At 42.9% G+C, this 144,179-nt stretch overlaps 1 protein-coding gene across 6 annotated transcripts; it reads left to right on the plus strand.

The window, feature by feature from the left end:
- The first annotated feature begins 4,300 nt into the window (after positions 1-4,300).
- Positions 4,301-101,832, plus strand: LOC137096242 (deleted in malignant brain tumors 1 protein-like). 6 transcript variants are annotated; one of them, XR_010909372.1, is made up of 17 exons: positions 4,301-4,887; positions 16,103-16,444; positions 25,114-25,455; positions 30,051-30,356; positions 32,457-32,771; positions 37,376-37,681; positions 41,298-41,642; positions 53,785-54,090; positions 56,910-57,212; positions 61,747-62,052; positions 72,775-73,074; positions 75,154-75,453; positions 80,616-80,924; positions 85,300-85,599; positions 93,556-93,861; positions 97,663-98,916; positions 100,436-101,831. XR_010909372.1 is itself a non-coding variant. In XM_067465002.1 (17 exons), exons 2-16 carry the CDS (start codon positions 16,105-16,107, stop codon positions 97,824-97,826), a joined length of 4,548 nt encoding a protein of 1,515 aa, XP_067321103.1. In that variant the 5' UTR covers positions 4,301-4,887; positions 16,103-16,104; the 3' UTR covers positions 97,827-97,861; positions 100,436-101,832. The 6 variants fall into 6 exon arrangements, 5 of the variants coding, with proteins under 5 accessions (XP_067321103.1, XP_067321102.1, XP_067321104.1 ...); XM_067465002.1 differs by having other exon boundaries at positions 97,663-97,861; positions 100,436-101,832; XM_067465001.1 differs by lacking the exon at positions 100,436-101,831 and having other exon boundaries at positions 97,663-99,780.
- The last annotated feature ends 42,347 nt before the right edge of the window (positions 101,833-144,179 follow it).

A 144,179-nucleotide genomic window follows, 5' to 3' on the forward strand; every position in this document is an offset into this window, starting at 1 on the left:
TCTTAAGTCATGACCTTCTAAGTTTAGGCACTTCTCTTTGTCTAAAGTCATCCAATCCCTGATCCAGGACAGTGCGCAGGCCTCATGATAAGTCTTCAGATCGGGAAATCCCAATCCTCCTCTTGTTTTCTTATCTATTAAGTTCACATAATTTATTCTTGGTCTTTTTCCTTTCCAAACAAATTTCATTAAGTCTTTCTTCCACTGTTTGAACAGCGTTTGACTTCTTATTATCGGTATATTCTGGAACAAAAACATAAATTTTGGTAATACATTCATTTTTATCAAGGATATTCTGCCCAGAAGAGATAGTTTCAGCCGGTCCCAGTTCTGCAAATCCTTCTGTACCTTCTTCCAAACTAATTCATAGTTATTTTTTAAAAGTTGTCCATTTCTAGCTGTGATCCAGACTCCTAGGTATCTAATTTTCTTAACACCTTCTATTCCAACCTGTTGTTGGATCTTTATTTGTTTCTCCTTATTCACATTCTTAAATAAAAGTTTAGTTTTCTTCATGTTCATCTTAAAACCTGCCACCTTTCCAAAATCTTCTATTTTATTAATCCAGCTTTGTAGATTTTTCTCCGGGTTTTCAATTGTGCCTATTAAATCATCTGCAAACGCTCGTATTTTGTATTCAAATTTACCAATTTTTGCTCCTTTAATCTTTTCATCTTCTCTGATTTTCTTCATCAGGATCTCCACTGCCATAACAAAAATTAATGGAGAGAGTGGACAACCTTGTCTCGTGCCTTTCGTGATTTCAAATTCTTGAGTCACTTGCCCATTCACTTTTACCTTAGCTTTTTGAAATTCATAAATAGCATTAATTGCGTTGTTAAATTTCTCTCCCATGTCCAGCTCTTGTATCAAAATCTTGAAGAAGTCCCAATTCAAATTGTCAAATGCTTTCTCAGCATCTATTGACAAAAGGGCAAATTCTTTTTGATGATTAATCTCATAATATTCCAAAAGGTCTAGAATGTTGCGTATGTTTTCTTTCATATGTCTATTTGGAAGAAAACCTGTTTGTTCTTCGCCAATCCACTTGCTTAAAAAAAGTTTTAATCTTGTGGCCATAATATTTGCAAACAGTTTATAATCCATATTTAACAAGGAGATCGGCCTGTAATTTTTGATATCATTTTCCAGTGATCCTTCTTTATGTATCACAGTTATTTCTGCCTCCTTCCAGGAGTCTGGAACCTTTCGATACTTTAAAGCTTCGTTCGCTATAACTTTAAAGATGGGTATCAACTGCTGTTTAAACGTTTTATAAAATCCTGCCGTAAACCCATCCGGTCCCGGGGCTTTGTCTGCATTCATTTTACTTATAGCTTTCTCAATTTCCTCTTCTGTTATTTCTTTGTTCAATTCTTCTCTATCTTCATCTGTTATTTTATCCAGTTTCATTTGTCCAATATATTCCATAATATCCTCTTTCTTTATATCCTCCTTTGTATATAATTGTGTATAGAAAATCCGAAACTCCTCCAAAATTTCTTTGTCCGTTTTCAAATCCTTGTCCTTAGTACTTATTTTAGCAATATGGTTAATTTGCCTCTTTTTTCTAACCTGGTTTGCCAACCATTTACCCGGTTTGTTAGCATTTTCAAAAGCCTGTTGCTTTAGAAATTTCATCTGTCTTGATTGGAATTCCAACTCCACATGGTTTTTTTCCTGTTTCAATGTCGCCAATTGTTTCTCTATTCGTTTAGATGGGTTTTTCTTTAACTCCATTTCTTTTACTGCTATTTCTGCCCTCAACTCATTTATTCTTTTATTTCTTTCTCTATTCCTTCTTGCTCCTTGTTGAATAAAATGCCCTCTCATGACTGCCTTAAAGGCATCCCAAACCACTCGTGGCTCCATTGAATCTAGTCTATTTATTTGTAAATAGTCCTGGATTAACTTCTTGAAATATTCTTTGTCATCTTCCGTTTTTATTAAGTTCTCATTTAATCTCCATTTTCTATGATAATTTTTTTGATTTACGACCATTTCCAGAGGGCAGTGATCTGATAAATCTCGTGGCAGAATATTAATCTCTTTTACTTTAGTAGAGAGGTTCTTAGTAATCCAAACCATATCAATTCTAGACCAGGATTGATGTCTATTCGAGAAGAAGGTAAAGTCTCTTTTATCTTTATTTCTAATTCTCCATGCATCTTCAAGATCAAAGTCTTTTTGTAAGTCCATGAATTTCTGGGGGAGTTTCCCTCCCTTAAACTTCTTTTTCTTCAAACTTTTATCTATCTGACAATCGACGACCCCATTAAAATCTCCTGCCAAGATCAGTTCATCAAATTCTGTTTCTTTTAACTTAGTATTTAAAAATTCAGCAAATTTTCTCTTCGGTCCATTGGGAGCATATATATTACAAACCAATATTTTGGAATCTCCAATTATTATTTTCACTGCCACACATCTTCCTTCTGTATCTCTAAATGCCAATTCTGAGTCTATTGAATCCTTTACATATGTAACCACTCCTCTTTTCTTTTTTTCATAGGCCGAATAATATTCCTTTCCTAATTTTTTGTTCGGAAGGTGTGCCACATGTTTATCGCAGATGTGCGTTTCCTGTAACATTATTACATCAAAGTTCTGTTTCTTCAGGCTCCTCCATACTCTTTTCCGTTTTTGGGGGGAGTTCATACCATTGATATTATTCGAAAAACATTTTATTTGTCTCTCCATCATTTTATTTATCCTTATCTGGTCCCAATCCTGTGTCGCCAAAAGCCAATTCCATTGTTCCAGTTGCCGATTGTTCCAAACTCTGACCTCCTTTTTCTTCCTTTTTCCGTGGTGTCCTTCTCTGTGGTTTTGGTTCTTTTCCTAAAAAGCCATAATCCTTTGGTGATTTATATCTTGCCTTTTTTGCCTTTACTCCTTTCCTTGGTGTAGATAATCTTCTTTCTTCACCTTCCTCTATCTCTGCTTCCTCTTCCTCTTCTTCTTCTCCTGGTTCTTCTTCTTCTTCCTCTTCTCCTTGCTCTTCATCTCCTTCCTTCTCTTTCATAAGTTTTTCATAAAAAATCTTGGCCTTATGTTCTGTTGTCAACCAATATCTTTCTTCCTTGTATGTCACCATTATCCCTTCTTTTCTTTCCCACCTGAACCTTATCATTCTTTTCTTCAATTCTTCTGTTAAGAAAAAATATTTTCTTCTTCTTGCTAAGGTTGCCTGTGGGAATTCCTTCAGAACCGCAATTTTCTTTCCTTTGTAAAAGATTGGTTTTTTATTATTGTTATAAAGCACATCATCTCGTACCTTCTTTCTTGTAAATTTCACTATCACGTCTCTATCTGTCTTGTTTCTTCTAGAATAAAATGATGATATCCTGTAGACTTGGTCCACTTCTTGTTCTAATTCATCTCCCTCACATTCTAAGCAATCTGCCAGAATTTTGATTATCAATAATCTTACATCTTCTTTGTCATCTTCCATTATATTTCTGAGTCTCAATTGAAAATCCATTTGCATTTGCAGTAGTCTTTCTTGTTCTAGTTCTATTTTTTCCCTTTGTCTATCTAATCCTTTTATTTTTTGTGTCATCTCCTTTTGTGTTCCTTCAATTTTCTCTTTAGAGGCTTTCAATTCCTTTACTTCTCCATCCAACTGTGTTATATCTTTCCTTATCTGTCCAAATTCCTCTTTTATTTCTGTTTTCATTACTTTAAATTCTTCTGTCATTTTGGTAATTATTCCTTCTTGTTTCTTATAATACTCCTCATGTTTAGTCTTCATTTCCTCCTTCAATTCTGTTTTCAACGCATCTTGTTTCTCCGATATCTTTTTGATCTCCTTTAAAAGGTTGTCCATTTTAGGATTTATATCCAATGATCCTCTTCTTGACTCTGCTTTACCTGGAGTTGTCATTTCCCAATTGCCTCTTATTTCCCAAAAATCTTTATTCTAATTTCATCTGTTATCAATTATAATATTAATTTTCAAAGCGAAAGTCCATCAATTTGATTTAATTTCGTAATCGATTGTGATGTAGACCAATTTCTTACTTCTTGCTTCTTACTTCTTAAAGGTCTTCAATTATTCAATTATTAACAAATTATAAAGTTAATTCATTCACTCATAATATATCTACCCACTAAAGTTTGAAATCTAATACTTTCACTAATTCTAATTAATTTTATTTATTTTATTCTAATTTCCCCCCTTTTAAAAAAGATATGACACTATATTATCTTAAGTCAATTTCATATAATAATATGATAGCTACAATGGGTTATCAATTTATCGCAAATATAAAATTTCTAAAATACCAAATTTCTAATAGGAAGCACAAACTCTTTTCCTCCACTTGGGAGCCCCAAAATTTTAAATTAGTCCTTTACTTATCTATTCCTCTTTATGTATGTTCCTTCAATGGTTGTTTGTCATCCAGTTCTCCTCCCTTTTATAGTAACTTTCGTCTGCTTCTCTTCCTGGTCCGATGTCGTCTTCTTCTCTTCCTGGTCCGTCGTCGTCTTCTTCTCTTCCTGGTCCGTCGCCGTCTTCTTCTCTTCCTTGTCCGTCGTCGTCTTCTTCTCGTCCTCGTGTCTCCTCTCTGCCACTTCTATTTGTGACTCTTATGCTTGCTCCGCCACTCCTTTGCTTCTCCAATTCTCCCTGTCTTTCCAGATGCACAAATTCCTTCTCTGCCAGTCTATAACGTTTTTTCTCTATGATCCAAGATGGCGCCAGCTCTCCTTCCGCCCCGTCACTTCCTCCTTCACTCCTTTCCGGCCCCTCTTGGTTCCTCTCTTTTCTTAGTCCTCCAGAGTCTCCTGCCTTCCTGTTCCTGTTCCGTCACTTCCTTTTCTTCGTGCAGCCAGATTGTTTATAAAGAAGGCTGGGGTAGACTCAACAATAATGGCGTCAAGGTCGGTGTTGTTTATCTTTCTTTCTTTCGTCTCTGGTTCCAAAGGGAGCCTCCCCTAAGATTGCGTGGGGGGCTCTTTATCCTCCTTACTTCTTTTGTAGTAAATTATAATATATATATAAAAATTAGAGATTAATTTCCATAGATCCACTTATTTTCCATTAATTTAATCTATTTTCGCCAAGTTTCCACTTATCCAATTTAGTCCAATTTGCCCAAGTTATCAAATCACCTACATATAATTCATATAATTTATGTCTTTATTTTCTAATTCTGTGTTTCTTTATTCTTATTCTTATTGTTTGTTCCTTCTTCAGCCTTCCTTGTCTTTCTCTTCCCTCCGTTCCTCCCTTCCTTCAGATATTATTAATTTGGGAACACCTTCCCGTTACCTGGGGTTGGGGTCTTTCTTTTTTCCTTTCCCCAGCCGGGGTTTCTTCTATCTTCCTCTTCTTCTATTTTGAGTGGTTTTGGCGGCGGTTAGACAAGCCTCGCGGCTTGATCCTTGCGGGGTGGCTCGCTTCCCCTTCCCGCTCGGACCCTCTCGACTTCTCCTCCTTGAGGGGGGAGAGATCTTTGGGGCCTCAAGCGTCCTTGGGGTTCACGACACCTTTGCACTCAATCCGGCAAAGGGGGGAGCTTTTTTAGCTCTACCTAACCACCCAACGCTGGTCCTCGTCGGGAGCTCCCTCTCGACGAGGCTATCCCGTCGCCATGTCCACCGGAAGTCCCCAAGGCTGGGGTTGTTTTCCATTGCCTTCTTTCAGCCATTTCTCTCTTCTCATGAGACTGTTTTACTTTCTGGGCTTATTTCACAATAACAGCTTTTTTAAAAGATCACAATCTTCCTATCAGTGTGCATATTCTCCTATCTCCCGCATCTCTGCCATTGCTTAGGAACTCTATCAGTGAGCTCACTTGCTTCCTGTCCACAGCCCAGATGATAACTGAGCACTTCCTTTTCAAAAACACTTCCGAAGAAAGATTGGTACCTTAAAACCTAGGATGGGCATAGCATTGGCATCAAAACCTAGGATGGGCATAGCATTGGCATCACAGGGATGCCAATGCTATGGGCTGAATGACATTCCCAAATATTCTGGAAAAGCAGCCCCAGGTAGAGCATGTTTTAGTAATTAAAATGTCATTGCAGTTGGAAGATGAGCTGGAGACTTGTACCTCTAAAGGTTAGACAACCATGAGGCATCTACTACATCAGTGCAGCACAATGGGCAGAGATTGAACTCATTGAAGGAAGAAGGAATCCCACTTTATGCTGCTCCTGTCCAACCTCATTGGGAATAACACTGTCCCCAATCCGGGGCCCCGCAATTCAGGAAGGATATCGGCAATTGGAAGGTGTCCAGAGAAGGGTGACCTAAATGGGAGAAGGTCTGGAGGCAGGCATGTAGCCGGGGGGGGGGGGGGGGCTTTGAGGGGCTTCAGCCCCCCCCCCCAAATTCTCATGGTGGTTCGCGAAAAGGCCTTACTGGTGCATTATTTAAACTGTTATGTTTATTCATATCATGATCTGATTACCATACTCAATATATCCCATATGCATGGGGTATTGGGGTAATGATACAAAAGGTTTGCTAGGGTAGACCCTCTTTCATTCAGACTCAGCCCCCCCGAAACTCAGACCCCCGAACCCCCCCCCCCCGAAAAAACTCAGCCCCCCCCCCCCGAGTCGAAATCCTGGCTACGGGCCTGTCTGGAGGTCAAGCCCTATGAGGAGAAGCTGAGGGAGTTGGGTAAGTTTTGCTTGAAGCAAAAGAGGCTGAAAAGAGACATAATAGCCATGTCTAAATATTTAAAGGAATGTCACATTGAGCAGGGGACAAGCTGGCTTTCTGCTGCTTCAGAGACAAAATGGAGCAATGGATTCAAACTGCAGGAAATGAGATTCCACCAGAACATTAGGAAGAAGTGCCTGACTGTAAGAAGAACTGTTTGTTACGAACCCAAAGAAGTTCCTGTTCTTTTGTGCAGAGTGTTAAAGGAATACTAAGGCAGTTTAGACCAATGAGACACCTTAGAGACCAAATTTGGCTTTGACACTATTCATGTAACTTTTATTGAAATACAATAATCATAGAATCATATCAGAATCACATCAAGGAGAGCTCTTGTGCACACACACATTTATGCATACTCATGCACACACAGGCCTCCTCCGGCGAAGATGATCAGTCTTTTCCGAGGAGGTGTGGACGCTCCGTTGCCATGGATCAGGAAGCGTGCATGTTGTCGGGGGTCCCCTGCATTTATAGGCCAAAATCCATTTTTCTTCATTTCAATAATCAGGTTGTTCTGTTCTCTTTCAAGTCCTTTCAAGCCCTTGTTCTCCCCAAAGTTCAGGACATTCGCATTCCAGGCCTCATGACTTATGGGGTACCTCCTGCACACTCCTTACTTGTCTGACCACACACCTTATTGTTTATTGTCATTCAGTTATGCCTTGCTGCCTCACTTCGACTGCCAATGCCCTCCCATATCATGCCTTGCAAAAACTCCATGTTGGTTTTTCTTCAGGCCTGTTTCTTCTCTTCTACATGCATTCAAAACATTCATTCTTTACATGTTCAGCAGAGGTACTCTCTGCCTCCAAGTCTGGTGAAGCTTCTTCTTGGAGGCTTTCAAACTGAGGCTGGATGGCCATCTGTTCGGAGTACTTTGATTGTGCTTTTCCTGCATGGCAGGGGATTGGACTAGATGGCCCATGCAGTCTCTTCCAACCCTATGATTCTATACATGGAGCATATTATGCAGATTCAAATTGCATTACATAGCATTGTAGATCCAGACTCTGTTAATACATAGACCTTGGGCCCACAAAGTGAATCTTTGCCAGTTGCAGCAAGCAATCTATGAAGCACTGCAATTGTAGTGAACTGCTGCTCTTCTAGGTGAACTGTATATGAAGATACAACTGTTTTTTCCTGACTACAGGTAAGTCCTCCAAAATTAGAGAATCTGGACCCTGGCCTCCCATGTTGATCTGAACCATGAAAATTGGAGACCTAGGGCCAGGCCTTGACATCTGGCAAGGTTACATGGATGTGTTATGAGATGACAAAAACAATGCCTTCATAGTGGCACCATTATCATCCCCCTATACACTTCAAGGGAGGTGAATGTGCAATGGAGAGGAGCTATGGAGAAAGTTCAAAAAGTGAGATTAAAGAAAGAATTTGGAATGAGAGAGAGAGAGGGAGACTCAGGACAGTACAATGACAAAAAAGTGATATTTTGCAAAGTTTGTAGGGTTAGCCATAAGTCAAGTTACAATTACTTCAGCTGTTTGCTAAGATGGACAAACATCCTCCAGAATATAACTCGGGCTCTGGAGAGGATCCTATACATTATTCTCCAAAGGGGCCAAACAAAACACTAACCAATGGTTGTGTTTAGACTACAATAATGGATGGCTCCTCCATTCAGCACTGAAGAGGTCATCCAGGTTGAATCAATACAGTGCTATAAAAGAGGACTTTGGCATCTGGTTGTTGTCGGGCAATTTAAAGTGGCTGTGGATAGAGAGACCCAAGCCATTGTGGGTTGCCTGGTGAGAAATAGAAGACAGTATTCCAAAATAAATCTCACCAAGTTGAAGAGAAAGCCACCGAGGTTTTTATTTCATTCCAGCTGGAAAGGATGACGATGGCAGTAGCCTGCCAAAAAAAGTGACATGCTCATTAGGCAGAGAGATACAATATTTATAGCCTTTAAGTTCCCATGCCCACCAACCCCCCCCCCCCCCAGCTGGCTTTGTTATGATTGGCTGTGATGTCAGCAAGCCAGCAGGAGAGCCAATGGCGGCCTGAGTCCTGCTTTGGCTGCTCAGCCAGTGAGCTGGAAGGGAGGCGGGCAACAGGGAAATAATGAAAAAATGTCTAGTTGTCAGGATTAAGGTGACCAATGTTTGTCTAACGATTCAGCGATAGCTTAATTCTCAAGCCAGAATCTGAGTTATTGTTTTAATCTTTCGAATCATCATCTCCGTTTAGTCCCCAAGGAGCTAGATCCTTTGGGTTGTTGTAGGTTTTTTCGGGCTATATGGCCATGGTCTAGAGGCATTCTGTCCTGACGTTTCACCTGCATCTATGGCAAGCATCCTCAGAGGTAGTGAAGTCTGTTGGAAGTAGGAAAAAGGGTTTATATTATTATTAATAATAATATTATTATTATCATCTTTATTTATACCCCGCTAACATCTCCCGAAGGACTCGGTGCGGCTTACAAAGGCCAAGGCCCTCAATAAAACAACAGCATAACAAATACAACAATAAAACTCATAAAGCAAAACAATAAACATTAAAGCAATAACAATAAACATTAAAACAAATACCATGACACATTTAAAACTAAAGGCCAGGCCAAATGTAATGAATAAAATTTAAAAGTTCTGGACATGACAGGTGGAATGTATAGGTTTTTAGAGGTAGGGGCGGTGTGCATACAATCATTAAATCTTTAATAAAGTGCATTTGGGACATGATGCTAGGAGTTTCCTATTCTGGAAAGGCACACTGGAACAGCCAGGTCTTCAAGCTCTTCCTAAAGACTGCCAACGTTGGGGCTTGCCTGATGTCCTTGGGGAGAGAGTTCCAGAGTCAGGGAGCTACCACAGAGAAGGCCCTGTCCCTCGTCCCCACCAAACGCGCTTGCGACGCAGGTGGGATCGTGAGCAGGGCCTCTCCAGATGATCGGAGGGATCGTGTGGGTTCATATATTTGTGGAATGACCAGGGTGAGACAGACTCTTGTCTGCTGGAGCTAGGTGTGAATGTTTCAACGGATGACCTTGATTAGCATATAATGGTCTGACAGTGCCTGGAGCAAACTTATGTTGAGAGTTGATTAGATGTCCTTGTTTGTTTCCTCTCTGCTGTTTTGCTGTGGTAATTTTTGAGTTTTTTTAATACTGGTAGCCAGATTTTGTTCATTTTCATGGTTTCCTCCTTTCTGTTGAAATTTTCCACATGCTTGTGGATTTCAATGGCTTCTCTGTGTAGTCTGACATGGTGGTTGTTGGAGTGGTCCAGCATTTCTGTGTTCTCAAATAATATGCTGTGTCCAGGTTGGTTCATCAGGTGCTCTGCTATGGCTGACTTCTCTGGTTGAAGTAGTCTGCAGTGCCTTTCATGTTCCTTGATCCGTGTCTGGGTGCTGTATTTGGTGGTCCCTATGTAGACTTGTCCACAGCTGCATGGTATACGGTAGACTCCTGCAGAGGTGAGAGGATCCCTCTTGTCCTTTGCTGAACGTCTCATTTGTTGGATTTTCTTGGTGGGCCTGTAGATAGTTTGTATGTTGTGTTTCCTCATCAGCTTCCCTATGCGGTCAGTAGTTCCCTTGATGTATGGCAAGAACACTTTCCTCTGGGTGGGTCTTTGTCTTTACTCTTGTGGCTTCTTCTCGGTTGTCTTACAGCTCTTCTGATGTCTGAGGTGGAGTGTCCATTGGCCTGGAGAGCCCAGTTGAGGTGGTTCAGTTCATCTTGGAGGAGGTGGGGTTCGCAGATTCTTTTTGTACGGTCTGCCAAGGCTTTAATGGGGCTTCTTTTTTGACTTGGGTGATGGTTGGAGTTTTTATGTAGATATTAGGGCTGGGCGGTTTCGTTCGTTAATTTCGTAATTCGTTATTAATTCGTATTTAAATTAGCTTACGATCTGATATTGAGCCATTCTGGAATAGTGTGAGGAGTTTTTTAGATTCGAAACAATTTTTTCAATTTATTTCATTATTGTTTCATTATTGTTTCGAAATTGTTTCGAAATTATTTCGTAATTATTTCGTAATTATTTCGTAATTATTTCGTAATTATTTTCGCATGTCTGCTGCAAGTTTTATAGTTGTTGTTTGTTTTATCACACCAACAGTCAACAACAGAGGGAGAGGGAAGCTTCAGAAGTTCCCCCTGTCCCATTTGGAGGTTTTTTTTAGCATATTGCGCAATCGCTTCCGCCATTAACGAATCAATTACGAAATTTACAAAATTTCGTAAATTTCAAAATTTTTAAAAGGAAAATTTCGGAATTATTAAAAAAAACGAAATGCAAGGGCCACCTAAAAACGAATCGAGTTTAGAAACAAAATTTTCTGTGGTTGCCCAGCCCTAGTAGATATCTATCTCTGTGTGTGGGTTTTCTGTAAACGGTGTGACCCAGTTGTTGATTTGGTTTGCGGATGACTAGGACATCTAGAAAAGGCAGTCTTCCTTCATTTTCCTTTTCCATGGTGAATGGGATGTTTGGGTGGATGCTGTTAAGATGGTCCTTTGTTTCATAGTCCTGTGGCATGGGGTACATGGATGAAGCTGAAGTTGATTTTGGCTAGTTGGGATTGACGCAATGGAAAGACTGTGGTGAAATTCCTGGTTCCTCACAGATAGGAAGACACCCTTTGTGTTTAATAATTTAAATGTCCATGACTTGTATCATCCCAGATGGTCTGGCTTTTGCCCTCCAAACTCTGTTCTGATAAGAGCTATTTATTCTTATTGTCCATGCAAGTGAGCTTGGTGAAACCTTTTGTTAAGGGATTACCAGCTCAGGAGTTGTGGGGGGACTTCCTGAGCCATGAGAGTTGCTGGTATTATGAAACAGTGGCTTTTTCCTTCATATTTCATATAAATACATACATATAAGGGATGGGAGTGGGGTAAGGGAACATACGAGGAATTCATAGGAGGGGTCTAAGGGAAAGTCACATCAGCCCCCCAAATCCATTGAAGTTCATAAAGGTCCTAAAAGTCCTCAAAAGTTGATAAAAGTTCCCAAAAGCTTATAGAAGTTGGAAAAAGTTCATAAACGTCCTTGGAAAGTTTATGAAAGTTCCCATAAGCTCCCAAAAGTTCATGAGGAGCACATGGAAGCCAGTGGGAGCTGAGTGGCCTTTCAGCATGTGGCTCTCTCTCGGCATCATCTTCCTTGGTGAGTAGCACAGGTTGAAATGGAGTGGAACCAGTGGTGGTGTAATTAATTAATAAAACAGGAGTTTCATTCATGAAAAAGGAATCCAATTAATAATAATAGCCAAATTGGTCAGATGCTAGTTTGGGTTAAGGGGCATTACCGTGTGGGGCCATGGGAAAAGCATTAGGTTCCCACATGGGGGAGAGATAGGGGATTATGGGATCATTCCAGCCTGGTGTCCTTGGCAAAACTATAAATTCCCTGATTTTGAACTATCTTTTACAGAGTCCTGAGGGGAGGATCACCTCCGATCGCATGGTCCATCTAGTTTGCTTTTTGGCTCCAGATTAAAATGGGATGTGGTCTTTAGGGTGACACATGATGTGTTCTTTGTCAGAGCAAAGAGATAAAGGATAGGAGGGTGGAGGAGTGTTCCTGAGCAGCACTGCATTTCCAAAGCTGCAGCCTCAGCTGAGAGCTCCACTTACGGAGACATAAAGCTTGAACTGCTGAGCAAAGAGCTGAGTGGCCTTTCAGCATGTGGCTCTCTCTCGGCATCGCCTTCCTTGGTGAGTAGCACAGGTTGAAATGGAGTGGGACCAGTGGTGGTCCAAGGACAGGGTGGAAAGAGGAGACACGTATTTTCCCCCTTGCATTCTCAGGAACTTTCTCATGGGACAAACTGAATCTCCTCCTTTTCTTAATCTTCCTTGTCTCTCTAAGCCTGGATCTACAATGACATATAATGAAGTTTCTGAATCCAAATCATCTGCTCGTTACTGGATTATATGAGCTTTGACTGCCATATAATCCAGCTCAAAACAGATAATTAGTATTCAGAACCTGGATTATATGACCATGTAGATGGGGCCTACAATGGTGCTTTCTGACTGGTCAGAACCGAAGCCCTGAAGATGATTTTAATAAGAATACTACTACTAATAAATAACATAGTTAGCATGATGATAATTCTGATCATTTGGATTAGGGAGGTTATCCTTATTCCAAAAGGGTCTTTTCATATAGAAATATTTTTTATTAAGGTATGTTTTCCAAAAAATGTGGGAAAACAGAGAAGGTAAAGAAGGGGGTGGGAAAAAGAGGTAATGTGCTAAGGTGCAAGGGGGGGGGAGGGTATAAAAATAGGTAAAAATATGTACATTCAATCATCTTTGTTGTGTTTTATCAATTGTCCTCTTAGTTTGTTTCTCTGAACATGTTCCTCCTCCTAGGCCAGTGGTTCTCAACCTGGGGGTTGCAACCCCCAGGGGGGGGGGTCACCTGGTCATTTTGGTGGGGTCGTGAGGCCGCCTCTGTTGGCCCTGCCCCAAGGGTGCGGGTCAGGCGAGGGCAACTTCACGTGAGGCCTGACCTTGCCTGCCTTGCTCTCTCGCCATCAGGCGAGGGCGCAGGGCAGGCGAGGGGGCCTCCGCGTGAGGCCTGGCCTGGCACAAAGCCTGCCTTGCCTGCCTCACTCTCTCACCATCCAGCGAGGGGGCCTCCACATGAAGCCTGGCCTGGCGCGAAGCCTGCCTTGCCTGCCTCGCTCTCTCGCCATTCGACGAGGGCACGGGGCAGGCGAGTGGGCCACCATGCAAAGCCTGGCCTGGCACAAAGCCTGGCAGTTTTGTATATTACAATATTCAACAAACAACAAATTTATACGGTATAGGCATAACACAGTGTACAATGAACAACAACCCATTGTTTACAAAGATTACACATTCATAACATAAAGAGTCTTTTGGTGTAAAGACAACTTGTCTTCAGGGCATAAGATCCCTTGCTTTAGAGTAAGCGTAATGTAAAGAGTAGGCCTGGGCGGTTTCGTTTCGTTAATTCGTAATTCGTTAATAATTCGTTAATTTTTCCAATTACAAAACGATAACAAACCATTCTGGAGCAATTATTTAAAAAAACGAATTTTTAAACACGTTTTGTAAATGCTTCGTATTTCGTTATTGTATTCGTTTCGTTATTGTTCTGAGGTCGTTTCGTTATTATTTCCGCATGTCTGGGCCAGTTTTATGGTTTAATTAGTGAAAAAAAATTATAATATCACACCAACAGTCAAGAACAGAGGGAGAGGGAAGCTTCAGAAGTTTTTGGAGGTTTTTTAGCGTATTTCGCGGTCGCGTCTGCCATTAACGAATCGATTCGTTATTGTTTCGGAAATCGATTCGTTACTTTTTTACCATTTACGAAATTTCGTAAATATCGAACTTTTTAAAAGGAAAATTTTGTAATTATTTTAAATATCGAAACAAATAAACCCCCCAAATACAAATCGATTTTAGAAACAAATTTTTCCGTTGTTACCCAGGCCTAGTAAAGAGTCTTTCCTGGTGTAAACCGGTCGTGGATGTGGATATCCATGTATAAGGAACCGAAAATTTTCTAAAGCAAGGGATCCTATGCCCTGAAGAGAAGTTGGTTTTACACCAAGAAAGACTCTTTACATTACACTTACTCTAGAGCAAGGGATCTTATGCCCTGAAGACAAGTTGTCTTTACACCAAAAGACTCTTTATGTTATGTATGTGTAATCTTTGTAAACAACGGGTTGTTGTTCATTGTACACTGTGTTATGCCTATACCATATACATTTGTTGTTTGTTGAATATTGTAATATACAAAACTGTCAGGCAATATTGACCTTTGTCATTTATGTACCACAACTTTTAGTGGATTTGTGTTTTTTGGATTGGTGGGAATCCATTGTCTTCTTCTGGCACAAAGCCTGCCTTGCCTGCCTCACTCTCTCGCCATCTGGCAAGGGCGAGGGACAGGCGAGGGGGCCTCCGCAGGAGGCCTGGCCTGGCAAGAAGCCTGCATCGCCTGCCTCGCTCTCTCGCCATCCAGCAAGGGTGCGGGGCAACCGAGGGGGCATCTGTGAGAGGCCTGGCGCGAAACCTGCCTTGCCTGCCTCGCTCTCTCTCCATCTGGCCAGGGAGCGGGGCAGGTGAGGAGGCCTCTGTGTGAGGCCTGGTCTTGCGCGAAGTCTACCTCACCATCTGGCATTTTCCCCAAACAAAATATTGTAATCACTATTGTTTTTCATGCAGAACTTGGGTGATTAGAAACACTACATGTTTAATAAACACATTGTTAGAGCAAAGGCATTCCATACAAGATTGGACTAATTGGAGCTCGATGAGATCCAACAAATGCCTTAGATACCACCTGTCACATCAGCACTTTTAATCCTGTACCCATTACTCTGGCCCAGCCCAGTTTTATTTCATTGTGTTTTAGTGTATTGTTTATTGCCTGTTGTTTATTATGCTTTAATTGTTTTAATTTGCTTAGGTTTTGTATCGTTATATTGTGTGTTGAGACCTTGGCCTTTGTAAGCCGCATCGAGTCCTTCGGGAGATGCTAGCGGGGTACAAATAAAGTTTAATAATAATAATAATAATAATAATAATAATAATAATAATAAATTGCAATTTTGAGCAAACCAATATTTTTTTCATGGTAATTTTTATTTTAATCTATTTTACTTGATTAATCAAAATAAAACACCAGATAGGGAAGAGTAAGGTCAAAGGAAAAGCAAGGGGATTGAGTGATAGAATTTTTTTTACAAGGCCATTAAGTGTCCTTGATTCAAATATATAAAAGGATAGAGGGGAGAAGGAAGGAAAAGGTACAAAAAAAAAAAAACAGACAAAAAAGGAAAGAAAAAGAGAGGTTTGTTGACTTTCAATCATTTTCATCCTGTTGCAAAGTTTTTTCGTCTTTTTCTTTCTTCTTCCTTGCTTTCACTCTCACTTAAACTTATATGTAGATATATATAGATATATACCTTTTTTAGTATAAAACTATTTTGTGAATTCAAATCAACATGTTCATTTATATAGAGTACAATCTGTTTTCTTTTTCGGGCACTTTGGTAGTTCTTCAGATGATGTTTTAAGTTGTTCATGTTCATAATATCTGCAATCTTTAGTAACCATTCTTCTCTTGTTGGTTTGGCCTCCCATTTTTTTTGCATATGTTATTCTTGCTGTAGTGGCAAAATAATTCAATAAAATTTGTTCATTTTTATCCCATTTTATGTCTGTTATTCCAAATTAAAAATGCTCTGGTTTCATCTGGAATCTTGTCTTCGATATTTCCTGTGTTATCTCATGTAAATTCTTCCAATATTTGTTTGCTTTTCTACAAGTCCACCACATGTGGTGAAATGTGCCTGTCTGTGTTTCTGCCTTTTAAAAAGGATAACCCAGGGAAGAAATAGTTCTGATGCCATCTCCTAAAGCATTTCTTGCTATTCTGTTTCCTCTATGTGTAGTGATGGGCTCAAGTATTGCAGAGTCAGACCACATGGAGATCAGGTTGGAGGGAGGTCCAAATCTCTGCAGTGGAAGGGTTGAAGTCTTCCTTTCTGGTCAGTGGACATCTGTTTGTGACGACAGTTGGGGCATTGAGGAGGCCATGGTTGTCTGCCGCCAGCTGGGCTGTGGATCTGCAGTCTCTGCCACACATGAAGCACAGTTTGGAAATGGATGGGTCCCCATTGGTCTGGATGACGTCAGATGTGGAGGGGCAGAATCCACCCTCAGTGAGTGTCCAGCAAGTCCATGGGGAGAACACCACTGCAGCCATGAAGAAACCGCAGGGGTTATATGTTCAGGTGGGTTGATTGACTTCACCAGCTTCACATGCTCCAGATTCCCTCTAGAAGATACATATATTCCTTAGTTTTACTTAGTCTGTTGAGTCTTTATATCAGAGGCAAGGTAGGATAAAAATAAATAAAACCAATAATTATTTTGACCTTCTCTTGTGATGGAAGGGGACAAAGATAGCAGTAAAAGAGTCTCATAATCTTTAGTCAAAAGGGGGAAACAGGAAGAGCTGCAGTTCTACCCAAGCTCTTGCCCAAACTCTCTCTTTGTGGTCGCAGGGGAAGACTTGAGGGTCGCCTTCTTCACAGTGCCTCATCTTGAGGAAGGGCACCTCCTAATGTCATATTCTATTGGGAGATGGTGGACATAGTGGGGAAGGAATCAGTTCCTTCTGCTTCAGAGAGTGAAGAGTTACAAAATAATATTAATAATAATATTATTAAAATTATTTATATTCTGCCCTATCTTCCCAGAGGGCAGATTCCAAACATAAAGGCAAACATTCTATGCACGAACACAACAACAACACACCTACATACAACAACAACATATAAAAATAAATTATGCCTTAACACTAAAATGAAGTAAAAAACGCAACCTGTCATATCAGACATAAGACAACAACTCCTTTAGTTGTGCTGCCACTCATCCCTGAATTCAGAGTGTACAACTATGGCCACCTGTGATGGATTCCTCCTTGGGCAAGGTTCACTGGAAACTTGCTGACAGGATTGTCAGTTATTAGCTAAGCAACTTACAGAAACAAAACACAGACGACTAAAATCATCAATAAATAGGTCTTAGAGCAGACCAGCACAAGCTGCGACTTCCCAGCCAGAAAATCTAGCTAGTTCGTTCAGTGGCCAGGAATTCTGGGAGTTGGAGGGCAAAATGGTTGCAGGACTGCAGGTTGTGCAGGTCTCCTTAGAGTAATAAATTGGTCTTAGGCATCAAGGGGAGTAAACTGCAGGTATCACATTTTGTACTTATCCTGGACCAGTATAACTCATTGGAAAATATGGCAGTATTTGGTGGGAAAATTGCAGAGTAGTGGAGGAAGGGGGAGACTGCTCTCTCTTGATTGTTTCAATCAAGAGAGTCATGGCTCAGAGTTTACAAGATGTCCAATCACTATGGACCTTGAACTCAGCAGCCACAGGAACCACCAGGTCTTTATCCCTCTCTTCCCCCCCCCCCCCCCAAATAATGTTTATTAAAAATTTAATAGGAAAACAGGGGATGGGGAGACAAGGGAAGGAAAAAGAAAAATTTGGAGATAATAGATTAATTATTGGTTAGTTGCATCTTTACAAATGTCTAGTATATCGCAAGGAGAAAACAAAGAGGGTGAAGGTTGTTGAGGAATGCAGGGCTCTTTTACAATATTATCATTGTTACAACAAATCTTAATCTCTTTTTTGTTAACACATATTACATAATATATTGAGGGTTCTAACCATTTTTGTTTTAAGTTCATTGGTTGTACCTTCTTCTCTCTTCTCACACTGTCTCCTGGTCTTCATATATTCTTTTCCAATTCTTCTTCAGTGGAAATTAAACTGAATGTTTTATATCAGATTATTTTACATTAAAACTTTTAAAAAATATTTATTATTGATATTTACAAAGATGGTTCTACAATTGGATTGGATTGCCTTGGCGAGTCTTGGCCATCGATGGTAGATTTGAAAGACTGAATTTCTGGCAACTCAGTGTCTTTGGGCACTGTGGTGCTTTCTGGAAAAGAAGGATTTTGAAGACATTTGGGACTGGTGATCCAAGATGACTTAGACAACTTTGAGGCTGATGTTCCTTGAGATGCCACATCTGCTGGATTTTCTGAAGTGGATATGGAATGCCACTGATTGCAGTTGGAACTCTTCAGGATAGTGTTGATCCTGTTTGAAACATAAACTTTATATCTACTGGTGGTGTTTTGTAGGTAACCTAACACAACCATGCTGTCTGTGTGAAAGAATATCCTTTGAAACAATTGTCCAGTTTCTTCTCTGATGGTTTGACTCAACTGAGTGGCTAAGACAGCAGCACAGAGTTCTAATCTGGGCACTGTAGAGTCCATGGGTGCTACTTTAGCCTTTGACATCACAAATCCTGAAGAGCAGGTACTGATGCCTCTTTGTCTGGCGTATGCGACCGCAGCGATAGCCTTGGTGGATGCATCACAGAATATGTGCAGTTCCATGATCTCTGAAGGTGAGGAACTGTTTGCTGTGTACTGTCTTGGCAGTTGTATGTTTTCTATGCCTTGGGCTTGGCAAGTCCAATTTTTCCATTGTGACATGAGATCTTGGGGAAGCTCTTGGTCCCAGGTGAGCTTGTGCTGGATTGCCTGTTTGAAAAGCAATTTGGCTGAGATGACTACTGGAGACACTATACCCAAAGGGTCGTAAATGGCATTGATGGCAGACATCATAAGTCTTTTGGAGGTGACTCTGCCCAATTTAGGGGCTCGTAAAGTAAAACAGTCTGTAGCTATGTTCCATAGCAAACGTAGACTGGCTGTGAGCGTTCAAGTCTTGAAACAACTTTGATGTATCCTTTTCCACCAAATCTTCTGGTGGGAAAGCCTGAAGTATCTCTGGACTATTTGAATTTATCTTGTGAAGGCAAATATTGGCCTTGCTCAGCAATTCTTGAATTTCTTTAACTGTCTTTGAAGCTTATTGTGCAGAATCAAAGGACGCAAGAAGATCATCGACGTAAAAGTTCTGGTTGACAATCACTGATGTTGATTGGCTAAACAAATGGCCAAATTTGTCTGCAGTCTTTAAAAAAAAATTGGCAACTGCCGGAGATGGAGTGTTACCAAACACGTGAACCCTCATCTGGTATTCGGTCACGTCAGAGAGGGACTCAGTATCTCTAAACCATAAAAACTTCAAGAACCTTCAATGTTCTGGGCAAACTAAGAATGCGTAAAACATTGTGTGTATGTCGGCTATTACTGCATACTTTTCCCCCTCTGAATCTTAAAAGAACTTCAAGCAGGCTGTTAAGCAATTAAGTAGAACATGGTTTAGAGCTTTGCCTTGGCATTCAGCACTAGCATCAAAGACAATGCGGACTTTGTCGGGTTTCTGAGGATGTGTCACTTTGTGGTACGGCAGGAACCACTGTTCTTCTCCCTCCGCACACATACTGGCTGGTTCAGCATAGTTGCTGCTGAAGAGGTCTTCTACAAACTGGGTGATCTGGGTCTTCACCTTAGGATCCTTTAGCATCCTTCTTCTTAAGGACAGGAGACGATGAAGGGCAACATCTCTGTTGTTGGGTAGAGATGGTATTTCTAGCTTGAAAGGTAAAGGTGCTATCCAATTACCTTGAGGGTCTTGAGTGACTTGTTTGTTCATCATCTCAAGGAACTTCTGTTCATCATTAGAGAAGGCTGTTTGTTCATCTCTCTCTGTGACTTCAAAGATGGATGAGTAATCGGGCATTACTCCCTGGCAACAAACTGAAATGTGGCTGGCACATCCTTGCATTAGTGAAGGCCTTTTAGTGACAGGCTGGAACATCTTGTTCAGGCAGACTGGGCCTAACACCGTCCATCCTAAAGGCAACTGCTGGGCTATGGGCGATCCCTTAGGACCTTCAATCTGGTTGCTAATACGGAACAGCGTGAGACAATCTGCGCCAATAAGCATGACGATGTCTGTTTCCAAGTCTAAAGCTGGAATTAGATCTTAGATGCCTTTGAGATGAGGATGGGCTTGTACCACCTCCTTTGTAGCTATTTGTTCTTTGTTCCTGGGGATCAGGCTGCATTCTATAAGGTCAGGAAGTTCATAACTGGCCTTTTGTCCAAAATACGAAATTTTGAATTTCCAGAACAAGTGGATATGGTGTATTCCACTGTCTTGCTGTGAAGGTCGAACATGTCAAAGAACTCTGGGGTTGCAAGAGAAGCATCACTTTGGGCATCCAAGGTGACGTAGACCTTTTTTCTATTCCATGGTTGCTTGTTTGGTTACACCACTGCCAGGCAGATTGGGTGACAAATCCTGGGCTTACTATTGTTTTGGCAAAGCTTGGTGCAAGCAACAGCAGGAGCCTTGAGGGCTACCTGACGTTCTGTAGGCTTTTGGTCATCTTTGGGGGGTTTTTTTTGACAGGATACTTTGATTTTACTTTGAATTGAGTAGAGTCGAAGTTGTGCATTGCAGAGCAATGCTTCAGGCTATTGCAGTGTTGACATTTCACCTTCTCCTTGCAGTCTTTGGAGAAGTGAATAGTGGAGCCGCAACATCTGTAACACACCTTGGCCTTTTGAACTATTTGGAGCCGTTCTTTGGAAGGCTTCTTTGTGAACTCTCTGCATTCAGCTAGGCTGTGTGGCCTTTGATGAATGGGACAGGTGATGCTGCTATTGCCGACTGGTTGAACCGAAGCTTGAGTAGTGTCTGTCATCTTGACACTCAAGTTCCTTTAAAGTTCTTTTCCCTGCACTTTATCTTCTTTGGAAGTCTTTTCAGGCTTTAGGCCTTGGTACAATGTGGGAAGACCTGTCTGAGGGTCATTCCTCTCACGGGCTGCTTTAGTAACGAAATCCACCAAAAAGTTGAAGGGCGGGTATACATTTGCATTTGCCTCCTTGTACTTGAACACCTCTTTCCCCCCAGCTTCTCGAAGGGGAAAGGGAAGTTTGCAGCTTATGGCACTCTGCGACGTGTGCTGGTCCGGACATGCCAATCCCGGCAGCTCTGGATTTCCTTTGGCTGAAGCTAGCTCTAACAAAAGATCACTGAAGTCCCAAAGCTGTTTACAATCTTTCATATTCTGTGATGGGAACCAGTTGAGTCGATCCATGAGGGATACTTCTATCTCGGTGCTTGCACTGTAGCACTGGTCCAAGCGAGACCACGCTGTGGACAATTCTGTTTGGGGGTCTGCCACATGAGCAGCATAGAGTCTCTTTATTTGTTCGGCTGAGCTGGGTCCAAGCCATGCCATAAGAAGGGACAATTCTTCATCCGCTTCTAGCTTGAAATCTCGGATGGCCCTTTTGAACGTAATTTTCCACAGGAGGTAGTCATCCGGCCGGTCAGTGAATTTCTGGACCCCTTTGTCTTTGATGTCTCTTCTTGGATTTTGCAGGAAGGAGCCCAATTGCGAATCTGGTGTGTAGGGGTACCTCTGAGGAGTCTGCTGTGGTGTGACAAAGTCAATGTTCTTTGGTTGAACACGTCTTGTAGTGATGGTAGAAGATGCTGGGTTCAGCAGATTGCTGGCAGGCTGCACCTCTGAAGCTTTGGTCTTCAGTGATGGGAGAATTGGCTTGGTATGCAGAGATGGATGTGGTGGTTCACTCCCAGCCATGCCTTGCCAATCTGAGAGGACATCTGGATCCTGTTGAAAGATGTCATCCTTTCGTTCCCACGTGGACAAGTGGTATCTCTGAGGCCTAATTACAGGGATGGACTCTGACAGAGATGATGGCACCCTCCCAGCCGTACTTTGCTGCACTTTGGGAGAATAGGCTGGCTTTGAATTCGTGAACACTAGAACAGGTGAGCGATCTTCAGAATGGTCAAAGGAGACATGACTCTGCACTACAGGTGGTTCCAGATGCAGGTGTGATGAGACCTTTGCTATAGGCTCTTGTGTTGGCAGGAGGCTAAGGTTTTCTTGGGTTAGTTCCTGCAATAGGGCTTTGGCTAGAAAGTTAGCTCTGGCTATCTTCTGTGCTGCGTCTCTTTTCATTTGGAGCAAATCTAGTCCCGTTGTAGCTTATTTTGCTTGGCTTTAGCCGCTGCAAGCTCTATTTCTTGCTGGGCCTTAGCCTGTTGTAGGGGAAGTTCCTCCTCATTGAAAACATGATGCTGCCTAGCCATTTCCGCAGATGCCTCTACTTCTAAAACCTCTTTTCTAATTTCCAAACGGATAGCCTCTCTGTTGTAATAGGCTGCTTTGGAAGATGTACTAAGAAATGAATGTGTGGATTGGGAGGAACTGCTATGCCTTGATGAATGTTTGGATCTAACGCTAACGGCCTTAGATGGAAACTTAAGCAAACTGGATCTAAGGCTTACACATTGGGAGCCTTGAACCCTTTCCTCTGCATCTTTGAATAAGGAACTAGGCTCTAGTTTCAATAGAACTGCACTGTAGCGCCTCCTCTCTTCCTGTAGGCTAAAAGAAAATTATTTAGCCCTATCTAAAGACTCTGGGATATTAATTTTGTTCAGTACATAAATTATTTCTTCTGCAATAGCACCCCCATCAAAATTCTTGCTTAAGAACTTCTTTTTCCTTTGGGCAAAGAGATGCCCCAAATGAATCAGCTAAGGTGAGCAGGTTTTGCCAAGCTCTTTTAAACCTTTGATGGAGCTGGCTTTCCTGCTGCAAAAGACAGAGCATGGCCTTTTCTGTGGGATGTTTTTGACTGACAAGGGCGGGGGGATTTGGCCCTAGTTTGCAAACCCTCATTGCTATGAGTTGACATTCTGTAAAATTCAAAGGAAACTTATCCCAAGCTTTAAACAGTATAAAATGCAATACAATTTAAGCATACAATTGAAAAAGCACACAAAAAGGGGCAATGCAACCTTTAAAAAAGACAATTACAAATGCTGCTTTCTTTGCTTTGTTTAGCCTGTTGAAGGCACTCAGGAACTGTTGCTGGGCAGATTTCCAGCTGGCCCCTCCCACCCCTTGCTGGAGGGTTGGAGGCTGGCTCTGAAGAAAAGGCGGGAACTGCAGAAGGCTGGAAATTTTGCAGGTTTCAATTGCTTTGCAAACTTGCTGTGGAAAGCTTGCTTCTGCAGGGGCTTGGTTGAGCTGCAAAGCTGGTCCCTCCCAGCAGGCTTGACTTCGGAAAGGGCGGGAAACTTTGCAAAGGAAACAATAGCTTTGCAGAAGATTGGTTTTACAGCAGCTGCAAAGGGCTGGATGTTGCAATTTGCTGAGGAAGCCTTGCTTCTGGAAAAGGTGGGAAACAGCAGAAGAAACACTTTGCAGAAGGTTTGCTTACTTCTGGCTGCAAAGGCTGGATTCTAGCAAAATGTATCCACTTTGCAGAAGGTTTGCTTGAGATGCAAAAAGGCGGGAACCCCAGGCAAAATGTATCAAGTTTGCAAAGGCTAGAATTCCCTTCTGAGGAGAAGGCAGGCTTCTTTTCTGAGGCAAGGGCAGGCATCCCTTTGGCTCTATTTTTCTATAGGAGACTATAGGCTTGGCAAAATAATGTTCTTTGATTCCTTCTTTTCCCTTCTTAGCACTTCTGGAAAAGAAGGCTTCTCTCAGCACTGTGCCATCGCGCCTGGGGGCTATAGCTCTTAGTGAAAGAAGCATGGATGTGACATCTTTCCCCAGGGGATTGCTTCTTGCCCTCCTTTAGGAAACTGGAACTCCCAAAGACCAAAACATAACAGATAACTCGAAATGGTATTTATTGTTCACAATGAGTTATCTTTCTCAGGTATAAGCTTGATGTTTCAACAGGGATAAAGGAAATATATTTTACAACCTCTGAAGTCCAAGGAGTTTGCAGCTGAGAAGCTTTTCCTGTTTCCTCTTTCCTCAATGGCTGTGAATATCGGAATAAACACAACCCCAGTCCAATGGCCTATGTTGAAGGGACAAGACCTTCCTCTGGTGCCAAAAGAACCGGTTTGAAGGCGCTTGGGTCTCCTCAATGTTGTCCAGGACGATCTGGACATAAACCATGAATCCCAAGGGTACAAAACCTTAGAATTGGTGCTGAGAGGCAATGTAAGCAGGGGCTTTTAGAGCCAAGTCTCTTACTCACGTCCATCTGATGGAAACTCTGATGGCAGAATGAAAAAAGGGAAGCACTCCCTTCCTCCAGGAAGAGGTGGAACCAAACAATTGAGCTTGAGAAAGCAATTCAACTGGTGCAAAAAACACTGATTGACAGCTATAAATAACCAATCAATCCAACTATGCATAAGCAGGGTAAAAAGGCAGGATTAAGCATGATACAACAGTTTAAATCTTGCAACTAACAGTTCTACACATAGGTGGCGCCACTCGCACCGTCACACTCACAACTACCATGGCACAGAGAAGCCACTGAAATCCACAAGAAGCATGTGGACAATTTTAACAGAAAGGAAGAAACCATGAAAATGAACAAAATCTGGCTACTAGTATTAAAATTAAAACTTTAAAATTATAACAGTAAATAAAGAACAAAACTCCAACACAGGGGAACTCCAGTCAAGAAACAATCAGGAACAGCTAATCACCTCCCATCAAAGAATTCCTCCAGGCATGAACAAGGCACACCAAAAAACTGTCAGGCCATCAAATGCTAATCAAGGTGGCCAACTCAGACATCCACACCTAGCTCCAACAGACAAGTGTTCTTTCTCCCACCCTGGACTTTCTACAAATATATAAACCCAATTTTCCTAGTTTTCAACAGACCTCACAACCTCTGAGGATGTCTGCCATAGATGCAGACAAAATGTCAGGAGAGAATGCTTTGAGAACATGGCCATACAACCTACAACAACCCATTGTTAGCTTTGTCAAGTAGAGTCCCCATGAAATAGTACTGTTTCCATATGCCTGCAAGACGCCTTTGGATTAATGGCAATCCTGTGAATTTATAGGTTTTTGTTATGCAAGAAATAGAGAAGGCAAAAAGCCGCCTACTCTGTTTACACTTTCTCTCACATGCTTTACATAGGGCAGCTCTTGGGCTCTGATCCCACGCAGCAAACGGAGATCCGACTGGCAGGCGGCCTAAATAATTGCAGCGGAAGAGTAGAATTGCTCCATCATGGTGAATGGGGCACCATTTGTGGAGATGGATGGGGCATTGAGGAAGCCACAGTGGTATGCCAAGAGATGGGTTGTGGAACTGCCAGCTTGGATCAAAGCAGAACATGGCATGGAAGTGGAAGCAGTCCCATTTGGTTGGATGACGTCCATTGCAGAGGGACAGAATCTGCTCTGCATCAGTGCTCAGCAAGTCCTCTGGGGAGATATGACTGTGACCGTAGGAAAACAGCTTCTGTTGTGTGTTCAGGTAAGTTCATCAACCATCATTACCTTGATCGCATTTTGTTCAATAACTCGGATTTCCAACTGGCCCTTTCCAGGAAAAAAGTATGCCATAGTGGTTTGTGTCTTGGGCGAGGACTCTGGGAGACCGGGGTCCCAGCCATGGTGGGAAATTTAATAAACTCATTGGATTATTTTGAAGATTTGTTCACCCCCCCCCCCCCAGGAGAGAAGTGTGAGCAGAAAGGATTGTATTGGGGAAAGGGATAATGGACTGAAATGGGTTTTGATGCTTCAGCTCCAGTTAATACAATGGGTGCCAGCCAGGTAAACAGACATGAATCATAGAATCATAGAATCATAGAATCAAAGAGTTGGAAGAGACCTCATGGGCCATCCAGTCCAACCCCATTCTGCCAAGAAGCAGGAATATTGCATTCAAATCACCCCTGACAGATGGCCATCCAGCCTCTGCTTAAAAGCTTCCAAGGAAGGAGCCTCCACCACACTCCGGGGCAGAGAGTTCCACTGCTGAACGGCTCTCACAGTCAGGAAGTTCTTCCTCATGTTCAGATGGAATCTCCTCTCTTGTAGTTTGAAGCCATTGTTCCATTGCATCCTAGTCTCCAGGGAAGCAGAAAACAAGCTTGCTCCCTCCTCCCTGTGGCTTCCTCTCACATATTTATACCTGGCTATCATATCTCCTCTCAGCCTTCTCTTCTTCAGGCTAAACATGCCCAGTTCCCTAAGCCGCTCCTCATAGGGCTTGTTCTCCAGACCCTTGATCATTTGAGTCGCCCTCCTCTGGACACATTCCAGCTTGTCAATATCTCTCTTGAATTGTGGTGCCCAGAATTGGACACAATATTCCAGATGTGGTCTAACCAAAGCAGAATAGAGGGGTAGCATTACTTCCTTAGATCTAGATACTATGCTCCTATTGATGCAGGCCAAAATCCCATTGGCTTTTTTTGCTGCCACATCACATTGTTGGCTCATGTTTAACTTGTTGTCCACGAGGACTCCAAGATCTTTTTCACACGTACTGCTCTCGAGCCAGTCATCATCGTCCCCCATTCTGTATCTTTGCCTTTCGTTTTTCCTGCCAAAATGGAGTATCTTGCATTTGTTACTGTTGAACTTCATTTTGTTAGTTTTGGCCCATCTCTCTAATTTGTCAAGATCGTTTTGAATCCTGCTCCTGTCCTCTGGAGTGTTGGCTATTCCTCCCAATTTGGTGTCGTCTGCAAACTTGATGATCATGCCTTCTAGCCCTTCATCTAAGTCATTAATATAGATGTTGAACAGGACCGGGCCCAGGACGGAACCCTTCTGATGGCACTCCGCTTGTCACTTCTTTCCAAGATGAAGAGGAAGCATTAGTGAGCACTCTCTGTGTTCGTCCACTTAACCAATTACAGATCCACCTCACCGTAGTTTTGCCTCACCCACATTGGACTAGTTTCCTTGCCAGAAGGTCATGGGGGACCTTGTCGAAGGCCTTACTGAAACCCAGGTACGCTACATCCACGGCATTCCCCGCATCTACCCAGCTTGTAACTCTATCGAAAAAAGAGATCAGATGAGTCTGGCATGACTTGTTTTTGATAAATCCATGTTGACTATTAGCGATGATCGCATTTGTTTCTAATTGTTTGCAGACCACTTCCTTAACAATCTTTTCCAGAATCTTGCCCGGTATCGACGTGAGGCTGACCGGACGGTAGTTGTTTGGGTCATCCTTTTTTCCCTTCTTGAAGATTGGGACCACATTGGCCCTCCTCCAATCTGCTGGAACTTCTCCCGTTCTCCAAGAACTCTCAAAGATGGTTGCCAATGGTTCCGAAATGACTTCCACTAGTTCCTTCAGTACTCTTGGGTGTAGTTGATCTGGCCCTGGGGACTTGAACTCATTAAGAGCGGCCAGGTATTTCTGGACGACTTGTTTCCCAATTTGGGGTTGGATGTCCTCTAATCTCTTATCCACTCCATCTTGCTGAGGTTGAAGATGACTTTCTTTTTGTGAGAAGACTGAGGCAAAGAAGGCATTAAGTAGTTCTGCCTTTTCCCTATCCCCTGTCAGCATTGCACCATCTTCTCCTCGAAGAGGTCCTATGAGCAAATATTCTCATAAATAAATCAGATCATAACAAGGAAACACTCAGAGGATCTTTCGAAAGTCACACACGTATGTCCCATGTGTCTGCCCAGGGCTTCCCAGTGCTTCTTGAGGGGATTATGTTAACTAAGGTGTCACCATCTCCAGAGGGTTTAATGGAAAACATTGTGAAATGATGGCCACGTGGGCTCCCTATTTAATCCCTATGGGGTCATGGACTATAGGGTTCATCATGTTGGTGTCTGGTTTTTAACGACATGACCATCTTTCTAGAGTACTTTAGTGGTGTTGAACTAAATGGCCTTTTGTATCCCTTCCAACTGTACAATTCTAAGCACCAGCTACAGCAGAAATAAGTAACCTACCTGCAGCCTGGCAGTCCCTCTTCCTCATTCTGTGCCATGTGACTGGGAGAGGAGAGAGGGGAAAGGCCGCCCTCTCCCTTCCCCAAAGATCCTTTGTGATCTGTCACCCTATTGCTCTTGCAGCTAGCATTGACAGGGACAGAGGGGCAGCCATCCATGTCCCCAGGTCACATAATCTGGAAAGCATGCAATAGGTATTGAGACACCCACAGCCAATTCTGCATGAGGACCACTGCCAGAACTCAAATTCTGGTGTGGTGTTTGGGTTTTCCCTGAGTCATTTACCAAGGGTACAGCCATATAAGCAGCTTTCCCCAAATTCAGTTGGATCAACCTGCCTGGATAGTATATCTGCCTGTGGGCTAATTGTGCTGGTACAGCTGTACCAGGAGCTCCCAAGTCAGACGCCCCAAGATACGGGCGCAGCTGGTGCACAAGTTTTAACTGTAGGGTTCCAGGCCCAGCAATGAGTCCAGGAGGACTCCCAAGCTGCAAACCTGTGCCTTCAGGGGGAGTGTAATCCCGTCAAGCACAGGCTGTAACCCTATATCCTGTTCAGCCTTCCGACTGACCAGGAGGACCTCTGTTTTGTCTGACAATTGCTGTCCTTTTTACTAATCATCACCATCATCATGACTGTGCTGGTACAGCTGTACCAGGAGCTCCAACTTTATTTTCTTTCTGTTATCTGTTTTGCAGTCATAGGACAGGCCTCCTGTCCATCATAATTAAGCTTTGGTTCCGCCCCTTGTTCTGGGCTCTGGGAGGGAAAGGAGCCATTTTTGGGCAGTCTCACACAAGGAAGCTAAGCTATAGGACGTAGACCAGCTCGTCCCGTAGAAAAGCTTCCTTTCTCAAGAGCATCCAGGGAAATTAACCATCCAAGGAAAAGGGAGCATCCAGGGGAATTAACCATCCAGGGAAAAATAGCATCCAGGAGAAAGGTCCCAAAAGCTCTGGCTGAGAGCTCACAGCCTCCCAGCCTCACAGCATCAGAGGGAACAACCCTGAAGTTTCTAAGAATTCTCGAGGGAGAACAGCATTACAGACCCACGGAACTCCAGCTGAAATGTCTTCGAGCCTCGGCTGGTAGGTCTACTCGATACCCAGACGCATTTGGAATCGGTAGTAGGTCCCACACCGATGAGGCATAGATAGAAAGCAGCCTGGGAGAGGTTAAAAAGGGTTTTTTTTTCTTACAGAGAAAGTACAGTTAATCAAAGTCAGGTACCAGCCCATTGAGGACTAGACTAAGGAAGCCTTGAAGTGTTGTTTGAACCATTGAAGATTTGTTGTTTGTTCCATAATAAAGACTTTGTTGCATCATTAAAGACTCTAAAGACCATCACTTCAGTAAAATCCCTGAGAACCTCTCTTTGAAGCACCCCTAGCTTCCCACTGGGCTTAAAGTATACGTCCTATAGAAAAGTACAGCTGTTACAGGCCCAGCGCGCGACAGAACACTAATCCTCACACCTATCAAAATGGTCAGTATAGAAAGGGCCACAGAAACAAATGAAAATCACAGGATCATAGTTTAACTACAAGGAAAAAGGGAACAAAATGGCCTGCAGGAGCAAAGAACTTGCTATGCAGGAACAAGCAATCAAAACACTCCTGACAGATGGCCATCTAAGGGTTGAATATAATATCAGAGCCTTCCAAAGTTGCACTGTTGAAACAGCAATGTTATGTGCTTGTGCAGTGAGCTTGTGCAGCCGTAAGGAGAGCTGAACAATACAAATAATAATAATAATAATAATAATAATGATAATAATACAATATGAGGATTTAAAGATCGAACTTCAAAGACTCTGGCACAAGCCAGTAAAGGTGGTTCCAGTGATGATCGGCACACTGGGTGCAGTGCCTAAAGACTTTGGCCTGCACTTAAAAACAATCGGCGCTGACAAAATTATCATCTGCCAGCTCCAGAAGGCCACCTTACTGGGATCTGCACGTATTGTTTGCCGATACATCACACAGTCCTAGACACTTGGGAAGTGTCCGACATGTGATCCAATACAACAGCCAGCAGAGTGTCTGCTTTGGACTCATGTTGTTGTGTTTCAAATAATAATAATAATAATAATAATAATAATAATAATAATAATAATTTTATCTCTTCCTAATTAGATGTGAGATTGGTTGACGGTCCAACTCCATGCTCTGGTCGAGTGGAGGTGTTCCACAGCAAGGGCTGGGGAACAGTATGTAGCAATGGCTGGGATTTAGAGGATGCCCGTGTGGTGTGCCAGGAAATAGGCTGTGGAGAAGCTCTAGCAGCAGGCACTGAAGTGCGATTTGGTCAAGGGTCTGGTCCCATTTGGATGGATCCAGTGAACTGCACAGGGAAAGAGAATGTTTTGAAGGAATGTCCTCATGAGAAGAGCCTCAACCTCACCTGTGACCACAGGAATGATGCTAGCGTGGAATGTGCAGGTAATCATCATGAAACAGAGGGCGTAGAAAGGTTAGGTGAAAAAAAATATTCTTCCCTTCTCTCTCTTAAATGTACCTTCAAAAATACTTTTTTTAAAAAAATGTCCTTCTCTGTCTGAATTTTGTTTTACATTATTTGAAGATGCCTTGGGTTTGACCTCAGGAGAAAAGCAGAGTATGAATTCAATCAAAGAATGATTTAAACAATAGGTAAAATAAGTCCAATGTAGGACTGTGACAATGTAAAAAAAAATGCCAATGTGGGAATGGCCAGTTAAAGTATTCCCAAGAGGAAGCCAAAAAACTCTGTTGAAAAAGCTCCAGTGATTCCCAATAGATACCAGGATTTCAGTATTTTTCCCAATTCTAAAGTAGTTTTATCACAATTCAGGCTTGATAGTTACAAAGTAGAGAAGATCCAGAGAAGCACAGACAAAATGTTTAATGTCTAGAAGCCAAGCCCTATGAGGAGTCACTTAAGGAGCTGGGTATGTTTAGCCTGGAGAAGAGGTGGTGGAGAAATGACATGATAGCCATGTTCACATTTTGGAAAGGTTCCTTTCCTGACCATCCATGATGAGGTTGATTTGCAGCCTTCTCTCCCGCCTCCCTTGTCCCAGTAGAATTCAGAACAAATTATTATTAATTGAAGGTGAAAGGGTGCATTTTGAGAAGGTACTAGTTTAGAATTATAGAATGATAGAGTTGGAAGAGATCACATGGGACATCTAGTCCAAGCTTCTGTCATGCAGAAAAAGAATAAAGTACCCCTGACAGATGGCCATCTAGCCTCTGCTTAAAAGCCGCCAAAAAATGAGCTTCTCCCACATTCTGAGACAGTTTCTATGGACAAAGTTTTTCACTCCTTTCTTAAGAGCTGAAGTTAATAAATGGAGGAACATAGTGGAGTCTCCTTAGAATCATAGAATCATAGAGTTGGAAGAGACCTCATGGGCCATCCAGTCCAACCCCATTCTGCCAAGAAGCAGGAATATTGCATTCAAAGCACCCCCAACAGGTGATCATCCAGCCTCTGCTTAAGAGCTTCCAAAGAAGGAGCCTCCACCACACTCTGGGGCAGAGAGTTCCACTGCTGAATGGCTCTCACAGTCAGGAAGTTCTTCCTCATGTTCAGATGGAATCTCCTTTCTTGTAGTTTGAAGCCATTGTTCCATGTCCTAGTCTCCAGGGAAGCAGAAAACAAGCTTGCTCCCTCCTCCCTGTGGCTTCCTCTCGCATATTTATACATGGCTATCATGTCTCCTCTCAGCCTTCTCTTCTTCAGGCTAGACATGCCCAGTTCCCTAAGCTGCTCCTCATAAGTCTTATTCTTAAGACCCTTGATCATTTTAGTCGCCCTCCTCTGGACACATTCCAGCTTGTCAATTGTGGTGCCCAGAATTGGACACAATATTCCAGGTGTGGTCTAACCAAGGCAGAATAGAGCATGGGGTAGCATGACTTCCCTGGACCTAGACACTAGGCTCCTATTGATGCAGGCCAAAATCCCATTGGCTTTTTTTGCCGTTGCATCACATTGTTGGCTCATTTTGTCTCTTTGCATTTCCTTTTTTCTGCCTATGTGGAGTCTCTTGCATTTTTCCCTGTTGAACTTCATTTTGTTAGTGTTGGCCATTCATCTCTCTAATCTGTCAAGATCGTTTTGAATCCTGCTCCTGTCCTTTGGAATCTTGGCTCTCCTTCCTAATTTGGTGTCATCTGCAAACTTGATGATCATGCCTTCTAACCATCTTTCTCTTGAGGTTTGTCAGCAGATGCTGGGTGGCCATCTGTCAGGGGTGCTTTGATTGAAGGTAAATGGGTTTGGACTGGATGACTCTTCTGGTCTCTCCCTACTTCCAAAGATTATTCACAGCTCAGAACTTGGTCTCCATAAATGTACCTCTAACATTTTCCTCAGAAAATACTGTATTATTTCTGTACAGAAATCTGACTTTTACATAGAAAATAGTATTTTGCACAGAAAATTATCTTAGGATAGTCAACAAATATGGCCCTTAATAATTTTTGTAAGGATTCTTTCTGTTCCTACCAATATCAGAAACCTTGATAATGACTGTTATTTTGCATCCTTTTCAGTGGTGAGATTATCTGATGGCCATGATCGCTGTGCTGGGAAAGTTGAGCTCCTCCACGAGGGCCAATGGAGAATGGTAGAGTACCCAGGCTTGGGTGATAAAGAATCCAGGGTGGTGTGCAGGTACCTTGGCTGTGGAACTGCTCTGCATGCCCCAGGCTATCCAATTTATGGAGAAATAATGGCTCCCTTCTGGCTGGATGATTTTCGCTGTAATGGGTCAGAGACCTCCCTCAGTCAATGTGAAAGAGGACCAAGGCGGGAGTATTATTACGATAGCGATCGGCTATTTTATATGGCCGGTGTCATATGCTCAGGTAAGTCATTGTCATGAAAATTTGTATCTGAAACCAGTAATATTGTTTTAATTTATCTCTTCTGTACTAATAAAGTAAAATAACAGAATAGAAATTGATAAGAGTCCAAAAGCTAAATTGCTTCTGGTCATCAATTTCCTTCTATCCTGAGGAAGGCATGGTTCCCTCACTCCATTCTCTTACTCCAAGGACAAAAGGTGCCTTGTCTTATGCTGCCCAATCTTTAATTAGGTTCCTACAGTTTACCCTTTTCATATTTTCTAATAGACAGATCATCTTTCACATCTTGCATTCTGTGTTGTCAGGAAATTTATGTCAGGCTCCATGTTGTGCAACATTCACACTTGCACAATCCTGCAGGTGTACCATCCCCAACCATAGACCAGGAGCAACAGGAACACCATACAGGAGAACCATAGGCTCTTGGACGAATCTCAATGGATTGTCCTTGACGAATGCACCGGGGGTGTCGAGGAGGAGGACAACACTTTTCACCTACACAATTCACACCAACAGGATCACTTTTCTGGAGACCTACACACTACATTGCACAAAAGGGGCCCTGTCATTCCTGAAAGTAAACAGGTCTTGGTAGTAGGCGACTCCCTCCTTAGAGGAACGGAAGCTGTCATTTCCAGACCAGATGGGATGGCTCGAGAAATATGCTGCCTGCCGGGGGCAAAAATACACCATATCACTCAGAGGCTCACCAGGCTCCTCAAGCCCTATCACCGTCCTCCCCTCATGTTGATTCATGTAGGAACCAATGATACTGCAAGGCATACGTTTCAAAAGATCACAAATGATTTTCGAGCTCTAGGAGCAAAGCTAAAAGAATGTAATGTACAGGTGGTCTTTTCATCCCTCCTCCCTGTTGTAAGACACGGACCCACAAGAGCCAGAAAAATAGTACAGGTCAATGACCGGCTTAGAAAATGGTGTCAGGAGGAACGCTTTGGCTTCCTCGACCATGGCCTGCTTTTCCAGGAGGATGGCCTACTGGCAAGGGATGGGGTGCATCTCACACAAGTAGGAAAACACCTTTTTGCTCACAGACTCGCAAACCTCATTAGATGCACTTTAAACTAGGTCCACCGGGGGAGGGGGACAACAGCCTTGCGAACACTACTTTACCCATAATGTCTGGGAATCGCCAGAAGGCTAAACGGAGGGCTGCACAAACACAACAAGGACCAAGTACCAAAAGCACAATAATCCCAATTAAACAGCTCAAGGGAAGATCCCAGGGGCTCACATGTCTTTACACTAATGCACAGAGCATGGGAAATAAACAAGACGAACTCCAACTTTTAGCACAACACCACAAATATGATATCATAGGGATCACTGAAACCTGGTGGGATGACTCCTATCGCTGGAATGTAGATATCGAGGGGTATAACCTCTTTCACAGAAACCGAACAAAGGGGAGAGGAGGTGGAGTAGCCTTATATGTCAAAAACTCTTATGCTGCAGAAGAGATTCAAGACAGCAATCTGGGAAACCAGCTTGAAATCATCTGGATAAGAATCAAGGGAACTGGGACTCAAAAAGATGTCGTTGTAGGCGTCTACTACAGACCCCCAAGCCAGGAGGAAGAACTTGATGAAGTCTTCTGCCAACAGTTGACCAAACAGGCACAGAAAAGAGATGTAGTAGTCATGGGCGATTTCAACTATACCGATATTTGCTGGAAAACAAACTCGGCCAAGAGTACAAGGTCCAACAAATTCCTCGCTTGCCTTGCAGACAATTTCATGGTCCAGAAGGTAGAAGAGGCAACAAGGGGATTGGCTACTCTTGATCTCATCCTAACAAATGCGGAGGACCTGATCGATGCGGTCGAAGTGGTAGGATCCTTAGGGGCAAGTGACCATGTGCTCCTGCAATTTGAGGTACAAAGGAAGGCCGAAACTAAGACAAGTCAAACCCGCATTTTGGACTTTAGGAGAGCTGATTTCCAAAAAATGAAGGAAACGCTGAGCAGCATTCCGTGGACACAAATACTAAAAGACAAGGGAGTTACGGATGGATGGGAATTTCTCAAGAGTGAAATACTCAAGACGCAATTGCAAACCGTGCCAACAAAGAGAAAAAATAGGACAAGTGCAAAGAAGCCAGAATGGATGTCCAAAGAACTTCTAACTGTGCTAAGACACAAAAGAGACATGCACAAGAAGTGGAAAAAGGGAGAAATCACCAAAGAAGAATTCAAACAAATAGCCAACACCTGTAGGGAAAAGGTCCGCAAGGCTAAAACACAAAACGAGCTCAGGCTTGCCAGGGACATTAAAAACAATAAAAAGGGCTTCTATTCTTATGTCAGTAGAAAAAGGAAAAACAAGGAGGCGATAGGACCTCTTCGCGGATGCAATGCTGACAGGGGATAGGGAAAAGGCAGAACTACTTAATGCCTTCTTTGCCTCGGTCTTCTCACAAAAAGAGAGTCTTCAACCTCAGCAAGATGGAGTGGATGAGGGATTGGAGGACATCCAACCCCAAATTGGGAAAGAAGTCGTCCAGGAATACCTGGCCGCTCTTAATGAGTTCAAGTCCCCAGGGCCAGATCAACTACACCCCAGAGTATTGAAGGAACTAGCGGAAGTCATTTCGGAACCATTGGCAACCATCTTTGAGAGTTCTTGGTGAACGGGAGAAGTTCCAGCAGATTGGAGGAGGGCCAATGTGGTCCCAATCTTCAAGAAGGGAAAAAAGGATGACCCAAACAACTACCGTCCGGTCAGCCTCACGTCGATACCGGGCAAGATTCTGGAAAAGATTGTTAAGGAAGCGGTCTGCAAACACTTAGAAACAAATGCAGTCATCGCTAATAGTCAACATGGATTTATCAAAAACAAGTCATGCCAGACTAATCTGATCTCTTTCTTCGATAGAGCTACAAGCTGGGTAGATGCAGGGAATGCCGTGGATGTAGCGTACCTGGATTTCAGTAAGGCCTTCGACAAGGTCCCCCATGATCTTCTGGCAAGGAAACTAGTCCAATGTGGGCTAGGCAAAACTACGGTGAGGTGGATCTGTAATTGGTTAAGTGGACGAACACAGAGAGTGCTCACTAATGCTTCCTCTTCATCTTGGAAAGAAGTGACAAGTGGAGTGCCGCAGGGTTCCGTCCTGGGCCCGGTCCTGTTCAACATCTTTATTAACGACTTAGATGAAGGGCTAGAAGGCATGATCATCAAGTTTGCAGACGACACCAAATTGGGAGGGATAGCCAATACTCCAGAGGACAGGAGCAGGATTCAAAACGATCTTGACAGATTAGAGAGATGGGCCAAAACTAACAAAATGAAGGTCAACAGTGACAAATGCAAGATACTCCACTTTGGCAGAAAAAATGAAATGCAAAGATACAGAATGGGGGATGCCTGGCTCGAGAGCAGTACGTGTGAAAAAGATCTTGGAGTCCTCGTGGACAACAAGTTAAACATGAGCCAACAATGTGATGTGGCGGCAAAAAAAGCCAATGGGATTTTGGCCTGCATCAAGAGGAGCCTAGTGTCTAGATCTAAGGAAGTAATGCTACCCCTCTATTCTGCTTTGGTTAGACCACATCTGGAATATTGTGTCCAATTCTGGGCACCACAATTCAAGAGAGATATTGACAAGCTGGAATGTGTCCAGAGGAGGGCAACTCAAATGATCAAGGGTCTGGAGAACAAGCCCTATGAGGAGCGGCTTAGGGAACTGGGCATGTTTAGCCTGAAGAAGAGAAGGCTGAGAGGAGATATGATAGCCATGTATAAATATGTGAGAGGAAGCCACAGGGAGGAGGGAGCAAGCTTGTTTTCTGCTTCCTTGGAGACTAGGACGTGGAACAATGGCTTCAAACTACAAGAGAGGAGATTCCATCTGAACATTAGGAAGAACTTCCTGACTGTGAGAGCCGTTCAGCAGTGGAACTCTCTGCCCCGGAGTGTGGTGGAGGCTCCTTCTTTGGAAGCTTTTAAGCAGAGGCTGGATGGCCATCTGTCAGGGGTGATTTGAATGCAATATTCCTGCTTCTTGGCAGAATGGGGTTGGACTGGATGGCCCATGAGGTCTCTTCCAACTCTTTGATTCTATGATTCTATGATTCTATGATCTACATTGCCATATGACGAAACTGCATTATCTAGTTATTAGACTCATAATGCAGTTTAAATGCATTGAACCACATTATGTGAGTACCAGCTAGTTTAAAAACCCCTGTCCTTAATCGTTGTTTGATGTATTTTAATATGTATTTTATAGAAATACATTTCAATATGTGTATTTGTGATATTTTTGCAATGTTTATGTGGCTTAATTATTCTATAACCCACCTCAAACCTTGAGGAGAGGTGAGTAAGAAATAAAATTATTATTATAATCATTATTAAAGGGATTATGGACTTTCCATGTGTTTTGAATTTGAATTTAACTTGTCTATAACCCTATTTCTCCATACAATCCACTGGTGTCGGACATGTCTATATATCTGATTTTCTCCCTCCTACCCCTCATAAATACCTTCATAGCATCCCTGATCTTTATTGTGAGATCCCCAGGAAATTCCCTAGGACCGAAAAAAATAGTGTGACGCTGTAACTCTTCTGTTTCATCAGAGCTTCACCTTGTGAATGGCTCCAATAAGTGTTCTGGAAGGGTCGAGGTGTTCCACAATGGAACGTGGGGGACAATTTGTGATGCTGGCTGGGATCTACAGGATGCCCAAGTTGTGTGCAGGGAACTGGGCTGTGGAGAGGCCTTAAGCGCATCTGGTGGAGCCCGTTTTGGAGGAGGGACTGGTCCCATCTGGCTAGAGGGAATGAACTGCACTGGGAAAGAAGACTCTTTAAGGCAATGCCCCAAAGGACAGTGGGGAGAACACAGCTGTGACCACAGCAGAGACGCAAGTGTGGAATGTGCAGGTAGGACTGTATCACTATACGATAATGAGTTGGTAAAGAGGGAAGTTACCAAGTTGTTATTCTTGTTATTTACCATCGTGTTGACTTTGACTTATGACAACCTCATGAATGAGAGACCTCCAAGACCTTGGGTCATCAGTTGTCCTGCTTCTGTCTTGTAAATTCAAGTCCACAACTTCAGTGATTTCAAGAAGGCCATCTTTCACGGTCGCCTTCTTTTTCTACTTTGTTCTATTTTACTAAACATTATCATATTTTTATATGAGTTACATTAATTACAGAAATGCTTGCTTTTATTGGTTTTGGGGGTATAGCTTTTCCAGTTACCAACTCTCCATTCAGGATAGCAAATGTTGTCCCTGTTTTCAAGAAGGGAAAAAATTATGACCCAAACAATTACCATCCAATGTACTGTTGAGGGCTTTCATGGCCAGAATCACTGGGTTGTTGTGAGTTTTCCAGGCTGTCTGGCCATGTTCCAGAAGCATTCACTCCTAATGTTTCACCCACATCTATGGCAGGCATCCTTAGTGGACAGAGGCGGCCCTAGGTAATTTTCAAAGGTAAGCAGACAGTATTTTGGCGCCCTCCCCCAACCAATCATTGATATATATTTTCTGTTCGTCGTGGGAGTTCTGTGTGCCATATTTGGTTCAATTCCATCATTGGTGGAGTTCAGAATGCTCTTTGATTGTAGGTGAACTATACATCCCAGTAACTACACTTGCCGCACTTGCTCCCTTGCCCGCTTTGGGTCCGGAGGCATGCCTGAAGACCCTGGCGTGTGCACCAAAAGTCACCTCTTCTCCTGACTTTCTCCACATTGAAACATTAGGAGCCTAGTGTCTAGATCTAGGGAAGTAATGCTACCCCTCTATTCCGCTTTGGTTAGACCACACCTGGAATATTGTGTCCAATTCTGGGCACCACAATTCAAGAGAGATATTGACAAGCTGGAATGTGTCCAGAGGAGGGTGACTAAAATGGTCAAGGGTCTGGAGAACAAGCCATATGAGGAGCGGCTTAAGGAGCTGGGCATGTTTAAGGAGCTGGGCATGTTTAGCCTGAAGAAGAGAAGGCTGAGGGGTGTATAAATATGTGAGAGGAAGTCATAGGGAGGAGGGAGCAAGCTTGTATTCTGCTTCCCTGGAGACTAGGACAAGGAACAATGGCTTCAAACTACAAGAGAGGAGATTCCATCTGAACATGAGGAAGAACTTCCTGACTGTGAGAGCCGATCAGCAGTGGAACTCTCTGCCCCGGAGTGTGGTGGAGGCTCCTTCTTTGGAAGCTTTTAAACAGAGGCTGGATGGCCATCTGTCAGGGGTGATTTGAAAGCAATATTCCTGCTTCTTGGCAGAATGGGGTTGGACTGGATGGCCCATGAGGTCTCTTCCAACTCTTTGATTCTATGATTCTATGTTATGTCTGTTGGAAACTAGGCAAGTGGGGTTTATATATCTGTGGAATAATGTCCAGGGTGGTAGAAAAAACTCTTGTCTGTTGGAGTTAGGCGTGAAGGTTTCAAATGGCCACCTTGATCAGCATTTAATGGCCTAGCAGTTTCAAGGTGTGGCTTCTTACTGCCTGGGGGAGTCCTTTGCTGGGAGGTGATTAACTGTCCCTGATTGTTTCTTGCCTGGAATTTCCCTGTTTTTGAGTTTTGTTCTTAATTTACTGTTATAATTTTAGAGTTTTAATTTTAGTACTGGTTGCCAGATTTTGTTCATTTTCAAGGTTTCGTCCTTTATTTTGACATTGTCCACCTGCTTCTTGTGGATTTCAATGGCTTCTCTGTGTAGCTTGACATGGTGGTTGTTGGAGTGGTCCAGCATTTCTGTGTTCTCAAATAATATGTTGTGTCCAGGCTGGTTCATCAGGTGCTCTGCTATGGCTGACTTCTCTGGTTGAAGTAGTCTGCAGTGCCTTTCATGTTCCTTGATTCGTGCCTGGGCAATGCTGCTGTGTTTGGTGGTCTCTATGTAGACTTGTCCACAGCTGCATGGTTCACGGGAGACTCCTGCAGAGGTGAAAGGATCCTTTTTGTCCTTTGCTGAATGTAGCATTAGTTAGATTTTCTTGGTGGGTCTGTAGACTGTTTGTAGGTTGTGTGTCTTCATCTACTTCCTTATGCTATCAGTGGTTCCCTTGATGTCTGGTAAGAACACCTTTCCTGTGGGTGAATCTCTGTCTTTACTCTTGTCTCTTTTTCTCAGTCTTGCAGCTGTTCTGATGTCTATGGTGGAGTATCCATTGGCCTGGAGAGCCCAGTTGAGGTGGTTCAGTTTGTCTTGGAGGAGGTGGGGTGTGCAGATTATTTTTGCATGGTCTGCCAGGGTTTTAATTGTGCTTCTTTTTTGACTTGGGTGATGGTTGGAGTGTTATGTATTGTAGGTATCTATCTGTGTGTGTAGGTTTTCTGTAAACTGTGTGGCCCAATTGTTGATTGGGTTTGTGGATGACTAGGACATCTAGAAATGGCATTTTTCCTTAATTTTCTTTTTCCATAGTGAATTGGATGTGTGCGTGGATACTGTTGAGGTGCTCCAGGAACCACCTCAACCAACCTGGACACAGCATATTAGAGAAACAATCAGGGCCAGCTAATAACCTCCCAACAAAGAATTTCCCCAGGCAGTAAGAGGTCACACCTTGAAACTGTTAGGCCATTAAATGCTAATCAAGGTGGCCAATGGCAACTTTCATACCTACCTCAAACAGACAAGAGTTCTTTCTCCCACCCTGGACCTTATTCCACAGATATAAACCCAATTTTCCTAGTTTCCAACAGACCTCAAAACCTCTGAGGATGTCTGCTATAGATGCAGGTGAAACATCAGGATAGAATGCTTCTGGAACATGGCCATACAGCCTGGAAAACTTTGAGCTTGAACATATGGCAGTGTTGACGCAGATAACAAAGGGCCCTTCCACACAGCCCTGTATCCCAGAATATCAAGGTAGAACATCCCACATTATCTGAGTGTAGACACAGATAACCCATTTCAAAGCAGATATTGTGGGATTTTCTGCCTTGATATTCTGGGTTATATGGCTGTGTGGAAGGGCCCTTGTTCAACAGTGAAACTCACTGTTTTGGTTGGCTTTTAAACAGAGGGTGGATGGCCATCTGTCATGGCTACTTTGATTTTGCTTTTCCTGTATGGCAGGGGGTAGGAGTTGATGTCCCATGCAATATCTTCCAACTCTATGAATTTATGATTCTATATCTCAGAATCTTCCTGCTCGCTGAAGGTATTTAAATCCCAATGTTGGGAAGTGGAAAGCAGCGGAACTTCTCCAGGATTAAGCCAATGAGGAGATAGTTAAAACGTGCAAGTCAAAGTTTTGTCAGTAAGCACATATATTGTAATTTCAGATGCATCCAGAGAGTGACACTGTAGCAGGCATGGGAAAACTTCAGCCCTCCAGTTGTTTTGGACTTCAATTCTCAGAAATCTTAGTCAGCTTATCAGTTGTTAGGAATTGTGGGAGTTGAAGTCCAAAAAACCTAGAAGACCAAAATTTGCCCTTGCCTGTTATAGAGTCATACATTCTGGCAAAATTTCTGAACTGCTCTCACCATGTGATCATTTGTGTTATATCTTTGGTGAAGAAATGATGAGAAGAACAAGAGACATGCCTACTTCAGATCCAATAAAGATCAGATTGGTGAATGGTTTCAGCCGATGTTCTGGGAGAATTGAAGTATTCCACAACCAGGACTGGGGAACCCTGTGTGACACCAAATGGGATCTGAATGATGCTCGGGTTTTGTGCAAGGAATTTGGATGTGGAGATGTTATATCAGTTCCTTGGGGAGCTCATTTTGAAAGAACAAACAGTCCTGTCTGGCCCTTCGGTTTCGACTGTAAAGGAACAGAAGATGCTCTCAGTGACTGTGAAGATGCTAGTGCTCCATCTTGCCACTTTGGAGGAGGTGCTGCAGTTGTGTGCTCAGGTAATGTGTAGGAATGTACTCAATAATACCATATATTCCCTTCAACTGCAGGCAATCTTTGATGACACACACTTCCTCAACCCATTTCAAATTGGCTTCAGAGCAGGAGTTGAGACTGCTATGGTTGTCTTAGTGGATCTCAGTTTTACCACTGACAAAGGGATTGTTTTGTATTTATTTATTTACTCCATTTAGATAGATACGTTTTATTGATAGATACGTTTTATTGATTGGCCTATTGGCCGTATCAAAACATTTAACACATAACACAATTAACACATAGTCATACATAGTCATACATACAACATACAACCCTCGGTATAAAAGGAGTTAAAATAAACAAGCTGTCAACAGGATCTCGTTCAGATCAAATGTCTGCGTCACCTCCACAGTTTACCCCAATTGATTCTAAATGTGCAATTCTCAGCTGTGTTGCTTTGAATAGAAAAAGGGCTGTTTTGTGTGTTATTTTAGGGTTCTGTCCGGCCAACAAAAATGAGGTTTTAATATATGGGTCCCAGTGTGTTTTTTGAATAATGTATGGTCCAAGGCAATGGTCTCTCTCTTTCTTATACAGCTCACAGTTGAACAATACATGTGTGATATCCTCCACCTCTGGTGCTCCACAAATACAAAATCGTTCGTTGTATGGGACTTGATTAAACCTTCTGTGCTTGTCCATTGTATCCAGCTGTTCAAAACGAGCTCTGGTAAATACCCTACTAAGGTGTTTAGGCATTTCTGTTTTTAGATATCGAGCTGTTTGGAAAGTATGTTTAAAGCGGCCTAACCATTTCAGTGAGCCAGCTTTACTGAGGGTAGCGATATCTTTTTGGCCTTCTATATCCAATACTCGTTGAGCAACTATTTTTGGGTCTAACTCTTCTAAGAGATTCGGATACCGAGTCGGAAGTCCACAGCTCCTGATGTATTTTGTCAGGAGAACTAACCAAGAGGTCTGATGTTGATTTTCTATCTGCTCTAACAGGCACAGTTTGGGAGTCTATCATTTTCCATGGCCATCAGTTTTGCCCAGTAGTTGTAGGCCCTGATTTTGGATAAGCCATCCACTGTGTGTACTCCCAGTTCCGCTCTTACTGCGGCAGCTGGGGTCGTCCTGTCCACTCCTAGGAAACTTCGCAGGTGCTGTGATTGTGATTGCTCTAATAATGGTATCTGGTTTAGACCCCAAACTTCAGCTCCGTACAAGAGCATGGGAGTAACCTTTGCTTTATATACTTTGAGAAGTGGGTCTAAGGATCCTGGTTGGTTGTGATTTGTCAGTTTAAGTAGTTGATTTGCACGTACTCTTGCCCTAACTGAACTTTTTTGATGGTGTGGTAGCCAAGAGCCGGTCTCAGAAAAAACAATTCCCAGATATGTGAAAGTGCAAACTTGCTCTATTGGTTCATCATCCAGGAACCATCTGTGTCTGTTACGTCGTTTGCCAAATACCATTGTTTTTGACTTTGATTTATTAATAGTTAGAGCGTTGTTATGACAATAGGAATTAAACCTTCTCAGCAGTCTACGTAGCCCAACTTGCGAATATGATAGTAAAATCATATCGTCGGCATATAGAAGGATGTTGAAATGTGTATTGCACAGCTTAGGCATGTGTACCTCTGGGTCCTTCAACTGTTCGGGGAGATCATTTACGTATAAGCTGAATAACAGTGGTGCTAATATACACCCTTGTCTGACCCCTTTGTATGTTTCTATACTATTTGTCATGGCTCCTTGCATCCCAAGTCGCACTTTCAGGTAGGTGCTCGTGTAAAGTGCCTTGATTAGTGCCAGCAGTCTGGGTTCCATATTGAGATCCGTTAGTTTCTTCCATAACGTCTCTCTATTTACAGTGTCAAATGCTGCACTAAGATCTATAAAGGCGGCATACAGTTGTTTCCCTCTGCTGACATATTTTGCAATTGTATGATTTAAAACCAAGCAATTGTCAATAGTTGATCTGCTCTGTCTAAAGCCAGCCTGTTCTTCGGCGAGGATATGTTTTTCTTTTACCCAACATTCAACTCTGTTCAGGAGATATCTGGCATATATCTTGGCCACAATATCAATTAGGCTAATTGGCCTGTAGGAACCAGGGTCTTTTTTGTTCCCTTTTTTGTAAACAGGGACAACTATTGCCATCTTCCATCCAACTGGAACCTGACAGATGTTATTTATGTGTGTAAATAAGCCTGCTAACAGGGGGGCCCACCAGTCTAGATGTGTTTTAAATAGCTCAGCTGGTAAGTAATCTTCTCCTGGGGCTTTATTGGTCTTCGGGTTGTTTATAATACCTCTGATCTCACCTTCTGTTACTGATGGCCAGAGGGGAAGGGCTTTTATTGATAAATCATTACCTGGTGTCTGTGTCTCTGTAAGTTCTGTGGGAGCAAACAACTGTGAGTAGTAATTTTCCCAGTTTTCTGCAGGAATAGGTATATCAAGTGTAAATTTCCTTTCCTTCAAAATTCCGGCTACTGTGTGCCAAAAGATAGCCGAATTATGACTCTTAGCTGAGCACTCAAGCCCTGTCCAGATCGATATTGTATGATTTTTCTTTTTTGTTTTTATAAGTTTCTTATATTCTCGTCTCAGGGTTAACATTTCGACTTGGGGATGTACAAGATGTTGTCCCTGCGCACGTCTCATTGCCGACCTCAGCTTTGTTCTATGAAGTTGGCATTCTTTGTCGAACCAGGGCGCTCTGCTCAAATAAGGACCTTTAGGAGAGGATTTTGTGACAAGATGTTCCTTTAGACTACCACAGATGTTTGTAAATGCATTAGAGACTGCCTGCCAATCTGCTGAGTGCGATTGAACTATTGAGGCCCAGTTTGCAATATGGTCTGTTTTGAGGCTATTTGCTATTGCTGTCGTGTCTACTTTAGTCCAGGCAAGTCTTTTGTTTTGTATCACTCCATTTATACTCCACCTTTCTCTACCCCGAAGGGGACTCAAGGCAATTTACATAGAGGCAATCATTCAATGCCTTAAAACACACACAATTCCAATAATATTAAGATTAACATTAAAATTAAAATTAAATTAATACATATTAAGAATTTAAAACATTATATTCCATATTAAAATCATTCCATCCGTAGTTCAAGCCATTCCATAGTAATTACACATATTCCAAATCTGTTATTGCATTGCACTATTCTCCAAAAGTCTGATTCCTACGTCAAGTTTTTACTCTTCTTCTGAAGGCTAGGAGGGAGGGGGCTGATTTAACATCACTATGGAGGGAGTTCCATATCTGAGAGGCCACCACTGAGAAGGCCCTGTCTGTCATCTCCACCAGTTGTGCTTGCGAGGAAGGTGGGACAGAGAGCAGGACCTCCCCAGACGATCTTAATATTTGAGGTGGTCCATAGGAGGAAGATACGTTTGGACAGGTAAGCTGGGCTGGAACTGAATATGCCAATAAATCTGGGATCCCAAGATTCCTTCCATATGGAATAAGCAATAGGATGACTTCAAAGTATAAACTTCAGACCATATCAAACAGCTGGAAAAAATTCTAAGTTGATTTTTCAAATCAACCTCTTTTTCAAAGATGGAAGATATGTTTGTCCCTGTTGGTCCTTCTAGATCTCTGAATGGCATTTGATATTGACCATGATATCCTACTGAAACACCTGGGAGATAGAAGAATCAAAAACACTGTTTTGCATTGGTTACAATCACACCTCTGAGGAAGGTTCCAGACTGGGGTGCTTGGGGATAGCTGTTATATAGCATCCCATAAGGACCATTCTTTCTCCAATGCTTTTTAACATTTACATGAAACTCCTAGGATGAGGTCATGGGCTGGATTAAGAAAAACAAATTGAAACTGAATCTTAACCTGGGATTGGTAACTGCATATGTGCTGGTAACACAAGGTTGGACTTCTTCAATGCGCTTTATACTGGGCTACTTCGAATTCCAATTAGTTCAAAACATGACAGCCGGATTAGTTACAGGAACATCCAGAAGTGAGCAAATAACACCTGCTCTACCGTCACCCCACTGGTTTCCAATAAGTTTCTGGGCAAATTACAAAGTGTTGCTTTTGACCTTTTCCAATTTTTTAAAATTTTCTTATAGAGTATACAAGAAACTTGGGTCTTGTTTGGCATACTCTAATATATCTATTACCATTCTCACATTTTGGCTCATATGTCTACCTGGGAGGAAGCCTGCTTGATCCCCATGTATTATTTTGGTTAAGATTTGTTTCAACCTGTGAGCTTAAATTTCCGCTAATAACTTATAATTATTATTGACCAATGAAATTGGTCTATAATTCTTCACTTGCTCGACTTTTCTGTCTTGTTTAGGTAAAAGAACTATCATAGCCTCCTCCCAGGATTCTGGCATCTCTCCTTTTTTGAGCACTTGGTTCATCATAGAAAGCAATAACTGATCTAATTCTTCTTTATACACCTTATAAAACAGGAATCCTCAAACTTTTAAAACTGGGGGCCAGTTCACTGTCCCTCAGACCATTAGAGGGCTGGACTATATTTTTTTTAAAAAAAATCAATTAAAAATTCTTATGAACATTGTACATATCTTATTTTGCTGTGTGGAAGGGCCCTTAGAGGGAGGGGGTTCTTTCTAGCCCTCTTTAGGCAGTAATTCCAGGAGCAGAGAATGGGAAATCTTCCTATTTCTAGTCTGAACAAAATCTGGCTACCAGTATTAAAAAAACTCTAAAATTATAACTGTAAATAAAGAACAACACTCAAACACAGGGGAACTCCAGACAAGAAACTATCAGGGCCAGCTAATCACCTACCAACAAAGGATTCTCCCTAAAAACTGTCAGGCTATGAAATGGTAATCAAGGTGGCCAATTGAAACATTCATACCTACCTCCAACAGACAAGAGTTCTTTCTCCCACCCTGGATCTTCCACAATTTTCCTAGTTAAAGGTTTTCCTCTGACATGAAGTCCAGTCGTGTCTGACTCTGGGGTGTGGTGCTCATCTGCATTTCTAAGTTGAAGAGCCGGCGTTGTCCGTAGACGCCTCCAAGGTCATGTGGCCGGCATGACTGCATGGAGCGCCGGGGCAGCCTCCCTTGGCTGGCTCACACTGCCCATTGGGCCTGATGGATAGCGTGAACCTGCCAAGGGAGGAGCAGCCCTACGCGGTCTACTCGCGCATAAAGCACCTCGCGAGGTGCTTTATGCCTAAGTAGGCCACGCAGAGCAGCTGCCCTTGGCTGGCTCACGCTGCCCATCGGGCCTGACTGATAGCATGAGCCAGCCAAGGGAGGGGCACTGTGTGTGTGTGTGGGGGGGCGCTCCTCCTCCGTGGGCCGGATAAGTGCCCTTGGCGGGCCGGAAGTGGCCCGCGGGTCGTAGTTTGGGGACCTCTGTTATAAAACAAAGCAGAGAAACCATCTGGACCTGGGGCTTTATTTAATTTGGCTTTATCTATAGCTGTGTTCAATTCTTCCTGTGTGATTTGTCTATCTAAGTCTGATTTCATACCTTCTGAAAGCTTGGTGACCTTCATATCAGGTAGGTATTGATCTATTTTTAAATACCTATTGGTGCGTTTTTGGAGAGTTTTCTATAGTAGTCTTCAAAAACTTTTTGAATTCTTCTTATGTTTGTAATAAGAGAAGCTGAAAGTGGATAGGAAAAAGAACAAGAGTTAGCCAAAGTGTAGCAGCAATATGAATTATTTTTATCAAATGAATTATTTATAATTATTTATAAAGGTTGAGAGGAGATATGATAGCCATGTATAAATATGTGAGAGGAAGCCACAGGGAGGAGGAGGGAGCAAGCTTGTTTTCTGCTTCCTTGGAGACTAGGACGCAGAACAATAGCTTCAAACTACAGGAGAGGAGATTCCATCTGAACATGAGGAAGAACTTCCTGACTGTGAGAGCCGTTCAGCAGTGGAACTCTCTGCCCCGGAGTGTGGTGGAGGCTCCTTCTTTGGAAGTTTTTAAACAGAAGCTGGATGGTCATCTGTCAGGGGTGATTTGAATGCAATATTCCTGCTTCTTGGCAGAATGGGGTTGGACTGGATGGCCCAATGGCCAAGCGATAAAGTGTCACCAGTCAGAGGCCTATCAATATCTGGGCATACTACAGCTGGACAACATCAAGCATGAACATGTGAAAACTGTGGTCAGCAAAGAATACATTCAAAGAGTCAGAAAAATTCTCAAAAGCAAGCTCAACGGAGGCAATACCATCAAGGCCATCAACACCTGGGCCACACCTGTCATAAGATATACTGCTGGCATCATAAACTGGACGCAGGCAGAAATGGACAATTTGGACAGAAAAATTAGAAAACTCATGACCATTCATAATTCACTACATCCTTGCAGTGATGTTGACCGGCTATATCTGCCTAGAAAGTCAGGGGGCAGAAGACTTTTACAAGTAAAACAAGCAGCCGAAGAAGAAAAACATGCCCTGGCAGAATATGTCAAGGAAAGCCAAGAACCTGCTTTAATTGAAGTCAATAATTGGAAACTTCTCAAAGCACAGCAGACAAAGAACCAGTACAAGAAAACTGCACTACAAACCAGAGCTGATAGCTGGCACAACAAAGCATTGCATGGGCAGTTCCTTGACAAAATTGAAGGAAAAGTTGATAAGACCTAGTTATGGCTCACGAATGGAACCCTGAAGAAGGCCTGATTCTTGCAGCCCAGAATAAATGCCATTAAGGCCAGGACTGAAAAATCAGCTGATGACCCAAAATGCAGACTGTGCAAGGAAGCTGATGAAACCATGGATCATATCCTAACCTGTTGCAAGAAAATCACACAGACAGACTACAAACAGAGTGTAAAGAGACGACGGGATTCGTGTAACAACTGATCGAGTGCCTTAAGTTTAATTTAGGAATAAGTTGTGAGGTAAAAGTTGTTGAAAACATGGCTACCAGGCGGCAAAGAAAGCTGGCTGAGGAAAGAGAGGGAGACCAAGAAGAAAGTTCGAGCTCTGAGACAGAGACAGAGTCAGTGCCTATGTCAGAAATGGCTTTTAAGTACAAACTAGAGATGAAACGTTTGGAGATGGAGGAAAGACAAAGAGAGAGAGAATTGGAGAGAGAGGCGAAACAAAGAGAATTTGAAGAAAGACAAAGAGTGAGAGAATTTGAACAGGAGTTAGAATTGAAGAGAATGGAGTTTGAGCTGCAGAAGCAAAGATTAGCTTTGTCTCAAACATCCAGTGATATCCAGGAAGGGAGATCTGGAGTGGATACCCCAGATTTGACAAAGAAATTCCCAAAATTTACCAAGGACGATTGTCCAGAGAAATTCCTAATATCTTTTGAGAGATGTTGTCGAGATTTTGGGGTGGCTAAGGAAAAATGGATGACATACCTTAGGCCTCAGATAAGTGGGAAACTTTTGCAGATTTATGGACAGATGCCTGAGGAGTCTTATGGAGACTATGATCTGTTTAAGAAACAGATTCAACAAGAGTTTAGATTGACTCCTGAATATTACAGATTTAAGTTCAGAACCTTAAAGAAAGATAAAACACAAAGTTTTGCTCAGGTGGCCTCTAGATTGTCTCAACTGTTCGATAGTTGGATAAGGACGTCTGAGGTGGAAGATTATCAACAGCTGAGAGAACTTTTAAAGCTGGAACAATTTTTTCAATTGGTGCCTTATGATATTCGCTGGGTGATTCAGGATCGCAAGCCATCCACTATTGTAGAGGCAGCGGTTATGGTAGATCAAATAACAACCCTGAAAGAAGGATTCAAAAGGGAAGATCTGCCAAGTGACAAAAGAACAAACAGGCAGCCATTTTATCCACAACAAACGCGCCCACAGCAAGAAAAGGGTTCTGACTTAGAAAACACCATCTATAGGAGGCAGAGTGTAACAAGACAAACTGCTCCTGAGGTAAAAAGACGGTGCTTTCAATGTGGAGCATTGGATCATATAAAATATCAATGTCCCCTGTTAAGGAAAGAGAAAACAACCCTCTTTGTGAATAAAATGAAAGACACACCAAAGACAGAACCAGATACTGTTTCAAAGGAGAGTTCAGGCTCAGAGCCTCAAGAGAAACAATGTTTGTTCATCTTGTCAGGCAGCCCATCTAAGGATTACTTAGAAACCATTTCTATTGATAACAAAGACAGGAAAGGACTTAGAGATACAGGCTCCGAAGTGTGTATAGTGCACCCTGAAATAATACCTCAGAAGTTTCAGCAGCCAACCTCTGAAATAGGATTAAAAGGTTTAGGACCTGCGATACCAACAGCAGTAGTGACTTTGCCAATAGAATATGAAGGATGGAAGGGTATGTGGGATTTTGCAGTCAGTCCTGACATACCATACAAATGTTTAATTGGAAATGATTTGGCCAAGAAGATTGAAAGCTGGAGGATGGCGTGTGAGGAGAAAGAATGTAACAACGAAAGCCCTGAACAAAAAGCCATGTGTTTTGCCATACAACAAGATGGGGATGAGAGTCCGGAATCCAGTGCTACAGTTGCTGAGCTGGTTAAGAGGATGGGAGGAGTTGAAGAGATTCGGCAGGAACAAGGAGCCGATGTTTCTCTTAAACCTCTATTCGCTTTAGCTCAAAATCCCACAGTATCGGCAAAAGAACAGCCCTCCGAGTTTGTGTTAAAGAATGGTGTCCTATATAGAGAAACCAGAAGTGTGAACTCGACAGAAGGATCAGTGACATGGAGTCAAATTGTAGTGCCTCAAAGTTTTAGAGAACAGCTGATGAGGGTGGCACACGAAAACCCTCAAGGTGGACATTTGGGTGTGAGGAAAACCACGAAGAGAATTACTAAGAACTTTTATTGGCCTGGCATGTTCCAGAAGATCAAAGAGTTTTGCCAGTCTTGTGACATCTGCCAGAGATTGAGTACTGGAAGGGATAAAGTTAAAGCTCCTATGATCCCTATGCCAATAATTGGAGAACCATTTTACAGAGTAGGCATTGACATAGTAGGTCCTCTCTGTAAGCCAAGCAGACGTGGTTACCGATACATTTTAACCATGATTGACTATGCCACAAGGTATCCAGAGGCTGTAGCTCTGACTAACATCGAGACAACAACAATTGCAAATGCCCTGCTATCCATTTGGGGAAGAACTGGTTATCCTAGAGAATTGGTTTCGGATTTGGGAACCCAGTTTACTTCCAGACTTATGTCGAAATTGCTTGAGTTATGTGGTATTAGACACCTGACTTCAACAGCTTATCATCCACAGACAAATGGACTAGTTGAAAATATGAACAAGACTTTAGTCAAAATGATAAAGTCTTACAGTCAAGAGAAGCCATACGACTGGGACGTCAAATTGCAACAACTGTTATTCGCCTACAGGACCGTCCCTCATGACAGTACTGGCTACAGTCCATTTGAATTACTATATGGAAGGAAAGCTCGTGGTCCATTGGATCTGATAAGAGAATATTGGGAAGAAAGTCCGGCGACAGATCCAGTTCCAGTGTCGGAGTATTTAAAGGATCTTCAAGCAACAATGAAGCTAGCTAGAGACATTGCTGAAGAACATTTACTTGCGGCTCAGCAGAGACAAAAAGACTATTATGATTCTACTGCTAAACCAAAGATCTTCAACATCGGAGATGAAGTTTTATTTTTATCTCCCAACAAAACCAACAAACTTCAATTGGATTGGTCTGGACCCTGGAAGATCATCAGAAAGCACAACCACATAAACTATGATATTTTTGATGAACATTCCAATGTAGAAAGAAGAGTCCATGTAAACATGTTAAAGCCTTATGTTGAAAGGTCTGCGAATGTATGTTTTGTTGTTTCGGAAGAGGAATCCGGTCCCTTTTCTTTTTGGGAGGGTGATCGTGAACAGTACAAAAATTTAGATCGGGTAGATATGAACATGGAATTGTCCCAACCACAGCGTAGAGAGGTTGTGGAAGTTTTAAGTAAAAATTGGCATTCTGATGAATGTAATATGTCAACAAATGAAAATGGTTAGATAATGTGAAAGGTATAGATAACAAATTGTTAAGATGGAGTTTATGTTTACAGGATTTTATATTTAATTTCAAATGTTTCAGGTAAACGAAATATAGTTGCGGACGCCTTATCTAGGATTCCATAGGTTAAAGGTTTGTATGTATGTGTAATTGAAATGTACTTAACCATAATATGTTTCCCTTTCAGAATTGGTGTATATGTATTTATTGTTGAATAATATGTAGGATTATTTTTGCCATTCTAGGATTGAGAATGGTCCAAAAATAATTTTTCTGGGGGGGAAGGTGTAGAGATATGTTTATTATAAAGTGTTTATTATACTGTGTTTAAACTGTATTTGTGGTTTACATTTGTTGCCATGGCCTAGCTGTGAGGGATAGGTTGCCATGGTGACAAGGCAGCAGAGGAGGTGGGTGGAGCTTAAGGAGAAAAAGGTTTGAAAGTGTCAGTTAATTTTCAGTCAGGAGGAAGAGACCCTGAGAAGAGGAGCAGAGTCAAATAGGACTCTGGCAGAGTCAAGAAAGGACTCTGGGAAAGTAGTTTAGTCAGGAGGATGAGACCCTGAGAAGAGGAGCAGAGACAGTTAGGGCTCTGTGGTGTGAAGCAGTATAGATTCAGTCAGTTTTAGTGTTTGTGAATATTTCTTCAGCAAGGGAGCTGAAGGGAAACCTAGTTAGATTGCTTTGAGGGAAAAGAATCTAACAGAGGGGGTTTTAGGATCGCCAGTAGTGTAAGACTGGAGATCAGTGGTTTGATCCGGTATAGGACAAACAAGGAACACTGAAATAATAAAGTACTTCACTGAAGAAGGAGTTTATAAGATTGTAACATCTAAAGCCTGAATGTATCTCGACCAAGCCATATTGTAACCACCAAGCATATGCCAAGCTCTACATCTCAATATTGCAACAATTACGCTTTGTTTAACAATAAACTTGTTCTCTTTGTATTTTTAAACCTGCCTCCTCCATTGATTTTACGTTTGGTGCATTCCACTCTACCAAAGTTACCTCACAACGCAAATAGGGATAAACAGAGACTTTAAGACCAGCGTCTCTAAACATATTGGTGGCAGTTTAATTTAATAGCAGTCTTCAGAACTTCCTTACATTTTTGGTGATCCCATTTGGTGGGATTAACACCACGTCTTTACATTTTATTGGTGGCATTGATACGTTTCTTTACATTTTTGGTGGCATCTAGTGGGATTAGCGCTTCCTGGATTAGCGCTTCTTTACACAGAGGCACAACTCTGTGGCCCAAATGATTCACTGGAACTTATGTCACAAGGATCACCTGCCAGCAGTAAAGAATTGGTGGGATCATGAACCCGCAACGGTCATGGAAAATGAACATGTAAAAATACTGTGGGGCTTTCGAATCCAGACTGACAAAGTTTTGGAACGCAATACACTAGACATCACGATTGTGGAAAAGAAAAAAGTTTGGATTATTGATATTGCCATACCAAGTGACAGTCGCATTGAGGAAAAACAACAGAAAAAAACTCAGCTGTTATCAGGATGTCAAAATTGTACTGCAAAGGCTCTGGCATAAACCAGTACAGGTGGTCCCAGTGGTCATTGGCGCACTGGGTGCCGTGTCAAAATATTGCAGCCGGCCTTTGGAAACAATAAACATTGACAAAATTGCGATCTGTCAACTACAAAAGGCCACCTTACTTGGACCTGCATGCATCATTCAAAAATACATCACACAGTCCTAGACGCTTGGGAAGTGTTCGACTTGTGATTTTTTAAATGCAAAATCCAGCATATAGATCTCATTTGCTGTGACATACTGTGTTTTTGTGTCAGAATAATAATAATAATAATAATAATAATAATAATAATAATAATAACTTTATTTATATTCCGCTCTATCTCCACGGGGGGACTCAGGGCGGATTCCAAAGATAAAAGGCAAACATTCAATGCCCGAATACAACAACAATACATCCACACTAACAAAATTTAAACAACCCAATATATAAAAACTGATTGTGACTTAACAACTAAAATTAAAGAAAAAACACAGCCTGTCATAACAGACATAAGACAAAACATTAAACATCAAACTCTATTTGGAAACTTTCAATGTCTTTAACCATGAAAATACTATGATGAATTGTATGACTTATTGCACAATTAACTCATTTTCCCCATCAGAGCTCCGCCTAGTAAATGGCCCCGATCGCTGCTCCGGGTATCTTGAGGTGTTACACAACCAGCAGTGGGGGACTGTGTGTGACAGTGGCTGGGATGCCCGTGATGCTCAAGTTGTGTGCCGGGAACTGAATTGTGGAGATGTCTCAACAGCATTTGGGGGAGTTCGCTATGGCCAAGGGTCTGGTCTGATTTGGCTGGAGAATGTGAACTGTACGGGAGAAGAAACATCTCTGGCTGCCTGTCCCAAAAGCCCTTGGGGAAAGCACAGCTGCAACCACAGCCAGGATGTGAGTGTACAGTGCTCAGGTGAGTCTCTAGAATTACTCTGGCCCGGCCCCAGTTTTATTGTGTCTTGGTGTACTGTTTTTACTGCTTTGTTGTTTTTAAAATCTGCTTTAATTGTTTTGAATTGCTTTAAGCTATGTATTGTTATGTTGTGTTTTGAGGCCTTGCCTTTGTAAGCCGCATCGAGTCCTTCGGGAGGTGCTAGCGGGGTACAAATAAAGATAATAATAATAATAATAATAATAATAATAATAATAACAGGTAGAAGAAGAGGTGGGGCCAAAACAAAATGCTGAGCACCAGGTTTTATAGTTAGTAGGTTGAATACTTTCTCTCCAAGAAAACCAATCATAGAAGGAAATAATCAAAAAGTAAAGTACAGGCAGTCCCCCAGTTACTAATATCTAACTTGTCTATGATTCCTAGTTATGAATGAGCCCCTCTCCACCTTTTCCTTTTCATCATGTCTGTATCACTCACCTCCATTCCTTTTTTTCATGTCTGAATCTTCTCCTCCATTTCTCTGTGCCCATTCTGTTTCCTTCTTAGAATCATAGAATCATAGAGTGGGAAGAGACCTCATGGACCATCCAGTCCTACCCCCTGCCAAGAAGCAGGAATATTGCATTCAAAGCAACCTTGACAGATGGCCATCCAGCCTCTGTTTAAAAGCCTCCACCACAGTCCTGGACAGAGAGTTCCACTGCTGAACGGCTCTCACAGTCAGGAAGTTCTTCCTCATGTTCAGGTGCAATCTCCTCTCTTGTAGTTTGAAGCCATTGCTCCATTGCGTCCTAGTCTCCAGGGAAGCAGAAAACAAGCTTGCTCCCTCCTCCCTGTGGCTTCCTCTCACATATTTATACATGGCTATCATATCTCCTCTCAGCCTTCTCTTCTTCAGGCTAAACATGCCCAGCTCTTTAAACCGCTCCTCATAGGGCTTGTTCTCCAGACCCTTGATCCTTTTAGTCGCCCTCCTCTGGACACATTCCAGCTTGTCAATATCACTCTTCAATTGTGGTGCCCAGAATTGGACACAATATTCCAGGTGAGGTCTAACCAAGGTGGAAAAGAGCATGGGGAGCATGACTTCCCTGGATCTGGAACTAACTTCCGCTAGTTCCTTCAGTACTCTTGGGTGTAGTTCATCTGCCCCTGGGGACTTGAATTCATTTAGAGCGGCCAGGTATTCCTGTACGGCTTGTTTCCCAATTTGGGGTTGGATGTCCTCTAATCTCTTATCCACTCCATCTTGCTGAGGTTGAAGATGACTTTCTTTTTGTGAGAAGACCGAGCCGAAGAAGGCATTAAGCAGTTCTGCCTTTTCTTCATTTTCCCCCTGTGAACAATGCCCCATGTTCTCCTCGAAGAGGTCCTATCTATCTTTATCCCCATTCCCCTTCCACTCTTTTTCCTGCATGTGTGGATGTTTCCCATTCTCTTTCCTTCGTGTCTATCTCTCCCCCATTCCCTTTTCTTTTTGTCTATCTTTCCCTGCTTTCCCCTTCTTTACTGTCTGTTCCCTCCCCCTCTTTTCCTTCCCTGCATTTACACTGCAGAATAAATGCAATCTGACACCACTTTAATTGCCATGGCCCAATGCTATTCAATCCTGGGATTTGTAGTTTGGTAATGGCAGCATTCTTTGGCAGAGAAAAATAAAGAACTTGTGAAACTACAGCCTTCAGGATCCCATAGCAAAGTAAAACAAGCATAAATACTCTTGAATTGTGGTGCCCAGAATTGGACACAATATTCCAGGTGAGGTCTAAGCAAGGCAGAATAGAGCATGGGGAGCATGACTTCCCTGGATCTAGATACTATGCTCCTATTGATGCAGGCCAAAATCCCATTGGCTTTTTTTGCCGCCACATCACTATTTTGGGAACGCCTATCTTGCCACAGAAAATTTTATTTTATTTCGAACATTTGTACCCTGTTCTTCTCACCCCCAGAGGGGGACTTGGGGCGACTTTCATGGTGCATAGAAAACTCAACAGCTTTTATAAAACTTTCAGGAAAAAAGAGGAACTGGGTGGTCAAATTCTCTGAAGCCAGTTAGTACCTGTTTACAAATTCAACCTGATATTTATAGTCTAAAATCTCTATCTATTAACATATGAATTTCTCGATTGGTTGTATGCAAAATATTACTCTGTTCAAAATAAAATTTGATAGATTGTTTGTGCATGCCTATGTTAGATACAAAAAATTAACATGTAATCAAAGTAGAAAATGTGTGAAAACTACTATGTAAATTGAGCCCCTTCACCTAGATTTCATGCCCCCCCCCCATCTTATTCAATGCAACCTTTGTCTAAACTATTCCAGGTTTCACTTCATTAGAAATGTGGTTGGACTTTTTATCCCCAGGAATGTATCTCTATATCTCTCTGTTCTCAAGTGGAAAACCAGACCCCTTCCCTTGCTCTAACTTTGGCTATTCTGGAAATAGAAACTGTGTCTCCCTCTGTGTTTGCATTCTCTGGGGCAGCAACAACTATGCGGAGGAAAAATGGTGGCTCTTGGAAGACACAGACATTCCGGTTTTCATCTGATTTGGCTGTTTGTTGTTCATTCGTTTAGTCGTTTCCGACTCTTCATGACCTCATGGACCAGCCCACGCCAGAGCTCCCTGTTGGCTGTCACCTCCCCCAGCTCCTTCAAGGTCAATCCAGTCGCTGTGACTATGGCAGTCGATTTGGCTGTGGCTGGGGCTAAATGCAGAGCTCTTCTCTAGTCATTGAAATGACCACTCAAACACTTGGGGCAGACTCAATGTGAAAAGTCTTCTCCTAAGGAGAAGTTGGAAAATGACGTGTTCTTTTTCATCATTCCAGGTCAGTTTAGATTGGTCAATGGTTCGAGTCTCTGTTCTGGGAGAGTGGAAATGTTCCTGCAGCAGCAGTGGAAAGCCATTTGTGATGATAACTGGGATCTGGAGACTGCTGAAATGTTTTGTAAGACACTGAACTGTGGACAAGCCTTATCAGCCCTAAGAGGATCCCACTTTGGAAGGAAATATAATCCCATCAAGATAAACCTCAATTATTGTAAGGAGGGAAGGGATTATTTTACGCTCTGTGACTTAAGGGATTGGGGACCCTGTAATTCTGGAGGATCTGCTGGTGTGATTTGCTCAGGTAATGATCCAGGGTACCCTGTGACCAGGAAAAGTTACACACATTTACTGCTGTAGCAACAGAGTGTCCTGTGAATTTGAAACTTTTCCTTTTTAATTTTCCTTTATTGGGCACTGTTTTCAGGCACTGTATAGGAAAGTTCCCCACTGACCAGATAGCTTTCCATCCATGTGACTTCTCTAGGCTCCATTGGCCTCAAAAATGTTTTAGAAACAAACAGAGAGGGGGACAGGAGTGAAGTGTCCACAAAGAAATGGGAAGGATGAGACTGGATTGTAAGAATTTCAAGAGGGTTGTGCAAGTGTGTGTAGGATAAAGTATACGGGCTTATATGATCTGAAAGAGTAAATAGGGAAAATAAATGTAACAGGTGGACTGTGTACATTTGGAGTGTTGAGCAAAAGATAGTTCGAATGTGATTGTGCTGGTACATCTGTACCAGGAGCTCCAACTTTATTTTCTTTCTATAAAATGTTTGCATGCATTCCAAGGCTTCAGGGATTTTGCAAAAGGTGACTTCCCTTGGTTTGCAGTCATGGGGCAAGCCACCTGTCTATCATTGTTAAGTTTGGATCCGCCCCTTCTCCCAGGGTCATGGGAGGAGAGGGAGCCATTTTTAGTTAATCTTACGGAAGGAAACCAAGCTATAGGACGTGGAGTAGCTTCACCCGCAGAAAAGTTTCACTTCTTAAGAATTCCAGGGAATTTCGGGGAGAACAGTCTCAAAGCTCTGGCAGGGAGCTTACAGCCTCTCAGCCTTACAGCATCTGAGGGAAACAGCCCTAAAAGGTTACTTAAGAAATTCCGGGGGAAAGCAGCTTTACAGACCCAAAGAACTCCAGCTGGAGAATCTGCAAGCCTTTACTGGTAGGCTTACTCGGTGCTCAAGATGCAGTTTGAATCCGGTAGTAGAACCTACATCAGTAATTATTATTATTAAGAATGGATGGCCATCTGTCAGGGATGCTTTAATGTACAATTATATTAATATAATATAATAATAATATACAATTATAATATAATAATAATAATATAGTAATATAATATATAATAGGAAGGTAGGAAGAGGAAGGGAAGAGACAGTACATATAGCTCTCTCTTCCCTCAGGTTTCATCTAGCATCTCCTCTTTAATCCGATTTAAATCCTGGCCAAATAGGGTGCCAGGAGAAAGAGGAGGGAGGGGGGATGTGGGTTTTGCCAGCTGGAAGGAAGGAAGGAAAGAAGGAAGGAAGAGGAAGGGAAGGGAAGAGACAGTACATATAGCTCAGGTTTCATCTGGCATCTCCTCTTTAATCCGATTTAAATCCTGGCCAAATAGGGTGCCAGGAGAAAGAGGAGGGAGGGGGGAGGGGGGATGTGGGTTTTGCCAGCTGGAAGGAAAGAAGGAAAGAAGGAAGGAAGAGGAAGGGAAGGGAAGGGAAGATTCTATGATTCCTTCTTTCCTTCCTTCCTTCCAGCTGGCAAAACCCACATCCCCCCTCCCCTCTCCCTCCTCTTTCTCCTGGCACCCTATTTGGCCAGGATTTAAATTGGATTAAAGAGGAGATGCTAGATGAAACCTGAGCTATATGTAGTGTCTCTTCCCTTCCCTTCCTCTTCCTTCCTTCCTTCCTTCCTTCCTCCCTCCCTCCCTCCCTTCCTTCCTTCCTTCCTTCCTTCCTTCCTTCCTTCCTTCCTTTAAACAGGGGGTGGATGGCCATCTGTCAGGGGTGATTTGAATGCAATATTCCTGCTTCTTGGCAGAATGGGGTTGGACTGGATGGCCCAGGAGGTCTCTTCCAACTCTTTGATTCTATGATTCCTTCTTTCCTTCCTTCCTTCCAGCTGGCAAAACCCACATCCCCCCTCTCCCCTCCCTCTTTCTCCTGGCACCCTATTTGGCCAGGATTTAAATTGGATTAAAGAGGAGATGCTAGATGAAACCTGAGGGAAGAGAGAGAGCTATATGTACTGTCCCTTCCCTTCCCTTCCCTTCCTCTTCCTTCCTTCCTATTATATATTATATTATAATAATATTATTATATTATGTTATTATATTATATTATATTATATTATATTATATTATATTATATTATATTATATTAATATAATTGGATATTAAAGCACCCCTGACAGACAGCCATCCATTCTTAATAATAATAATAACATAATATAATAATATTATTATAATATAATATAATATAATAATATAGTTTGGTTTTGGTTAGTTGTTAGTTTTATCACCAACAGTCAACAACAGAGGGAGAACGGAAGCTTCAGAAGTTCTCCCTCTCCCGTTTGGAGGTTTTTTTCCGCGTATTACGCAATCGCGTCCGCCATTAACAAATTGATTAGTAATTAATAACGAAATTTTGTAAATAACGAAACTTTGAAATCTCAAATTTTGGAAGTCTTTAGAATTTAGAAACGCTAGCGCCCCCTGGAAACGAAGCGAGTTTAGAAACAAATTTTTCCGTGGTTACCCAAGCCTAGTCAGTACTTAAAGCGGCTGAGAAATTAAGGGATTATTAGGGAGTACTATCTGTCCATCTCTGGTGAATTCATCCTTGGCAGCTCTTTTTCTACACATCAGCATTTTTGAAACACAGACCCTGTGAAAAAGCAGGCACATAGGATTTTCAGTTATTGGGAGCATCCATGAAAATCCCTTTTTAAAAGTACATCTCCCTCAGTAGAAAACAGCATTTTCTGTGCAGAAATTACTAATTTTGTGCAGAAATATTCATTTGTGCATGGAAAAATAAGCTGGAGTTGAGACCCAACCACATGTTTAATAGATGAACCAGAATCCCTCATTCTGCTCATGAAGAAGTGAGAATAAAGCTTTTCTCCCAATTACCATGTGGAAAATGCATATCTTCCTTTTTTGACCTGAAACAAGAGTGCATTAGTGAGTGGCCATGCACACTTATGTCACTAAAATTTAATATGCAGATTTGATAAATGTGAATATGATGTGTGGGAATGAATGGAAGAATGGAAAGGTGTATGGATGGAGTTAATCATTTTGGAAGCACCAGTAAAATATTAAGGCCTGCAATGACTAACTACCTGCTTGCTGGAACTGTAATTAAAACCTGCTAATAAGAACTGAAAAGTAAACTGTGATAAGAACTGGACAGTGATAAGAAAAAAGTTTACAGTGTTAAGAAGGAAGTCAGAACAAGCCTTGTATTTCTCAACATCAATCAAGAAGAGTAAACATCTGGCCAGGAAACTGAAATGGAGCCAGAATCATTAATTTACAACTTTGGGACTACATCAGCAGAATATTCCTATAACAGGCTCAATGTAACAATTCTCAAATTGTGGAAGACCTGAGGAGTCTGGTTCATCTGCCTCTCTGGTCCATGGGAAGGACAGAGACGATGTATTCGGAGACTGTCAAATATGCTATGGGAAAGCCTAATTCTGTACACTTTGGGGCTTCTTTCTCAAGGGAAGAGGAAGAAGTGCACTTTTGGAGTCTTGGATTTTGTGCAGGGAGTCAGGTTCTGCTGTATGGAAAACAGAGATCCGGTCCTTGGCATTGTTCTTAGGGAAAGAAGTTTTGGCATTTCAATGTTTTGAAGTTTTGCCGTTATGGAAGTTTTGGAACTGTGCATTGGCAGGCTGCAGGAAAGCAGGGTCTGGCCTAACAGGTGCTTCTCCAAGGAGGGAGAAAAGGATGTTGTAATATGAATATATGGTGATGGATGCATGCACATGTGGTGTGAATGTTGAGTGAAAATGTAATTACCCTTTGTCTGTTCGTTAGTCAAATGTAGCTGCAAGTTGTTGTAAATCCAATGTAGTTGCATAGAATCTGTATGTCTGTATGTCTAAATGTTTTTCTGTAATCTGATATACTCTCTCACACTGGAAATTGCAATAAAAAGAACCTATGTTTTAAAGTTATTGATGACAAATTGGTGTCAGAAGTGGGATATTCTTTTCCAGTGTGGGAAAGTTATTCATAACATTATTTGGCATCACGAACAGGATTATTCTTTTCCAGTATGAGAGAACAAAATAACACTTTGGGTTCCAGGAGTAGGATATAATTATTTTCAGTGAAACAAAACATTGGAGTGGTGGAAAGGATTTTTTTTTTGCTTTAGAGAAATGAAGTGTTTAAGGTACATCGTGAAGAATTGCAGAAGATGAGGGAACAAGGGAGAGTCTTAATTGTCTGATCTACCCTCTCACACTGGAAATTGCAACAAAAAGAGCCTATGCTTTAAAGTTATTGAAAAGTTATTCATGACAAATTGGTGTCAGAAATGGGATGTTCTTTCCAGTGTGGGAAAGTTATTCATAACACATAATTCAGATTGTAAAATATTCAAAAGTAGAACTATGACTCTCAGATCAGAAGTATTTCTCCACTTCTTTTATGGCCTGTGTTATCCCTCTAGATGTGCTAAACCTATTGGGAGAGACAACAATGAAGAATCAGATATTCTAGCATCAGACTGTTGCTCTTTATTCCTTGTACTGTTGTGTCTAATTATATGGGTGCATTCCAATGTTATTTTATTTTCCCTTGTTAGAGGTCCGCCTGGTGAATGGCACAAATCGCTGCTCTGGGCGGATAGAGCTGGTGCACAACCAAGAGTGGGGAACTGTGTGTGATGCCACTTGGGACAAATCTGATGCTCAGGTTGTATGCAGAGAGCTGGGCTGTGGCAATGCCCTCAAAGCATTCAGAGGAGCTCATCATGGCCAAGGATCTGGTCCCATCTGGCTGGAGGGACTGAACTGTATGGGGAAAGAGGCATCCCTGAGGGAGTGTCCCCGAAGTCCATGGGGAGAACACCACTGCACCCACAGCCAGGATGCCAGCGTGGAGTGCACAGGTAGGTTTCTAGCAAAGGATGCAGAAGAAGAATCATAGAATCATAGAATCATAGAATCAAAGAGTTGGAAGAGACCTCATGGGCCATCCAGTCCAACCCCCTGCCAAGAAGCAGGAATATTGCATTCAAATCACCCCTGACAGATGGCCATCCAGCCTCTGCTTAAAAGCTTCCAAGGAAGCTTTCCACCACACTCTAGGGCAGAGAGTTCCACTGCCGAATGGCTCTCACAGTCAGGAAGTTCTTCCTAATGTTCAGATGGAATCTCCTTTCTTGTAGTTTGAAGCCATTGTTCCACATCCTAGTCTCCAGGGAAGCAGAAAACAAGCTTGCTCCCTCCTCCACCCTGTGGCTTCCTCTCACATATTTATACATGGCTATCATATCTCCTCTCATCCTTCTCTTCTTCAGGCTAAACATGCCCAGTTCCCTAAGCCACTCCTCATAGGGCTTGTTCTCCAGACCCTTGATCATTTTAGTCGCCCTCCTCTGGACACATTCCAGCTTGTCAATATCTCTCTTGAATTGTGGTGCCCAGAATTGGACACAATATTCCAGATGTGGTCTAACCAAAGGGGAATAGAGCATGGGTAGCATGACTTCCCTAGATCTAGACACTATGCTCCTATCAATGCAGGCCAAAATCCCATTGGCTTTTTTTTTTTGCAGCCGCAGCACATTATTGGCTCATGTTTCACTTGTTGTCCACGATGACCCCAAGATCTTTTTTACACGTACTGCTCTCGAGCCAGGCACCGTCCCCCATTCTGTATCTTTGCATTTCATTTTTTCTGCCTAAGTGGAGTATCTTGAATTTGTCACTGTTGAACTTCATTTTGTTAGTTTTGGCCCATCACTCTAATCTGTCAAGATCGTTTTGAATTCTGCTCCTGTCCTCTGGAGTATTGGCTATCCCTCCCAATTTGGTGTCGTCTGCAAACTTGATGATCATGCCTTCTAACCATTCATCTAAGTCATTAATAAAGATGTTGAACAGGACCGGGCCCAGGACGGAACCCTGGTGATGTCACTCCGCTCGTCACTTCTTTCCAGGATGAAGAGGAAGCATTGGTGAGCACCCTCGGGGTTCGTTCGCTTAACCAATTACAGATCCATCTCACTGTAGTTTTGCCTAGCCCACATTGGACTAGTTTCCTTGCCAGAAGGTCATGGGGGACCTTGTCAAAGAAGTCCTTCCTGAAATCCTGGTACGCTACATCCACGGCATTCCCCGCATCTACCCACCTTGTAACTCTATTGAAAAAAGAGATCAGATTATTCTGGCATGACTTGTTTTTGATAAATCCGTGTCTTGAGTATTTCACTCTTGAAAAACTCCCATCCATCTGTAACTCCCTTGTCTTTTAGTATCTGTGTCCATAGAATGCTGCTCAGTATTTCCTGCATTTTTGGGAAGTCAGCTCTCCTAAAGTCCAAAATGAGGGTTTGACTGGTATTAGTTTCGACCTTCCTTTCTACCTCAAACTGCAGGAGCATATGATCACTTGCCCTTAAGGATCTGACCACTTCAACTGCATCAATGAGGTCCACTGCATTTGTTAGGATGAGATCGAGAGTAGCCAACCCCCTGTTGCCTCTTCTACCTTCTGGACCATGAAATTGTCTGCAAGGGAAGCGAGGAATTTGTTGGATTTGCTAAAGGAGCTAAGGCATGGACATTTCTGGATAAGGACAGGTTTATAGTAATTTCTATGTCTGCCAACTTTGCATGTCCTCAGAGTTGGGATAGGATCCATGCTAACCATGAGGTATTTCTTCCTATCTCCAGTGAGGAAACTCATGAGGAGACACAAGTCTCAGAGCAGGAAAGTGCTGCTGAGCAACTCCAGCTTCTCCTCAACAAACAAGTAGACCTGTTTAAGAGATTTAAAAGATCTAGGTCATCAGATGAGGATGAAGTAAAGAAAGAACATTAAGTTCCTGGCAAAGGAACTAAAGTACAGGTCTTAGAATAACAACCAGAATAAGGAAGGCACCTGGCAGTTTTAAAATTCAACATGTTAGGGTGTGTTTGGTTGCCAATGAGCCTCAGATCTATGAAGAGGTTGAGAGTATGCCTCGGGAGGAGAGGGAGAAGTGGCTACAAGCCATGGAAGAGGAATTGACAAGTACGAAGAGGTTGAATGTTTATAAACCTGCAAAGTTACCTGAGGGTGTAAGGCCAATAGAAACCAAATGGGTATATAAACAGAAGGTGAATTCTGAGGGCCAAGTGCGCTACAAAGCACATTTAGTGGCATGGAGTTTTACTCAGAGGAAGGACATTGATTACTCTGAAGTGTACTCACCCACTCTTAACTCTAATTCATTAATGATAGCTTTGAATATAGTAGCAAGCTTAAAGTTAAAGGCCAGCCACTTTGATATTAACACTGAATAACTCAATGCAGATTTAAAGGATGATAAAATCCTTTAAAGGGTTTTAAAGGATTTTATCATCCTTTAAAGGATGATAAAATCCATTAAAGCACCTCCAGGACTAAAGATCAATGAGTTTTTAAAATTAAACAAGGTTCTTTAAGGGATGAAACAGGCTGGATTAGTGTGGTATGACTCTCTTAATGAAAATTTATTGAAAATGGGTTTTGTTAGAAGCAGGGCAGACCCATGTGTATATAACCAGGAATGTTAATTGTGACTATCAAATTCTTTTAGTTTATGTTGATGATCTTGTTTTCATTGCTGAGACTGATAGTGAGATAAATCATTTTGCTGCTGAGTTAAAGCAAGAGTTTCAGTTAAAAGATCTTGGGCCAATACAACGTTTCCTGGGGTTACATATCATGAAGACTGAACAAGAAGCTTTTGTTTTAAGTCAAAAGGTAAGATTTTTGCTCATGTTAAAGTTCATGTATATGGAAAATTGTAAAGGGTTCCAATTGCCAATGATTTTAGGGTTTCAGAACGAAGTAGGAAAAGCTGAGCCAATTCAACAAAGGGAATTATGCAAAAGTGTAATTGGACAATTGTTGTATATTAATAATTACATCTGAGTTGATACTGCTTTTACCGTTAATTTCTTGAGCAGGTAATCAAGTAATCCAACCACAGCAACGTGGAGTGGACTCAAGAGATTATTGAGATATTTGAAAGAAACCCAAAATTTTTGTTTAGTTTTAAATCCAGACGATTCATTAATTTTGGAAGGCTATATAGATAGTGATTTTGGAAACAGTCCAGATAGAAAGTTTTGTTTAAGTTTAGTGGTGCTGTTATTGACTGGAAATCCAAGAAACAAAGTTTTGTGGTCTTGAGTTCTAGTGAAGCCGTTTGGTGCTTTATCTCTGGCAGCTTCAAGCAAACAAAGAACATACGTCTTCATACAATCATCATCATCCCTACGTCATCTTAGCATCATAAGAATATCAGGTCCCAACCTCCAACATGCAAAAAGGCATGCCTGTGTATTTCTAGGAGCAGCTTACATCCATCAAAGGGGCCCTCTCTGACCTGTCAAGAGGTGCTCCTTAGTACCAGTCCATTGCTCCTATCATGGGCTTCTCGGACAGGCTTATCTCTCTTCCCTGGAATGTCACCCCTCCCTCTTCAGCCCCTTCTGAAGACAAGCAGTTTGCTTGTCCGTTAGCATTCTTTCTATACACAGAGGGAACTAGATTTTTCTATATATTTAAAGTACATATGATTTTTTATGCATAAATCAATCAATAAATATCTATTTTTCCAATATCTCCTCATCAATTCCCCCCTTTAGGGGCTTATTGATGTATTGGAAATAAATAAATAAACAAAAGTCAATACGCCCCTACTTAACTTCTATTTTGATAATAATTTCTTTTATTCAAAAGCATTTACCTGGGGGTGTTTTCAGAACCTGTATTAATCTATGTTGCAACCATTGAAAAGACTAGGAGAATTTAAGACTCATTTATTTATTTATTTATTTATTTGCTGCATTTGTTAACCGCCGTTCTCAGCCCTAGGGCGACTCACGGCGGTGTACAACATATAAAAGACAATTTACAATAAAGCCAAGACAACAAAAAACCAACATATCACTAATACACAATAATCTAATTATACTAAAATAATCCGCTCCGTCTTATCGTAGAATCATAACCAATCTCGTAAACCATATTCCGTTCCAGTTGTCATTTCCAGTTACTGTAGCACTCAGTTAAATGCCTTCTCGAATAGCCATGTCTTCAGGCTCTTACGGAAGGACATAAGGGAGGGCGCCTGTCTGATGTCAACAGGGAGGGTGTTCCACAGCCGGGGGTCCACCACCGAGAAGGCCCTCTCTCTCGTCCCTGCCAGACGTGCCTGTGAAGCAGGCGGGATCGAGAGAAGGGCCTCCCCAGACGATCTCAAGGTCCTTGTGGGCTCATAGGCCGAGATGCGGTCCGAAAGGTATTTTGGGCCGGAACCGTTTAGGGCTTTGTAGGGTAACACCAGCACCTTAAATTGGGCCCGGTAGCAGACCGGCAGCCAGTGGAGCTGGAACAACAAGGGCGTTGTATGCTCCCTGCGTCCCGCTCCAGTTAGTAACATGGCTGTTGCGCGCTGGACTAGCTGAAGCTTCCGGGCCGTCTTCAAGGGCAGCCCCACGTAGAGAGCGTTGCAGTAGTCAAGGCAGGATGTGACCAGAGCGTGTACCACCGTGGCCAAGTCAGACTTCCCAAGGTACGGGCGCAGCTGGCGCACGAGCCTGAGCTGTGCAAATGCTCCCCTGGTCACCGCTGAAACCTGGGGATCCAACCGCTGAAACCTGGGGCCTGTCTTTTGCTCTTCCAAGAGTACCCAAATTATAACTTTCTTATTAATCAAAACAGACAGAAATGAAAATTTTACAATTGACTCATAATACTCATATATCCCAAGTTAGCATTTCTCCCATATTGATCAAACATACATTTTGGCATGCTTATTGAACCAGTTACCAATTCACAAAATTGACACACAAATAAACACATATATCACCCACAAAGTTCTCATTCTTTTGGAATCTGGCCGTACGTTGAGTACCTTCCCTGGTTTACAGTAAGGCCTAGTTCCGTCTTCTTTCCTCTCCAGTTGTGGGTCTGACAGTGTGTTGAGCTTAATCGCTTCCAGGTATAGACAAGCTGCAGTGTCTAGCCCAATCTTCTCATCCTACAGCAGGTGCAGATCTGACTGTACGCAGGGTGAGACAGCTTCCGGTTTGTGTCTCACAGTATCAGTCTAGTCTGAATCTTCTTTCTGCCACCTTTCTCCATTTGTTAGAACAACCACAATCTCTGGTTAATTTTTAAGCTTTAGCAGGTGTTTTGGATCTAGAATAGCTTGCTAACTGGGAGCAAGGTTTGATTCCTGCTACCTTAACTGCACTAGATGATGTAAAAATCACCACATAAAGACCTTTTCATTTGAGTTGCAAAGTTTCTCATTACTAATCTTTAACCCACACCTCATCCCCTGGCTTAAACAAACATTAGGGATCAGGTGTGTGTGTGTCCTGAACTCATTAAGCATTTGCCATAACTCTTGCAGCATTTTCCCAAAGCAACTATTTCCTGTCTCTTTATCTGGGCCCTTCTCATGCTATTCCTCTTGTGACCCTGGGAATGAAGGAGAGGGCCTCTCATAAAGCATTGCAAAAGAAGACAGTCTAATGGTTCTGGAGAGAATGCATCTAATATGTACCACTGCTACAACTATGGCTTCAAAGTGTACATTTACACAATGCTGAGTACCTGGGGGCTGGCGTTGCCCCTGACACTGAGTGTTTTCAGCACAAGTATGACACCTAGCTGAAGCTACTATTGTCAAGGAATGAAATCCACCTATGTTTAAGTGTCTTTCTAAGAGCTTAGCCAGTGCCATTTTCCTGAAATGACTCATGAGTTCCTTTTACTACCTCTCATGCCATGGTTCTGGGGACAATTATTCTTCATCTGGAAAAGCTCACCAACCAATAGAATTAGCTAAGTCTATTGCACCATTGTCCTGGGCCCATTGTTGTTGTTCTTATTATAGGTGGGCTGCACACTGGGATTGGGCAAAGGAACAGTGCCTGATGTTTTAGCATTCTTGAAGTGTTAAGCAATTGGTTTCTTTGAGTTCTAACAGTCTATGGTTTGAGTTAAATGCCTGTTGCTACATCTTCCTTCTCAGCAATATAACAAGTGAAGGATTTAGTTACTTCAGGCAGGCATAAAGCTGGTGCTGTCCTCAGCGCAGATTTTATTTGCTGAAAGGCAGCATTTTACTCTTGTGTCCACTAGAAGGGCTCTCTTTCGCCCCCCTTTGTAACTTGACACAAGAATTCGCCAATTACTTCATAGAGATCCAAATTTTACAGAACTTTGTTATGACTTGTATTGGACTTGCTTCCACTCCGTTTCTAGGCTCCTATGACCCTCTTTTATCTGGAATCCTAAGTATTTGACTTTAGTTTTGCACGGCTGGGTCTAGGAATTGGGTGTTTTCTTCAGACTGACTGACAGGCTCCTGGAATCAGCTGTTCTATTTTTGGAAGTATGCATTTGGCCATGGGGGGGGGGGGGGGGGGGGGTTGTTTTCTGCCCATACCTCAGGAGTTTCAAACTTTCTCCTATTCATTTTTCTCTGAGCCTTTTTAAAACTACTAGCAGCCTCCACCATGGGACAGGTGAGGTGCAAAAGGCCTGTTATTTTCTTAAGCCATCTCAGCAGATTCATTTTCTGAAAGAATAATCTTGCTCTTTGTTTGCATAGCAAGTCTCTTCCCAGCAATTAACTGGGCAGTTAGGCATATATAAAACTGATGGTAATTTCTTTTGTTGCTAGCTGACTTTTTCTCTTTCTTTTCTTTTCTTTTCTTTCTCTCCTTCTTAGGAAATTTATTTATTTATTTATTTATTTACTTCATTTGTATACCACTCTCTCTCAGCCCGTAGGCAACTCAGAGCGGTTTACAACCAAATCAGTATACAAAGTGCACAACATTAGCATTTAAAACAGTAACCATGGCAACTACATCAATATAACAATACATCAATACATCCATATAACTAATCCATCACGTCTCATCAGTAAAGTCATAATCCGATCTCCTTGTCCATTATTCCATGTTCCATGATCAATCAATTAATTGCACTGCTTAATTAAACGCCTGTTCAAAGAGCCAGGTCTTCAGTCTTCTCCTGAATGCCAGTAAGGAGGGGGCCAATCTAATGTCTGCGGGAAGGGTGTTCCACAGCAGAGGGGCCACCACTGAGAAGGCCCTGTCTCTCGTCCCTGCCAGCCGTGCTTGTGAGGCTGGTGGGATCGAGAGCAGGGTCTCCCTGGACGATCTTAATGTCCTAACTGGTTTATAAGGGGCAATGTGTTCGGAGATATAGGTCGGGCCAGAACCGTTTAGGGCTTTAAAGGCTAAAGCCAGCACTTTGAATTGTGCCCGGTAGCAGATTGGCAGCCAGTGGAGCTGGCGCAACAGAGGAGTGGTGTGCTCCCTGAGTGCCGCTCCTGTTAACAACCTGGTTACCGATTGTTGGACCATTTGTAGCTTCCGGGCAGTCTTCATAGGCAACCCCACGTAGAGAGCGTTGCAGTAGTCTATATGGGATGTAACCAGCGCGTGGACTACCGTGGCCAAGTCAGACTTCCCAAGGTACGGGCGCAGCTGGCGCACAAGTTTCAATTGTGCGAATGCTCCCCTGGTCACCGCCGAAACCTGGGGTTCCAGGCTCAGCGATGAGTCCAAGATCACATCCAAGCTGCGAACCTGCGTCTTCAGGGGGAGTGTAACCCCGTGCAAATGATGTAGACATTAATCTCCAGTGGCTCCCATGAGCTTTATGGCTTTCTGGGTTAAAGGGGCCACTGGGGTGGTAATCACTGATTTTTTTCTGCTCTTATGTCTACCAAAAATGTTTTTTTTCTTGGGATCCGACTATTGCCTTGAATAGGGATCCTAAGGTTAGAACCCTTGACTGACTGCAGTCCTCTTCTCGCCCTCTTCATTGGGGGCATTTCGCCAATCCAATGAATTTTTTCTTCCCCTGGCTGCCTCTGTAACTCTTGATAGAAGAGCAGCTCTCTGGGTCTTCCTATCTGCTTTTATAGGTAGCCTTTTTCTCTTCCTCTTATTATCTGGGAAGTTTCTCATTCAATGTCCATGACTCTTACAGTTTGGACATAGGTTCTGCTCAAGGAGCTGTCCTCATTACTTCACCCTCTACTTTGCCCTCTGTTTCTCTTCCATTCCCTTAATGCCGCTGATAAGCAAACGGCTTGGGCCTTTATTTGTCACTGCTTATCTTCTCCTTTTAATCTCTATTCACAACCACTCAGTTAGCTACATCTGTTAGAAATGAGTGGCTGTGGACTTAGACGGCATGAATCTGGTTTTTTTTTCCAAATTATCATCTGATGGGGAAAGACACTGGGTGGTGTTGGAGGGCTGTACTGGCTTCTTGCTGCTGCTGGCTGGAGGGCTGGATTTGCAGGAATTTCTGCGGATCTCCCATCATCTCAGTAGAGTAGGGAGGTTAGGCATTTATTCCTCAACAGAGTGGGGCAGGATAGGAGATTTGATCTCACTGATTCCTGCCCAACATCTACTTTTGAAAAACATTTCTCAAAATCTGCTAACATGTACCCTAGCAGGGCTTTAAGCTTGCTTCTGAATGACCATCACATGTTTTAGACAAACAGACAACTAATACACAAAAGAGGGAAAAGGAATGTGGGACCTAATCACACAGCATCTGGGCTCTTTCATACAACATACAACATTCCATGCATACAACAATGTACCTAGGCTTTTTCCCAACCATATTTTCTTTTTTCCTCTAGGCAGTCGGTTTCCCTTTTCTGGCACACCACAGCAAAAACAAATTCCCAAAAAAATCTACTCGGGACTGCCTTTTTCCAGGTTAATTACTCCTGGGTTGGTCACTAGCAAACACAGCTATGACCTCTCCTGACATCTACACTCTTCTAAATGTTCTTTTTTCACATTCATACTTGCCTGATCCGTGGTTTTCAGCCTCCTCTGGTGAAAGAAAAGAACTCCGCCAGGAGCAGCCGCCCTGCTCCAAGCTTCAAGTGAGCCCTGGCATCAAACATAGACACCCTGGCCGGTAGGGTTCAATTGTTGGTTGGACACCGGCTTGGCTGACTCCTGAAGGCATTCCCGATCTCAAAATCTCTCTCATGGCGTCTCTCTCTCTTGACCTCCTTCAAATCTCCTGTCTGTATCTCCTGGCTGGCTCGCCAAAATGAAATGGCAGGGAATAGGTTTTGAGGAAAGGAGAGATAATACCAAGAGACATTAATTCTGGAGATACGAAAAGTACGGCTTTATTTCCAGCTGGGGCCTGGTGAGGAGTCATCTCTCTAAAGCACCAGAGCAAATGAAATAGGGGCGGACTGAGGCTTTTATAGTTTTCCAGCTTCAAGCAAACAAAGAACAAACGTCTTCATACAATCATCATCATCCCTACGTCATCTTAGCATCATAAGAATATCAGGTCCCAACCTCCAACATGCAAAAAGGCATTTCTGTGTCTTGCTGCAGAGCAAGCATGCCTGTGTATTTCTAGGAGCAGCTTACATCCATCAAAGCGGCCCTCTCTAACCTGTCAAGAGGTGCTCCTTAGTACAAGTCCGTTGCTCCTATCATGGGCTTCTCGGACAGGCTTATCTCTCTTCCCTGGAATGTCACCCCTCCCTCTTCAGCCCCTTCTGAAGACAAGCAGTTTGCTTGTCCGTTAGCACTCTTTCTATACACAGAGGGAACTAGATTTTTCTATATATTTAAAGTACATATGATTTTTTATGCATAAATCAATCAATAAATATCTATTTTTCCAATATCTCCTCATCATTACAAGGGGATGCAGTCAGCCAGATAGCTTGGATCTGAACCTGAAGCGTCTAGGTGATAACCAGCCCTTTGAATTGTGCCAGGAAACTGACTGACCAGTGGTGCTGCTGCAAAAGAGGGGTTCCCTGCTCCCTGCAGCCAGCCCCAGTCAGCAACCTGGCTGCAGCTCATTGGACCAGTTGAAGTTTCCGAGTACTCTTCAGAGGCAGCCCCACGTAAAGTTTTCATTGTGCAAAGGCTCCGGGTTTTGAATATGGTTTAATTTATTTTAACTGTGAATTTTTAATACTGTTATGTTTAATTCTGTGTTAGTGTTTGCATATTTGTGTATTTTGAATTGTGTGACAGTTTGAGTCTCATTTGGAAGAGATAAAGAAGGATATAAATAAACAGAGACCAGGATTTTTTCAAGAATTGAAGCTAAAAAGGGATTGGGGTACATCTTGAAACTGATGTTATCCTAGATTTGCTGAAATATGTTAGGTTATTTTATTTTCCAAACAGGCAAACATGTTCTCCCTGTGTGTGCTTCAATGAGAAGGGAAACTGTGGGTGATATGGAAGACATGGTGATTAGCCAAAACACCAGAGGTGTCCATTTGACCAAAAAAGCTCAGGGCCTGGGAGGATGCTGATCTGATATCTAGATTTAAATTTTCCTAATGTTATTGCTGACAGCATTCTCTGTTACTATATTGCCCCCTCAGTCTACAATACGCCACAGTTTGTTATTGATCCATGTACTGTTACTGTATGGCTTTAGCAATGGACACAACCCACTTCTCCTGAATGTGCCTGTGTAAATTAAATAATTCTCTGCCTACAGAGGAAAAAAAAAACACCAGAGAGAAACCAGGAAGGGGAGAAATAACATTGGCTTTTCCCTTTTCCAGGCTGGATCAGATTGGTCAACAGTTCAAGCCACTGTTCTGGGACAGTTGAGGTGCTCCACGAGCAGCAATGGAAAGCCATCTGTGACAAAAACTGGGGTGTGTATGAAGATCATGTTGTTTGCAGGGAAATGGGCTGTAGAGCGATCCCATGGAACTTATTATCAGGACCATTTCTCAGTGGCAAGAGGCTATCTATACCCTTCTGTAAATGGACAACAAATGACCTTACCGAATGCGACTTGATGGATTTCAAAGAAGGAAGCTGTAGTCATGGAAGAGCTGCTACTGTTACGTGTTCAGGTAATCGGTGAACAGATTGGAGGCTTGGATTAGGACACCTGAGGGGCAATGTTCAAATACTTGCTTGGTGATCTTGTGGGAGCCACATTCTTTCAGTCTCAAAGAAAAGGAATGGGCAACTCAATAATAATAATAATAATTATTATTATTTATATCCCACCACCATCTCCCCGAAGGGATTTGGGGCAGCTTACAAAGGCACTCCAAGGTGCACATACAATATACAGCAAGAAATGCGCAACTCCATCTGAACAAATATCAGGTAGAAAACACCTGGTCAGTATTTGAGCCTTCCAGTCGCCTGTCATAGGTTTTTCTTAGTTATGGATTACTGAGAGGAGAAATTGCCCATTCTTCCTATGAAATACCATATTTTAATAATAATAATAATAATAATAATAATAATAATAATAATAATAATCTACAAGCAGAGGCATAACACTGTTGCTCAGATGATTCATTGGAACTTGTGCCACAAATAGCATCTGCCTGCGACAAAGAACTGGTGGGATCACAAGCCGGAAAACGTTACAGAGAATGAGCACGTCAAGCTACTCTGGGACTTCTGGATTCAGACAGATAGAGTTCTGGAGCACGACAGTCCTGACCTCACGATCATGTTAAAAAACTATGGATTGTCAAGATCGCAATCCCAGGCGAGAGCAGGATTGAAGAGAAACAACTGGAAAAGCTGACATGATAGGAGGATTTAAAGATGGAACTGCAATGATTCTGGCACAAGCCAGTCACGGTGGTCCCAGTGGTGATCGGCACACTGTGTGCAGTGCCTAAAGACCTTGGCCTGCACTTAAACACAATCGGCGCTGACAAGATTACCATTTACCAGCTGCAGAAGGCCACCTTACTGGGATCTGCACGCCTTATTTGCCGATACATCACACAGTCCTAGACACTTGGGAAGTGTCCGTCGTAGGATCTAATAGGTCGATCACCACTGGGACCCTTTGACTGGCTTGTGCCAGAGTCTTACAGTTCAATCTTTAAATCCTCATATTGTGTCAGCTTTTCCAGTTGTTTCTCTTCAATCCTGCTGTCACCTGGGATTGCAGCATCAACGATCCGTACTTTGTTTTTTAACACAATCATGAGGTCAGGAGTATTGTGCTCCAGAACTCACTCTGTCTGAATTCAGAAGTCCCAGCTTAGCTTGATGCGTTCATTCTCTGTAACTTTTTCTGACTTGTGATCCACCATTATTATTATTATTATTATTATTATTATTATTATTATTATTATTATTATGCCATATCTCCATGCTGTGTAGTCCTTGGAGTTATAGTTTCCCAAGGTCCATACCCTTCTCTTGGTGCATTTACAGTATGGAATGAATGCCCTTGCAGCCCACTTTAAATGCCATGGCTCCATGCGATGGAGTCCTCCTGGGAGTTATAGTTTTCCAAGGTCCATACCCTTCTCTTGGTGCATTTACACTATGGAATGAATGCTCTTGGATCCCACTTTAAATACCACCTTTATATATACACCTTTTCCCCGTGATAACTCTTTCAGGGGTAAATTTCTTTTCCGAGGGGTAGATTTCTCTTACTTTCTCTCAGCCCCATTATTAATTATGAGTCATTTGTAAGTCAGATATTTGTAACTTGGACACAGCCTGTAAATCCAACTGTAAACTTAATACTTCCCTTTCTACCCAGCTTTTCCTGAGTTATGTATATCAATCAGTTCAACTCTATCCAACTGGAGTTTATTTTTATTTATCTTTAATATGATGGCCACCAGATATTCCAAGCTGGTTGTTATTGTGGAAAAACCCTGCCTATTTGAAATGGAATGAAAAGGAAGTGTAAGGAGAGGAAGTGATTCTTTTGCTTCCCTCATTTTGTAAAATTCAGTCCTATTCTAAGCCCTAACAATAAAGGAGTATTACTGGGAGGTAGGAACCTTGTTGCAGGCCTTTGCATTGCTTCTGCATTGATTTCAGAACTGTCAGCTTGCTACTCCTTATGAATGTTCCCATAATTAGAAAAGCATCAAGAGAAACCATGGAACTGGACTCCAGATCAATGAAAGTATTTTTCATTCTTCCAAAACTGACAGGAACCAGATTGGTGAATGGTTCAAACCATTGCTCTGGGAGAGTTGAAACGTTCCTTCATCGGGAGTGGTGGTTATGGCATCTTAATGAATGGGACTTGCGTGATGCCCAAGTCGTGTGCAGAGAAGTAGACTGTGGAGAAGCAGTGTCCGTCCCAGGAGGATCTTTCTTTGGAGAAGGCGAGGGTCCCATCTTGCCATATGAACCTAAATGTTTGGGAACAGAAGCTGCATTTCACAAATGTGTGTTCAATTCACCCAATCGTATTAGAATATTTGAAATGACTGGTGTTGTGTGCTCAGGTAATTGATAAATATTAAAGTAATATTGACTCTTCTGATTTTACAGTTCATAGTAGTCCAGGAATACCTGGCAACTCCTGACGTTTCACCCACATCTATGGCTGGCAACCTCAGAGGTTGTGAGGTTTGTTGGAAATTAGGCAAGTGGGGTTTATATATCTATGGAATGTCCAGGGTGGGAGAAAGAACTCTTCTCTGTTTGAGGAGAGTCTAAATGTTGCAATTGATCACCTTGATCAGCATTGAATAGCCTTTTAGTTTCAAAGCTTGGCAGCTTCCTACCTAGAGGAATACTTTGTTGGGAGATGGTTAGTTGGCCCTGATTGTTTCTTGTCTTCAACTCCCCTGTTTTTTGTGTGTCATTCTTTATTTACTGTCCTGATTTTAGAGGGTTTTTTAATGCTGGTAGCCAGATTTTGTTCGTTTTCATCGTTTTCTCCTTTCTGTTGAAATTGTCCACATGCTTGTGGATTTCAATGGCTTCTCTGTGTAGTCTGAAATGGTGGTTGTGAGAGTGGTCCAGCATTTCTGTGTTCTCCAATAATATGTTGTGTCCAGGTTGGTTCATTGGGTGCTCTGCTATGGCTGACTTCTCTGGCTGAAATAGTCTGCAGTGCCTTTTGTTTTCCTTGATTCGTGTATGGGCACTGTGTTGGTCCTGATGTAGACTTGTCCACATCTGAATGGTATACGGTAGACTCCTGCAGAGGTGAGAGGATCCCCCTTGTCCTTTGCTAAATATGGCATTTGTTGGATTTTCTTAGTGGGTCTGTAGATAGTTTTATAGGTTGTGTTTATTCATCAGGTTCCCTTGATGTATGGCAGGAACACTTTTCCTCTGGGTGGGTCTTCATCTTGACTCTCGTGGTTTCTTCTTGGTTGTCTTGCAGCTCTTCTGATGTCTGAGGTGGAGTCTCCATTGACCTATAGAGCCCAGTTGAGGTGGTTCAGTTCATCTTGGAGGAGGTGGGGTTCGCAGATTCTTTTTGCACCATCTGCCAGGGCTTTAATTGTGCTTTTTTTTTTTACTTGGGTGATGGTTGGAATTTGTATGTAGGTATCTATCCGTGTGTGTACATTTTTCATAAATTGTGTGGCCCAATTGTTGATTGGGTTTGCGGATGACTAGGACATGTAGAAAAGGCAGTTTTCTTTCATTTTCTTTTTATATGGTAACTTGGATATTTGGGTGGATGCTGTTAAGATGGTCCAGGAACCTGTTGAGTTCTTCTTCTCCATGGCTCCAAATGGTGAAAGTGTCATCCTCATATCTGAACCATATAGTGGGCTTTTTTGTTGTTGTTTCCAGGAGTTGTTTTTCAAAGTGAGTCACCTAAGGGCTGAGAAGAGCGGTATACAAATGAAGTAAATAAATAAATAAATGTAGAAATTTGCTATGACTGGGCTGAGAGGGCTCCCCATAGCCACTCAATCTTTCTGTTCATAGAATTCATTGTCCCATCGGAGGCAGCTTGTGGTGAGACAATGGTGAAACAGGGCTGTGATGTCTTTTGGGAAATTCTGGTTGATTTGTGCGATGGTTCTGCTACCGGTAAATAGAGACACCACACTGAAGCTGATCAGTATGTCATTGGTGTTGAGCTTGATGTTGCTGATTTTTTCTATGAAGTGGGATTAGTCCTTGATGTAGTGCGTAGTGAGCCCAATATGGGTTTGTACCTGTGTGGCCAAATCATATGTGGGGGATCCAAATGCATTCATGGTGGGTCTGAGCTGGGTGGAGTCTTTATGGATTTTTGGAAGTCCATAAAGCCTAGGTAGGAGTGCTTCCAATTTGCACAGTTGTTGGTGTATGACGAGCTTAATTGAGGGGTTCTTGACCAGAGTGTTAGTTTTCCTGGTGATTTTGTTGGTTGAATCTTGTTTTAGTTTTTTTGTATATTGTGGGATCCGGAGTTGTCCGATCTTTTCTTTGTATTGTTCTGTTTCCATGATTGTTGCTGTTGCTTATTCATTCAGTTGCTTTTGACTCTTCGTGACCTCATGGACCAGCTCACGCCAGAGCTCCCTGTTGGCTGTGGTCACCCCCAGCTCCTTCAGAGTCAAGCCAGTCACTTCAAGGATGCCATCCATCCATCTTGCCCTTGGTCGGCCCCTCTTCCTTTTTCCTTCTATTTTCCCCAGCATCATTCTCTTCTCCAAGCTTTCCTGTCTTCTCATGATGTGGCCAAAGTACTTCAACTTTGTCTCTCATCTCCTTCCCTCCAATGAGCAGTCAGGCTTTATTTCTTGAAGTATGGACTAGTTGGATCTTCTTGCCGTCCAAGGCACTCTCAGAACTTTCCTCCAACACCACAGTTCAAAAGCGTCTCTTTTCCTTCGCTCAGTCTTCCTTCTGGTCCAGCTCTCACATCCATAGGTGACTACGGGGAATATCATTGCTTTAACTATGTGGATCTTGGTTGCCAGTGCGATGTCTCTACTCTTCACTATTTTATTGAGATTGGTCACTGCTCTCATCCCAAGAAGTTAGTGTAATTAGCTGTTCTTTTCTGTAATGGGGACTGGCAGCCAATGGCTTACAGACTGGCACCTCTCCATGTTCCGACATTTTGAGTAACACTGGCTTAGATGAGAGCAGACTTCCCTTATTTGAAGAAAGATTTCAGGAACCATCAATTTCAGCTGATAGCATTTATGTAATCACTGTGATCTGACCTTTAATGATTCACATAATTTAATGGCATGCTTGGACTGACTATGTATCTGATTCTTCATGAAGTTGAAGGAGAGTAACATTCCTCTCCCTAATGTTTGTCTTGCGGGATAGACAAGTGATCAACCAACAGTACCTCTGGCATGTCAGGACTGAATTTCACCCAGTCTTTTCCCCAAATACTATTGTAGCACTTCTCCTGACTCAGGTTGCAAAGAAAACTTATCGTTAGCATATTGACAATATCTAATTCCCAAACCTTCATCATGAACTTTATGTAAATAACATTTTATTCTTTGGTTATTTTATTTGGCATTAAGTTTATAGCAATGCCTATTTCTTTGATGTGTATTGTTTTGAAGTAATTTGTTAATACATTTTTTTGCTGGCATTGAATATTTGCCACATGTGTTGAAAACTGCCTTGAGTCCCTTCAGGGATATAGGACGGTCTACAAATAAAGATGATGATGATGATGATGATGATGATGAACTATATTTTCCAGAATCTTGCCCAATATCGACGTGAGACTGACCGGACTGTAATTGTTTGGGTCATCCTTTTTTCCCTTCTTGAAAATCAGGACCACATTTTCCCTCCTCCAATCTGCTGGAACTTCTCCCGTTCTCCGAGAACAATCCAAGATAATTGCCAGTGCTTCTGAAATAACTTCCACTAATTCCTTCAATACTCTTAGATGTAGTTGATCTGGCCCTGGGGACTTGAACTCGTTTAGAGCGGCCAGGTATTCCTGGACGACTTGCTTCCCTATTTGGGGTTGGATTTCCCCGAATCCTTCATCAATGTTGTTGAGATTGAGGACAGCTTTCTTATTGTGAGAAGACTAAGGCAAAGAAGGCATTAACTAGTTCCGCCTTTTCCCTATCCTCTGTCAGCATTACCGCATCTTCTCCTCGCAGAGGCCTTATCGCCTCCTTGTTCTTCCTTTTTCTACTGACGTAAGAAAAGAAGCCTGAGCTCATTTTGTGCTTTAGTCTTGCAGACCCTTTCCCTACAGGAGTTGGTTATTCGTTTGAATTCTTCTTTGGTGTTTTCTCCCCTTTTCCACTTCTTGTTCATGTCTCTTTTGAGTCTTAGCCCAATTAGAAGTTCTTTGGACATCCATTCTGGCTTCTTTGCACTTGTCTTATTTTTTTTCTCTTTGTCGGCACTGTTTGCAATTGTGCCTTGAGTATTTCACTCTTGAAAAACTCCCATCCATCCAAAACTCCCTTGTCTTTTAGTATTGGCATCCTTGGAATGCTGCTCAGTATTTTCTTTATTTTTTGGAAGTCAGCTTTCCTAAAGTCCAGAATACAGGTTTGACTTGCCTTAGTTTCAGCCTTCATTTGTATCACAAACTGCAGGACACATGGTCACTTGCTCCTAAGGATCTGAATACTTTGACTGCATTGATCAGGTCATCTAGGTTTGTTTGGATGAGATCAAGAGTAGCTGATCCCCTTGTTGCCTCTTCTACCTTCTGCACCATAAAATTGTCTGCAAGGCAAGCAAGTAATTTGTTAGACTTTGTACACTTGGCCGAATTTGTTTTCCAGCAAATATCGGGATAGTTGAATTTTCCATGACTACTACATCTCTTCTTTATGCCTCTTTGGTCAGCTGTTGACAGAAGGCTTAATCGAGTTCTTCATTCTGGCTTGGTGGTCTGTAGTAGAAACCCACAACGTGATCTTTTTGAGTCCTGGTTCCCATGATTTTTACCCAGATGCTTTCAAGCTGGTTTCCTGGATTGCAGTCTTGCATCTCTTCTGCAGCGTAACAGTTTTTGACATATAAGGCTACTCCCCCTCCTCTTCCCTTTGTTCTGTTTCTGTAAAAGAGGTTATAACCCTCGATGGCTACATTCCAGTGATAAATTACTTAAGGTTCATTCTGTAATTTTTAATCAGATTTGTAGTTTTAAACTTATTGGTTACTGTATCATTATGGCTTCCACATGCATTTCACTTTAAATTTATATTTATTTGGCACTTATCTGTGGGAACGTAGGTCTGTTCTCACCTGGAATAGATGTGTTGACAGTTTTGGATGATATTTACAGTTTGGTCTTTTCTATTGCCAGTTTTGTGAACACACTCAGTAGTAACCAAGTTGCCACAAAGATAATAATTCCTCCCAATCTTTCATGCCTGAGTTCTTGCTATACCATGTGCCATGAAATAACTGCTCTTGAGCATGCCCAGGGCAAAGGAAATGTCCATAATATGCTCAGGACAAAAGCTACAATGTGAAGACACCAATTCAAAAGATTCTTTTTAGTACAAAGGAACCAGTAATCATCATACTAAAATCTTCTAGTTTACCAGTTGGATTCAAAGTCATTACAATGGCAAACATTCCTGTTAGTTACTCCCTACTGAAGTATATCTAGATTTAGTGTATATAGTCTAGCTGAGGCTAACAGAAACGTTGTTCATGACTTTGTAAACACCATTAACCTCTAACTCTATCTTTTAAATAGAAGATCTCCGCTTAATGAACGGCACAAGTCCCTGCTCAGGGAGAGTTGAAGTGTTTCACAGTGATGCATGGGGGACCATTTGTGATGCTAGTTGGGATTTACAAGATGCTCAAGTGGTCTGCAGGCAGCTGGGCTGTGGAAAGGCCTACAAAGCATTGGCTGGAGCACACTATGGTCAAGGAACAGATCCCATTTGGCTGGAGAACATCAACTGTACAGGAGAAGAAGCATTCCTGAAGGAGTGCCAGAAGGGAGGCTGGGGAGAGCACAGTTGCAGCCACAGCCAGGATGCCAGTGTGGAGTGTTCAGGTACATGCCTTTCACAGGTATTATTTACTTAAGACTGCATGGGGTTCATGTTTCCTCAAAGCAATCATGGTTAAGGAGACTCTTCATCTTCCATTACCATGCATCCAAATTATGTCTCAGCAACCAGACAGGGCATTTTTTTTCGACTGACAGTTTGGATCTGAACAATGCCCAAACTATGTGCAGGAACCTTAACTGCAGAGAGGTTTTTGAAGTCTCAGGAGGAACTCACTTTGGAGGTAGACATGGTTCTCTTTTAATATTTGATGATGGATGTCAATAAATAGAAACATCTTTCAGTCTCTGTCACTTGAAAACTCGGGAAACATCAGTTGCACTTATGAAAAAGATGCTGGTGTCACTTGCATACGTGCTAGACAGTTTTCCTAGAAACTGTTAGATCGATGAAATAGATAAATGGGTAGATAGACAGATTTTCAAGAGCTCTAGGAATAATGTATGTTGCTGTGCACCCACCTGTGCATTTGCCTGAAAGCTACTGGTGCCTGGATGGATGCTCATAGGCAAGGAATATTCAGAGGTGGTAGTGCCAGATCTTCCTTCTGAAATATAGCCTATAACAGATGATATCTGCTTCCTGTCTCCTCTGTGAGTGTTAAACATGGCTGCATTGATTAGCTTCCCAAATGGATTCTGGTGCCTTTAGAATATTGAGGCCTATGTGATAATAGGAATAGGTAAAGGTTTTCCCCTAACATTAAGTCTAGTCATGTCTGATGCTGGGAGTTGGTGATCATCTCAATTTTTAAACCAAAGAGCCAGCATTGTCTGTAGACACCTCCAAGGTCATGTGGCCGGCATGACTGTATGGAACACCATTACCTTCTTGCCGGAGCGGAACCTATTGTGCTGCTACGGCTGTACCAGGAGCTCCAACTTCATTTTCTTTCTATTTAATGTTTGCATGCATTCCAAGGTTTCTGGGGTTTTGCAAAAAGGTGACTTCCCTTGGTTTGCAGTTATAGGGCTAACCACCTGTCTATCATTGTTGTGTTTGGTTCTGCCCCTTTCCCCAGGGATCTGGGGAGGAGAGGGAGCCATTTTTAGTTCAGTCTTACAGAAGGAAACTAAGCTATAGGACGTGAACCAGCTTTACCTGCAGAAAAGCTTCATTTCTTAAGAATTTCCGGGAGGAAAGTCCCAAAGTTTTGGCTGGGAGCTTACAGCCTCCCAGCCTTACAGCATCTGAGGGAAACAGCCCTGAAAAGTTTCTGAAGAAATTCCGGGGGGAAACAGTTTTACAGACCCAAAGAACTCCAGCTGGAGACTCTACAAGCCTTGACTGGTAGATCTACTTGGTGCCCAAGAAGCAGTTTGGATCCAGTAGTAGAACCCACATCAGCAAAGTTTAGATAGTAGACAGCCTGGGAGAGGTTAAAAAAGGGTTTTCCTTGTTAAAGAAAGAAATAGTTCTCCAAGCAAGGTGCCTGTCCATTGTAGACAAGTTAAGAAGCATTTGTTTGACTCATTGAAGATCTGGGAAGTATTTGTTTAATTTTGTCAATAATAAAGGACTTTGTTAAACCTTTCAAGCCTCTAAGACTATTGTACATGCGCCCTGGCTTCCTGCTGGGCACAAAGTGACGTCCTATTCAAAAGACAATTTTTACAGGCCCAGCGCGCGACAGAACACCTATTGATCTACTCACACTTGCATGCTTTTGAACTGCTAGGTTGGTGGAAACTGGGGTTAACAACAGAACCTTACCCAGCTCCCCAGATTCAAACTGCCAGTCTTTCAGTCAGCAGCTCAGTGTTCAGCAGCTCAGTGGTTTAACCTGTTGCACTACCAGGGCCTCCTATGGAATAATAGAGATGCGCAATTGGTCAAAAGCCATGCTGTTTCAGGGTCCATTGACAGTAGGCCCCTCTTCCTGTTTACTAGAAAGTTACCCAAATAGGGAGGGATGTTGCTCTTTCATTCGACAAAGATTTGGCCAGTTGGCTACAATGGGAAAGTTAAAAGGCTTAATCCTCCGTCATTTTAAAGCCTATCTTCATGAAACTTAGGTCAGATTTAGACCCCATTTACAACTGCAGGTCTCCCAAGTTTCAAAACAATTCACCAGTCTACTGATTTTTAGAATTATTTTAAGTTTTAACCATAACATTTTTTAAAATAAGACATACCGCATGAGAGGGCTCTGGGAATTGTAGTCGCTGCTTGTGTCCATTCTCAGCCAATCAGAGTATGGACACCACCAGGCTTTTTATTTGCTGAGAGCCTGAGAAACAGAGAGAGAGAGAGAAAAAAAAACTTCAACACCCATCATGCTCCGAGAGGAACTTTTCAAGAGCCACCCTATGCAAGTGAAGCTGTGAAAGGGAGTTCCCAGGGACCTCTCTGGAAGAAGAGGAAACTTTCCAAGAAAAAAATATACCTGATGTAGATCCCTGCATCAGGTATATTGCGGACTTAACTCTTTCTTTTCCAGAAACAAAATAATCTGGCTCTCTGAGTCTGTTTTGTCAGGCTTTTAGTCTCCCTCCTCCCCATTCTGTTTAACAAAATGGTCCACCGAAAACTACAAATCTTTTCGTTAACAGTGATTTGGTCCCAAGCCTATGTAATGGGACGAAGGAAGTATGGTGGGCACAGCATGCATCCTGACTTTCTTTCTTTGGAAACCCCTTCCTAGATTCATGTGTAAAATTACACACTAATTTTACAGTGTGTACAGTGTGGAGGTTGCAGCAAGGCATTGTTCTATGGAGTGTATGTTGGGGGAAAAAACCCCTACGCCAAATATGGTGGAAATGCCCTCCATGTCATCTAAAGTCTACTTGGGAGCAAAATCCTTTATTTTAGCTCCAGTTCAGCAATGCAACTATGGAGGATGCATGCGATTGAAGTGCTGAACAATGAATATCATGATAGGAGTACACTTACATAAGGATGCCTTTAGAGAATGAAAAACTTAAACCAGAGCTTTCCAAATTGTGTCATGATACACTCTTTTGCCAGCTGGAGTGTGTAGGTGTGTCATGCAAAAGTGCCCATTGGTAACCCCTCCCAGGTCACAGTGGTGGCCACACTGCATAGGGATGGGAAGGCCAATTGAAGCTTGAAGATTTTTCTTTCTTTCTCCCTTTGATTCTGGTCTTTCTTCCCTTCTCTCTGGTGGCTGTGTATGGAAGAATAGCTCACCTGGAAGGGTTTGAGTGTAAATCTCAGGGTTCCCAGTCTGACACTAGCTTCTGACACACCGTTTTCCCTTCCATTTTCATTCATTTAGCATTAATCCTAAATTTATTTATTTTAAATCCCTTGCTAGCCTTTCTTTAATGCTTTCTCAGTGTTGTTTTCCTTGGGTCCTTCTGTTTTCCACCTACATTGGAGCAGCATGGGGGGGGGGGTGTAGGGTGTGTGTGGGGTGTTCATTCTCCCTGCTTGCCATGTGCACTGGAATAGCTTATAAGGAGGGGATTAAGGTGTAGATCTCATGATCCCCAGTTTAAAGAAATACAATTTCCCCAATACAACAGTCTCTGGCTATTAATGTCTCCATCATTTCCTGGGGGGCTGGGTTGCTCTTGGGAGCTGGGAGCCTGGACCTTCTGCCTGCCCAGTCTAGGACCACCTCTCCCAGATAGGGCATAGGAGCCCCCCCCCCCCCAAGTCCTTGTTCACCTCTTTCTCTATAGCTTCATGTCCTGTCCAGGTTTATATATTTGGAATGGGATTGAAAGGAAATGGAAGGAGAGGAGGGATTCCTCTGCTGTCCTCAGTTCTAAAATTCAGTCCCACTCTAACTGTAAATCAGTTTTCCTCAGCCCAGTAGAAGACAAATGTCGTCTTTTGTCCCACTCCCAGAACTCAACAAATGGGAGGGAGAGGTTTACAAATGAATATGTGGTCTTTTGGTTATGAATGGAGGTGCAGAGTGTCGCACAGTAGAAATCAGCACTAATCAATGTGTATCCCTGGGAGATAAGAGTTACGTTGCAAAGTTTTGCACTGCTTCTGCATTGATTTCACAAATCAGCTTGCTACTTGTGATGAATGGTCCTATAAGAGAAACCAGGGCTACAAAGCGGAATCCTCGGCATGCGAGTGTGGAGAAGAGCAAACCACTGACCACCTGCTGCAATGCACCCTGAGCCCTGCCACATGCACCATGGAGGACCTTCTTGCAGCAACACCGGAAGCACTCCAAGTGGCCAGATACTGGTCAAAGGACATTTAACCAACTACCAAACTCACAAGATGTGTATTTTTCTGTCTGTTTGCTTTGTTCTGTTAGAAATGTAATATATAATGGACTGGTTGCTCTGACATGACAAATAAATAGAGAAACCATGGAACTGGACTGCAGACCAATGAATACACATTTCATTCTCCCCAAACCAACAGGAACCAGACTGGTGAATGGCACAAACCATTGCTCTGGGAGAGTTGAAGTGTTCATGAATGGAAAATGGGGGTCGGTGTGTGATGATCGATGGGACCTGAGAGATGCTCAAGTCGTGTGCAGAGAACTCGGCTGTGGAGGAGCTGTGTCAGCCCCAGGAGAAGCCCACTTTGGAGAAGGAAATGGTACCATCTGGATAGATGAAGCAAAATGTTTGGGGACAGAAGTTGTCCTTCAGAAATGCCCATTCGAAAAACAAAATGATTGTAATCATGGAGAAGATGCTGGTGTTGTGTGCTCAGGTAACTGATAAAAATTAAGAAATATTGATTATTTTCTTTGGACTTTAACAATTCACAGCTGAAGTGCTTAAAATTAACCAATCTTTGAAACTCGATATTCAAAGAATAAAGTACAATACAAATTTCTAGTGCTAGGAAAGACATATGAACACTAGGGCTGTGCAAAATTTTCATTAGTCATAGTAAGTTGGATCAGATTCTTAAAATTTATACTTATGATGCAATATCTGACATGTGAGTATGACCTGCGCCAAAAACTTAAGAATCAAAACTTATACAATCCTTTTTAGTTTGAAATTTTTTAACCTCAGAAGTCTCCCAAAGTCAGTTTCATTTTCAGCACATGCAAGCAAAGCAAAGACAAGGTCATTACTCTTTAAATTAATGATGTCCTGCCATCAGGAGAGGGAAGCAGCAGGGAGAAAGCAGAGTTCTCTGGGAAAGATACAAAGAAAGCACAGAATTCTGGGAAATGTAGTTTGGGAAGGTGTGCTGTCGCGCCTGGGGCTATAACTCTTAGTGAAAGAGGCATTATTATTATTATTATTATCATCATCATCATCATCATCATCTTTATTTGTACCCCGCTAGCATCTCCCGAAGGACTCGATGCGGCTTACAAAGGCCAAGGCCTCAATAAAACAACAATACAACAATACACATAAACCATAACGCAAATCAAAACATTGAGCAATAACAGTAAACAGTAAAAACAATACATGGAATACTTTAGGAAACTGTATTATGTATTGTATACTTGGAAGTGACATCTTTCCCCCAGGGGATAGCTTCTTGCCTCCTATAGGAAAATGGAACTCTCAAAGACCCAAACACTGCAGATAACTCAAAATAGGTTTTATTGTTCACAAAGAGTTATCTCTTTAAAGTTTCAGAGGGGTGAAGGAAAATATACATTACAGTCTCAGTTTGTCCTGGGTCCAAGGAGTTTGCAGCTGAGAAGCTTTGCCACGTTTCCTCTTTCCTCAATGGCTGTGAATATCGGAGGGCGGGGAGGCGGAGTCGCAGTGGTCTATAAGGACTTTATTCCACTGATCAGGTGTCCCATCCCACAATCATCTTCCTTTGAATGTGCCGGCTTTAGGATAGGTGACCGGGACAGGATAGGGATTCTAGTAGTGTACCGACCACCCCGCTGCACTACAGTCTCTCTACCTGAGCTAGCGGGAGTGGTCTCGGACATGGTGCTGAACTCCCAACGGCTTTTGGTCCTGGGAGATTTCAACATCCATGCCGAGGCCTCTCTCTCCGGAGCGGCTCAGGACTTTATGGCCTCCATGGCAACCATGGGCCTGTCCCAGTTAATATCTGGTCCCACCCATAGTGCCGGACACACCTTGGATTTGGTCTTCACCCAAGGATGGGATGAGGGTGACGGAATGGAGGAGCCGACCATCGCCCCTTTGCCATGGACCGATCACCACCTGATCAGTTTTAGACTAACTGTGCCTTCTAACCTTCGCAGGGGTGGTGGACCCATTAGAATGGTCCGCCCCAGGAGACTGATGGATCCAAATGGTTTCCTGATGGCTCTTGGGGATTTTTCCACCTTCTTGGCTAGCGATACTGTCGATGCTCTGGTCTCTGGCTGGAATAGGGAGTTGACCAGGGCAATTGACACCATCGCTCCGGAACGCCCCCTCTCGAGTAACCGAGCTAAACCAGCTTCTTGGTTTACTGAGGAGCTGGCAGCAATGAAGCGAAAGAAGAGGAGGCTAGAGTGCGTGTGGCGCCAGAATCCCACCAATCTAGCTCAAACACACTTGAATGCCTTTTTAAGGTCCTACGGTGTGGCAATAGAGGCAGCTCAGAAAACATTCATCACAGCCAATATTGCATCAGCGAAGAATCGTCCAGCTGAGCTTTTCCGAGTTGTCAGGGGCCTGTTAAACCCGCCGAAAAGCGAGGCCCCGGATAACTCGGTGGCTCGCTGTGAAGCATTTGCTCGATCCTTCGCGGATAAAATTGAGCGGATTCGGTCTGGCTTCGACGTCATGTTAACGGCAGTCTCTGGGGATGTAGCGAGAGCATCTGCTTGTCCAGTTTTGTTGGATTCATTTCAATTGGTTCAGCTTGAGGATGTGGACAGGATCCTTGGAGAGGTGCGACCCACCACATGCATCCTAGACCCCTGTCCTTCCTGGCTGATCAAGGAAGCCAGAGGGGGTTTGGCAGGGTGGGTGAAGGTGATGGTTAACACCTCCTTACAAAAAGGAGAGTTTCCAGCGAGCTTAAAGCAAGCTATTATAAAACCGCTGTTGAAGAAACCATCACTGGATCCCACTCAATTTGACAACTATCGGCCAGTTTCCAATCTCCCCTACTTGGGCAAAGTCATGGAACGTGTGGTGGCAACACAACTCCAGGGGTTTCTGGTAGACACTGATTATCTTGATCCGGCACAGTCTGGCTTTAGGCCGGGACATGGAACTGAGACAGCTTTGGTCGCCTTGGTAGATGATCTGCGCAGGGAACTAGACAGGGGGAGTGTGTCCCTGTTGGTTCTGCTGGACCTCTCAGCGGCCTTCGATACCGTCGATCACGGTATCCTTCTGGGCCGCCTCATGGACATGGGGCTCGGAGGCACTGCTTTGCGGTGGCTCCGATCCTTCCTTGAGGGACAGACCCAGAAGGTGTTATTGGGTGACACCTGTTCGGCCCCACAACCGTTGTTGTGTGGAGTCCCACAGGGTTCAATCTTGTCCCCGATGTTATTTAACATCTACATGAAGCCGTTGGGAGAGATCATTCGGAGTTTCGGACTAAGATGCTATCTCTATGCAGATGACGTCCAAATCTGTCACTCCTTCTCACCTGTCACCAAGGAGGCTGTCCAGACCTTGAACCGGTGTTTAGCCGCTGTATCGGACTGGATGAGAGCTAACAAATTGAAATTGAATCCAGACAAGACAGAGGTCCTACTGGTCAGTCGGAAGGCCGAACAGGGTATAGGGTTACAGCCTGTGTTAGACGGGGTTACACTCCCCCTGAAGACGCAGGTTCGCAGCTTGGGAGTGATCCTGGACTCACCGCTGAGCTTGGAACCCCAGGTCTCAGCGGTGGCCGGGAGAGCTTTCGCACAATTAAAACTTGTGCGCCAGCTGCGCCCGTACCTTGGGAAGTCGGATCTGGCCACGGTGGTCCACGCTCTTGTCACATCCCGGCTGGATTACTGCAACGCACTCTACGTGGGGTTGCCTTTAAAGACTGCTCGGAAACTGCAACTAGTCCAGCGAGAAGCAGCCAGGTTGCTCAACGGAGCGACGTACAGGGAGCACACCACCCCCCTGTTGCGTCAGCTCCACTGGCTGCCAATCCAATTCCGAGCAGAATTTAAAGTGCTGGTCTTGACCTATAAAACCCTATACGGCTCCGGCCCAGTGTATTTGTCCGAACGGATCTCCCTCTACGTCCCACCTCGAAGTTTAAGATCTTCTGGGGAGGCCCTGCTCTCGACTCCGCCAGTCTCTCAAGCGAGGCTGGCGGGGACGAGAAGCAGGGCCTTCTCAGTGGCGGCCCCCCGCCTGTGGAACTCACTCCCCGGGGAAATTAGATCGGCGACCTCCCTCCTAGCATTTAGGAAAAGACTAAAGACCTGGATGTGGGACCAAGCTTTTGGTCACCCTGACAATTAACTCAAGGACCTGGAAATGGACAAAGACAAATGGAGCAGAACTGACTTACGGACTCTGATATATGGACCCTGACATGAGATTGTTTTTAGGTTTTTAGGTTTTTAGGATTTTACTATGTATTGATGTTTTAATTTAAGTGTTGAATTGTTATTTTTTGTATTACTTGTTGTGTGTTCGGGCATCTAATTGTGCCCTCCCCTGTAAGCCGCCCTGAGTCCCCCCCCGGGGTGAGAAGGGCGGGGTATAAGTGAATGAAATAAAATAAATAAATAAATAAACACAACCCCAGTCCAATGGCCTATGTTGAAGGGACAAGGCCTTCCTCTGGTACCAAAAGAACCGGTTTGAAGGCGCTTGAGACTTCCCAACGTTGTTCAGGTTGGTCTGAACATGGAGCATTAGTCTCAAGGGTAAAAACCTCAGAACTGGTGCTGAGAGGTAACTTAATCAGGGGCTTTTAGAGCCAAGTCTCTTACGTCCATCTGATAGAAACTCTGATGGCAGAATGAAAGGGGAGCACTCCCTTCCTCCAGGAAGAGGTGGAGCCAAACAATTGAGCTGAAAAAGCATTTCAACTGGTCCAAACAACATTGATTGACAGCTATAAATAACCAATCAATCCAACTATACATAAGCAGGGTAAAAATGCAGGATTAAGCATGATACAACAGTTTAAATCTTGCAACTAACAGTTCTACACATAGGTGGCGCCACTCGCGCAGTCACAAAAGGCAAGGAGCTTTATGGCAGAGTATTAAAAAGGCCCTGCCCTGAACTATATTTCCCAGAATTCTGCTCAGCATCAGAAAGCCCCAGTGAGGAGATGGGAGAAATTAGTCCCTCCATTGCAGCAGCCAGACAGAGTTCCAATACATTGTTGAATCTGCATATAGGAGGAATGACTGATACTTCTAGTAAGTAAATCACTTTGCTGGGCTGGGAAGAAATAAAAAAATGGAAGTTCTATTGGTTAATATGAGAGACATTCAATGAGATCGCTGTTGTGGCTTTTTTTTAAAGGTTTTTTTTGTCAAAACGTTTTTAAAAATCTCTAAAATAAATAGATGTATGGATTTTTGTGAAAGTTGGGAGAATGATCTCCTGTTATCTTGTGTCATTGTTTAGAAAATTCAAGGAGATAACTCTTGTAGTTTTTTAAAATGTTTGTAAAAACTTTGAAAATTTCCCAAAAGTCTGTGGATTAGTGAAACTTGATGGGTTCGTGGTGGTGAATGTGTTCTATCATTGTAGAAAGTTTCACCCCAATTGCTGTAAAAATGAGGGAGAAAGGAGCTCTTGAAATTTCCCAATTTGAGCAATTACTATTACAAAAAATAATGAAATTTCGTTATTCTCGTTCTAGTTATGAAATTTTAACTAGCAATACTTTAAAAACACTTTAGAAATGAAATGCAAGTGCCCCCTAATTTTGTAATTAGTTTTGAAACACGTTTTCATTGATTGCACAGCCCTGGAATGAACACTGGAAAGCAACAAAGAGAGGAATGTGTCTCTACTTGAGTTTATAGTCCTTTCTTCCACTCCCCCACCTATGAAATCAATGCCCAGTCCTCAGCATTATTACAATAAAGCTTTATAGCTAAGAGAACATTGGTGGGGAAAAAGCCAATGGGATTTTGGCCTGCATCAATAGGAGTCTAGTGTCTAGATCTAGGGAAGTCATGCTACCCGTGCTCTATGCTGCCTTGGTCAGACCACGTTACCTGGAATCACACTGTGTCCAATTCTGGGCACCACAATTGAAGGGAGATATTGACAAGCTGGAATGTGTCCAGAGGAAGAGGGCGATTCAAAGGATCAAGGGTCTGTAGAACAAGCCCTATGAGGAGTGGCTGAAAGAGCTGGGCATGTTTAACCTGCAGAAGAGAATGCTGAGAAGACATATGATGAGGGCTATGCATAAATATGTGCGGGGAAGTCATAGGGAGGAGGCTTTTTTTCTGCTGCCCTGGAGACTAGGACGTGGAGCAATGGCTTCAAAGTGCAGGAAGGGAGACTCCACCTGAACATGAGGAAGAGCTTCCTGACTGTGAGAGCCAGTCATCAGTAGAACTCTCTGCCCAGAGTGTGGTGGAGGCTCTTTCTTTGGAGGCTTTTAAACAGAGGCTGGATGGCCATCACATTTTTTAGATTTTTAGGAAATGTTCCCTCCATTATAACTGGCCTTATTTTTGAATTCCCTTTTTATTAGGTTTTTCTTATATTTGTTCCATATTGTTAGTATATTTTCCAATGATACATTTCCCATTTGATTAATTTCCTTTTTTGAGTATTCCTTAAAAAATATATTTTCTAATCTCATTTCTATATCTTTATTATTTATTTCCATCCAGTCTGTATCAGCTTTGTTTAGCATCCCTTCCACCACATGTCTCAATTGGTTAGCCTCATAATAACTTTTGATTTCGGGTAGTCCTAGTCCTCCTTCTTTCTGTAGTTTGTACCAGTGGCATTTATTTATTCTATTCTTTTTCCCATTGTTGCAAAATTTATTTGTTAATTGCTGCCATTTATCCAATTCAATTTCTGAAATTTTGAGGGGTATCATTCTAAATATGAAGTTTACTTTGGGTAGGATTTTCATTTTAAATAAGGCTATTCTGCCAAACCAAGATAGGTGTGCATTGTTATATTCAACTAATCTTTTCTCTGTTTCTTTCCTTAATACTGCTAAATGTTTCCTTTCCATCTCACTTAGATTCTTAGTTACTACTACTCCTAGGTATTTTATATCTTCTTTTAGATTTATTTTTATCTCCCTCTGACTTTTGAAATCTTCCTCTTCTTGTTTTGTATAGTTAAATAAAATCATTTCTGATTTTCTCCAATTTATTTTCAGCCCTGTTATTTCTCCAAATTTCTTTATATGTTCTCCTATTATCTTCATTTTATCTGTTATGTCTTTTAAAGTCAAAATTGTGTCGTCGGCAAACAGGCTAATTTTATCTGTTTCTTGTCCTATCCCTATTAATTTATCATCATTCCTAATTACATTTGCTAATATTTCTATTATGGTTGCAAATAGTATTGGTGACATAGGACATACTTGCCTAGTCCCTCTTGTTACTTTTATTCTGTCGGTTATTCCATCATTTACTAATACCTGCATATAACTATCTGAATATAGTTGATTGACTAGTCCCATTATTCTGCTTCCCAATCCAAATTTATTCAGAATACATTTTAGTGTTGGCCATTCTACGCAATCAAATGCTTTGAATATATCTAGCGCTATGATCCCTGCCTTTATCTTTTGATTTTTTATTATCTGAATTTTTTAATTAGTTTCCCTACTAAATTTGACATTTGTCTTCCTTTTAAGAAACCGCATTGATCCTTATTAATATATTTATGTATCCAATTATTCATTCTGTTTGCTATAATCGCTGACAATATTTTGGCATCCTGATTAATTAATGAAATTGGTCTGTAAGTCCCTGGATCTGTTTCATCTCTATTAGATTTGGGGATTAATATCACTAGTGCCTTGTTCCAGGATTCTGGAATTTTTTCTCCATTTAGTATTGCATTGTATAACTCTAGTAGTTTTGGAATTAGTTTTTTCCCAAATAATTTATAATATTCTGGACCTAATCCATCCCATCCTGGGGCTTTTCCATTCTTCAGTTTCAATATTACTGTCTCAATTTCTTCTTCTCTTATTGGAGATTCTAATGATTTCCTATCCTCCTCCCTTAATTTTATATTAAGATTTCCTTCCACATATTCATTTATTTTATCAATTGAGTGTTCTCCTGCTTGGTATAGCTCTGAATAGAATTCCTCAAATATTTTTAACTTTTCTTTCATTAATCTACATTTCTTTCCTGATTTATCTTTTACCTCATTTATTGTGTTTGCCATTTTCTTTTTCTGTACTGACCGTGCTAACATTCTTGAATTTCTATTGCTATATTCAAAGAATTCTCTCCTTAGATATATCAAATTTTTTTCTACCTGGTCCATCTCCATTTTGTTTAATTCTTCTTTTTTTGCCCTTAATTAATTGTATATAAATTTGGTTCTTTTTGTTATGTACTGATTTTCCAATTTTTCTATCTCTCTTTCTAGAAATAATTTCTTTTCTTCCTGTTTCTTTCTTACCTTTGATGCTTCTTTTATTATCAGCCCTCTCATCATTGCTTTCATCGTATCCCATAATAAAGCTCTTGATATCTCTTTATTGTTTAAGTCCCAAATTTCTTGCCACTGTTTTGCTAATTTGCCACTAATTTGCTAACTGTTGAATTTTTTTACTACATTTATCTCCTTTCTCCTCAAGATCTCCGTTTAATGAATGGCACAAGTCCCTGCTCAGGGAGGGTTGAAGTCTTTCACAATGACTTGTGGGGGACCGTTTGTGATGCTGGCTGGGATTTACAAGGTGCCCAAGTGGTCTGCAGGCAGCTGGGCTGTGGCGATGCCTCCAAAGCATTGGGTGGAGCACACTATGGCCAAGGATCGGGCCCCATTTGGATGGAGAGCATCAACTGTACAGGAGAAGAAGCATCCCTGAAGGAGTGCCAGAAGGGGAGCTGGGGAGAGCACAGTTGCAACCACAGCCAGGATGCCAGTGTGGAGTGTTCAGGTACATGCCTTTCACAAGTTGTACTTACCAAAGACTGCATGAGGTTCATCTCTCTTCAAATCATCAGAATGAGAGTATTTTGTTTTCTATAATAATAATAATAATAATAATTATAATAATTATAATTATTATAATTATTATTATTATTATTTTATTTGTAACCTGCTTTTCTCCCTAAACGGGGCCCAAAGCGGCTCACAATATTTTAAAGCAATACAGATAAAAATCAACCATACATTTCTATTACCATCAGCTGTTCTGTTTTTGAGAGCAATCTGGATGACTGAATTCCTCTGGAAAAAAAATAAAAAAAGATTGTAATCCACTCTTAATGTCAGAAATATTTAATAGCTTCTTCAACAGACATTCCAAATTTTCATTATCAGTATTGTTTTCCCCAAAAAGAGATCATCCACTGAAAGCAAGTGGGGTTTATATATCTGTGGAATGCCCAGGATGGGAGAAAGAACTCTTGTCTGATGGAGGCAAGTATGAATGCTGCAATGGAGATCACCTTGATTAGCATTTAATAGCCTTGCAACTTCAAGGCTGGCTGCTTCCTGCCTGGGGGATCCTTTGTTGGGAAGTGATTAGCTGGCCCAGACTGTTTCTTGTCTGGAATTCCCCTATTTTGGGGTGTTGTTCTTTTTTTTTTTTACTGTCCTGATTTTAGAGCTTTTTAAATACTGGTAGTCAGATTTTGTTCATTTGTCCAACCAATGCTACGTTCACTGTGAAGTCTTAATTCTGCTTTCTCCTCTCCTCTGCTTTAGTTTCCCCCTGTTTATAGGCTTTCCCAATAGTGTAGATGCCTTCCTTTGTATTAGTTTTGGGTGGAGCTTAAAATCGCCCCAGAGGACAGCATTAGTTGGTCTACTCCATTTCCCTGTATAGAGCTCTTTCCTGGACTCCTCCTTTTTCTGCAGCAGAGCTACAGTAACTAGAGGGTTGGGGCATTGTCTGGTATCCTAGGCTCAAGCAATCCAAACACAGGCATCCTTACCACCTGCATTCAGCAGTATTCATAAACCAGCAGTGCCAGAGACAATAGAAGCTTATGACCAGCTTAAGCTTCACAAGAAAGAAGATTGAGACAGTTTATAAGCAACAGCTTGTAAACCATCGCTTTGCACCAAAGGCAGAAGACTCCAGAGAGATGACTGCAACTAGCAAAATCTCCCTTTGTAATGTATTGTTTTAAGTTACCTTATAATAGTCCCAGGTGGGGTTAACCCTTTAGAATCATAGAGTTGGAAGAGACCTCATGGGCCATTCAGTCCAACCCCATTCTGCCAAGAAGCAGAAAAATTGCATTCAAAGCACCCCCGACAGATGGCCATCCAGCCTCTGTTTAAAAGCTTCCAAAGAAGGAGCCTCCACCACACTCTGGGTCAGAGAGTTCCACTGCTGAACAGCTCTCACAGTTAAGAAGTTCTTCCTCATGTTCAGATGAATATCCTCTCTTGTAGTTTGAAGCCATTGCTCCATTGCATCCTAGTCTCCAGGGCAGCAGAAAACAAGCTTGCTCCCTCCTCCCTGTGACTTCCTCTCACATATTTATACATGGCTATCATGTCTCCTCTCAGCCTTCTCTTCTTCAGGCTAAACATGCCCAGCTCTTTAAGCTGCTCCTCATAGGGCTTGTTTTGCAGACCCTTGATCATTTTAGTTGCCCTCCTCTGGACACATTCCAGCTTGTCAATATCTCTCTTGAATTGTGGTGCCCAGAATTGGACACACTGTGATTCCAGGTAATGTGGTCTGACCAAGGCAGAATAGAGCATGGGCAGCATGACTTCCCTGGACCTAGACATTTTGTTCCTATTGATGCAGGCCAAAATCCAATTGCCTTTTTTTGCCACCACATCACATTGTTGGCTCATGTTTAACTTGTTGTCCATGAGGACTCCAAGATCTTTTTCACACATCCTGCTCTCGAGCCAGGCATTGTCCCCCATTCTGTCTCTTTTTAATTTTTTCTGCCTAAGTGGAGTATCTTGCATTTGTCACTGCTGAACTTCATTTTGTTAGTTTTGGCCAATGATCTCTCTAATCTGTTAAGATTGTTTTGAATTCTGCTGTTGTCTTCTGGAGTATTGGCTCTCCCTCCCAATTTGGTGTCATCTGCAAACTTGATGATCCTGTCTTCTAAATCTAAGTCATTAATACAGATCCTGAACAGGACTGGTCCCAGGACCGGTCCTGGGAAGGATTTGTCCTGCTATACTGTCATGGTTATAGCCTTAAAAATTATGGCAATTGTAGTCTAGTTAAAGGCAAAGGTTAAGAACTTCTAATTCATAAGAAAATAAGCCCTTTTTATTGTTTTTAATGTTCATGGCAAGCCTGAGCTCATTTTGTGCTTTAGCCTTGCAGATATTTTCCCTATAGGAGTTGGCTATTTGTTTGAATTCTTCTTTGGTGGTTTCTTCCTTTTTCCACTTCTTGATCATGTCTCTTTTGTGTTTTAGCACAGCTAGAAGTTCTTTGGTAATCCATTCTGGCTTCTTTGCACTTGTCCTATTTTTTCTCTTTGTCGGCACTGTTTGCAATTGTGCCTTGAGTATTTCACTCTTGTAAAACTCCCATCCATCTGTAACTCCCTCATCTTTTAGTATCTGTGTCCACAGAATGCTGCTCAGTATTTCCTTCATTTTTCGGAAGTCAGCTCTCCTAAAGTCCAAAATGCTGGTTTGACTTGTCTTAGTTTCGGCCTTCCTTTGTATATCAAACTGCAGGAACACATGGTCACTTGCCCCTAAGGATCCGACCACTTCAACGGCAGTGATTAGGATGAGATTGAGAGTAGCCGACCCCCTTGTTGCCTCTTCTACCTTCTGGACCATGAAATTGTCTGCAAGACTAGTGAGGAATTTGTTGGACTTTGTACTCTTGGCTGAGTTTGTTTTCCAGCAAATATCGGGATAGTTGAAATTGCCCATGACTATTATATCTCTTCTTTGTGCCTGTTTGGTCAACTGTTGGCAAAAGACTTCATCAAGTTTTATTCATCTTGTTTCCAGTAAACTCATTTTGGTTATCTTTTCACCTTGCCTAAAGTGCTTCTGTGTTAAAAGGTCTTAATTTTATAGAAGGTATACAGATAGAACCAGAGTATAGTTTTCCCAAAGGCTCGGGTGTACTATCACATTCAGCAAAGGACAAGAGGAATCCTCTCACCTCTGCAGGAGTCTACCATATACCATGCAGCTATGGACAAGAAGTCTACAGAGGGACCACCAAACACAGCACCCAAACATGAATCAAGACACATCAAAGGCACCACAGATTACTTCAACCAGAGAAGTCAGCCATAGCAGAGCACTCGATGAACCAACCTGGACACAGCATATTATTTGAAAACATAGAAATGCTGGATCACTGTAACAACTACCATATAAAGCTACACAGAGAAGTCATTGAATATACAAGCATATGGACAATTTCAACAGAAAGGAGAAAACCATGGACAGGAACACAATCTGGCTACCATTCTACTTCTTGTAGTACTAGAACAAATGAAAGATCACAGCAGGAAAAACGGCTTCCCAAACTCCTGTGTGGGTCTAGATAAAAGAGCAAAATATTGTACACTTGGAACAAAATCTAACTCAGGTCCCAGCTAAAAAGGACACCTGTAGTAAAAATCAGTTAAATATTCCATAGCTCTGTACTTCATTTCCATTTCAGAGATTGATTCCATCAGTCTATTTTGGTTGGGAGTATCTGTTGAATCAAGGACAACAATTTCATGTTGCAGCCAACGCCTGAATTGTCCTTCCATCTTTGTTGTTATTGTAGTTATTACAGCTGTTGATTCCTCCCTTGAGATCAGCATTCACCTGGGAGTGGCTGCCTTGGTCTTCCTTGCCTTGGTGGGGATTGTGGCTGAGGCTGGATGCAGGAGGAGGAGGAAGACCATCAGGAGGAGGAGGAGGAGGAGGAGGAGAGAGCAGCAGCCTTGAGCAGCCCTCTTCACCGGCCAGTTCCAGGGATCAAGGTCTGCCTGCCAGTACGGTGGAGCCAGAGACAGAAGGAATGCCATGTGCAGTTAGAGTCCATGGAAATCTATTAGTATAAGAATATACAGCTAATACCGTATACCATTATATGTCTGTATGCTACTTTTTAAAAATTGATACATGTCTTGTTTATTACATATTTACTTTCATAGGAATTTAAGGAAGTTTCCTTCTTCAGAAATGTTAATCAATTAAATAAATCTTACATTTTTTTCATTCTAAGCATATGGGTGATTGACGTGGTGGGAATGAACTACCTTGTGCTCTCATTCCACTACCGTCAATTTCTTATTACTATTTAATACGCATTTATGGAGAAGTCAGAGTCAGATTTATACAGTGGAAAAATAGAAGTGTTAGAGATAGAACAAAGGAATAATTTTGAGCTCTGTATGGGATATACTCTGATTGGCTGCAATGGATTTTCTGACTTATTCCAGATATACTGATGAAGTTTTTTTAATGTACTGTTTTGGGTTTAATTTGTGCTCTTTTCCGGCAGGCCAACTCAGTCAATTTATATTATGAACGTTACATGTAGATTCTATTAGTATTGCAATTTAATTCTTGTGCTATGGTTTTTATTACATGTATTTTATGATTTTTTAAATATTTGTATTTTATGGTATGTGTGCTGGTACGGCTGTACAAGGAGCTCCAACTTTATTTTTTTCCTGTTATCTGTTATAGGGCAGGGCTCCTGTCCATCATAATTAAGCTTTGGTTCCACCCCTTGTTCAGGGCTCTGGGAGGGAAAGGAGCCATTTTTTGGGCAGTCTCGCATAAGGAAGCTAAACTATAGGACGTAGACCAGCTCGTACCGTAGAAAAGCTTCTTTTCTCAAGAACATCTGGGGAAACAGAAACAGACATTCCAGGGGAAAGGTCCCAAGGCTCTGGCTGAGAGCTCACAGCCTCTCAGCCTCACAGCACTCAGAAGGAAAAAAGCCCTGAAGTCCTCAAAGAATTCTCGGAGGGAGGACAACATTACAGATCCACTGAACTCCAGCTGAACTATCTTCAAGCCTCGGCTGGTAGGTCTACTCGATACCCAGACACATTTGGAATTGGTAGTAGCACCCACACCGATGAGGCATAGATAGTAAGCAGCCTGGGAGAGGTTAAATAGGGTTTTTTCTTACAGAGAAATTACAGTTAATTAAAGTCAGGTACCAGTCCATTGAGGACTAGACTAAGAAGGCCTTGAAGTGTTGTTTGAACCACTGAAGATTGCTTTTTGTTCCATAATAAAGACATCGTTGTATCATTAAAGTCTCTAAAGACCATCACTTCAGAAAAATCCCTGAGAACCTCTCTTTGAGGCTCCCTGGCTTCCCACTGGGCTTAAAGTATACGTCCTATAGAAAAGTACAGCTGTTACAGGCCCAGCGCGCGACAGAACAGTATGCATTTCATAATACAATGCTTTAATTGTGTTCTACACCACCCAAAGCCATGAGGAGATGTGGACAACAAATAAGAAAGAGGAGAAAGAGAGGACCGTGACCAGGGCTCCATTTGGCCATGGAAACCTACTGGGTGCTCTGGGTGAATCCCCAATTCAAAAGACATATCTGTTTCGACAGGCCTTTGATTTTTGATATTGCTGTTTTTAAATTGTTTTAAAATTGTGTTAGATTTTAGCCTGTTCTTGTAAGCCACTCCGAGCCCCAGGGGAGTGGCGGCATATAAGTTTAAATAATAAATAAATAAATAAAATTCTCTGCCCTAGAAGGAAACTCCATGACAGGTTCTCCTGAACCCCACCATAAGTGAGAAATTTCTTAATGGCACACAGTGAAAACAACTCCTGTATTCACTGAAATTCACATTACTCTTATTTCTTTAATGCTCCTGAATTGAACATGTTATATCAATAAACCATTTAATGAATTTAATTACTTGCATGGATCTGGGTTCTTTATGCCTACTTGGACATTATCCATTCAGGAGCAGTTTAAAACCCCTAATTAATGAGTCCCATTGATCTAGTAGTATTCAGTTTATGTGTTATAAAAGTTGTCACAAATACGCAGCGTGTGTTCTTTCTTTGTAGAAGAGGGGAAACTGCATAATCTGCACACTTGAGACTAGCTCTGAAGAATATACCAGTGAAAGTAGCTCTGATGGAAAAGGATTTTTTTTTTTAATCAGGAGTGACTTGAGAAACTGCACACCGCTTCTGGGGTGAGAGAATTGGCCATCTCCAAGGACGTTGCCCAAGGGACACCCTCATGTTTTACCATCCTGTGGGAGGGTTCTCCCATGTCCCTGCATTAGAAGCTGGAGCTGACAGATGGGAGCTCACCCTGCTTCCAGATTCTAATCACTGACCTTTCAATTAGCAGTCCTGCTGGCACAACCCATTGCGCCATCAGAGGCTCCCAGGAAAATGGTAACTTCCCAGCAGAGGGAGTCTAAGAGAGAAACCACCTCAGCCTCTTAGGGAAGGGGTTCTCTATCTGGGAGCAGCCACCAAGCTTCAGTTATTTCGTTGATAAGTCCTTCAACAGCACAGTAACTATTTTCTTTGCCCTCCCTTTTCTTTACCAGAGAAGACCAGAAACAAGAGGTCAGATCAGACAACGAGATCCTCACAGAAGCCTGTCTTTACTTTTCAGCTTGATTGGTGTCGACTTTACTGACAATCCAATAGAAGACAAACTGATGGTAGAGGTCAATATACATTTAAATAAAATTTGGGAAAAAACCTTTGCGTTATGATACTGAATCCAGGAACAGAAAGCCTAGACATTAGGATGTGATGGGTTTTATAGCAAGCTCCAAGTACTTGATACTTGGAGAGTTTCTAGCCCCAACCTCTCTACACAGTAGAAATATCTCCAAATGGAGATATACTATACTGTTAGATAGAAATGTCACCGCATTTCTAGCCATGGGAAAAAGTACTGTTTGATGAACTTGTGGTTGATTGATAGCACCTGACTGATGACTGTAAATGTCATCATGCAATACCTAAGGGGGTGTGGTATGGTTAAGCCATAACCATGAGAGGGTTATTGCAAAGGAGTTGCATCAGCCAGTGTTCCTGACTGATAACCTATCATCTGGTGGCTATATAAGGAGGATGAAAGGATCCATCTTTCTCTCTCCTGTGTGACTATGTACCCTTCCAGACAGGCACTATATCAGGGGTCCTCAAACCTTTTAAACAGAGGGCCATGTCACAGACTCTCAAACTGTTGGAGGGCCAGATTATAATTTGAAAAAAACATGAATGAATTCCTATGCACACTGCACATATCTTATTTGTAGTGCAAAAGACACTTAGAAACAATACAATAATTAAAATGAAGAACAATATTAACAAATATAAACTTAGTATTTCAATGAGAAGTGTGTGGCTAATGAGATTGTTGTGTGCTTTCAAGTTGTTTCAGACTTAGGTTGACCCTGAGTGAGAGCCGGGTAAAAGAACTTGGAGGGCCGCATCCGGCCCCTGGGCCTTCGTTTGAGGACCCCTGCGCTATATCCCAGGATCTGATCCCAGGTTCTCTGCTTTAAGCTGGATTGTATGAGTCCACACTGCCAGATAATCTGGGATAAACAGAAAACCTGGGATCAGATCCTGGGATATAGTACCTGTCTGGAAGAGCCCTCAATCATGAGTATCTGCTTGATCTGTATGTGACTATTTATTTATTCTGGTTGTTTGCAAGAACAAGGAAAGTGGATCTGAGCAGGGGCGGCTCGTCCATTACGCGAAGTAAGCGGTCGCAGAACACTTTTTTTTTTGCCAGGGGCGCAGAGGCGCCTCTGTAAATGCCCCTCGACCGCCACTTGAGGACACCCCTCAGCTCACAACAGCCCTAGCAGTCCGGGAGGAGCCTCAGCTTTCTTGCCTTGGTGCCAGGCGATCCTCTTCCCAAAGGGGCCGGGCCCTTGAGCCTCGCCCCTCTCGTTCCTGTTCCACCCGGCCACCGGATGCGCGAGCAGAGCCGGCGCTCAATCATTCTCCGCGTTCGATCCCTTCCCCATGACCGGCTCCCTTTCCTGATTCCCCGGTGCTCCACCCGCCTCCTCTCCTCTCCCCAATCCACGGGTGGGCCAAGGGGCGGAGCTGCCGCGACTGGCTCGCTTCGGGTCCAGAGGCGTGTCTGAAGACCCCAGTGTGCGCACCAAAAGTCGCCTCTTCTCCTGACTTTCTCTTCAGCCATTGGGACCAAGAGAGAGAGAGAGAGAGAGAGAGAGAGAGCCCCAGCTGGAGGTATCTCCCACCTCCGTTCCCTCCTTTGTTTTTGCGCCTACCTTCAGGAAAGGTGGGCATCTCCACCTCTCTCTCTCTCTCTCTCTCTCTCTCTCTCTCTCAGTCCCAATGGCTGAGGAGAAAGTCAAGAGAAGAGGTGAGTTTTGGTGCACACGCCGGGGTCTTCAGGCATGCCTCCGGACCCAAAGCGGACCAGGCAAGGGAGCAAGTGCGGCAAATGTAGTTACTGGGATGTATAGTTCACCTACAATCAAAGAGCATTCTGAACTCCACCAATGATGGAATTGAACCAAATATGGCACACAGAACTCCCACGATGAACAGAAAATATATATCAATGATTGGTTGGGGGAGGGGGGCGCCAAAATACTGTTTGCTTACTGTTGAAAATTACCTAGATCCGCCTCTGGATCTGAGTATCCTGATTGTATGGTTGTATAAATTACAACTGTGAAGATCAAAGCCTCCAGATTTTTTGGATGAAAATCAGAAACGGTGAGGTTACTAAACAGTGTGTAGATAAGATCAGATGCTTATCTATCTGATAGACGAACTGAAGCATGTTTTTGCTGCGAAAGGACTCTGCTGTATTTTGCTTGCTTCAAGGACACTTGCTATCTAGCTTGCAGCAGTTCAAGGAGGTTGTGATTTAGAAATGATAAATCATTTCACAAACCCATCCCGTGACATACTGCACCAACAATCTGCAACCCCCCCCCCCCCCAAGAGTGTATGCATTGTGCTACATGTGTCAAAGACTGGGTGCTCTTGGATTATAAAACATATGCTGTATGATGTGTGACTGTAACACAATTGCAGCAAACAGTATTGCCAGGCCAATTCCATTTCTCCTTCTGTTAGCACAATATATCCCTTGCCCTTTGGTGAATATTCCACCCCTCCTGGGTAGCATGGCTTACTCATACCTGTATCATAATAGCATGCTGATTGAAGATTCCTGCTTCTTGGCAGAATGGGGTTGGACTGGATGGCTCATGAGGTCTCTTCCAACTCTTTGATTCTATGATTCTATGATTCCTCAGAGCGGAGTCTGCAGAAGAAAGGCTTTCATGATGCCTTAAGCTGTAACGTCAAGCTAAGCTGCTCCAGACATAATGTTCTGCCACGCTTCCTGAGTGGAAATGTCAAGGACTAATGAGGCAAGATGGCAACTACTAGGATGAGAGGGTTCCAATTTACAAAGAGCCTCTTTCACACATACAGTGTTGTTGCTTGGCCAGTTGAATAATAGAATCATAGAATCAAAGAGTCGGAAGAGTCCTCATGGGATCTCAATGGCTTCTCTATGTAGTCTGACATGGTGGGTGTTGGAGTGGTCCAGTATTTCTGTGAGGAGAGAATGTCAGGAGAGAACGCTTCTAGAATCATAGAGTTGGAAAAGACCTCATGGACCATCCAGTCCAACCCCATTTTGCCAAGAAGCAGGAAAATTGCATTCAAATCACCCCTGACAGATGGCCATCCAGCCTCTGTTTAAAAGCTTCCAAAGAAGGAGCCTCCACCACACTCCAGGGCAGAGAGTTCCACTGTTGAATGGTTCTCACAATCAGGAAGTTCTTCCTCATGTTCAGATGGAATCTTCTTTCTTGTGATTTGAAGCCACTGTTCTGCGTCCTAGTCTCCAGGGAAGCAGAAAACAAGCTTGCTCCCTCCTCCCTGTGGCTTCCTCTCACATATTTATACATGGCTATCATGTCTCCTCTCAGCCTTCTCTTCTTCAGGCTAAACATGCCCAGCTCCTTAAGCCGCTCCTCATAGGGCTTGTTCTCCAGACCCTTGATCATTTTAGTCACCCTCCTCTGGACACATTCCAGCTTGTCAATATCTCTCTTGAATTATGGTGCCCAGAATTCGACACAATATTCCAGGTGTGGTCTAACCAAAGCGGAATAGAGCATGGGTAGCATGACTTCCCTAGATCTAGACACTAGGCTCCTATTGAGCCAGGCCAAAACCCCATTGGCTTGTTTTGCTGCCACATCACATTGTTGGCTCATGTTTAACTTGCTGTCCACAGGGACTCCAAGTCTTTTTCACATGTACTGCTCTCAAGCCAGGCATTGAGAATGATGTTGAGGGGTTTGATTTAGTTTAGCCACTTGAGGATGGTGATGTGGGGTCTGGGGGTGCAGGGTCTGCTGACCCTTATGTTTCTGAAGTTGTTCAGACAGAGGGGGTGTTGGAACATGATGGCAATTCTCCAGTTGGGAGAATGGAGGGTTTTTTGGTGGATTCTGCGTGTGAAAACAAAACTGTTTTGCAGGCTGACAGGCAGTCTTCTTTTCTGCAGGCTAAACATGTCCAGATCTTTGAGCCGCCCCATATGGGGTTTGTTCTCCAGACCCTGGATCATTTTAGTCACCCTCTTCCTCTGGACACATTCCAGCTTAAAATAAACCTCTCCCTTCAATTGTGGTGCCCAGCTCTTCATAGCGATTCATGCTTTCCAGGCTTTGGGTAATTTTGGCTTCCTTTCTCTGAGCAGGTGAGACATGACAAATGAGATGTGACAAACCGCCCTGGTGCAGAAAACACACCCTCACTCAAAAGAGGAACCCAATAAGTCAGATATGCCACAAAATCTTTTTTCCACATCAGAAATGGAGCAGAAAGATTTGCTTCCCCACCCTGATGAAGCATCCTTGCTATGAAGAATGTGGGCTGCTGGCGGTCATATGAAAGGCACCCTCTGCGCTCAAAGAAATGCATACAAACATGCACAACTTTCTTCTTCAATTATTTGATTTGGAATTTTCCATATATAATAAAATTACACCTGCAAGATGTATTGATTTTTCAACAATAAGCCACTTTAGATCAATGTTTCCTCTGGTGATGGCGGTTGGCTTTTCCCATGTCTCTGGCTGGTGAATCTGCTCCAGGTTTTAGGCCAGACTAGGGTCCCATCTACACTGCTGTAGAAAATCCAGATTATATGTTTTGAACTGGAACATATGGTAGTGTAGACATTGCAGTGGCACAACTGGTTAAACCCTTGTGCTGGCTGAACTGCTGACCTGAAGGTTAGGTTGCTGACCTGAAGGTTGCCAGTTCGGATCCGTAAGATGGAGTGAGCTCCCGTCTGTCAGCTCTAGCTTGTGGGAACACAAGAGACAACTCCCAGCAGGGCGTAGCAACACATCCATGCACCCCCTGGCAATGTCTCTCTAGACAGCCAATTCTCTCACACCAGAAGTGACTTGTAGTATGTCCTCAAGTTGCTTCTGACACAATTAATATCTATATAAATAAAATTGTAATGCTCATTTGTGGGATTAACATAACTCAAAAACCACTGGACGAATTGACATGAAATTTGAACACTATACCCCTAACAGACCAACGAGTCACCATCACTCATAATCCCCCCCCCCCAAAAGCAGAAGGACTTAAAAAACCAACGAAAAGCTAAATGATGAAAAGCTAAATGATAATATGGAAAGAGGGAAGAGGGAAAGAAGGAAGGGGAGAAAGAAAGAAAGAAAGAAAGAAAAAAAGAAAGAGGGAGGGAGGGAGAGAAAGAAAGACAGAAGGAAGCATGGAAGAAAAGAGCAAAGGAGGGAAGGAAGGAAAGAGGTACAGAAGGAAGAAAGGAGAGAAAGAGAAAAGAAAAAGGGGGAAAGAAGTAAAGAAGTAGAGAAGGAAGGAAGGAGAGAAGGAAAGAAGAAAAGGGAAGGAAGGAAGGAAGGAAGGAAGGAAGGAAGGAAGGAAGGAGGGAGGGAGGGAAAAAAGGAGAGAAAGAGGGAGGGAAGGCTGGCCACAGCAATGTGTACAGCTAGTGTGTGTGTATGTTTATGTGTGTGTGTGTATGATCCATATGTGTGTGTATGATCCATATTATCAGATCAGATAATCCACACTATCTGCTTTGAACTGGATTATATATGCTTACACTGCCATATAATTCATTTCAAAGCAGGTAATCCAGCAGTGTAGATGGGGCCTTTAAAGGGGCTCTCCAAGGTGCTGAAACCCAGCTCCAAAATTGATTCTGTATTTTGGATATCTTCTGGAAAAATCCTGGCTAAAACTTGCCATTGGTTTTCGACTCTTGTTTCTCCTCATTACTCCAAGGATTTCAACCCAAGAGGAGAAGAATTGGAGTTCAATGGGAGACCCTCTTTTTGGCATCTTGAAGGTGGGACCCCAAGCTGCTAAAACAGGCCTATAAAGAACGGTTTTGGAGAACAATGGGATCAGGCGCATCAAAATAGTGCAGGAGGAGGCATTAACACTGAATATACCTCAGCAACCCACATATCCTAAAACCGAAAGGATACAGAGAAGATCTGCATGGCCCTGGAACATTCAGGACATGCACATTCTTTAATAATTTAGTTATGTATTTCATAATAATGATAATGATGATAATAATAATAATAATAATAATAATAATACACTTTAATTATATTCTGCTCTATCTCCCCGAGGGGACTCCGAGTGGACTACAACATATACAGATAGGCAAACATTGATGGCCTTTTAATACAGTGGAATAACAATGGCACACATATACACAGAACAAAGGTAAAGGCTTCCCCTTTCATCTCAGGCTTCTGGAGGTGGTGCTCAACTCTGGCCATGAGGAGGCACTCTTTTTCCATTTCCAAGCCAAGGAGCCTGTTGTCCAGAGACACCTCCTGGTCACATTGCTGGTATGGCTGCATTCCTTTATTACCTTCCTACCAAAGCGGTACCTATTGATCTACTCACATTGGCATTATTTTCAACTGCTAGTTAGGCAGCAACTAGGGCTAACAGTGGGAGCTCATCCCAACCCACAGCTTCAAACTGCCTATGTTCAGGTCAGCAGTTCAGTAGCACAAAGGTTTAAGTCATTGTGCCAACCATGGCTCCATATAATTTTGCATAGTGTATTTTTAAAAATGCTGTATCCTAACTTTTTGCAAGTTGTCTTGAGTTTCAGACTGGGAGAAAGGTAGTGATCATCATCATCATCATCATCATCATCATCATCATCTAGTACTTTTCGTATATATGCAGGACTGGCACCTGTATGTGTGTCAAAGGATTTCCAAGGGTGCCATACGCCCTTAGATAAATCCTATGACTTTATCTAAGGGCGTATGGCGCAGCAATAGAGGCCGCTCAAAATGCTTTCTATTTGGCCAATATTGTGTCCGCAAGGAACTGTCCGGCAGAGCTGTTTCGAGTAGTCAGAGGGTTGTTGAATCCCACCTCGCGAGATGGGTCCCCTGACGACTCGGCAACTTGCTGTGAAGCCTTTGCTCAGTACTTTACGGACAAAGTCACTTTGATCCGTTCGGGCTTTGACACCACATTAACAGCAGTCTCTGAGGATGTAACACAAGCATCTGCTTGTCCAGTTTTAATGGATTCGTTTCGATCTGTTCAACTCGACGAGGTCATCAGGGTTCTTGGGGAGGCGAGGCCTACCACATGCATCCTAGACCCCTGTCCTTCCTGGCTGGTAAAAGAAGCCAGAGGGGGTTTGGCAGAGCGGGTAAAGGTGGTGGTTAATGCCTCCCTTCGGGAAGGCAATATTCCAGCCAGCTTAAAACAAGCTGTTATTAAACCGCTGTTGAAAAAACCATCACTGGACCCCACTCAATTCGTCAACTTTCGACCAGTTTCCAATCTCCCCTACTTGGGCAAAGTCCTGGAATGTGTGGTGGCCTCGCAACTCCAGGAGTTCCTGGTAGACACGGACTATCTAGATCCGGCGCAGTCTGGCTTTAGGCCGGGACATGGTACTGAGACAGCCTTGGTCGCCTTAGTGGATGATCTGCGCTGGGAACTGGACAGGGGGAGTGTGTCCCTGTTGGTTCTGCTGGACTTCTCTTCGGCCTTCGATACCGTCGACCACGGTATCCTCCTGGGACGCCTCATGGGAATGGGTCTTGGGGGTACTGCCTTGCTCGAGGGTCACTCCCAGAAGGTGTCACTAGGGGACTCCTGCTCGACTCCTCGGCCAATGTACTGTGGAGTCCCGCAGGGTTCAGTACTGTCCCCTATGTTGTTTAACATATACATGAAGCCGTTGGGAGAGATCATCCGGAGTTTCGGGGTACAGTGTCATCTGTACGCAGATGATGTCCAACTCTGTCACTCCTTTCCACCTGCTACTAAGGAGGCTGTTCAGGTCCTGAACCGGTGCTTGGCCGCTGTGACAGACTGGATGAGGGACAACAGATTGAAACTAAATCCAGACAAGACAGAGGTACTACTGGTCAGTCGAAAGGCCGAACAGGGCATAGGGTTACAGCCTGTGCTGGACGGGGTTACACTCCCCCTGACGGCACAGGTTTGCAGTTTGGGAGTTCTCCTAGATTCATTGCTGAGCCTGGAGCCCCAGGTTTCGGTGGTGGTCAAGGGAGTTTTGCACAATTAAAACTTGTGCGCCAGCTGCGCCCGTACCTTGGGAAGTCTGACTTGGCCACGGTGGTCCACGCTTTGGTTACATCCCGTTTAGACTACTGCAACGCTCTCTACGTGGGGTTGCCTCTGAAGACTACCAGGAAGCTGCAGCTAGTTCAACGCTCGGCAGCCAGACTACTTATGGGTGCTGGGTACAGGGAGCACACCACTCCGCTGTTACACCAGCTCCACTGGCTGCCAATTAGCTTCCAAGCACAATTCAAAGTGCTGGTGTTAACCTATAAAGCCCTAAACGATTCCGGCCCTGTTTACCTCTCCGAACGTATTCTCCCCTATGAACCATCAAGATTATTAAGATCGTCTGGAGAGGCCCTGCTCTCGGTCCCACCGGCCTCGCAAGCGCGTCTGGTGGGGACGAGGGACAGGGCCTTCTCGGTGGTGGCCCCTCAACTCTGGAACTCTCTCCCACTGGAGATCAGAACCGCCCCTTCTATCCTGACATTTAGGAAACAGGTGAAGACTTGGTTATGGAGACAGGCATTCGACGAGTGAGCCAACACCCTGAGATATGGATGGAGGATGAGGAGCAACGATTTTAGTGTGATGACTGACCATTATAGTTATTGATTGTAATTGCTGTTTTAATGTTTTACTGTAATATGTATTATGATGTTTTATTGATTGTGATATTATGGTTGGAAACCGGTCTGAGTCCCTCAAGAGAGGTGAGAAGGCCGGTATACAAAACTTTTAAATACATAAATAAATAAATAAATAAATAAATAAATAGTTCCTACAGCATGACTCTATGTTATTTTTCAGTTGTCCATTTCAATAAGATTTGCTATTATCCATAGTTCTGGATATCCAACTGGTCCAAGAACACATTCTTCACAAATGGGGGTGGGGAGGGTGGGGGTCAATCTATAATAATAAGAAACAGACCTCACATCCTCTGAAGATGCATGCCATAAATGTGGGTGAAACGTCAGGATAGATTGCTTCTGAAACATGGCCATACAGCCCAGAAAACTCACAGAAACCCAGTGATTCCAGCCATGAAAGCCTTCGACAACACATTGTCTAGATCACTCTTTCACAGAATAATTACATAACCTTACATATACAGTCAGTCCTCTACATTTGATGTTTCCAGATTTTCGTAATTACAATATCCTCTAGAAGACCCTGCACAACTCCTGTATTTCTCAGCATTAAACATCATGATGAGCTGATGGGACTGAAAGCTGCAGTCTGGGGTTTGATTTTAGATACAAGGCTTGTGGACATGATGTCTGAGGTTAAAATGTCCTTTAATCTTTCCCCAACCTCAGAGCCTCAAGGGCCATTGGGTTGCAATTCCCATTATCCCCAGTACATGTGGCAGACAATAAAAACTGATGTGAGTTGTCATTTGACAACATCTGGTTCTCAAAATTGAGCACTGACCAGTATGCAAAACAGTTATAGTTGGCTGTCTCTACCCATGGTTTTCATGGATTAAGTAACCATCATGGTGAACACACCTGGGCTTCAAGCTCTTCTCACAAATTCTCTCACACTATTTAATCAGTCTATTTTTCACTCCCTCCATTCTCAAACCCAATCTGGCTTCTCGGAAAAACTCCGCATTGGCTGAAGGCTATTTCCCAACATAACTGGTTTCATTATCCCTGGTTGCTTGGGAACAAGCACAGGAATGCAAAACATCATCTCTCCTAGCACTGACAGACTCATGACTTTGAAATCTATCAGGCCTCTTGTCATCCAACATGTCAGAGAAGTCAGAGCTTGCTGAGCTACAATAGTTCTGCTCAAATCAGGATTGAAATCCAAAGGAAACTGTTCCTTGGGCATGGAAACTTCTTCTGCCTTGCACATCTGTCATTTTAAAGGAAGATGTTGGTGTTGTGAATTTTCAATGGTTATGTTCATCCGGTCCAAAGTCAGCAACTGAGATAATGGAAGACAGGTGCAATTTGAACGACCAACATCTTTATGGAAAGCTAATCCCACCAATTCCCTTGTATGAGAAAATCCCTCAAGTTCTTCCTCCAACAAAACCCTCTAATGTCGCACATGTTGGAGATGGTGTGAACACCTGAAACAGCCTTAGGAGGAAAGGTGGGGCCTTTTCTTCTCGTTCCTTGTCACCAGATCACCTGGGTGCCACCAAATGAGAGCAGTCACCTGGACAACTTTCTTGCATTCCTTCCCTGTGATGTGGCCTTTGGGTATAAAAAGGCAAGTCATCCCAGAAGCCAGCGCCCAAGATCTCAAGAAGCCTCTTGGTCCACCAGAAAGGCACCCAGACCCCATGGCATCATTTTGACGGTAAGGAGAGGGAAAGTGTGAGGTGGGTGAAGTATCTTTTTTTTGGGTGGGGGGGGGGGATAGAAAGAACTTGACCTACAGTGCATCTTCTACACCAAGCATGGGCCAACTTGGGCCCTCTCTCCAGGTGTTTTGAACTTCAACTTGCACACTTCTTAACAGCTGGTAGGCTGTTGGGAATTGTGGTAGATGAAGTCCAAAACACCTGAATGGTCAAAGTTTGCCCATGCCTGTTCCACACTGTACAATTAAATGTAATTTGCCACCACTTTAGCTGCCACAGCTCAATGCTGTATTTTCAAGAGGAGACATAACAGATTCTTTGGACGAAGGTCTCTTCTCATGCTAGGCGTATCCAACTGCTAGACATTGGGTGTAAATACCTACACTGTAGAATTAATGCAGTAGGGCAGTGTTTTAATTGCCATGGCTCAGTGCTATGGGAAGCTATAGCCTCAAGATTTTCTGGCTTTGCTTTAACCCCCCCCCCCCCCCCATTTTTGACTCTCTTTATACCACCCAAAGGGTCCCAAGAAAATAGAGCCCTGAAACCAGCACAGTTGTCCAACTTTGGCATTGGGTTTTTGAGCTCAAATAGTGTAACTGTAGCATGAGTTTCATATTTGTAGGTCACCTTATCACTATAATCCCATCTTTTTAGAGGCAAAGTGCAATTTAAATGCATTTCATAATGTGTTTTATGGGAATGCACCAAACACCATGGATTTATGGCTAAAGTCCCATTTACCCCAATGCAACCATGCCAGTAGTTGTCGAAGAAGGGATCCATAGCATCTCTGGTTTTCTTTTGGTTGTTTCGGTATTTTTGACACTTCATATGAAGAGTTTCCAAACTGGATTCAAAATGATGTTTGTGGCACAATAAGAGACGAGAAGGTGAAGTCAGAAAGGGAGGCAAAGCAGGAGAAACAACGGGATTTGGGGCATCTTATTTTGCATTTTGGATGAAGAAGAAGGTCTTAAATATTGTTTCAATTGGTCTTTGTTTCCACAGAACAAGGTCTTGTGGAGAAAGTGTGCTGCTATGACAGAAACAGTGGGATCACACATTTTTACAGCCCTCACCATAGTACTTATTTCTGGTAAGTACAGATCTCGGTGCATCTACACTGTTGAATTAATGCAGTTTGATCTCACTTGAATTGCTGTGGCTCAGTACTATGGATCCTGAGAGTTGTAGCTTGGTGGGACCTCAACTTTTAGGCAGATAAGGTGAATAAGGGGCCATAGTAGCACAGCAGGTTAAACTGCTAGCTGCAGAAAAACTTGACCAAAAGTTCAGCAAATTGAAGCCACAGGTTGGGGTGAGGTCCCACTGTTAGTCCTAGCTCCTGCCAACCTAGCAATTCAAAAACATGTAATCTGAGTAGATCAATAGATATCATCTCAGCAGGAAGGTAAAAGGTGCTCATGCAACCATGCTGGCAAAACACAACCTGGAAAGTCTACAGACATCAGGCTCCTTGGCATGGAAAGATGGAGCAAGAGCACCTCCCCATGGCCAGAGTTGAGCATTGCCTCCAGAAGCTGGAGATGGAAAGTGAAACTTTTGCCTTTGTTTGTAAATTGAATTTCATTGTTCACTGTATAAAAAGGCATTGAATATTTGCCTATATATGTGTATGCTGTAATCAGCTCTGAGACTCCTTGGGGAGATAGAGCGGAATATAAATAAAGTGTATTATTATTATTATTATTATTATTATTATTTAAATATGGCAGTTACAGCATTGTCAAACTGCCTTAATTCAACAGTGTAGATGCACCCTAAGACTAACTAAAAATCACTTTGTACAGCTCATTCAGCAATAAATTCCTCACAGTTTGCAAAAGAGCTGCTAAGTTTAATTTTTAAGATAAATATTTGGAAAGGAATTTATTTCTGACTTCTAAGATTCACAAATTCTCTTTTAAGGATCCTGGACCGAAGGCAGCCCACATAACTACCTGGCTCTCCGGAGCTCTCCCATTTCTTTAAATGCGGTAAGTAGAGCAAACTATAGCAGTATTCCTGAGTTTTGCAGCAAGCATTGGCTCCTTTGGGGGGGGGGGGGGGTAATGTTGGGGCTCAGCAGCAAGATGATGAGGAGAATGATGGATTTTTCACTGAGTCTGTCTGCTCAGGCTGAAACACAGAAATGCAGGCTGTAGATCAGAGAGAAAGGCTGGCAGCTGCCGAAAAGATAGAAGATGTTTGGGATTCCATTTCTCTTGAGAATCAGCCTTCTCAGCCTTCCGAAGATGGGGAGTTACCCCATGATATGAGATTAGGTCTCTGCTCGGAGAGAACAAACGCAAGATTAATTAGAAGGTCAGAAAGACTCCCTGAGAAGCAGTAACTGAAATCCAGGTGCCGTAGCGATGACCTCATGTCTATTTGGTCAGGTTTAAGCTTAAATTAAGTGATGTTTCCCTGGGCTCTGTAGAGCAGACAACGTTGTCTTAAAATCAAGTTCATTTTTAGCTCTACAGTTTGTCTTTGTTCCTGAATGAGTTTTGCCTTGGAAAACTTCTTGTTTTAGTGCTCATTGATTTATGCCTTTGCTTTCGACTTCATTGATTTCAAGTACCTTGATATCTTGGACTATTGATCTTTGTAAATTGGGACTATTGCTATTTCAAAGCATCTTTTCTACTGCTTTTGAGGAAATGCCCATTTCCCCCTTTGCATATGCTTTTTTATAAATAAACTACTAGTCTGTGTAATGGGTTGAAAGGTGTTCCTGGCCTAGAGTGCGACAGGTGAAAGGAGCCAATTGCTGGTGGATTCTGGAAGGGAACGTTTCCAATCCTTTGGTCCCTAGAAACAAGCAATAAACAATTATAATTTTCTAACCATGTCTTCTCCCTTTCTCTCTCTTTCTCTCTCTTTCTCTGTTTCAAAATCAGTGTCCGGCCTTCCCAATCTGTAAGTAATTTTTTTAGTTTTGACTTTAAACCCATGACAAGTAGGCCTGTTTGATCAAGAAAAAATTTGTTTCTAAATTCGATTCTTAATTGGGGTGTTTTTTTGTTTCGATATTAAAAATATTTACAAAACTTACCAAAAAAATGTTTTGTTATTTACGAATTTTCGTAAATATTTACAAAACATTTTAGAAAAAAAAATTTTCTTGATCAAACAGGCTAAGTGTGAATGTTGCAGTAATGGTCACCAATGGCTTTCTCCCACCCTGGACATTCCATAGTATTAGAGATGATATATAACTCACCATTTGCCTAGTTTCCAACAGACCTCTGAGGATGCCTGCCATAGATGTGGGCAAAATGTCAGGAGAGAATGCTTCTGGAACATGGTCATATACAGCCCTGAAAAGTCACACAAGCCGGATGGCGCGCGGAGGCCGCTTGTGAGCGCGCGCGCGCCATCCAATGGGCTCCGGCTCCTGCGCCCCCCCTCCTCCTCCTCCTCCTCCCAGCTGGGAGGAGGAGGAGGAGGAAGAGGAGGAGGAGGGGGGCGCAGAAGCCGGAGCCCATTGGATGGCGCGCGCGCTTACAAGCGGCCTCCGCGCGCCATCCGGCTCCGGTTCCTGCGCCCCCCCCTCCTCCTCCTCCTGGGAGGAGGAGGAGGAGGAGGGGGGGCGCAGGAACCGGAGCCGGATGGCGCGCGGAGGCCGCTTGTAAGCGCGCGCGCCATCCAATGGGCTCCGGCTTCTGCGCCCCCCTCCTCCTCCTCCTCCTCCTCCTCCTCCCAGCTGCACTTCCTGCAACACAGCTGGGAGGAGGAGGAGGAGGAGGAGGGGGGCACAGGAGCCGGAGCCCATTGGATGGCGCGTGCGCGCTCACAAGCGGCCTCCGCGCGCCATCCGGCTTCTGCCACGGTGCACTGCTGGGGTGCTTGGGAGCGCCGGATTGGCTCCCAGGCTCCAGCACTGCAGCACCACTCAGCAGCAGCCTCCATGCCATTAACGACACGAGCTGAAGCTCGTAAAATACATGGGGCTGCTGCTTCGATATTTTTAAACCCTTCCGGGTTTAAAAATATGTTTTGATATCGCGTCGGATATTCAAAAAATAACGATTAAAAAATGAAAAACTAATTAACGAAACAAAACCGACAGGCCTAATGACAACATATTTGAGGGCTGGAAGGAAACAGAAAAATTAAAATGAATATTATCTATGGCCAGAAAGTTGATCTAAAAATCAGTTTCTTGTTCTAGATTCAATAACATAGATTTAATGATTGTAAAATTTCATTTCTGCATCCTCTGACTTTAAAATAGAATTGCAGATGAAGATAATGCATGGTTTTCAATTGTTGTTGAATCTCCAATTCAGGAGGAAATGTTGTATTTTGGGACTCACAATGGGTGAAATATTGACCCCAGTTTCTGGCACCCCAAAGGCAGGAGATACATAGGAACCACATTTGAGGCAGATGGTGGTGACTCCCAAGTCTGGGGTGGAGAAATCCATGCCGGGATTGACACTACTTTAACTTCCTTGGCTCAATGCTGTGGAATCCTGGACGCTGTAGTTCAGTGAGGCACCAGCAATCTTTGGCAGAGACTGAGGGCTAAAGACTTTATAAAAACTAAATATCCCAAGGTTGAGCCTTGACAGTCAAAGAGATGTGAAACTGCACCAATTCAACAGATATAGATACATACATACAGTGTTCCCTCACTTAGAATCATATAATTATAGAATGAAAGAGTTGGAAGAGACCTCCTGGGCCATCGAGTCCAACCCCATTCTGCCAAGAAGAAGGAATGTTGCATTCAAATCACCCCTGACAGATGGCCATCCAGCCTCTGTTTAAAAGCTTCCAAAGAAGTAGCCTCCACCACACTCCGGGGCAGAGAGTTCCACTGCTGAACGGCTCTCACAGTCAGGAAGTTCTTCCTCATGTTCAGATGGAATCTCCTCTCTTGTAGTTTGAAGCCATTGTTCCGCGTCCTAGTCTCCAGGGAAGCAGAAAACAAGCTTGCTCCCTCCTCCCTGTGGCTTCCTCTCACATATTTATACATGGCTATCATATCCCCTCTCAGCCTTCTCTTCTTCAGGCTAAACATGCCCAGCTCCTTAAGCCACTCCTCATAGGGCTTGTTCTCCAGACCTTTTATCATTTTGGTCGCCCTCCTCTGGACACATTCCAGCTTGTCAATATCTCTCTTGAATTGTGGTGCCCAGAATTGGACACAATATTCCAGGTGTGGTCTAACCAAAGCGGAATAGAGGGGTAGCATCACTTCCCTAGATCTAGACACTATGCTCCTATTGATGCAGGCTAAAATCCCATTGGCTTTTTTTGCTGCCACATCACATTGTTGGCTCATGTTTAACTTGTTGTCCACGAGGACTCCCAGATCTTTTTCACCCATCTCAAGGGCACCTGTCTGCCTTCCTGGCTTCTGCAGAGCCCCTGGAGCCACGTAGGCAGCAGAAGGCCAGGAAGGCAGGCCTCAGGCTGCCGCATTTCTGGGGTCACTGACCTTCCTGGCTTCCACTGGACATAAATATTTAATATTTCATATTTTTATTAATATTTTCAAAAACCCACAAAACAGCGAGTCTGCTAAAAGTGAACTGCGAAGTAGCAAGGGAACACTGTGTGCGCACACACACACACACAGAGTGTATTATATATTATATAGCTGCATCCCTAGTGTAATACTCAAAGCACTCTGTCATGTTTGCTCTCTGATTAAAATATTTATACATCTGTTTTGTTTCCACAGCTCCCACCTATTGCTCCTTTGTTGGAAGGTATGTATCAAAAGGAATTTATACTGGATAATACAGAGTAAGATAAAGCAGAGATACAATGCTCCTGTGTTAAAAGACCTAGAGGCAGAGTGTGTATCTACACTGTAGAATTACTGCAGTTTAATGCCATTTGGAAACTGCCATACTCAATGCTATGGAATTCTGGAAACTGTAGTTTGGTGTGGCTCAGCACTCTTTGGCAGGGAAGGCTCAAGAATGGAACCCTGGGAATTGCAAAACTCCAACACTCCCACGGTCCCATAGCACTGAGCCATGGAAATGAAATTGGAGTCAACCTGCATTCATTCTACAGTGTAGATCAGTGTTTCTCAACCTGGGGGTCGGGACCCCTGAGGGGGTCACGAAGGGGTGTCAGAGGGGTCGCCAAAGACCATCAGAAAACACAGTATTTTCTGTTGATTATGGGGGTTCTGTCTGGGAAGTTTGGACCAATTCTATCTGCTGGGGTTCAGAACGCTCCTTGATTGTAGGTGAACTATAAATCCCAGTATCTACAACTCCAAAATGTCAAAGTCTATTTTCCCCAAACCCCATCAGTGTTCACATTTGGGCATATTGAGTATCCGTGCCAAGTTTGGTCCACATCCATCATTGCTTGTGCCCACAGTGCTCTCTGGATGTAGGCAAACTACAACTCCCAAACTCAAGGTCAATGCGCACCAAACCCTTGCAGTATTTTCTGTTGATCATGGGAGTTCTCTGTGCCAACTTTTGTTCAATTCCATTGTTGGTGAGGTTCAGAATGCTCTTTGTTTACATGTTAACTATAAATCCCAGCAACTACAACTCCCAAATCAATCTCCCCACCAACCCCACCAGTATTCAAATTTGGGCATACCGGGTATTTGTGCCAAATTTGCTCCAGTGAATGAAAATACATCCTTCAGATCATTATTTACATGGTGATTCATAATGTTAGGGTTCTGGTTGGGGGTCACCACAACATGAGGAACTATATTAAGGGGTCGTGGCATTAGGAAGGTTGAGAACCACTGGTGTAGATGCACTTCATGCAAACCTAATTGAAAAAAAATCACATTACATGCTCGGTAATCTTAGCAATCATGCCACATGTTTCTTTTCTTATTTTCTTTCAGGGCAGAGGAAAACTCTACTCTTGAAGGACCATGCCAGTTCACACTGCCGCAATACGCTTGTGGTTTCGCAGGCCAGGTATCCTTGCTTGCTTCCCAATACATATATCTTGGAAAAGGGTGTTCAGGTGATAAGCCTCACAGGGTCAGCTCCCAGAGGTTTCCCCAGCAGCTCAGCTTCCAGTGCTTGCCTTTGCCAAGCAGGGGATGTCTTGCAAAACATTTGGAAGCACAGTTATCAGAAAGCTTTGAGTGCTGTTCTTTTCTTTCTCTTCCTTCCTTTGCCATTCTTTCTTTTTTATTTCTTCCCCTTTTCTTTCCTCATTCCTCTTGCTTTCTCTTCCTTTCTTTCTCTCCTTTCCATCCCCAACTTTTTCTCTTTCCTTCTTTCCCTTCATCTGTCCTTTTCTTCATATTCAGTCATACTTTCCCCCCTTCAGAGCAAAGTACAGACACATAGACACACACACACCTTCCAAAATATACATTTCATTCATTTGCTTACTTTTCTTGTAGTTGCATCTCTGTACAGCAGGCATACATAGTGTAGGCCAATAGCTAATCCTTTCTATCAATATACTGCCTTCTTGTGGTTGCATCTGTGTACTGCAGGAATACATAAGTGTAGTGCAGTAGCTAATCCTTTCTATCAATATACTGCCTTCTTTTGGTTGCATCTGTGTACAGCAGACATACATAAGTGTAGGCCAATAGTTAATCCTTTCTATCAATATACTGCCTTCTTGTGGTTGCATATGTGTTCTGCAGGAATACATAAGTGTAGTGCAGTAGCTAATCCTTTCTATCAATATACTGCCTTCTTTTGGTTGCATCTGTGTACAGCAGACATGTATAAATGTAGGCCAATAGCTAATCCTTTCTATCAATATACTGCCTTCTTGTGGTTGCATCTGTGTACTGCAGACATGTATAAGGGTAGGCCAGTAGCTAATCCTTTCTATCAATATACTGCCTTCTTGTGGTTGCATATGTTTTTCTGCAGGAATACATAAGTGTAGTGCAGTAGCTAATCCTTTCTATTAATATGCTACTTTTTGTGTGTGCATCTGTGTACTGCAGACATGCATAAATGTAGGCCAGGAGCTCATCCTTTCTATCAATATTCTGCCTTTTGTGGTTGCATCTGTATACTGTAGACATGCATAAGAGTAGGCCAGTAGCTAATTCTTTCTATTAATATACTGACTTTTGTGGTTGCATCTGTGTACTGTAGACATGCATAAGTGTATGCCAGCAGCTAATCTTTTCTATCTATATACTGCCGTCTTGTGGCTGCATTGGGGGCCCTCACCTCAAAATTTTAAATTAGGTTAGGTAATGAAGGGTATGTGTGTCAAGTTTGATGAAGATCCATCAAACCATACAGGAGTCTTTGTGTTACAAACCAATCCATCGACCAACCGAACAACCAATGAAAGAATATAACTATACTTCTCCTCAAAGAACAATAACAATACTTCTACTTAATGAACAATAGGACAAATTAGAATCTGGAAAAGAAAAATCGGGGAGTAGAAAGAGTGATGAGAGGCTGAATTGTTTTAGAGTAGAAAATCCAGGAATTTTAGGCAATTCAAATGGCGGGATGGCAGGGAATTACTTTGGGGACAATTGTGGAGTAGAATTGCTTCTCTCTTTTCTTCTCCTTCCCATATCGCCACCATCCTTATCACCTTGGTTTCCTTTCTGGATCAAGACCCAAAATGGCTTCCTTACCAGATTCCAAGTGGCTGTTGTTTATTTATTTATTTATTTAGTACACTTGTATACCGCTAATATCTCAGCCTAAAACGGCGACTCATTGCGGTTTACAACATTTAAAAACAACAATATTCCAATTAAAAATATAAAACACATACATATACAATACACAGTATTGGGCCACCAATACAGACCAATGCATCTCTTAAATTAAAATCATAATCCAATTTCGTTGTCTGTGATTGCCAGTCCTTGATCAGAGATTTCATCGCATCGGATTAGCCGAATGCTTGCTCAAACATCCATGTCTTGAGTTTTTTCCGAAATACTATCAGTGAGGAGGCTGATCTTATCTCTATAGGGAGGGCATTCCAAAGCCGCGGGGCCGCCACAGAAAAGGCCCTGTCTCTCGTTCCCGCCAGCCGCACCTGTGAAGCAGGCGGGATGGAGAGAAGGGCCTCTCCCGAAGATCTTAGGGTCCTGGTGGGCTGATAGGCCGAGATACGTTCGGATAGATATGTTGGGCCAGAACCCAAGTTTATATGGGGGACTGTGCTGGTATGGCTGTACCAGGAGCTCCAACTTCATTTTCTTTCTATTTAATGTTTGCATGCATTCCAAGGTTTCATGGGTTTTGCAAAAAGGTGACTTCCCTTGGTTTGCATTTATAGGGCTAGCCACCTGTCTATCATTGTTGTGTTTGGTTCTGCCCCTTTCCCCAGGGATCTGGGGAGGAGAGGGAGCCATTTTTAGTTCAGTCTAGTTCAGGATCTAAGCTAGAGGACGTGGACCAGCTCCACCTGCAGAAAAGCTTCATTTCTTAAGAATTTCTGGGGGAAACAGAAACAGGATTTCTGGGGGAAAAGTCCCAAAGCTTTGGCTGGGAGCTTACAGCCTCTCAGCCTTACAGCATCTGAGGGAAACAGCCCTGAAAGGTTTCTGAAGAAATTCCGGGGGGAAACAGCTTTACAGACCCAAAGAACTCCAGCTGGAGAATCTACAAGCCTTGACTGGTAGGTCTACTTGGTGCCCAAGAAGCAGTTTGGATCCAGTAGTAGAACCCACAGCAGCAAAGCTTAGATAGCAGACAGCCTGGGACAGGTTTAAAAAGGGTTTTCCTCATTAAAGAAAGAAATAGTTCTCCAAGCAAGGTGCCTGTCCATTGTAGACAAGTTAAGAAGCATTTGTTTGACTCATTGAAGATCTGGGAAGTATTTGTTTAATTTGTTCAATAATAAAGGACTTTGTTAAACCTTTCAAGCCTCTAAGACTATTGTAAAGGAAAATCCTTGAGGGCCTCTCTTTTGAGGCGCCCTGGCTTCCTGCTGGGCACAAAGTGCATGTCCTATTCAAAAGACAATTTTTACAGGCCCAGCGCGCGACAGAACAGGGACCTAGAATTGGTATCTTATCTAGGAATTTTGTAGATCCTTGAGCAAGACCCAAGGACCTATTAAATGCTTTGACTTTTGGTTCCAACATACCATAGAATTGGATTGTCCCGGCCAAATGGTTTTCTGTAGATCTTTCATACATACAACAACTGTGTATCCCATGTAGACCTTTATGACATGATATCAAAGGAATAATGATACCAAGTCTTCTAATGCAAGTTCTAGTAACCTCTGGGGCACACATATAAAAAAAAAATCCCTTGGAAGACCTTGAAAATGACCAGAAAGGACACATTTTTTCCAAAGTTGGGTTGGGTGAAACCCATGGGAAACAGCTAGGAGTTCCAGTGCAACTTCCAGGGGAAGCATGTGTTTGTTTCCCCACCAACTGACTCCACAGGGAGAGGGAGGGAGGTAAGAAAGGATGATGACATGACTGAAATAAATCCCTTGTTGCTCCAGGTCTCCAACCTGACTGCCGGTGAGCTCACTTCTGCCTTGCATTGCTCTATTGCCGACCCTGAGGCCCAGCTGGATCAAGGGGCATTCTTGCTGCTTTTTGGAGATGTGGACCTGCACACCCTGCAGGTAGCTCTGGATGAGATCAGCGTGCAGGTAAATACTATTTTTATGAGCGCTCTCGTTGGAAAAACGCAAGGTGTAGATGCAAACTTAGAGTGTCGAATGAATGCATTTTATATCACTTGAACTGCTATTACTCAATGCTATGGAATCTTGAGATTTATAGTTTGGTGAGGCACCAGCCCTCTTTGTCAGAGAAGGTTCAAGTACATGCAAAACTACAACTCCCAGGATTCCATAGCATTGAGCCATGGCGGTGAAAGCAGAGTCAATCTGCATTCATTCAAGAGTGCAGATCAGGCATGGGCAAATTTTGCCCTCTAGGTTGTTTTGGACTTCAACTCCCACAATTCCTGTTAGGAATTGTGAGAGTTGAAGTCCAAAACACCTGGAAGGCTCAACTTTGCCCATGCTTGGTGTAGATAGATGTACTTTGTGTCTGTATAGTGCTCCCAGCTCCCTTCCAGACTAACATGACTCTGTCTTTGAAATCTAATCTCTGAATCCTCAGTACTGATTGTATATTTTTATAAAAGATTCCCAGGGATGAGATCTCCACGGCATGCAAAGCCTTCTTGCTCAACGCAGCGTGGGAAAAGCTGAGGATGGATCCACGAGTCCAGAGCTCAGGCTTCCTTGCCTCCTGGTTTCAAGAGACCTTGCACTCCTATCTGACCACCATAAATCCTGGCATCCTTGACTGCATGAGCCAGCTCCCCATCAGTTGTGATGGCTTCACCACCATGTGAGTCTCAAATATCTGAGTCTTAGCTCATCACTGTAGAATTAATGCTGTTTTGGCCACGACTGTCATGGCTCAGGGCTATGGCAGTTTGCGGAGGCACCAGCACTCTTTGACAGATGAAGCTTGTAGAAGTAAACGCCTAGAATTCCATAATGTAGAGCCATGGCAAACTGTGTAAAATAGATGTACCCATGGAGGATGTGTCTATGTTGGATGTTGACTAATGCTTCCTTCTTGTATCTTCAGTGTCCAATCTCTGGACAGTGTCTATTCTGGGATGACTAATACCACAAGGCAGATGGTGGCCACCTGGATTGCAGAATTCCTCACCAAGCCCCGTAAGTGAAGGGTACTTTGCCTTCTGGTTTGGAATCCTTGCTTGGTTATGGGGTGGCCTTGGGCAAGTCATACTCTCTCAGCCTCAGGGGGAGGCAAAGGTGACAAATCTTAGAATAAGTTTGCCTTGGGTCAGTACAAGTTAGAAATTACTTGAAGGCAGACAGCAACAATAGGAAAAAAAGAGAAAGAGAGATGGAAAAAATGCGAGAGAAAGAAAACAAGGAAGGAGGAGAGAGAGAAAGGAGGAGAGGAAAGGATGGATGGACTTACTTAGGTGATCCCTCATTGTTAAAGATTGTCCTCCAAGTTCAGTGTCCTGGTGGAGGGTCCGTAGGTGACTGTGGAGCCCTATTCTTGCTCTGCATCTTCTCCCGCAGTGAGGCCATTGGTTTCCAGGTGGAAGGTGGTCCCGGTTGGGGTTGGCTTGATGCGCCTTTCTTTTGGCGCATTTCTCTCTTTCGCCCTCCATTCATGCTTCTTCAAATTCTACAGTATTGCTGGTCACAGCTGACCTCCAACTGGAGTGCTAAAGGGCCAGGGCTTCCCAGTTCTCAGTGTCTATGCCACAGTTTTTAAAGTTGGCTTTGAGCCCATCTTTCAATCTCTTTTCCTGCCCACCAACATTCCGTTTTCCATTCTTCAGTTTGGAGTAGAGCAACTGCTTTGGGAGACGGTGATCAGACATTCAGACAATTGGGCTGGTCCAGCTGAGTTGATGGCAGAGAACCATCACTTCAGTGCTGGTGATCTTTGCTTCTTCTAGCATGCTGACATTTGTCTGCCTGTCTTCCCAAGAGATTTGCAGGATTTTTCAGAGGCAAAGGTTGGGAGGCGAGGTTGGGAGGACAATAGCTTTATAAACAAGCACCTTGGTCTCCCTACGGATGTCCTGGTCCTCAAACACTCCCTGCTTCTTTTGGAAGAATGCTGCACTCACAGAGCTCAGGCGGTGTTGTATTTCAGTGTCAATGTTGACTTTTGTAGAGAGGTGGCTGCCAAGGGAGCAGAAACGGTCAACATTTTCTAATGTTACACAATTAAGCTGTATTTCTGGCATTGGAGAGGGATTGGCTGGTGTCTGCTGGAAGAACACTTTGGTTTTCTCAATGTTCAATGACAGACCGATCGATGGATGGATGGAGAGAGGGATAAAATAAAGAAAGAAGGAAGAGAGAAAGAAAAAATGGGAGGGAACAAAGGAAGAAGGATGGAAGGGAGAGAGAAAGAGAGGAAGGAAAGAAAAGGAGAGAGAAATGAAGGAGGAAGAGAAAGGAAGGAAGGGTGGGAAGGAGGGAGGAAAAGATAAAGGAATGAAAGAAGGAAGAGAGAGAAAGGGAGGGAGAGAACAAAGGAAGAAAGAAGGGAGAGAGAGAGATGAAGGAAAAGAAAGAGAAAAGGAGGAAGAGAGAGAGAGAAAGTTTGGGAGGGAAGGAAATGAGATAAATGAAAAGAAGAAAGGAATAGAAAGAGAAAGGAAAGAAGGAAGGAAGAGAGAGAGAATGGAAAAAAGGGAGAAGTAAAGAAAAAGAGGAAGGGAAGGAGAAAGGAAGAATGGAAAGGAAGAGGGAAGAAAAAAGGGGAAAGTGAGTGAGAGAGACAGACAAAGGAAGGAAGGAAAAGGAAGGAAGGAAGGGAGAGAAGGAAAAGAGACAGAAAGAAAGGAACAGAGGGAGAGAGGGAAAGGAAAAAAGGAAGGAAAACAAAGCGAGAAAGGGAGGGATGGAGGAAGGAACAAAAGGAAGAAAGAAAGCAAAGACTACTTCTTCAAAAGTTCTCAGGCTGGATCCATTCATCCCTTAGAAGCTTAAAACTCCTTCTAATGTTGACTTTTAGGGTGCCAGAGGAATTCATCAAAAGAATGGATACAGAGCAACTGGAAGAACTTCCTCAACGATGCCTCCTACAATGACATCACCAAGGCCTGGAACGATTTTGATGGGGTAAGGCATTTCAATACGTTTTGGGCAGGGAATCTGTTATGGGGTTGGTCTTAACCTTTGAGGAACTGTCCAAGTAAGTTGGCCAGCATGGAGAGAATTTTTAATGTTTTGGACTGAAACCAGATGGTCCTAATGTGAAAAGTAACAACCATCCACTGGCCCTATTTCTTATGTTTTCTTGTTTGTTCTGTGAAGATCCAGACTCAACCTGACCTTTTTGTAGTTTGCAGCCTTGGAAGTCCTCACTGCTGCCCAAGTGGCCCAACTGACAGTCGCCCGTAGCATCCTGGCCAATATCAGCTTAGCCGATCCTGTTGCCCAAGCCCTCCGCCAACAAGACATACTCTACATTGGGCGCTACTTGGATGAATTGGCTGGGTTGCCCCTGGACTCTCTGCTTGACCCTGAAGCCATGTACCTAATGCTGGAAACCATCCTGACCAAGGTCAAGGAGACCTTCCCTGATTTGTGTTCACCCTCCTTGAAGGACCTCTTCCAAGTCAAGCTCCCCAGGTTTCTGCCTGCGGCTGATGAGAAGACCTTGGAGCTTTTCCCAACCCAAATAGGATGCAACGACTTCCGCGACATGTGAGTCTGAGGAGGTCTGGGATATGTAGGATGCAGACTTTGGAAAGTAATGCTTCCAAAGTAATTGATTCCCATTCGTCATTACAGTACAACCCCATATCCGTGGGACTGTTACTTTGGCTTCATTACCTGCATCTGACAACGTATGTCATCTCCAAGCATTTTGCTGAAGCTCTGTAGTGACTCTGGAAGCTGACCATAGCATCACACTGGAAGACCTAGTGTGATGCTTGACATTTTCTCAGGGCCCTTCCACACAGCCCTATATCCCAGAATATAAAAGAAAAAAATCCCACAATATCTGGGTTATCTGAGTCCACACTCAGATAATGTGCTGTCGCATGCTGGGCCTGTGGCAATGTTGTCTATTTGCAGGGCGTGCTTTCTGTTTGCCCAGCAGGACGCCGGGGATGCCTCAGCTAAAGGGTCCCTTAGGTTTCCCAACACAAAGTTCTGTAGAGGCTTAAAATAGGTTCAACAAAGTTCTTTATTGGTGTTTAAGTCTTCAACAAATGAATTAAATACTGTATAACTCTGGAAAACTGGTAGCTTTATTAATTTGCCCACAAGGGACAGGCAACTGCTTAATAAACTGTTCTTTTTCCTTGGGAAAACCTTCTGACCCCTCCTTGGGGAAATCTTCCTTTACCTTACGGGCATGAGGCCCCCACTCCTGGCTCCAAGCTGCGTTATGGATCGCCCGAGTGTCCCTTACCAGATAAGGTTTTCTGTGAATCTGCCGAGTTGGTGTCCTTTAGATCTTCTACAAAGGTTGTGGAACCATTCCTTTTGCCCAGCAAAGCTGGCTGTAACTTTACTCCCCAGCAAAGCTGGCTGCATTTCCCCAGCAAAAGATGTGAAAAATGAAGCCTTTTACAGGTGGGGAGAGAGAAGCTCACATGTCCCATCTGTAAGGCTTCCAACTGTAAACTGAGCTAAAAGTCCCCTTTTCCCTCCAAACCCGGAAAAAGGGGCGGATGTAAGGATTCTAACCATGATTGATGGGTCGTTGGCCCTATGGTTGCAAACTGCATGGCCCAAATAAAGCTTAAGCAAACTAGCCATGCAAGAAAAGGAATTCAAACTCCTGGCACAGACGTGCCAGCACAGATAATGTGGGCTTTCCTGCCTTGATATACTGGGATATATAGTTTTGTGTAAGGGCCGTCAGTCCTCCAGCATGACACTATGGTATACATCTGTTGGAAGATGAACGTATAGTCACATGGAAGGACCTAATGTTGCCTGGTTCCTCAGTATGATTATGGTATGCTTCTGCTGGGTGTTGACCATAGAATCATACTGAAAGATCTAGTAATGATGAAACTTTTCTAAGCATTGCCCAGGTCCTCTAGTGTGACTCTCTATTATGATCCCACTTGATGTTGACCGTAATGTTATGTTGAAGGACCTAGTGGTGGCTAGAGGCATGTTCTCTCTAGGCATTGCTAGGTCTTCTGGTGTCATTCTGGAAAATGCATCTATTGACTGTTCATTATTTTCTCTTGTAGTTACAAAGGACTTGACTCTGTGCATCATGAATTAAGTCCCGTTACCCAGATGGCTGTCTTCAGGCAACGTCTCAATTTTCTTGAAGGACAGCTTGCAAAGGAAGGTGCTGGTTGCTTGCAATTATTATTATTGGCCTTTATTTTCCTTCTTATAATTAGAATGGGAGAGCTATTTTTCATGCCTTCCAGCTCTAAGCAGACCACACCAAGAATGGTCAGCCTAAACAAAAGTGATGCTCTCAGTTATTGAGTGACTTCTGGACACTGAGCCCCGGTGGCGCAGTGGGTTAAAGCACTGAGCTGCTGAGCTTGTTGATCGAAAGGTCGCAGGTTCGATTCTGGGAAGCGGCGTGAGCTTCCGCTGTCAGCCCTAGCTTCTGCCAACCTAGCAGTTCGAAAACATGCAAATGTGAGTAGATCAATAGATACTGCTCCGGTGGGAAGGTAACGGCGCTCCATGCAGTCAAGCTGGCCACATGACCTTGGAGGTGTCTACGGACAACGCTGGCTTTTCGGCTTAGAAATGGAGATGAGCACCACACCCCAGAGTCAGACATGACTGGACTTAATGTCAGGGGACTACCTTTACCTTTACCTTAAAAAACAGCACTGTCTTATTGACTAGAAAAAAAAGTTTTATTGAACCCAAAAATAAAATCCATGATTCAAGGGACCCAGTGTCCAAATGGGAGGCTGGGGTCCCCCAAGGACTAATTGTACCCCATGGAATACATAGTTCTTGCCCTGGGTTGGCACTCCAACTGTTAGGAAATAACCTTTCAATAACTTTAAAGCATAGGTTCTTTTTATTGCAAATTTCCAGAGAAAGAGTATCAGAACTTTTACATTGGACATGCAGACATACAGATTCTGTGTAACTACATTGAATCCACAAACAACCTACAGTTACATTAGTTAACAAACAAAGGGGAATTACATTTTTACTCAGTATTCACATTACATATACACATTCATTCATTCATTCATTATTCATCCATCACAATTTCTCTTGCTGTCTCCTGAAGAAGAACATTTCTTAGGCCAGATTGCTTCCTGGCAAATCTGTCAACGCACAGTTCCAAAACTTCCAAATACCAAAATGCATCCTCTTTACCTAAGAACAATGCCAAGGATCAAATTTCTGTTTTCCTTACAGCAGAAACCGATTCCCTACAAACATATAATTATTTCAAAATCAAATTCTTTTCTCTTCTCTTGAGAAAGGGAGCAAGTAACCAGACTTACATTGCAGATCTGCTGCTCCCACATACACTATCTGTCTCTTTCCCAAGGAAAAGAGCACAGTGGGTGGAACAGACTCCTCTGGTCTGCCAAAGTTTTTGGAATATTAGAAGGTCTCTTATATAGCAATTTTTCTTGCTGATGTTGCTCCAAAGTTGTAAATGTTTTTCCAGCCTGAAACAACCTGTCTCCCCAGTTCCTGGCAAGTGTTGATTCTCCTTAAGTGGTATTGGTAAACGTAAGGAGCCTTGTGTTGACTGCCTTCTTAACATAAGGAACCTTGTAAACATTTTCTCAACTTAAAGAACCATTGTCTCTGATAATGTGAACATGCTGTTTTTCACCAAAAGTTTAACAGTTAATCATTGTCACAGCTCTCTTCAGCAACTTTTTATTTATTTATTTATTTATCGTGTCATGATAGATGTATTACATTTTTAAAAAAACAAACAGACAAACAAACAAAAGACAAAGTTTGCAAGCTTGGCAGTTGATTAAATGTCCTTTGACCAGTATCTGGCCACTTGGAATGCCTCTGGTGTTGCCGCAAGGAGGTCCTCCCTTGTGCATGTAGCAGGACTTAGGATGTATTGCAGCAGGTGGTCAGTGGTTTGCTCTTCTCCACACTCGCATGTCGTGGATTCCACTTTGTGGCCCCATTTCTTAAGATTGACTCTGCATCTCGTGGTCCCAGAGCGCAGTCTGTTCAGCGCCTTCCAAGTCTCCCAGTCTTCTGTGTGCCCAGGGGGAAGTCTCTCATTTGGTATCAGTCATTGGTTGAGGTGCTGGGTTTGAGCCTGCCACTTTTGGACTGTCACTTGCTGGGGTGTTCCAGCGAGTGTCTCTGTAGATCTCAGAAAACTATTTCTTGATTTAAGTTGTTGACGTGCTGGCTGATACCCAAACAGGGGATGAGCTGGAGATGTCACTGCCTTGGTCCTTTCACTATTGGCTGCTACTTCCCGGCAAATGTCAGGTGGTGCGATACCGGCTAAGCAGTGTAGTTTCTCCAGTGGTGTAGGGAGCAAACACCCCGTGATAATGCGGCATGTCTCATTAAGAGCCACATCCACTGTTTTAGCATGGTGAGATGTGTTCCACATTGGGCATGCATACTCAGCAGCAGCGTACTTTTAATTATAGTCCACGAATTCTTCACCTCTTTCTTGTAGTTTTCCAGGCTTCATCTTCGGATGCCATCTCTAGACTATATAGACCCCAACCATGCATCTTTCAGCTCAAACCATACATCATATTTCATGACAGAACTTATTATAAAAGGGGATTTCCCAATCCTGAGACCATAATTTTTTTCTGACCAGAAAACTGGAATGGTTGAAAAATGCCTACCCCTCAAAAACAGAAGAGTTGTAGGGGGAGAAAATGTGGTCCCATAGTTGGATTTTGCCCACCCATGCTATATGAGGAAAAGGGAGAAAATCCCAAGTGAATAGATGAAAGGGAACAGTGGAAGGAAATGGATGATAAAACACACCTGGATTCACACCTAAAGCAGATTAATTACTTGCCTAAACTCTTCCCATCTCCATATGTTCTGCAGGAGCAGCTTGCACTTTCACAGTCTCGGACAGCAGGCAGTGGCTAGAAGACAACTTTGGACTCTCCAGGAGCTTTGCCGACTATAGTGATTTCCTCCGCTTGAATCCTTCTTTTAAAGGGGTAAGGGACAGCCTAAATAGGGACCAGATCCTGTCTCATTTTAAAGCTAAGCTGGTTTATACTTGGATGGGAAATCAATGAATACTCAGTGCTGTAAACTCTGTTTTGAAGGAAGGGTCTGGCCAATTTCAATTTCCAGGATTCCTTTGGTTAGAATCACAGCAGTTAAAATGGGATGAAATTGCATTGGCGAATGCTGAAGATACCTTCAACATTTTCTAGCATTGTATTGTCGAAGGCTTTCATGGCTGGAATCACTAGGTTCTTGTGGGTTTTTTTGGGCTATAGAGCCATGTTCTAGAGGCATTTCTCCTGACGTTTCGCCTGCATCTCTGGCAAGCATCCTCAGAGGTATGAGGTATTTTCTAGCATTGTTGTTGGAATTTGGAAGTTGAGCTAGATGGGTTTTGATGTATTTTCTATTGTAGTGGTTCTCAACCTGTGGGTCCCCAGGTGTTTTGGCTTACATCTCCCAGAAATCCCAGCCAGTTTACCAGTTGTTAGGATTTTTGGGAGTTGAAGACCAAAACATCTAAGGACCCTTAGGCTGAGAACCACTGTCTATTGTCTCTCCAACAGAGTATGATGAGTCCTCTTTGAGGAGATACATCAGGTATAAATAAACATGTTGTTGTTGTTGTTGTTGGTGATAATGATGATTATGATGATGATGATGATGATGATGATGATGATGAATGAGCCATAGTGGACAACATTTTCTTTTTTCTCTCAGGTTGAAGTGTTAGATTTGCTGATGGCACCCCAGATAGGAACGTTGGTAGTCCTTTCTGGGATCCTGACAGACAACACCAAGACCAATGCAGACTTGGAGGCAACAGCAGTGATGGAGAGTTTCCAGAGCCGAAATATATCTGAGCTTCAGTCTTTCCTTCACAAAGTCAATACACTTGCTGAAGAGGTGAGCAACGGGCCCAGTGTATTTGTTGAATTTGGCACAGCCGTAGCTGAGATTTTCACAACATTGGGGTAGGGCATGGCTTTTCCTAAGAAAACAACATGACTGCATCCATCCTACAGTCAAGATGCAGGCTAAATCCCTTTACCTAGACTGTGCACTAGAAGAACTTCTAGTAGATGTTTCTAAGTGGTGGCTTCCATGCCATTGGGTCAGTGAATATGCTCTAGGTTCTAGTCCAAAGTTTAGAAGAGCTAGCAAAAATTCTGGATCCTAGACCCCAAATTTGGCTCATTTCTTTGCTTATTAAATATTTATACCCCATTCAAAGTATTCAATGCATTCAACATCTTGAAAAGGTCCTTTGAAATTGGGATTTAAAACCCAGAGTTGGTTTTAAGAGCCAAGATAACTGTTGACTTTGTCATCAATGGTGGATATTTAGTTTTGGCATCAAAGGTGGGTACGTGAGTAAATTTGCTCTAGGTGTGAGTCCAAAATGTAAATCCTTATCCAAGGCATTGGACCTTTTATGGGGTTCAGCATCCTTTAACATTCAAGTTAAAACACAAAGTGGATTGATTGACCTGTGATAAGTGCTAGTTTTGATATCAGTGATGGGCATATAAGTAAATCTGCTGTGGGTTTGTGTCCAAAATTCAAAGGGCTCATCCAAGATATTTAACCTCTTGTTTACCTTGGAGAGTGCCTTTAAAGTTCAGACTAAGGCCCTTTCTATACTAGCATCATATCCCAGGATGTGATCCCAGATTATCTTCTTATCTCAGATTATCTGGCGGTGGAGACTCATGTAATCCAGTTCAAAGTAGATAGCCTGGAATCAGATCCTGGGATATAGGACAGTGTAGAAGGAGCCTAAAACATGGATGGATTGCATTGTGATTTCTAGTTTTGACATCACTGGTGGATTCAAAGGGTTTACCCCAGGCATTGAACCTTTCACTGGTTTTTGCACAACTGATCAATCCTTTAAAGTTCCCACTAAATCTTAGAGTGGATTGACTGAGTCTGGAGACATTGACTCTAACCAACCTCCATTGTTCAGCAACCTGGTGAAAGTAACTTGTCCTCTCCTCTGCTTGATGATTGTTCTTCTCTTCTTTATGCAGAGGAACATTGGAGAGATATCCAATGTGAATGTTCGGGATGCCATGCTCAAGGGGATTTTCCAGTTCCTGCTCCCTCACTTGGCCTCTACGGAAAGCATGGATTTAGAGTCCTGGTTTGAGGGGATCTTGACACTTTATCTGCCTTCGATCACTGCAGACCAGCTGGAGCACCTTCCTCCTTTGTCCAACTGTACACAGTTGCAAGCCATGTAAGATCTCCATTTGTGTACTTTTTTGGGGGTAATAGCATGTGAGGGGAGGTTGACCCAGCGCTGTGTGTTTAGATGATTGGATGAGGACTCTATAGGTCCTACATGCGCTCTATGTGGGGCTGCCTTGAAAGACTGTTCAGCAGCTTCAAATGGTCCAGTGGGTGGCATCCAGGTTTATCACTGGAGCAACATACAGGGAGCATACAACTCCTCTGTTATGCCAGCTCCACTGGTTGCCAGTCTGCTATCAAGCACAATTCAAAATGCTGGCTTTAGCCTATAACACCCTAAATGGTTCCATCCCAGCTTACCTGTCTGAACGTATCTCCCTCTATGAAGAGGAAGTTAAGATCTTCTGGAAGTTAAGATCTTCTGGGAAGGCCCTGCTCTCAGTCCCACCACCTTCGCAAGTGCGGTTGATGGGAACGAGAGGCAGGGCCTTCTCAGTAGTGGCTCCCCTACTGGAACTCTCTTCCCAATGAGAATAAATCTGCTCCCTCCCTCCTGGCCTTTAGAAAGAGAACAAAGACATGGTTATGGAACCAAGGTTTTGACTAGTAAAGACGTAAAGGTTTTTAATGATCATGTTAACATTTTACATGCTTTTTATTACAGAAATGGCCAAACTTGTACAGTCATGTTTTCTATGCTCTTATGTGTTGTACAACATTTCAGAAGTCCTTGTCAATTGATTTGGGGAATTTTGGATGGCCTCCCTTGATTTAAATGCATTCGACTACCATTCCCTTTATCTATATCCACTATGAGCAAGTTTGGGGAAGATGGCTAAAAGTAAAGGACATAGAAGTTCATGTAGAATTGATTTGATATAAGAGGTCATCTTTTGCTGAAAGACTCTTTGAAAATGCTTCTGCCCTTCCCTCAACTCAAAATGATAAAAACTCAAAAAACAAATGAGGATGCCCCATAAAACAATTGCAGCAAAGCTTCACGGATGTTCCTCTCTTTTGATATTTTGCAGAGTGAAAGGACTGGACAAGGCTTTTGATCCAATGACCCCAGAGACAAAGATTGGGGTGGCCCAGTGGATTGTGCGTACCCTTCAAAAAATAGGTGGGTTTTGCAACTTTAAAATATGGACTCTGATGCAACTATTTAGCTGTTATGCTGAGATGGCCACGAGGTCCAATTTTCTGCAAACAGGATTTGATCTTAGTCCCTTTTGCACAAATACTGTAGGATACAAGTTCCAGAACATGGGGAAGGGGACATTTTTGGACTGTCACTTTCAGAATCTTCCAGCCAGCATTTTGGGAGTGGGAGTCCAAAAAGAAGAACCTTCCCAAGTCCAGACAGACTGCCAAGGGATCCCAGGTGCCCGAAGCTCTATTTCAAAGGAAGGGACTGGGAAAACTACTTCTAAACAGTCCTTTTCATAGAAAATGTCATACACCAGAGTAGGAACACCTCTGACCTTAAACACCACACCAGCTTGGTAAAATCAGCAAGCTGTTTATTTAAGAATATAAGTAGACAAAGCAGTAAAATTAGCAAAAACAGTAAAGTTCCAAAACAAAGGTTAATCCATGAGCTTCAAGGCAAAACAAGATCCATAGGTATCCAAATCCATGAAACAGGCATAAGAATCTATGAAACAAGGCAGCATGAAAAATCCAGTACACAAATCAGGAGCTTGGCAAAACCTTGGTACATGAAACTAAGAACACTTGAAAGCAAGACTGTTATGAAATTCCAACGTTGACCCAACTGAGGCAATTATTTTCCATGAATCAATATAAGTCTTTTCCAGATCCCAAAACCAAAATGAAAGCATTTCTTTTGACCTTACCACCAGATAAAGGTTTCTTATCTCTCTCTTTCTGTAAATGAACTGATCTTCTTTGTGCCTGGGCACTCTGTCTCTGATTACAAAAGCCTCACTTTCTATCTACCCTCTCATTAACTTGACTCTCATTAACTTCTGCACCTGACAAATCATGTTCAGACAGTTGCTCTGAGAAAAACTGTGAAGGGCCCCTCCCAGGAATGTGACCTTGTGAATCTTCCTGAAACAGCTCGGGCCTCTCGTCTGAGCTTAACTCAGGCCCAGGCAAACCCTCATCCCCATTGCCAAGAGACCCAGGCCAACCATCAAGAACATTATCCCCATTCCCATCATGAACATCAGACACAATCATAGGCTGAACAGGCTGACATGCAACAGAAAACCCTTTGAAATACATGGGGTTACTGTAAGAAAACATGTGACTAGAAGGTGCACAAAACCACACACATGTATAAGAACTTATAAAGTTCTAAAATAATTCTCATTGCGTTTTCAGATTGCCAGGGAACAGAAAACTGGCTACCCCTCCATTTCCAGAGATTCAAAACGGTTGTGAACATCACAGACCTGATGGCTCTTGATCCCAACTTCAATGCGGTGAGAGGTTCTGGTCCTGATCCCCATGTTACTGCAATAATATGAAGTCCTCTTTATGGAGGAAACATGTGGGCAGGGCATTAGTTGCAGTTTCTTCCTTCTCCAGTTTTTGTTGTGTCCTTTCAAATTGATTCCAATTTTGCAGCAAGATTTCTTCAGAGGGGGTTTGCTATTTCCTTCTTCTGAGGTGGAGGGAGTTATCCTCAAGGTTAATACAGGCAGCTCCTGGTGCTTCTCTTGCATCCAGCTGAAAGGATAGGACTTCACATGAGAGCCTCTGAGCTGCTATCACCAGTGAAGCTAAAGGCATTGCACAAGGAGGCTTTCACTACCTCCTGCTGTAATACCCCTAGAAGTACATTATTCTGGTTAACTGGGATTATGATAATGTATCTGTTGCACACCAGGGATGGGGTTGGCACCTTTGAACCCATAAACACACCAATATTCTTTAATAAGTTCCAGAAGGTTGTAAAGACCAAAGTCCCTTGAAGAAACAGGAGCAAATTTAATCCAAACGCAGGAGTTTGAAACCAATACTAACAGTTTACAAAAATCTCAACATAAACATGAATTCAAAGCAGGATTATACATGAATCTCAGTATGAACAGGAAGGCATGGATCAGGCATTAAAACCAAATGTTGGACTCACTGAAGAGTATAGATTCACAGGCCCTATATTGATTCAGAAAGCCATAGCAAAAGCATTCCGTTTCCCTTGGGAAACCTCTCCTTGACCCCTCTTCTCTCTCAATCTTGCTGAGCACCTCCTCCCTAAATCCAGATGGTGATCCTGATAAATTTGGTGTGCAGGTACAGCTGTACCAGGAGCTCCAATTTTGTTTGCTTTGCACTGAATGTTTGTTGTAGTCCTAAGTTTCAGGGACTCTGCAGATAGGTGGCTTCTTTTGGCTGCAATCATAGGGCAAGCCACCTGTCAATTATAGTTAGGTTCCCTGGTCCCACCCCCTTTTTGGGTTTTGGAGGTAATAGGAGCTAGTTTGGGTTCAGTCCACACAGAGGAAGCCTTTCATGCAGGACATAATACCAAGAGCCCCTGTAGAAAGCTTCGTCTTCTACGGCTTGGCCGGGGAGATATACAGCCCACAGCTTGGCTGGGGTTATACAGCCCTACATCTCCTTTGCTGAAGGACTTCAGCCAGCCATCACCAAAAACTGAACTTCTTTTCCCTGGAAATCTACAAAGCTCTGCTTGGTAAGGGCCACTCGCGGAAGCCAGAAGCAGTTGGTACTGGGTGTAGGGGCTCCACGCCAACAGAGGCAAAGACACACTGCCCAGATTAGAGGTTAAGGATTTCCCCATTAGTTAAAATACAGTTTATGAAGACAGTGACTGTTCCCTGTGGACAAGATTGAGAGAGCCAATAGACTATTAAGAAAGCCTTAAAGTACCTGTTTGTTTTCATTAATAAAGAACTTTGTTGAAGCTTTAAGCAATCCAAAGACTCTGTTTTAAAGAAATCCAAAGGCCTTTAATCTGAGGCAGCCTCGGCGTCCCGTTGGGCACACAGAATTTATGTCCTGTCTACAGTCTTATGCACAGGCCCAGCGTGCGACAGCACAATAATTCTCCTTTGAATCCTGTGGCAAAGAGATAATAACAGGCTGAGCCCCTACAGTATCCCACCTACAAGATTCTGGTCTTTACTACATGGAGTAAAAAGGTGAGGGAGTAACTGTTCCTTCCATTTTCTCCACTCCAGACAGCCTACCTGGGGGACCTCTCACCAGTACAACTTGGCCAACTGACCGCAACCGAAGGAGTGCTCAGCTACATGAGTCAGGTGGAGATGATCTTTGCACAGCTATCCCAATTCCACAGCCTTGAAGAATTAGCTGCTTATTGGGATGAGTTCAACATTGCCTACGAAAAGGTACATATACCAGCCAGAGGGATGGCTGTGTTTCCTTGGTCCAGTATTACAAGTTGGGGTTTCTTAGAAGTGGAATGGGAAGACTTCATTCTTGAGCCAGTTTGAAACTAGTGTGGTCCTCCAGTGTCATTCGTTGGAATCCATTCATCTGTTGGTTGTTTTATGTGGGTCATAGGTTGGGCGTTTCTGTCCAATTTGGAAATATTACCAAACCAAAGTGGATCATGTGGCACTGTGGTCCATGGGTATGCATTATGCAGTGCTGCATGATTACACATTGGTGCATGGTTATGCACTGATGTCCATGTCTGCACGCACATTGTGTATTTGGTTGAATAACATGGAAATTCCTAGCTAGTTGTGCAACTGCTGTATACATTTCATGAGCATTCTTTCCACTTGATATAGGACACTGATTTTGTTTGCCCTTTGTATAAAGTCAGCCTCCACATTCACTTATGTTCAAGACCTCCATGAAACTGAAGAACTGTAAATAATGTATTGTCGAAGGCTTTCATGGCCGGAATCATTGGGTTGTTGTAGGTTTTACAGACCATATGGCCATGTTCTGGAAGCATTCTCTCCTGGCATTCACCTGCACCTGTGGCAGGCATCCTCAGAGGTTGTGAGGTCTGTTGGAAACTAGAAACAATCAGCGACAGCTAATCACCTCTCAACAAAAGATTCCCCCAGGCACTAACAAGCCACAGCAAAAAACTGCCAGGCCATCAAATGCCAATCAAGGTGGCCAATTGAAACATTCGCTCTTGGCTCCAACAGACAAGAGTTCTTTCTCCCACCCTGGACCTTCCACAGATATATAAACCCTAATTTCCTAGTTTCCAACAGACCCCACAACCTCTGGGGATGCCTGCCATAGATGCAGGCAAAACGTCAGGAGAGAATGCTTCTAGAACATGGCCATATAGCCCGAAAAACTTACAACGACCCAAGTGTAAATAAAGTAATTGCTAATTTTTATCTCTGTAGACATGTCTAGCACAATTCTATGGTCAACATCTGCTGGAAGCAGATTATACAATCTCATAGGAAAACCTAGAGATTTCTAGAGGGGTGTTCTCTCTCGAAATCTCTAATTTCTCCAGCATGCGTGGATGAAGTTGACCATAGAATCCAGGATCTAAAGCTTCTTAGAAATAACATTTTAATCACACCCGTGAATAATCAAATCCACAAAAGTCAAATCTGGAGGGAGGTCTGTACCACTGTTTCTGTGAAGGTCCATGGTCGTAAGGGTGGTTGGAGGGGGGACAAAAGTCCACTTTCCCTGAACTTCTGAGGCCCTTGTTTGACCACAACCTTTCCTTCCTACTTCAGTAAGTGTATTACTAACTTTTATTAGGCTAACCAAAGAGATGTAAAGTCTCAAGAGTGGAGACCGAGAATCCCCCGGTCTTTGCCTCAGGTAAGGTCTTCTGCATCGTGTAGAAAACCCCACTGTAGGCCTGCAAACGCGGCATGAGGATTCACATCTAGAACATCTTTGGGAACTAGGGTGGTCATAAGGTTTTCCTCCCCCAGGTGATATCTGCTTTGAAGGCACACTTGCTTTGGAATGCATGTTCCAGACAATTCTACCTTGGGGCAGAGTGGCTGTTTTTAACCACACTGGTTTCTCTCAAGCTTTCAGCAATGTAGCACTAATACCAAGTATGGCTTGATGGAGAGGTGCAATTTGGCATGATCTTGGCCGGCAAAAACCTATCATGGTAGGCAAACACATCTCACCTGGCTTAACGACATTTTGTGGTGTCAGAGGCATACAAAATTGGTTGAGGTCCTTCCTTCACCAAAACTCTTGGGACTCCTTGAGCGATGGATCAACAAAATGATCACAATGAGGCACTTCACAAATCTTGGCTGACTAGTGGGGATGTGGCCAGGCACTTGCATGGTCCTGCCTTTTTGCACTGAGGTATGGGATGGCTTTGCGGGACAGATTCAAGGGGACTTTGGGTCTTGCAGAAGGAGGAGGAGAATACCAACAAATCATAGAACCATAGAATCATAGACTCCTAGAGCTGGAAGAGACCTTGTGGGCCATCCAGTCAGACCCCCTGCCAAGAAACAGGGAAATTGCATTCAAAGTACCCCCGACAGATGGTCATCCAGCCTCTGTTTCAAAGCCTCCAAAGAAAGAGCTTCCATCACACTCCAGGCAGAGAGTTCCACTGCTGAACAGCTCTCACAATCAGGAAGTTCTGCCTCATGTTCAGGTGGAATCTCCTTTTTTTCTTGTAGTTTGAAGCCATTGTTCCATGCCCTAGTCTTCAATACAGCAGAAAACAAGCTTCTCCCTATGACTTCCCCATGATATGTAAGGGACACTGATACATGTGTATCTCCATAAGGGAATTCCAGGCTAGGTCACATACTAGTATCCATAATTCTTGATATTCTCAAGAAATAAGAAAGATTTAACTCTATCCTGATCTGTTAGGTGAGCCCAACAAATTCTACCTTCATGAAAGCTGACATCTCTGCATGTTTTGTATTGTTTCCTGAGCTCTGTCATTTGTGCTGTGCTAAAAATGCAGTAGCTACTATATCACGTGCCCAGGGCCAATGACCAAAACTATGGTTACATACAGTGTCATACTCAGTGCCATCCTCTTAAAAACAAACGAACCCTGGTTACGTTCTGTGGTGGCCACAAACACCTCAGGTAAGGAGTGCTACATATGCATTAGATGTTGTTCATGTGTACTTTGACACTACTGGATAACTTCAAACTCCTATACAATATTGATGCTTGGCATGAACTTTATTTATCTTGACTAGGGCTGTGAGTTAAAACAGGTTTTGTGTTTCCTTTGGCCAAAGTTGTGCTTTGTTGTGTTTGACTTCCTGCTCAGTTTCAGGCCTGTCCCAGCTCCATAGAGATTTGGGAATGCAGACATTTCATTCCTATCCAACATTGCTAGGCCTACTAATCTATATAAATAAAAATATAATGTTCATTTGTGGGATTAACGTAATTCAAAAACCACTGGACGAATTGACACCAAATTTGGACACTACACCCTTAACAGACCAATGAGTGACCATCACTCATAAATCCCCCCGGAAAAAAAACAGTGGAAAGGACTTAGAAACCCCAACAAGCTAAATGACGAAAAGCGAATTGACAATATAGAAATAAAGGGAAGAAAGAGAGAGGGAAGGAAGGGGAGAAAGAAAGAAAGAAAGAAAGAAAGAAAGAAAGAAAGAAAGGAGGAAGGGAGGAAGGAAAGAGGGAAGGAAGGAAGGACAGAGGTAGAGAAGGAAGAAAGGAGAGAAAGGGAAGAAAAAGAAAAAGGAAGGAAGGAAAGAGGTAGAGAGGGAACGAAGTAGAGAAGGAAAGAAAGAAAGGAACAGGAGCGAAGGAAGGAGGGAAAGTTGGCCACAGCAATGCATGGCAGGTACAGCTAGTAAGGAAACTAAAAATCATCATCTAGCCAATAAAGCCCCCATTTTTCCCCCTTTTTTATTTATTTATAAATCAAACTGTACAACTCATCATTCTGGACACAAGATGGCAGGAAAGGCATAATGAATGCATATACAATGACCCCACTAAGGCTGAAAAATCCACTAATTTGAAGACTACTGTGAAGTTATTGCATGAATTACAATTGAATTTTTACTAGGACCAGTAGTTAAGTGCCACAAATTTTAAAAACATTTCTGTGATGTCTCAAACAAGGATGTGATGGTCTTTCTCCCCCATTGCAGTCTGATTTTGCCAATATCTCCATGCAAGTGGGAGGCTTTATGCTCACCAAGACAATGGAACGGCTGCGGTCTGAGTTTCCGGCCTTCACTGATGCAGATTACCAACTCTGGTTTGGGAAGAGGCTGGCGCTCGTTCTGCCGAGTGTGACGGCAGCGGTCCTCAAGCAAATACCCGCCAACATCTCCTGCGAGGCATATAAGTCTGTGTGAGTCCTTGCGTGTTCTCTATTTCTTGAGGAAGAGGATGCTTTTGCCCAATTGGTGGCTCATCCCGCACCACAGTGGCACAATGAACTTGCTCTGGGTTGTATTTAGAGTGTGCTTACACTGCTGAATTAATGCAGATTTACATCACTTCAACTGCTATGGCTCAATAGTATGGAATCCGATGCCAGAGGTTTAGCACAGCTGGTAAATCATCAGCAATTGTAAGATCTATCAACCAAAAGGTTGCATGTTTGAAGCCCCTGGTTGGCGTGAACTGCCAACTGTCAGTCTAGCTCATTGTTTACCTAAGCAATTTGAAAACAGATTTAGCTGTGATTAGAGAAATTAGGTACTGCTAAAAGTGGGGGAGGTGTTTTACAACGCCATAAAGAAAGAAGATCAGAAAATGCTGGGTGACCAAAAGGAAGGAGGAAGTCCTGATGGTTCTTTGTCATAGAGGATAGAGCAACAGCACTCCCTGGATTTGAGCCAAACCTTCCATGGCACCTCCTTCTGTTCTTTCTGTCTGTGTATTGTCTATACAAAGCGGCATTGAATGTTTGCCATGTATGTGTACTCAGGGGCGACTCAACCCATTACGCAAAGTAAGCATTCACAGTATAATTGATTTTGCTCAGGGGGCGCTCTTGAGGTGCTCTTGGGGGAAAATAGACCTTGACATATGCAAGTTGTAATTACTGGGATGTATAGTTCACCTACAATCAAAGAGCATTCTGAACTCCACCAATGATGGAATTGGACCAAATATGGCACACAGAACTCCCATGACCAACAGAAAATATATATCAATGATTGGTTGGGGGGGGGAGGGGCACCAAAATACTGTTTGCTTACCATTGAAAATTACCTAGGGCCACCTCTGTGTGTACTGTGATCCACCCTCTTCAGGGTGAGAGGGGGGAATATAAATAAAGTGTTATTGTTGTTGTTGTTGTTGTGGTCATTTAATGAGTCACTAGAAGTCTTTGGCAGAAAAGACTAAAGATAATGTAAAACTACAGTTCTTAGGATTCCATAGTATTGAACAATGGCAATTAAAATGGGATCAAACAGTGCTAGTAATCCTTTTTCTTCCTAGGATTGGTGGACTGAACAGTGTTTTCTCTGAAATCCCACTGGAAAGAAGAATGGAGGTCGTAAATTATATTATTTCCTTCCTAACCCAGAAGTCTCAGACCACTGGTAAGTTATCTGAGAACCTGGAAATGTGTCTTGAGAGTTGATGGAACCAGAAAGAAAGCAGTTTGGATGCATCTACCAGGCATGGGCAAACTTTGGCCCTCCAGGTGTTATGGACTTCAACTCCCACAATTCCTAACAGCCTCAGACCCCCCCCCCCCCCAGATGCTTAAGAGGAAAAGGATGAGACCCGAGGCTGTTCAGACTTGTGGGAGTTGTGGAGGGTGTTTTGGACTGCACATGCCTGGTGTAGATGTACCTTTCGGATTTATAGACTTTGATTTCTTGTCAGACTCACCAGAGTCCTTCAACACTGCAGGTCTGTGATTCCACTTTAATTGTTGTGGTGCCTCCTATGGAAATCTGGGGTATGTAGTTCACCATAGCTCCTCTGGAGAATCCAAAGTATTCCCCCCAAACTGCAAATCCCAGGACCCTGAAGGATGCAACAATGATAATTTAAAGGAATAAAAGGATTGTAATTGAGTTATTTGGAATGCAAGGGATCCTTCCACGTCTTGGTTCTTCTAATGTAGAAAATTCTAGTGGCCAACTTTGTAAGGTCCATGCCTGAACATTATTTTCCAAACCTGAGCAATTGTAAGTGGGAGTTCCTTTTGGTCTGGTTCCTATTTCTTCTTCCTTTTAAACAGAGGCTGGATGGCTATCTGTCAGGGGTGCTTTGAATGCAATTTTCCTGCTTCTTGGCAGAATGGGGTTGGACTGGATTATTTCGGCTGCAGTTGAGTTTGTTAATTGTGATATCAATCCCTTTCCTCCCAGACCATCCAAATATTATAGTTTCCCAACAGAGAATTCTAAATGTTTAGCTAAACTACAGATCCCAGGATTTTTAAATGGCATGATTTTTAAATGGCATGAAGTATGGCTTCTGCTGAGGCAAGTTGCCATGGTTTTCTTTTCTTGGACTCTCCCTTCTAGGACCTACTTGTTCTGACCAAAGCAGTCCACGAGACTGGTTACTTGAACTCTTTGGGAAGTTCTCCACGGAAGTGCCATACTCCCAGCTGGTTTCGTATTACCGCCGACCTTTTGATGCCGTAAGTCCAAAGACTGGGATGTGGGTGGCCATATTTACTAATATGGAGTGGTGATAGTTTCTGTAATGCAGGTTTTGGGGTACCATCTATGCTACTGGATCTGGTCCATGGCTCTTTCCAATGTGTTCCAAATTTCCTCCCCAGTGCTCAGCTCTGCCCCCTTTTCTTGACCCCATAGATACCTGCAATATTTCTTTGTGGGCAAATCAAGAAGGAAAACATTTGGCCAAGATGCTATGTTGATCTAGAGTAGCATAAATATCCATTTGTGGGTTCCTTTGCACAGCTTCAATTCTGAATGCTCCAAACCCATGGCTGGTAACCTTATTACGAAATGAAGGCAATGTGTAGGGACAAGGTGCATTCACACATGTTTCAGTGCTCTTCGTAGTCCTACTTCATACACAACTGTCTCCAAACCTCCTTATCAACCTTTGTTTGTATGTAACTTGCTTGCTTGGTTGGTTGTTTTGTCCATTTGTGCTACAAAGGCTCTTACATCACTGGATGGATTTGGACCAGATTTGGCACACATAGCCTTCATGATTCAACATGAAATAATGGAAGGGTTTGAACCAAAAGAAATACCTCCTTTGGACCCAGAGGCAAAGAAAAGGAACAAAGGGGATTGACTATTCTTAGGTGAAGTGGCCCTCTGTCATGTCATTGGGAAAGAAAGGGAGCGAAGCAGATTGTCTGTTGTTAGGTGACATGTGTATGTAGAAGGAAGTAAAGAAGAGAGAAAGAGAAGAGAAAGAAAGAAAGGAAGGGGAAGAAATAAAAGAAGGGAGGGAAGGAAGGAAGGAAGGACGGAAGGAAGGAAGGGAAAGGGAAAGGGAAAGGGGAAAGGTAAGAGAGAAGGGAAAAAACAAAGGAAACAAAGAGAAAGAAAAGAAAGAAGAGATTAAGGAAGGGGGAGGAAGAAAATGAAGGCAAGGAATTTGAAAGAAGAATAGGGAAAACAAGGGAAGTAAGAAGAAGAAGAGGACGTGTGGGAGGGAAAAGGAGGAAGGAAGAGCCACAAAGAAAAGGCATACTTGAGCAGCGCCACATATACTTTAGTCTAGTGGTTCTCAACCTTTGGTCCTCTAGATGTTTTGGACTTTAACTCCCAGAAATCTCAACCAGCTCACTGTTAGGAATAGTGGGAGCTGAATTCCAAAACATCTGGTTGATAACCAATGATCTAGTCTAGTGTATACACACATATTATATTGGCACATACACACATCTGTATGTGTCACAAATAGGATGCTGGCTCATGTGTATGCACCCAGCATGGTGGCTTTGATCTTATCCTTTTTAACGCCAACACATCCACAGTATGGAGCCTTCCAGATGTTATTGGTTACCTGAAAACATGGATACCACCAATGGCCATTAAATCACCCGGTTTCTCATCCCACCAAACCACAAATTTGTGATGGAGATCAGATTTCTAGGCAGGCATTCTCTCTAGGTCCTCCAAGGTGGTAACTTTCATAGAGTCACCTGGCAAGCCTAGCAAACCATTTCACTCTGGACGCTGATAAACAAAGCCATGATTACAAGTTTTCCTGCAATTCTGTTGTTATCTGGGGGAACCTAACAAATTCCTATGAGACCATTTCCTCCAACTGCTGGTCAATGGTGAATTTTGCCCTGTCACGGGATATCTGAGAGTAGATCCAATATTGTAAAATTGATGGAGTTTTATCCCGCTTTCCTGGCTCAATGCTATGTAATTATAGAAGTTGAAGTTTAGTGAGGCCCTGGCACTTTTTGGCAGAGAAGACTGTGAACAGTGCCAAAGTGTAACTCCTGTTGATTCCCTAACATTGAGCCATAGCAGTTCAAGTGGTGCCAAACTGTACCAATTCTAGAGGGTAGGTGCACTCTTAGTTTAATCTAACATCTCTCCATATATATTTTTTACTTCCAGTACACTGTTTTGGACCTACTAACAGCAAGCCAGATTGGGGACATGATTGTCCAGTCACAAACTCTGACCAGCCTGGATCTA

Source organism: Anolis sagrei, chromosome 2, assembly GCF_037176765.1.
Source record: "Anolis sagrei isolate rAnoSag1 chromosome 2, rAnoSag1.mat, whole genome shotgun sequence".
Lineage (NCBI taxonomy): Eukaryota > Metazoa > Chordata > Lepidosauria > Squamata > Dactyloidae > Anolis > Anolis sagrei.

Coding starts and splice junctions, on each gene's coding strand:
- LOC137096242 (XM_067465002.1), top strand. CDS start 16,105: ATGGGCTCAAGTATTGCAGAGTCAGACCACATGGAGATCAGGTTGGAG. Junction 37,682..41,297: donor CGCAAGTGTGGAATGTGCAG/GTAGGACTGTAT, acceptor TCTTTGGTGAAG/AAATGATGAGAAGAACAAGA. Junction 62,053..72,774: donor TGCCAGCGTGGAGTGCACAG/GTAGGTTTCTAG, acceptor TCCCTTTTCCAG/GCTGGATCAGATTGGTCAAC.